At 35.8% G+C, this 140,604-nt stretch overlaps 18 protein-coding genes and 1 long non-coding RNA gene across 29 annotated transcripts; 12 read left to right on the top strand and 7 right to left on the bottom strand.

The window, feature by feature from the left end:
- Window positions 1-2,096: 2,096 nt before the first annotated feature.
- LOC119066178 (E3 ubiquitin-protein ligase NRDP1-like) lies at window positions 2,097-3,476 on the top strand. Its single transcript, XM_037168479.1, has 2 exons — window positions 2,097-2,426; window positions 2,501-3,476. Exons 1-2 carry the CDS (start codon window positions 2,171-2,173, stop codon window positions 3,310-3,312), a joined length of 1,068 nt encoding a protein of 355 aa, XP_037024374.1. The 5' UTR covers window positions 2,097-2,170; the 3' UTR covers window positions 3,313-3,476.
- A 2,774-nt stretch (window positions 3,477-6,250) lies between these two features.
- LOC119066177 (E3 ubiquitin-protein ligase NRDP1-like) lies at window positions 6,251-7,567 on the top strand. Its single transcript, XM_037168478.1, has 2 exons — window positions 6,251-6,580; window positions 6,655-7,567. The coding sequence occupies exons 1-2, from the start codon at window positions 6,325-6,327 to the stop codon at window positions 7,464-7,466; spliced, it is 1,068 nt and encodes a 355-aa protein (XP_037024373.1). The 5' UTR covers window positions 6,251-6,324; the 3' UTR covers window positions 7,467-7,567.
- A 2,839-nt stretch (window positions 7,568-10,406) lies between these two features.
- LOC119066176 (E3 ubiquitin-protein ligase NRDP1-like) lies at window positions 10,407-11,723 on the top strand. The gene is made up of 2 exons (XM_037168477.1): window positions 10,407-10,736; window positions 10,811-11,723. The coding sequence occupies exons 1-2, from the start codon at window positions 10,481-10,483 to the stop codon at window positions 11,620-11,622; spliced, it is 1,068 nt and encodes a 355-aa protein (XP_037024372.1). The 5' UTR covers window positions 10,407-10,480; the 3' UTR covers window positions 11,623-11,723.
- Window positions 11,724-14,701: 2,978 nt separating this feature from the next.
- Window positions 14,702-15,944, top strand: LOC119066032 (E3 ubiquitin-protein ligase NRDP1-like). The gene is made up of 2 exons (XM_037168249.1): window positions 14,702-14,957; window positions 15,032-15,944. Exons 1-2 carry the CDS (start codon window positions 14,702-14,704, stop codon window positions 15,841-15,843), a joined length of 1,068 nt encoding a protein of 355 aa, XP_037024144.1. The 3' UTR covers window positions 15,844-15,944.
- Window positions 15,945-18,826: 2,882 nt separating this feature from the next.
- On the top strand, window positions 18,827-20,024 carry LOC119066031 (E3 ubiquitin-protein ligase NRDP1-like). Its single transcript, XM_037168248.1, has 2 exons — window positions 18,827-19,156; window positions 19,231-20,024. Exons 1-2 carry the CDS (start codon window positions 18,901-18,903, stop codon window positions 20,022-20,024), a joined length of 1,050 nt encoding a protein of 349 aa, XP_037024143.1. The 5' UTR covers window positions 18,827-18,900.
- A 760-nt stretch (window positions 20,025-20,784) lies between these two features.
- Window positions 20,785-22,747, bottom strand: LOC119066175 (zinc finger protein 37-like). Its single transcript, XM_037168476.1, has 3 exons — window positions 22,560-22,747; window positions 22,342-22,500; window positions 20,785-22,283 (listed from the first exon to the last, which is right to left on the bottom strand). The coding sequence occupies exons 2-3, from the start codon at window positions 22,453-22,455 to the stop codon at window positions 20,805-20,807; spliced, it is 1,593 nt and encodes a 530-aa protein (XP_037024371.1). The 5' UTR covers window positions 22,456-22,500; window positions 22,560-22,747; the 3' UTR covers window positions 20,785-20,804.
- A 1,836-nt stretch (window positions 22,748-24,583) lies between these two features.
- LOC119066171 (centrosomin) lies at window positions 24,584-43,234 on the bottom strand. Of its 4 annotated transcripts, none has more exons than XM_037168469.1 (10): window positions 38,682-39,106; window positions 33,563-33,797; window positions 31,231-31,274; window positions 30,559-30,782; window positions 30,136-30,294; window positions 29,813-30,070; window positions 27,174-27,389; window positions 27,082-27,111; window positions 25,192-26,983; window positions 24,584-25,126 (listed from the first exon to the last, which is right to left on the bottom strand). In XM_037168469.1, exons 2-10 carry the CDS (start codon window positions 33,631-33,633, stop codon window positions 24,825-24,827), a joined length of 3,096 nt encoding a protein of 1,031 aa, XP_037024364.1. In that variant the 5' UTR covers window positions 33,634-33,797; window positions 38,682-39,106; the 3' UTR covers window positions 24,584-24,824. The 4 variants fall into 4 exon arrangements, with proteins under 4 accessions (XP_037024364.1, XP_037024363.1, XP_037024365.1 ...); XM_037168468.1 differs by having other exon boundaries at window positions 33,563-33,766; XM_037168470.1 differs by lacking the exons at window positions 33,563-33,797; window positions 38,682-39,106 and adding an exon at window positions 43,031-43,234.
- Window positions 43,235-43,714: 480 nt separating this feature from the next.
- LOC119066174 lies at window positions 43,715-45,160 on the bottom strand. Its single transcript, XM_037168475.1, has 5 exons — window positions 44,965-45,160; window positions 44,855-44,906; window positions 44,592-44,787; window positions 44,108-44,264; window positions 43,715-44,042 (listed from the first exon to the last, which is right to left on the bottom strand). Exons 1-5 carry the CDS (start codon window positions 45,063-45,065, stop codon window positions 43,844-43,846), a joined length of 705 nt encoding a protein of 234 aa, XP_037024370.1. The 5' UTR covers window positions 45,066-45,160; the 3' UTR covers window positions 43,715-43,843.
- A 2,146-nt stretch (window positions 45,161-47,306) lies between these two features.
- Window positions 47,307-49,143, top strand: LOC119066173 (methyltransferase-like protein 22). Of its 2 annotated transcripts, none has more exons than XM_037168473.1 (7): window positions 47,307-47,465; window positions 47,941-48,005; window positions 48,074-48,184; window positions 48,246-48,389; window positions 48,447-48,488; window positions 48,560-48,727; window positions 48,792-49,143. In XM_037168473.1, exons 1-7 carry the CDS (start codon window positions 47,458-47,460, stop codon window positions 49,073-49,075), a joined length of 822 nt encoding a protein of 273 aa, XP_037024368.1. In that variant the 5' UTR covers window positions 47,307-47,457; the 3' UTR covers window positions 49,076-49,143. The 2 variants fall into 2 exon arrangements, with proteins under 2 accessions (XP_037024368.1, XP_037024367.1); XM_037168472.1 differs by lacking the exon at window positions 47,307-47,465 and adding an exon at window positions 47,515-47,803.
- Window positions 49,144-50,575: 1,432 nt separating this feature from the next.
- On the top strand, window positions 50,576-52,252 carry LOC119066170 (B-cell receptor-associated protein 31). Of its 2 annotated transcripts, none has more exons than XM_037168467.1 (4): window positions 50,576-51,108; window positions 51,194-51,375; window positions 51,446-51,547; window positions 51,607-52,252. In XM_037168467.1, the coding sequence occupies exons 1-4, from the start codon at window positions 50,880-50,882 to the stop codon at window positions 51,784-51,786; spliced, it is 693 nt and encodes a 230-aa protein (XP_037024362.1). In that variant the 5' UTR covers window positions 50,576-50,879; the 3' UTR covers window positions 51,787-52,252. The 2 variants fall into 2 exon arrangements, with proteins under 2 accessions (XP_037024362.1, XP_037024361.1); XM_037168466.1 differs by having other exon boundaries at window positions 50,584-51,108; window positions 51,595-52,252.
- Window positions 52,253-62,269: 10,017 nt separating this feature from the next.
- Window positions 62,270-65,086, top strand: LOC119066168. 2 transcript variants are annotated; one of them, XM_037168464.1, is made up of 3 exons: window positions 62,270-62,498; window positions 63,429-63,911; window positions 64,034-65,086. In XM_037168464.1, the coding sequence occupies exons 1-3, from the start codon at window positions 62,383-62,385 to the stop codon at window positions 64,035-64,037; spliced, it is 603 nt and encodes a 200-aa protein (XP_037024359.1). In that variant the 5' UTR covers window positions 62,270-62,382; the 3' UTR covers window positions 64,038-65,086. The 2 variants fall into 2 exon arrangements, with proteins under 2 accessions (XP_037024359.1, XP_037024358.1); XM_037168463.1 differs by having other exon boundaries at window positions 63,429-65,086.
- Window positions 65,087-66,784: 1,698 nt separating this feature from the next.
- LOC119066169 lies at window positions 66,785-67,655 on the top strand. The gene is made up of 2 exons (XM_037168465.1): window positions 66,785-66,916; window positions 66,984-67,655. The coding sequence occupies exons 1-2, from the start codon at window positions 66,909-66,911 to the stop codon at window positions 67,423-67,425; spliced, it is 450 nt and encodes a 149-aa protein (XP_037024360.1). The 5' UTR covers window positions 66,785-66,908; the 3' UTR covers window positions 67,426-67,655.
- Window positions 67,656-71,435: 3,780 nt separating this feature from the next.
- Window positions 71,436-73,255, bottom strand: LOC119066167. Its single transcript, XM_037168462.1, has 4 exons — window positions 72,933-73,255; window positions 72,490-72,871; window positions 72,204-72,422; window positions 71,436-71,906 (listed from the first exon to the last, which is right to left on the bottom strand). Exons 1-4 carry the CDS (start codon window positions 73,032-73,034, stop codon window positions 71,569-71,571), a joined length of 1,041 nt encoding a protein of 346 aa, XP_037024357.1. The 5' UTR covers window positions 73,035-73,255; the 3' UTR covers window positions 71,436-71,568.
- An 8,832-nt stretch (window positions 73,256-82,087) lies between these two features.
- Window positions 82,088-99,716, bottom strand: LOC119066153 (solute carrier family 66 member 2). Of its 2 annotated transcripts, XM_037168455.1 has the most exons (8): window positions 99,361-99,716; window positions 98,943-99,229; window positions 89,671-89,807; window positions 89,102-89,206; window positions 85,051-85,215; window positions 83,576-83,637; window positions 83,416-83,508; window positions 82,088-83,274 (listed from the first exon to the last, which is right to left on the bottom strand). In XM_037168455.1, exons 2-8 carry the CDS (start codon window positions 99,146-99,148, stop codon window positions 83,191-83,193), a joined length of 852 nt encoding a protein of 283 aa, XP_037024350.1. In that variant the 5' UTR covers window positions 99,149-99,229; window positions 99,361-99,716; the 3' UTR covers window positions 82,088-83,190. The 2 variants fall into 2 exon arrangements, with proteins under 2 accessions (XP_037024350.1, XP_037024352.1); XM_037168457.1 differs by lacking the exon at window positions 89,102-89,206 and having other exon boundaries at window positions 98,943-99,715.
- A 1,232-nt stretch (window positions 99,717-100,948) lies between these two features.
- On the top strand, window positions 100,949-103,471 carry LOC119066156 (mitochondrial import inner membrane translocase subunit Tim21). Its single transcript, XM_037168460.1, has 3 exons — window positions 100,949-101,110; window positions 102,674-103,199; window positions 103,261-103,471. The coding sequence occupies exons 2-3, from the start codon at window positions 102,711-102,713 to the stop codon at window positions 103,399-103,401; spliced, it is 630 nt and encodes a 209-aa protein (XP_037024355.1). The 5' UTR covers window positions 100,949-101,110; window positions 102,674-102,710; the 3' UTR covers window positions 103,402-103,471.
- A 4,827-nt stretch (window positions 103,472-108,298) lies between these two features.
- On the bottom strand, window positions 108,299-114,303 carry LOC119066146. The gene is made up of 8 exons (XM_037168441.1): window positions 113,567-114,303; window positions 111,064-112,070; window positions 110,721-111,002; window positions 110,517-110,657; window positions 110,324-110,460; window positions 110,121-110,260; window positions 109,769-110,059; window positions 108,299-109,705 (listed from the first exon to the last, which is right to left on the bottom strand). The coding sequence occupies exons 1-8, from the start codon at window positions 113,883-113,885 to the stop codon at window positions 108,639-108,641; spliced, it is 3,384 nt and encodes a 1,127-aa protein (XP_037024336.1). The 5' UTR covers window positions 113,886-114,303; the 3' UTR covers window positions 108,299-108,638.
- A 3,068-nt stretch (window positions 114,304-117,371) lies between these two features.
- Window positions 117,372-126,070, top strand: LOC119066150 (UDP-glycosyltransferase UGT5-like). Of its 4 annotated transcripts, XM_037168450.1 has the most exons (11): window positions 117,372-117,798; window positions 120,560-120,648; window positions 120,920-121,298; window positions 121,365-121,643; window positions 121,701-121,798; window positions 121,936-122,131; window positions 122,205-122,427; window positions 122,545-122,589; window positions 122,655-122,687; window positions 122,754-122,895; window positions 122,963-126,070. In XM_037168450.1, exons 3-11 carry the CDS (start codon window positions 121,032-121,034, stop codon window positions 123,240-123,242), a joined length of 1,563 nt encoding a protein of 520 aa, XP_037024345.1. In that variant the 5' UTR covers window positions 117,372-117,798; window positions 120,560-120,648; window positions 120,920-121,031; the 3' UTR covers window positions 123,243-126,070. The 4 variants fall into 4 exon arrangements, with proteins under 4 accessions (XP_037024345.1, XP_037024346.1, XP_037024344.1 ...); XM_037168451.1 differs by lacking the exon at window positions 120,560-120,648 and having other exon boundaries at window positions 117,372-117,827; XM_037168449.1 differs by lacking the exon at window positions 120,560-120,648 and having other exon boundaries at window positions 117,372-117,982.
- A 2,109-nt stretch (window positions 126,071-128,179) lies between these two features.
- LOC119066157 lies at window positions 128,180-128,597 on the bottom strand. Its single transcript, XR_005085707.1, has 2 exons — window positions 128,415-128,597; window positions 128,180-128,354 (listed from the first exon to the last, which is right to left on the bottom strand). It is a non-coding gene; the product is annotated as an uncharacterized LOC119066157 (long non-coding RNA).
- Window positions 128,598-133,557: 4,960 nt separating this feature from the next.
- On the top strand, window positions 133,558-136,204 carry LOC119066151. The gene is made up of 2 exons (XM_037168452.1): window positions 133,558-134,235; window positions 135,474-136,204. The coding sequence occupies exons 1-2, from the start codon at window positions 133,863-133,865 to the stop codon at window positions 136,148-136,150; spliced, it is 1,050 nt and encodes a 349-aa protein (XP_037024347.1). The 5' UTR covers window positions 133,558-133,862; the 3' UTR covers window positions 136,151-136,204.
- The last annotated feature ends 4,400 nt before the right edge of the window (window positions 136,205-140,604 follow it).

Here is a 140,604-nt window from a genome sequence, read left to right as displayed (position 1 = left end):
CTAGATCCTATGGTTCAATAGTTTCGAAATTAGTCAATCCAGTAAGGCAAAATTCAGCAGCCGCTTGTACTTTGGCTTTAAACAATCAGTAAATTTGATCTGTTTTTGAAAGTGGAGGAAAGCAGTATTTATTGGCTAACAACAGAACAGAAGGTCTTTATCAGATTTTCTGTTATTGGTACTTTCGTTCGCCATTACAGTTTAAGTTCGAGCAGTTTAAGCACGCCATTGAGATTGGAAAAGTTTACAGCTTTTTTGGTCAGTTTACTGACTGAATTGTTGCTTTATGTAAAGTTTTGATTTTGGCTCAAGATGAAGTCCGTACGCCTTTTAAAAAACGCTCGGACCCAATCGTAAAACTCTGAAATCTCGATCTAAAAATGTAGAATAAAATTGGAATTTCACTTCTCAACCTCGGAGAAACTTGACGTCATTTAACATTTTTTTACCTGCTTTTGACTTCTGTATAAGACCCTTTGACGAATAACACGCCAAAGTAGAAACGAAAATTATCGTTGAAATTTCAAAAGAAGGTATACAAATTGCCTAGTTGAACTCTTCCGAAAGAATGTCACCTCTTTCACTCTCGTTTTAATCCAATACGGACACATAAACAACGATACATCGATGGAATATTCCATGGAATTTCCATCGTTTTATCGTTGTCTTATGAGTGCACTGTATTGCATTATACATTATTCCGGAACAGTTCTACTAGGGTGTGACACATTTTTACAAGCTTGTGGTTTATGTTTACACCAAACGAGCGTAATGGATTTTTTCGACGGGTTATTGTAGTTAAGGCTTTTACTTATGTTGTTGTCGCTTGTGAGCGAGTTATCTCCGTAAAAATGAAGTCGATAGCTCAAGCGAATTTTCCAACTTTGAAATTTAATATTTCGGCCATACAATAGCATTTTTGAATTAAAGTTGCTGTCTGCAATATTGAAAATATTGTGTAGATGAGTGTCGAGTCGATGAATGTGACAATGGAGTAAGTCATCCTGAACCCAATATCACATTTGTCGTCTTAAGAGATAGGGATAAACGAGACTCGGACAATTTTTTGTTTTTGTTTAATTCGCTCTTGCGTTTTTACGCGGATTTGACTGTACTTGGACGACTTGGACTTAGAATATGGCCCTTCCTTCGTGGTCTTCATTGTTCTGTTTTAGCTCGGTTGAAGTCTTGAATATGGTGAAAAACTGACGCTGGGACTCTGAGTGAACGATGGATCAATGGACGAAATTTCTTTTCTTGCACAGATAATCCGTAGACCCTATAAACCCCTGTGCGTCTTTCTCTTAAGACTACAAATGTGATATTGGGTTCAGGAATGAATTTGTTAAGAGGTAGAAAAGACGAGGAGGAGACGATTGCTTCATGGATCAGCGAGTTATGATTCACTCTTCAATGAGTATATAGAAGAGAAACGGGCAAGGTAGGTTTAGTCCCAAACACACCGAGATCGCACAAACAATATTTTCATGGACAATTTGATCAAAATTTTAAATATCTTAACAAATGATTTGTTTTTTAAATTGTGAATAGTGAAAATAGCCAATACGACATGTAGAAGAAAAACGTGGGCTGAGTTATGAGTTGGCAACAATGATTTGAATCAGTGGAAGGACAAAATACTGTTTCGAGACGGTAACGCTGTGGTACTTTAACATCTCTTGAACAAAGAGAGTCTGATGCAGCACTAAATGAAATCAGTGCTGCCAACTGAAAATCAATTTTCAACATTGCATATTTTTGCTGTAACACATCATTTGAGGTACATATTGTATAAGTATGAAATTATTGCTACCAATTCTCAACGCAAACTAATTTCTACATTACTCTGAAGCTTGTCAGCACTACCAACTCACAAAAATACTGAATTTTTTGACCAGAGAACTGGCAAGCAGATGGCGACAGTATCTGACATAAATATTTATGGTAATCAGTGCCAAATGTTTTCAGAAATGATACAATAGTCATTCATTGTTCTGCCTCTGACGAGTAAAGTCGGTTAAAATTTTTATTTCTTGGCGTGATACAATAAACTTTCAAGAAAAAATTTCATCAAAGAAAAATCAAAAAGTAATTGGCTCAGTTCATCTTGCAAATTTTGGATCATTCATAACCATTAAGTGGACAAATCTTCTCACTTTGATCAAGTAAAATGGGTTACGATGTCGAGCGTTTCGTTGGTGAAGTGGTGGACAACGAGCTTCTATGTCAAATTTGTGCATCGGTTCTGCAAGATGCCGTGGAGACACCGTGCGAGCACTTTTTTTGTATGGAGTGCATAAAGAATTGGCTTTTGCTAAAGAAAGATTGTCCGATCGATCGACAACCGTTACGGAAGGCTCAACTTAGAAAGCCGAGTCGTTTGCTTCGTAATCTACTAGGTAGACTGGAGATCAAATGTGATTTTGGTAAGTGACCTTAAATTTTCTTTTTTTAAGCTGTCGTTGGTCGTAACACAACTATTTTCCGTTCTTATTTACAGAGGAGTATGGATGCAACATGGCCGTGAAATTGGAAAATTTGGACAACCATCGGAGCATTTGCAATAACAATCCGGATACAGAAATTACATGCAATAAAGGATGCGACCTGCCAATCAGACGACGTGATCTGGCGAACAATTGTCTTGTCCACTTGAAAAATAGAATCCATGGTCAGGATGAAAAAATATCGCATCTATCGACGACAGTGTCCGAGCAGCGCGCCCGAAGAAAAGACCTCATGACAGATATTGCCAGAGAGCAAAGCATGATCGTCGCGTGTGAGGATGAGATCGAAAAACTTCACAAATTGGTTTCACCAATCAGCAAAGTGAGATTACTTTTAAATGTGGACAAGGACATTTTTCAAATTTCCGAAAATTTGAAAACGCATCATAACCAAGGTATTTTGGAAAATGAGGACAAATCTCACAACGGGGTTGCACAGTTGGTTCATCAATTAGAACCGTCAAATCCATCCTTCAGTTTGTGTGTACTGAACATTGGGCCTTTCATTGCTATGGGATTGGCAGGTAGAGAGTCTTCAGGAAGCGCGATTCTTGACACATCTTTAGTTTATTTGAACGATGGAGCTGTACTGTTCCGTAAACAAGTAATACGTACCGGAGAAGCGTGGAAAGAGGGTGATCATATTAGCTGTAACGTTAATTTTCCAATCAATGGATCTAATGATTTGTCGTCCCATAACAGGAACAAAGAAGTTTCATTTTACAAAAATTTTAAGAAAATCGTAACTATTCCGTCGGTAGAACTTCCTGGATATTTTCCAACTGTCTTTATTGGATCTTTTTGAATTGTTTACATAAGAAGATTAAGTCGGTCGTGGAATTTAGTCTGCCCTGAAGCGAGGCAACAAGTGAAATTTTTGGACTGAAACTTTTAAATGTATGTATTTTCAAGGCTTACAAGAATATTTATTGTGATTTTTACTCTACTTTTACATTTGTTGTAATAAATATCGAAAATTGAATAAAAAAATTTGCTCTAAAAAATATTTTATTTTAATGAAGAACCAATACATTTCTGAACCAATGAATTCTGGATTCCGGGAGACAGTGATAGTCGTTGAGGCTTACATCCATCAGCCACACTTCTATATCACTCAAAAACAAAAGCCGCAGATCAAATGTTTTCCATCTTTCGAAATCAGAAAATATCACACGAAGATCTGCATGCGCGACCCGATGGCGATGGAAAAATCATACCAACTATTAAGGTTCGACCTGATTTCACTTGACATGCTTCGAATCAGGTTTACTCATTTCCGGTTCGAGTGAAAATTTGTCCCAAACATTACTGGTTGACCTGACCTGAAAAATTTTCAGGACAAATGTGACCTGTTACGAGAATTGCTTACAATCGACAGAAGACCACTTATATTGGAGGGTGGCACAGGTCCTTTTCTCCACTTACAAAAGAACTGATATCGGTGGGCTGACACATACAGCTTCAAGACGCAAAACCTATAAAAAGCTGTTATTCCCCATACAAATTTCCAAACTTTAAAATTCAATGTTTCAGCCAACTTTTAACCGATCTAAACTGGCGATAGCTCGTGCAGCTAGTGTGTATGTTCAGATTACGAATAAAAGATTGAACAAAGATGTGAAATTCAAAAAATTCTGAAAGATGCTCCTAGATCCTATGGTTCAATAGTTTCGAAATTAGTCAATCCAGTAAGGCAAAATTCAGCAGCCGCTTGTACTTTGGCTTTAAACAATCAGTAAATTTGATCTGTTTTTGAAAGTGGAGGAAAGCAGTATTTATTGGCTAACAACAGAACAGAAGGTCTTTATCAGATTTTCTGTTATTGGTACTTTCGTTCGCCATTACAGTTTAAGTTCGAGCAGTTTAAGCACGCCATTGAGATTGGAAAAGTTTACAGCTTTTTTGGTCAGTTTACTGACTGAATTGTTGCTTTATGTAAAGTTTTGATTTTGGCTCAAGATGAAGTCCGTACGCCTTTTAAAAAACGCTCGGACCCAATCGTAAAACTCTGAAATCTCGATCTAAAAATGTAGAATAAAATTGGAATTTCACTTCTCAACCTCGGAGAAACTTGACGTCATTTAACATTTTTTTACCTGCTTTTGACTTCTGTATAAGACCCTTTGACGAATAACACGCCAAAGTAGAAACGAAAATTATCGTTGAAATTTCAAAAGAAGGTATACAAATTGCCTAGTTGAACTCTTCCGAAAGAATGTCACCTCTTTCACTCTCGTTTTAATCCAATACGGACACATAAACAACGATACATCGATGGAATATTCCATGGAATTTCCATCGTTTTATCGTTGTCTTATGAGTGCACTGTATTGCATTATACATTATTCCGGAACAGTTCTACTAGGGTGTGACACATTTTTACAAGCTTGTGGTTTATGTTTACACCAAACGAGCGTAATGGATTTTTTCGACGGGTTATTGTAGTTAAGGCTTTTACTTATGTTGTTGTCGCTTGTGAGCGAGTTATCTCCGTAAAAATGAAGTCGATAGCTCAAGCGAATTTTCCAACTTTGAAATTTAATATTTCGGCCATACAATAGCATTTTTGAATTAAAGTTGCTGTCTGCAATATTGAAAATATTGTGTAGATGAGTGTCGAGTCGATGAATGTGACAATGGAGTAAGTCATCCTGAACCCAATATCACATTTGTCGTCTTAAGAGATAGGGATAAACGAGACTCGGACAATTTTTTGTTTTTGTTTAATTCGCTCTTGCGTTTTTACGCGGATTTGACTGTACTTGGACGACTTGGACTTAGAATATGGCCCTTCCTTCGTGGTCTTCATTGTTCTGTTTTAGCTCGGTTGAAGTCTTGAATATGGTGAAAAACTGACGCTGGGACTCTGAGTGAACGATGGATCAATGGACGAAATTTCTTTTCTTGCACAGATAATCCGTAGACCCTATAAACCCCTGTGCGTCTTTCTCTTAAGACTACAAATGTGATATTGGGTTCAGGAATGAATTTGTTAAGAGGTAGAAAAGACGAGGAGGAGACGATTGCTTCATGGATCAGCGAGTTATGATTCACTCTTCAATGAGTATATAGAAGAGAAACGGGCAAGGTAGGTTTAGTCCCAAACACACCGAGATCGCACAAACAATATTTTCATGGACAATTTGATCAAAATTTTAAATATCTTAACAAATGATTTGTTTTTTAAATTGTGAATAGTGAAAATAGCCAATACGACATGTAGAAGAAAAACGTGGGCTGAGTTATGAGTTGGCAACAATGATTTGAATCAGTGGAAGGACAAAATACTGTTTCGAGACGGTAACGCTGTGGTACTTTAACATCTCTTGAACAAAGAGAGTCTGATGCAGCACTAAATGAAATCAGTGCTGCCAACTGAAAATCAATTTTCAACATTGCATATTTTTGCTGTAACACATCATTTGAGGTACATATTGTATAAGTATGAAATTATTGCTACCAATTCTCAACGCAAACTAATTTCTACATTACTCTGAAGCTTGTCAGCACTACCAACTCACAAAAATACTGAATTTTTTGACCAGAGAACTGGCAAGCAGATGGCGACAGTATCTGACATAAATATTTATGGTAATCAGTGCCAAATGTTTTCAGAAATGATACAATAGTCATTCATTGTTCTGCCTCTGACGAGTAAAGTCGGTTAAAATTTTTATTTCTTGGCGTGATACAATAAACTTTCAAGAAAAAATTTCATCAAAGAAAAATCAAAAAGTAATTGGCTCAGTTCATCTTGCAAATTTTGGATCATTCATAACCATTAAGTGGACAAATCTTCTCACTTTGATCAAGTAAAATGGGTTACGATGTCGAGCGTTTCGTTGGTGAAGTGGTGGACAACGAGCTTCTATGTCAAATTTGTGCATCGGTTCTGCAAGATGCCGTGGAGACACCGTGCGAGCACTTTTTTTGTATGGAGTGCATAAAGAATTGGCTTTTGCTAAAGAAAGATTGTCCGATCGATCGACAACCGTTACGGAAGGCTCAACTTAGAAAGCCGAGTCGTTTGCTTCGTAATCTACTAGGTAGACTGGAGATCAAATGTGATTTTGGTAAGTGACCTTAAATTTTCTTTTTTTAAGCTGTCGTTGGTCGTAACACAACTATTTTCCGTTCTTATTTACAGAGGAGTATGGATGCAACATGGCCGTGAAATTGGAAAATTTGGACAACCATCGGAGCATTTGCAATAACAATCCGGATACAGAAATTACATGCAATAAAGGATGCGACCTGCCAATCAGACGACGTGATCTGGCGAACAATTGTCTTGTCCACTTGAAAAATAGAATCCATGGTCAGGATGAAAAAATATCGCATCTATCGACGACAGTGTCCGAGCAGCGCGCCCGAAGAAAAGACCTCATGACAGATATTGCCAGAGAGCAAAGCATGATCGTCGCGTGTGAGGATGAGATCGAAAAACTTCACAAATTGGTTTCACCAATCAGCAAAGTGAGATTACTTTTAAATGTGGACAAGGACATTTTTCAAATTTCCGAAAATTTGAAAACGCATCATAACCAAGGTATTTTGGAAAATGAGGACAAATCTCACAACGGGGTTGCACAGTTGGTTCATCAATTAGAACCGTCAAATCCATCCTTCAGTTTGTGTGTACTGAACATTGGGCCTTTCATTGCTATGGGATTGGCAGGTAGAGAGTCTTCAGGAAGCGCGATTCTTGACACATCTTTAGTTTATTTGAACGATGGAGCTGTACTGTTCCGTAAACAAGTAATACGTACCGGAGAAGCGTGGAAAGAGGGTGATCATATTAGCTGTAACGTTAATTTTCCAATCAATGGATCTAATGATTTGTCGTCCCATAACAGGAACAAAGAAGTTTCATTTTACAAAAATTTTAAGAAAATCGTAACTATTCCGTCGGTAGAACTTCCTGGATATTTTCCAACTGTCTTTATTGGATCTTTTTGAATTGTTTACATAAGAAGATTAAGTCGGTCGTGGAATTTAGTCTGCCCTGAAGCGAGGCAACAAGTGAAATTTTTGGACTGAAACTTTTAAATGTATGTATTTTCAAGGCTTACAAGAATATTTATTGTGATTTTTACTCTACTTTTACATTTAGTTGTAATAAATATCGAAAATTGAATAAAAAAATTTGCTCTAAAAAATATTTTATTTTAATGAAGAACCAATACATTTCTGAACCAATGAATTCTGGATTCCGGGAGACAGTGATAGTCGTTGAGGCTTACATCCATCAGCCACACTTCTATATCACTCAAAAACAAAAGCCGCAGATCAAATGTTTTCCATCTTTCGAAATCAGAAAATATCACACGAAGATCTGCATGCGCGACCCGATGGCGATGGAAAAATCATACCAACTATTAAGGTTCGACCTGATTTCACTTGACATGCTTCGAATCAGGTTTACTCATTTCCGGTTCGAGTGAAAATTTGTCCCAAACATTACTGGTTGACCTGACCTGAAAAATTTTCAGGACAAATGTGACCTGTTACGAGAATTGCTTACAATCGACAGAAGACCACTTATATTGGAGGGTGGCACAGGTCCTTTTCTCCACTTACAAAAGAACTGATATCGGTGGGCTGACACATACAGCTTCAAGACGCAAAACCTATAAAAAGCTGTTATTCCCCATACAAATTTCCAAACTTTAAAATTCAATGTTTCAGCCAACTTTTAACCGATCTAAACTGGCGATAGCTCGTGCAGCTAGTGTGTATGTTCAGATTACGAATAAAAGATTGAACAAAGATGTGAAATTCAAAAAATTCTGAAAGATGCTCCTAGATCCTATGGTTCAATAGTTTCGAAATTAGTCAATCCAGTAAGGCAAAATTCAGCAGCCGCTTGTACTTTGGCTTTAAACAATCAGTAAATTTGATCTGTTTTTGAAAGTGGAGGAAAGCAGTATTTATTGGCTAACAACAGGAACAGAAGGTCTTTATCAGATTTTCTGTTATTGGTACTTTCGTTCGCCATTACAGTTTAAGTTCGAGCAGTTTAAGCACGCCATTGAGATTGGAAAAGTTTACAGCTTTTTTGGTCAGTTTACTGACTGAATTGTTGCTTTATGTAAAGTTTTGATTTTGGCTCAAGATGAAGTCCGTACGCCTTTTAAAAAACGCTCGGACCCAATCGTAAAACTCTGAAATCTCGATCTAAAAATGTAGAATAAAATTGGAATTTCACTTCTCAACCTCGGAGAAACTTGACGTCATTTAACATTTTTTTACCTGCTTTTGACTTCTGTATAAGACCCTTTGACGAATAACACGCCAAAGTAGAAACGAAAATTATCGTTGAAATTTCAAAAGAAGGTATACAAATTGCCTAGTTGAACTCTTCCGAAAGAATGTCACCTCTTTCACTCTCGTTTTAATCCAATACGGACACATAAACAACGATACATCGATGGAATATTCCATGGAATTTCCATCGTTTTATCGTTGTCTTATGAGTGTACTGTATTGCATTATACATTATTCCGGAACAGTTCTACTAGGGTGTGACACATTTTTACAAGCTTGTGGTTTATGTTTACACCAAACGAGCGTAATGGATTTTTTCGACGGGTTATTGTAGTTAAGGCTTTTACTTATGTTGTTGTCGCTTGTGAGCGAGTTATCTCCGTAAAAATGAAGTCGATAGCTCAAGCGAATTTTCCAACTTTGAAATTTAATATTTCGGCCATACAATAGCATTTTTGAATTAAAGTTGCTGTCTGCAATATTGAAAATATTGTGTAGATGAGTGTCGAGTCGATGAATGTGACAATGGAGTAAGTCATCCTGAACCCAATATCACATTTGTCGTCTTAAGAGATAGGGATAAACGAGACTCGGACAATTTTTTGTTTTTGTTTAATTCGCTCTTGCGTTTTTACGCGGATTTGACTGTACTTGGACGACTTGGACTTAGAATATGGCCCTTCCTTCGTGGTCTTCATTGTTCTGTTTTAGCTCGGTTGAAGTCTTGAATATGGTGAAAAACTGACATTGGGACTCTGAGTGAACGATGGATCAATGGACGAAATTTCTTTTCTTGCACAGATAATCCGTAGACCCTATAAACCCCTGTGCGTCTTTCTCTTAAGACTACAAATGTGATATTGGGTTCAGGAATGAATTTGTTAAGAGGTAGAAAAGACGAGGAGGAGACGATTGCTTCATGGATCAGCGAGTTATGATTCACTCTTCAATGAGTATATAGAAGAGAAACGGGCAAGGTAGGTTTAGTCCCAAACACACCGAGATCGCACAAACAATATTTTCATGGACAATTTGATCAAAATTTTAAATATCTTAACAAATGATTTGTTTTTTAAATTGTGAATAGTGAAAATAGCCAATACGACATGTAGAAGAAAAACGTGGGCTGAGTTATGAGTTGGCAACAATGATTTGAATCAGTGGAAGGACAAAATACTGTTTCGAGACGGTAACGCTGTGGTACTTTAACATCTCTTGAACAAAGAGAGTCTGATGCAGCACTAAATGAAATCAGTGCTGCCAACTGAAAATCAATTTTCAACATTGCATATTTTTGCTGTAACACATCATTTGAGGTACATATTGTATAAGTATGAAATTATTGCTACCAATTCTCAACGCAAACTAATTTCTACATTACTCTGAAGCTTGTCAGCACTACCAACTCACAAAAATACTGAATTTTTTGACCAGAGAACTGGCAAGCAGATGGCGACAGTATCTGACATAAATATTTATGGTAATCAGTGCCAAATGTTTTCAGAAATGATACAATAGTCATTCATTGTTCTGCCTCTGACGAGTAAAGTCGGTTAAAATTTTTATTTCTTGGCGTGATACAATAAACTTTCAAGAAAAAATTTCATCAAAGAAAAATCAAAAAGTAATTGGCTCAGTTCATCTTGCAAATTTTGGATCATTCATAACCATTAAGTGGACAAATCTTCTCACTTTGATCAAGTAAAATGGGTTACGATGTCGAGCGTTTCGTTGGTGAAGTGGTGGACAACGAGCTTCTATGTCAAATTTGTGCATCGGTTCTGCAAGATGCCGTGGAGACACCGTGCGAGCACTTTTTTTGTATGGAGTGCATAAAGAATTGGCTTTTGCTAAAGAAAGATTGTCCGATCGATCGACAACCGTTACGGAAGGCTCAACTTAGAAAGCCGAGTCGTTTGCTTCGTAATCTACTAGGTAGACTGGAGATCAAATGTGATTTTGGTAAGTGACCTTAAATTTTCTTTTTTTAAGCTGTCGTTGGTCGTAACACAACTATTTTCCGTTCTTATTTACAGAGGAGTATGGATGCAACATGGCCGTGAAATTGGAAAATTTGGACAACCATCGGAGCATTTGCAATAACAATCCGGATACAGAAATTACATGCAATAAAGGATGCGACCTGCCAATCAGACGACGTGATCTGGCGAACAATTGTCTTGTCCACTTGAAAAATAGAATCCATGGTCAGGATGAAAAAATATCGCATCTATCGACGACAGTGTCCGAGCAGCGCGCCCGAAGAAAAGACCTCATGACAGATATTGCCAGAGAGCAAAGCATGATCGTCGCGTGTGAGGATGAGATCGAAAAACTTCACAAATTGGTTTCACCAATCAGCAAAGTGAGATTACTTTTAAATGTGGACAAGGACATTTTTCAAATTTCCGAAAATTTGAAAATGCATCATAACCAAGGTATTTTGGAAAATGAGGACAAATCTCACAACGGGGTTGCACAGTTGGTTCATCAATTAGAACCGTCAAATCCATCCTTCAGTTTGTGTGTACTGAACATTGGGCCTTTCATTGCTATGGGATTGGCAGGTAGAGAGTCTTCAGGAAGCGCGATTCTTGACACATCTTTAGTTTATTTGAACGATGGAGCTGTACTGTTCCGTAAACAAGTAATACGTACCGGAGAAGCGTGGAAAGAGGGTGATCATATTAGCTGTAACGTTAATTTTCCAATCAATGGATCTAATGATTTGTCGTCCCATAACAGGAACAAAGAAGTTTCATTTTACAAAAATTTTAAGAAAATCGTAACTATTCCGTCGGTAGAACTTCCTGGATATTTTCCAACTGTCTTTATTGGATCTTTTTGAATTGTTTACATAAGAAGATTAAGTCGGTCGTGGAATTTAGTCTGCCCTGAAGCGAGGCAACAAGTGAAATTTTTGGACTGAAACTTTTAAATGTATGTATTTTCAAGGCTTACAAGAATATTTATTGTGATTTTTACTCTACTTTTACATTAGTTGAAATAAATATCGAAAATTGAATAAAAAAATTTGCTCTAAAAAATATTTTATTTTTATGAAGAACCAATACATTTCTGAACCAATGAATTCTGGATTCCGGGAGACAGTGATAGTCGTTGAGGCTTACATCCATCAGCCACACTTCTATATCACTCAAAAACAAAAGCCGCAGATCAAATGTTTTCCATCTTTCGAAATCAGAAAATATCACACGAAGATCTGCATGCGCGACCCGATGGCGATGGAAAAATCATACCAACTATTAAGGTTCGACCTGATTTCACTTGACATGCTTCGAATCAGGTTTACTCATTTCCGGTTCGAGTGAAAATTTGTCCCAAACATTACTGGTTGACCTGACCTGAAAAATTTTCAGGACAAATATGACCTGTTACGAGAATTGCTTACAATCGACAGAAGACCACTTATATTGGAGGGTGGCACAGGTCCTTTTCTCCACTTACAAAAGAACTGATATCGGTGGGCTGACACATACAGCTTCAAGACGCAAAACCTATAAAAAGCTGTTATTCCCCATACAAATTTCCAAACTTTAAAATTCAATGTTTCAGCCAACTTTTAACCGATCTAAACTGGCGATAGCTCGTGCAGCTAGTGTGTATGTTCAGATTACGAATAAAAGATTGAACAAAGATGTGAAATTCAAAAAATTCTGAAAGATGCTCCTAGATCCTATGGTTCAATAGTTTCGAAATTAGTCAATCCAGTAAGGCAAAATTCAGCAGCCGCTTGTACTTTGGCTTTAAACAATCAGTAAATTTGATCTGTTTTTGAAAGTGGAGGAAAGCAGTATTTATTGGCTAACAACAGAACAGAAGGTCTTTATCAGATTTTCTGTTATTGGTACTTTCGTTCGCCATTACAGTTTAAGTTCGAGCAGTTTAAGCACGCCATTGAGATTGGAAAAGTTTACAGCTTTTTTGGTCAGTTTATTGACTGAATTGTTGCTTTATGTAAAGTTTTGATTTTGGCTCAAGATGAAGTCCGTACGCCTTTTAAAAAACGCTCGGACCCAATCGTAAAACTCTGAAATCTCGATCTAAAAATGTAGAATAAAATTGGAATTTCACTTCTCAACCTCGGAGAAACTTGACGTCATTTAACATTTTTTTACCTGCTTTTGACTTCTGTATAAGACCCTTTGACGAATAACACGCCAAAGTAGAAACGAAAATTATCGTTGAAATTTCAAAAGAAGGTATACAAATTGCCTAGTTGAACTCTTCCGAAAGAATGTCACCTCTTTCACTCTCGTTTTAATCCAATACGGACACATAAACAACGATACATCGATGGAATATTCCATGGAATTTCCATCGTTTTATCGTTGTCTTATGAGTGTACTGTATTGCATTATACATTATTCCGGAACAGTTCTACTAGGGTGTGACACATTTTTACAAGCTTGTGGTTTATGTTTACACCAAACGAGCGTAATGGATTTTTTCGACGGGTTATTTTAGTTAAGGCTTTTACTTATGTTGGTGTCGCTTGTGAGCGAGTTATCTCCGTAAAAATGAAGTCGATAGCTCAAGCGAATTTTCCAACTTTGAAATTTAATATTTCGGCCAAATCTTAACCGATTTGGAAGTGTGATAGCTCGATGCCCAGATTACGAATAATCAGCAACTTTACGCATACAATAGCATTTTTGAATTAAAGTTGCTGTCTGCAATATTGAAAATATTGTGTAGATGAGTGTCGAGTCGATGAATGTGACAATGGAGTAAGTCATCCTGAACCCAATATCACATTTGTCGTCTTAAGAGATAGGGATAAACGAGACTCGGACAATTTTTTGTTTTTGTTTAATTCGCTCTTGCGTTTTTACGCGGATTTGACTGTACTTGGACGACTTGGACTTAGAATATGGCCCTTCCTTCGTGGTCTTCATTGTTCTGTTTTAGCTCGGTTGAAGTCTTGAATATGGTGAAAAACTGACGCTGGGACTCTGAGTGAACGATGGATCAATGGACGAAATTTCTTTTCTTGCACAGATAATCCGTAGACCCTATAAACCCCTGTGCGTCTTTCTCTTAAGACTACAAATGTGATATTGGGTTCAGGAATGAATTTGTTAAGAGGTAGAAAAGACGAGGAGGAGACGATTGCTTCATGGATCAGCGAGTTATGATTCACTCTTCAATGAGTATATAGAAGAGAAACGGGCAAGGTAGGTTTAGTCCCAAACACACCGAGATCGCACAAACAATATTTTCATGGACAATTTGATCAAAATTTTAAATATCTTAACAAATGATTTGTTTTTTAAATTGTGAATAGTGAAAATAGCCAATACGACATGTAGAAGAAAAACGTGGGCTGAGTTATGAGTTGGCAACAATGATTTGAATCAGTGGAAGGACAAAATACTGTTTCGAGACGGTAACGCTGTGGTACTTTAACATCTCTTGAACAAAGAGAGTCTGATGCAGCACTAAATGAAATCAGTGATGCCAACTGAAAATCAATTTTCAACATTGCATATTTTTGTTGTAACACATCATTTGAGGTACATATTGTATAAGTATGAAATTATTGCTACCAATTCTCAACGCAAACTAATTTCTACATTACTCTGAAGCTTGTCAGCACTACCAACTCACAAAAATACTGAATTTTTTGACCAGAGAACTGGCAAGCAGATGGCGACAGTATCTGACATAAATATTTATGGTAATCAGTGCCAAATGTTTTCAGAAATGATACAATAGTCATTCATTGTTCGGCCTCTGACGAGTAAAGTCGGTTAAAATTTTTATTTCTTGGCGTGATACAATAAACTTTCAAGAAAAAATTTCATCAAAGAAAAATCAAAAAGTAATTGGCTCAGTTCATCTTGCAAATTTTGGATCATTCATAACCATTAAGTGGACAAATCTTCTCACTTTGATCAAGTAAAATGGGTTACGATGTCGAGCGTTTCGTTGGTGAAGTGGTGGACAACGAGCTTCTATGTCAAATTTGTGCATCGGTTCTGCAAGATGCCGTGGAGACACCGTGCGAGCACTTTTTTTGTATGGAGTGCATAAAGAATTGGCTTTTGCTAAAGAAAGATTGTCCGATCGATCGACAACCGTTACGGAAGCCTCAACTTAGAAAGCCGAGTCGTTTGCTTCGTAATCTACTAGGTAGACTGGAGATCAAATGTGATTTTGGTAAGTGACCTTAAATTTTCTTTTTTTAAGCTGTCGTTGGTCGTAACACAACTATTTTCCGTTCTTATTTACAGAGGAGTATGGATGCAACATGGCCGTGAAATTGGAAAATTTGGACAACCATCGGAGCATTTGCAATAACAATCCGGATACAGAAATTACATGCAATAAAGGATGCGACCTGCCAATCAGACGACGTGATCTGGCGAACAATTGTCTTGTCCACTTGAAAAATAGAATCCATGGTCAGGATGAAAAAATATCGCATCTATCGACGACAGTGTCCGAGCAGCGCGCCCGAAGAAAAGACCTCATGACAGATATTGCCAGAGAGCAAAGCATGATCGTCGCGTGTGAGGATGAGATCGAAAAACTTCACAAATTGGTTTCACCAATCAGCAAAGTGAGATTACTTTTAAATGTGGACAAGGACATTTTTCAAATTTCCGAAAATTTGAAAACGCATCATAACCAAGGTATTTTGGAAAATGAGGACAAATCTCACAACGGGGTTGCACAGTTGGTTCATCAATTAGAACCGTCAAATCCATCCTTCAGTTTGTGTGTACTGAACATTGGGCCTTTCATTGCTATGGGATTGGCAGGTAGAGAGTCTTCAGGAAGCGCGATTCTTGACACATCTTTAGTTTATTTGAACGATGGAGCTGTACTGTTCCGTAAACAAGTAATACGTACCGGAGAAGCGTGGAAAGAGGGTGATCATATTAGCTGTAACGTTAATTTTCCAATCAATGGATCTAATGATTTGTCGTCCCATAACAGGAACAAAGAAGTTTCATTTTACAAAAATTTTAAGAAAATCGTAACTATTCCGTCGGTAGAACTTCCTGGATATTTTCCAACTGTCTTTATTGGATCTTTTTGAATTGTTTACATAAGAAGATTAAGTCGGTCGTGGAATTTAGTCTGCCCTGAAGCGAGGCAACAAGTGAAATTTTTGGACTGAAACTTTTAAATGTATGTATTTTCAAGGCTTACAAGAATATTTATTGTGATTTTTACTCTACTTTTACATTAGTTGAAATAAATATCGAAAATTGAATAAAAAAATTTGCTCTAAAAAATATTTTATTTTAATGAAGAACCAATACATTTCTGAACCAATGAATTCTGGATTCCGGGAGACAGTGATAGTCGTTGAGGCTTACATCCATCAGCCACACTTCTATATCACTCAAAAACAAAAGCCGCAGATCAAATGTTTTCCATCTTTCGAAATCAGAAAATATCACACGAAGATCTGCATGCGCGACCCGATGGCGATGGAAAAATCATACCAACTATTAAGGTTCGACCTGATTTCACTTGACATGCTTCGAATCAGGTTTACTCATTTCCGGTTCGAGTGAAAATTTGTCCCAAACATTACTGGTTGACCTGACCTGAAAAATTTTCAGGACAAATATGACCTGTTACGAGAATTGCTTACAATCGACAGAAGACCACTTATATTGGAGGGTGGCACAGGTCCTTTTCTCCACTTACAAAAGAACTGATATCGGTGGGCTGACACATACAGCTTCAAGACGCAAAACCTATAAAAAGCTGTTATTCCCCATACAAATTTCCAAACTTTAAAATTCAATGTTTCAGCCAACTTTTAACCGATCTAAACTGGCGATAGCTCGTGCAGCTAGTGTGTATGTTCAGATTACGAATAAAAGATTGAACAAAGATGTGAAATTCAAAAAATTCTGAAAGATGCTCCTAGATCCTATGGTTCAATAGTTTCGAAATTAGTCAATCCAGTAAGGCAAAATTCAGCAGCCGCTTGTACTTTGGCTTTAAACAATCAGTAAATTTGATCTGTTTTTGAAAGTGGAGGAAAGCAGTATTTATTGGCTAACAACAGAACAGAAGGTCTTTATCAGATTTTCTGTTATTGGTACTTTCGTTCGCCATTACAGTTTAAGTTCGAGCAGTTTAAGCACGCCATTGAGATTGGAAAAGTTTACAGCTTTTTTGGTCAGTTTACTGACTGAATTGTTGCTTTATGTAAAGTTTTGATTTTGGCTCAAGATGAAGTCCGTACGCCTTTTAAAAAACGCTCGGACCCAATCGTAAAACTCTGAAATCTCGATCTAAAAATGTAGAATAAAATTGGAATTTCACTTCTCAACCTCGGAGAAACTTGACGTCATTTAACATTTTTTTACCTGCTTTTGACTTCTGTATAAGACCCTTTGACGAATAACACGCCAAAGTAGAAACGAAAATTATCGTTGAAATTTCAAAAGAAGGTATACAAATTGCCTAGTTGAACTCTTCCGAAAGAATGTCACCTCTTTCACTCTCGTTTTAATCCAATACGGACACATAAACAACGATACATCGATGGAATATTCCATGGAATTTCCATCGTTTTATCGTTGTCTTATGAGTGCACTGTATTGCATTATACATTATTCCGGAACAGTTCTACTAGGGTGTGACACATTTTTACAAGCTTGTGGTTTATGTTTACACCAAACGAGCGTAATGGATTTTTTCGACGGGTTATTGTAGTTAAGGCTTTTACTTATGTTGGTGTCGCTTGTGAGCGAGTTATCTCCGTAAAAATGAAGTCGATAGCTCAAGCGAATTTTCCAACTTTGAAATTTAATATTTCGGCCAAATCTTAACCGATTTGGAAGTGTGATAGCTCGATGCCCAGATTACGAATAATCAGCAACTTTACGCATACAATAGCATTTTTGAATTAAAGTTGCTGTCTGCAATATTGAAAATATTGTGTAGATGAGTGTCGAGTCGATGAATGTGACAATGGAGTAAGTCATCCTGAACCCAATATCACATTTGTCGTCTTAAGAGATAGGGATAAACGAGACTCGGACAATTTTTTGTTTTTGTTTAATTCGCTCTTGCGTTTTTACGCGGATTTGACTGTACTTGGACGACTTGGACTTAGAATATGGCCCTTCCTTCGTGGTCTTCATTGTTCTGTTTTAGCTCGGTTGAAGTCTTGAATATGGTGAAAAACTGACGCTGGGACTCTGAGTGAACGATGGATCAATGGACGAAATTTCTTTTCTTGCACAGATAATCCGTAGACCCTATAAACCCCTGTGCGTGTTTCTCTTAAGACTACAAATGTGATATTGGGTTCAGGAATGAATTTGTTAAGAGGTAGAAAAGACGAGGAGGAGACGATTGCTTCATGGATCAGCGAGTTATGATTCACTCTTCAATGAGTATATAGAAGAGAAACGGGCAAGGTAGGTTTAGTCCCAAACACACCGAGATCGCACAAACAATATTTTCATGGACAATTTGATCAAAATTTTAAATATCTTAACAAATGATTTGTTTTTTAAATTGTGAATAGTGAAAATAGCCAATACGACATGTAGAAGAAAAACGTGGGCTGAGTTATGAGTTGGCAACAATGATTTGAATCAGTGGAAGGACAAAATACTGTTTCGAGACGGTAACGCTGTGGTACTTTAACATCTCTTGAACAAATGAAATCAGTGCTGCCAACTGAAAATCAATTTTCAACATTGCATATTTTTGCTGTAACACATCATTTGAGGTACATATTGTATAAGTATGAAATTATTGCTACCAATTCTCAACGCAAACTAATTTCTACATTACTCTGAAGCTTGTCAGCACTACCAACTCACAAAAATACTGAATTTTTTGACCAGAGAACTGGCAAGCAGATGGCGACAGTATCTGACATAAATATTTATGGTAATCAGTGCCAAATGTTTTCAGAAATGATACAATAGTCATTCATTGTTCTGCCTCTGACGAGTAAAGTCGGTTAAAATTTTTATTTCTTGGCGTGATACAATAAACTTTCAAGAAAAAATTTCATCAAAGAAAAATCAAAAAGTAATTGGCTCAGTTCATCTTGCAAATTTTGGATCATTCATAACCATTAAGTGGACAAATCTTCTCACTTTGATCAAGTAAAATGGGTTACGATGTCGAGCGTTTCGTTGGTGAAGTGGTGGACAACGAGCTTCTATGTCAAATTTGTGCATCGGTTCTGCAAGATGCCGTGGAGACACCGTGCGAGCACTTTTTTTGTATGGAGTGCATAAAGAATTGGCTTTTGCTAAAGAAAGATTGTCCGATCGATCGACAACCGTTACGGAAGGCTCAACTTAGAAAGCCGAGTCGTTTGCTTCGTAATCTACTAGGTAGACTGGAGATCAAATGTGATTTTGGTAAGTGACCTTAAATTTTCTTTTTTTAAGCTGTCGTTGGTCGTAACACAACTATTTTCCGTTCTTATTTACAGAGGAGTATGGATGCAACATGGCCGTGAAATTGGAAAATTTGGACAACCATCGGAGCATTTGCAATAACAATCCGGATACAGAAATTACATGCAATAAAGGATGCGACCTGCCAATCAGACGACGTGATCTGGCGAACAATTGTCTTGTCCACTTGAAAAATAGAATCCATGGTCAGGATGAAAAAATATCGCATCTATCGACGACAGTGTCCGAGCAGCGCGCCCGAAGAAAAGACCTCATGACAGATATTGCCAGAGAGCAAAGCATGATCGTCGCGTGTGAGGATGAGATCGAAAAACTTCACAAATTGGTTTCACCAATCAGCAAAGTGAGATTACTTTTAAATGTGGACAAGGACATTTTTCAAATTTCCGAAAATTTGAAAACGCATCATAACCAAGGTATTTTGGAAAATGAGGACAAATCTCACAACGGGGTTGCACAGTTGGTTCATCAATTAGAACCGTCAAATCCATCCTTCAGTTTGTGTGTACTGAACATTGGGCCTTTCATTGCTATGGGATTGGCAGGTAGAGAGTCTTCAGGAAGCGCGATTCTTGACACATCTTTAGTTTATTTGAACGATGGAGCTGTACTGTTCCGTAAACAAGTAATACGTACCGGAGAAGCGTGGAAAGAGGGTGATCATATTAGCTGTAACGTTAATTTTCCAATCAATGGATCTAATGATTTGTCGTCCCATAACAGGAACAAAGAAGTTTCATTTTACAAAAATTTTAAGAAAATCGTAACTATTCCGTCGGTAGAACTTCCTGGATATTTTAACAGATGACGCTGCGCTGTTCATTTCTCTACATGAGTCAGTTCGCTTTAACGTATCAACATTTTACGTAAACTGATCAACTCGTTCAAATTGATCAACTCGTTCAAACTGACCATGAAATATCGAGAGTAGAATAGTGAGAGTAGATGTAGTGGATAATCGAAAACATGAGAAACGTTAACTCTCACTGTTTTTACATGAACTCGACATTCCGCCAGTGTCGGACTGGCCCTATGGGCGTTCGGGAATTCCCGAAGGGCCTTTTGATTTTTGTATGGATAAGGGGCATCGAGTGGCCTTTTGAAAAGTTTCTTCATACAACGCCCGAAGGGCTTTTTTGAGCACTGACATTCCCTCTAAAAGTCATCTGGGTATTCATTCCCAATTAAACATGAAGCTGTTTCATTCGATACTAAGGAATGACTGAAACAGCCGATTGATCCTTCAGGTATACCTTCGTTTCCTCTAAAGGTATTCTAAAACAAAAGCTAGGAGAAGAGTTGTTCACTTCCTGAAAAACTATGGGAGGAAATGGTGACTACCAGAAGAAACAACGGATTTAATTCATCCACGGTTCAGAAAGTCACGTTACTCATGTTGTCGCAACGAATGCAACATGAAAGTAAATTCAATAAAAGTATTAAATTTCAGCTTTTTCGTAGAAAAATTAAACTTTTCGAAAGTTTGAAAAAAATACTTTGCCACAAGTCCAAAAGTCGGCTCCGATGTCTATCACGTAATTTGAAACCATTGTAATATTTTGGTGCTATTTTTATTGTAATTCGCAATTTATGGAACATTGTGCCGAGTTTGTTCGTGAGCTCTGCGCACAGACACAAAATGAAATTTAGCATCGCAATGTCGGCATGAAATTTTCGGTTCATCATGAACAGCCATGTGTCTCTTCAAATATTTACCAAATTTGAACGCTTTCGAGCAAATTTCACAAATGAACGACGAAGTGCAACTGTTGTGGCACAATAGATGTTGGCGCAGGATCCATAAACGTTTGAACGCCTTGGCGCAATGGTCGCATTTATACTTTCGTTCGCTGTGATTCTCCATGTGTGCCACAAATTTCTTTTTCGTTTTGAAGCTCGAACCACAAATTGCACACAAATGGGTTTCCGGTTCCTTTGTTCGCAGGTGTGATTTTATGTGAGCGCACAAATGTTGTCGAAGGGGGTAATGTGATTCGCATGCATAACAGTAGTAATGCTGAGGCGACACGAAAGCCGGGTCCTTTTTGTGAATGTCCTTAACGTGAAGATAGAACTCGTCGTGATTTGGAAACCAGATTGGACAGAAGAGACATATGTGTCGCCTGGGGTCGCAAGGTCTTTGAACTTTTGGTTCCATTTCGCACTGATAACATGATCGACGTAAGTAAACTTTTCTTTTGTGTTCTGCATCTTGTCCATCGCTACTATGTACATTGGTTTGAGACTGTGGTTCGATTGGTTTCAAGGCCGTTTCAGGTGGAGTGTCACTGTTTTCAATTTTCGCAGGTTGATTCAAATCTGTTGTTAGATCGACAATGGTCGATGGTTCCGTTTTTATGGCAATTTGACTCGGATTGGGTTTTCCGCGTTTAAGTTTTAGAATTGTATGTGGGGATGATTCTGTATCATCGGTTGAATTATCTCGTTTAATTACTTTGAGTATTCTTCTCGTTCGCTGTGGCATAGACTTATCGCCAGAATCGGTTACTGTATTAGTGTCGTCTTTAAGCATAGCCATGGCAACATTAAGATCGTTTGTTCGTTTTAAAATTCTGACGATTCTTGTTGTTGGAGGCAATTTCGAAATTTCCGCAGTCATAAGCTTTTTGGGAGCTAATTTCGAAACGCTCGTTCCAGTTATAGGTGTTGATTGATCACGATTAATCGTTCTTGTGATCGGAGATAATTTTGGAATTTCACTGATGGTACACTGTGTGGAAGTTAATTTCGAAGCTCCTGATCCGATTATAGGTGCTGGTCGAGCTTCGTCAATGGTTTTTCCACTTGGTACAATCTCTGTCTCAACACCCGGTTCAGTTTTCACTACACCAATAGACACGAATTCTGGTGATGCCAATGGAGTCTCAGATTTCACGATATTTGGTTTCTTAGCTTTGAAATGGGAATTGACATGAATCATCATTAAATCACAATTTCGCCAGACACTGCGACAGTATGTGCACATAAACGAAAATTTGCCACATTCAGTGCGGAAGACTTCACCCGATTTTATGGGTGTTGGTGATGGATTGCTGAGTGATATCATCTGCAAGTGAAATTATGGATTGAAATCCGTTTCTGGCAAGGCAGGCGATTATACTAACCTTTTTCTTAGCGTCTTCGTTGCCTGTGGTGGTCTCTCTTCTAACGGAATACGAATATGAAAATTTACCTTCTGCAAATAAATGGGAATGTGAAGTTTTGTCCATAGTTTTCATTGTGCCTGCCCCTGCAGCCTGCTACAGTTTTGTATCACTCACATACTGCAAAGATTTAAACATAAAATTCTAGTCACATTACATCCCGTCATCACTAATTTTACCAGTTATTTTGGAAGCGTTTTATTTATCGATCAATTGGTTGATTTGAAGAAAATGTAATCCTTGCCGGTGAACTATCGGAGTAGCCGATTAAACTTTACATTAGATTCCGAATTGAAATCTTTCCGGCATAAAACATCGATCATAGATAAACTAAAAAAGTAAATAAACACTGTTCATTAACCAACCGAAACTGTCTCAAACGTCATCAAACGTCAGAAGCTGAGCTGTCATTAATTTTCATAGCCTCTGATGGAGTATGTCACCATTCGTTGCAGATGATGCAACGCATGGCAATGCGTTTGTTGCGGTAACTTTTAGTTTTGGGTCCATAGATTAGAATTTCCGTTTCGATTAAAATAAATCAATCAGAAGGTGCATCCTTTATTATACTTCTTTACAGTCAAATACATACTTTACTTATGTCATATATTCAAATAGAAAGTAGTGTCATCTATTGAACGAAAAAACCACGAATAGTTCCAAAATAGAAAGTATATCGCAGCGTTAAATCATACGCATTTAAGAAAGCGTTGAAATTTATTTATCCTTTCACCCACTAGCTCACTAAAGAATCAAATTCGAAGGCGCACTTACACCGTCAATTCACGCTATAACTGTGCCTAAAATTTGAATTTCAAGTGAACGAGTCGATGAAAAAGTGAACCGAAAAATACATTTCAACGCTTCATTGTATGAAAATGACGCTGCGTTAGAAAGACTTGCGTTAAATTTTGCTCACAACAAACAATTATCGTCACATTCTATGTAAAGGTATGTTCGATTTCTTTCCACTACACTTCACACCTATTGTTGAAAATCACCATTTTCGAATTACCACTGGAACTTCGAAAGGTATTCTTAGCGCAGGGGCCTATTTGAGGGAATCACCTTTACTAAAATTTACCAAACTTGAACCTGCTTTCAGTAATTTTATTGTTAGTTTTTAGTAAATGGGATTCCTTAAAATTCACGTCGTAAGTGCGGGTGAAATTCAAAATGGAAAGTGCGGATGTCTTTCTAACGTAGCGTTATTTTAATACAATGAAGCGTTGAAATGTATTTTTCGATTCACTTTTTCATCGAATCGTTCACTTGAAATTCAAATTTTGTGCACACTTACGGCGTGAATATGATGTCATTATCAGTGAGATAGTCGTTAAATACAAGATGATATCAGAGTCAGAAGAGTGTTGAACTAAAAGCGAGGGGAAATTACGCGAGCAAATACTGGGACAGGTGCTATTTACTATTGGTGACCAATTCACGCCGTAAGTGCGGTCGAAATTCAAAATGGAAAGTGAGGAGGCCTTTTTAACGTAGCGTCATTTTCATACAGGGAAGCGTTGAAATGTATTTTTTGGTTCACTTTTTCATCGAATCGTTCACTCAAAATTCAAATTTTAGGCACACTTACATCGTGAATTAACGCCTTAAGTGCACTGACAATTTAAGGAACGTGAGAAGGTGTTTTTAACGCAGGTCATCTGTTATCGGTCCCAATGATAAAAATGAGCGATGATCTCGAAATAGTATTATCGTAGAAAAATGTATGATGTTTTAACAATTGAAGTAACAGATTTTGTGTGAAGCCGCGAGTTCCTGAAGAAACGATGACTAGTAACGTTTCTTCAAGAACTCGCCCTTTCTTTACGAAGTCGTCGTTTCTAACCATTTTGAAAAAGTAATATTCCTTTTACAACATATCAAAGAAGAAGTGTAAAAACTGCGAGAAGTATCGAAGACTTACTGAAGAAACGGTGGGTTAATGAAGAAATATCGACTAGCCGTCGTTCCATCAGGAACTCTACGTTTCTTCAGTCGTCGATACTCATGTTGTCGAAACTTCAGTGCAATAAAATCTGTTAGGACCAGCGTTCATGGATCTTTATCTCATCTACTGGTGGACCGAATTTGGAAGAATCCGAGATGCTCGGAGGAAAGTCTAACCAGGGGCGTTTTCAATCATTGATTCGACGGTGGTGTCGTGTTTAATAAACACTGTTTATACAGGGAAAAAAACAGATTTCGTCAAAAATGGTTTCTTTTATTATTCGTAGCAGTATAATTATCGGATTCAATCATTTCCTTTCAAAAATACTTACATTTGTCTCTTTAGTAGCGCGTGAGCATTCAATATGAACGATCGACAAAATAATGATAAAATTATAAAATTAGGTTAAAAAGTTCGTAAAATTAATTAAAAGATTCACAAATCAAAGAAGAAAATTAAAACGAGGAGAACAGATTTCGAAATGGAACAAAACTTAACTCTGGTCGGATTTGTATCCGCCATTTGGACTATTCTTGGCAACACTTTCAATATTGGTGCGAACATTCTTCAGTACATTCTGAGTCTTACAAATTTCGCGCCGAATATCACGTTCCACCTGCTCCTTACGATTATTGGAAATTTTCAATTGAGCCAGAATGTTGGTGTAAGCCTTGTGTGTGCCGGCAAGTTTACGTTTTAACTCGGCATTTTCTTTATCGACTTCGGCACAGTTATGTGGTGCAGTGCCATTCTGATTGTCAGTCTTCGATGGGGAATTGTTTGTGGTGGTTTCAGCTGTGGATAATTCAAAAAAAAAATAGTTTGAAGACAAGATTTGGAAATAGGGTGCAAACACTCACCTTCTCCGTCATCCTCCAATAGAATACTTCCCATCGCCTTGGTCACCTTTCTCAATTTCGGTGTAAAAGGTGAATCCGTTTTTGTGACCATGTCTTGGTTCAGCTCACTTCCAGACGTTCTTATCGCATCACTTTCAATTCCCAGATCCGGTGATGGATTGCTGGGCTTCAGTTCATCGGATGTGAAATCAGACTGGTCACTCAACTGATACAAGTAGCGAGCATTCCCTTGACTAGCCGATTTTGTTAACTTGTACTGCGTATCATTCACAACCAGAGTATTCTGCAGCTCAGCGTTCGACTTTTCCAAATATCCAATGCGCGAGTTCAACTCCATTTTAACATTGGCCGCTTGTTCCAGCTTGGCCAGCAATTCATTGTTCTCTTGTTCCACAGCCAATTTTTCGGACATTGCTTTCGAACGCTCTACACTCGCCTGCGATGCTAATAAGCTTGCCTCGCCCAAACTTCTGCGCAACAAACGAATATTCTTCTCGGCCTCGATAATGTGGGAGTTCAAATCTTGTTCCGTGTCCTTCATTAAGTCGATTATAGATTGCGATTCAGCGTACTTGCTGGTAGCCGTATCTAATTGACGCACAATTTCATCGTATTTCATTTTTGCCACGTAGTCCTTTTCCATTTCCGACTGAAACTTGGCATTCAGATCTTGTTTCATGGTGTCCATGGCTTTCGATTGATTTTCCATAATTTCATTTACTTCACGATCATGTCGACTCTTCATTTCTTCAATGTCATCGGTCAACGAGCTTAATTTCATGGTCGCCACACGCAGATCAACATTGGATGCATCCCGTTCAGTAGTTAGTTGCTGCAAAGCAGCCTCCTTTTCACTCAGCAATGTTCTCAGCCGATTCAACTCATTGGCATCCTGTTGGACTTTGCCTTTGAATTCGACAATTTCGATTTCCAGCATTTCGTTCACATTTTGATGTTTGTCAAGATCCTTGTTCATATCGAGTAACTTCAAATGCTCTGCCTGCAACTGATTATCCTTCTCGACCAATGTGCACTGAGTCTTCAGAATTTGATTGTCCCTCTCCGCAATAAGTAGTTCCAGTTCGGCAATTCGTTCCTGGTATTTCAGCGGCGAATTCTTGCGCGACGATTTGTTCAAATCATCTTCACTGGCCGTTGTCGACTTGGATACATCGTGTCCAGTCGACCTGCTAGTATTGACGAATTTCGACGATTCTTCTAGTCCAATACGGGCAAATGAAACATTACGATCCGGTTCTGACCAGGCCTCCGAATCGGAATTCGGATCAATGACAATCGGCATCATCTTTCGATCCTTTTTCGCGTTCTTCTCGACCTCGCCTTTCAAGTTGCGCACTTCGGCCCGTAACATTTCGATCAACATGGATTGACTGTTGACTGACTGATCGAATGACGAATTCTGGACGTTTTCTTTGTTGTCGAGACTGATGTTCAAAATATCGGACAATGAACTGATGTTCGTTAGGTTTGAATTGTTCATCGAGAAGCGACCGGTCATCGAAAGTGAAATATTGTTCAGGCTGTTGGAAAGATCCAAACTCTTGTCCACCGCTTTTCGCATTGCCTTTCGACGATCTTGAGCCAGAACACCCAGAATATCTTTGTGCTTCAACAACGAATCCAAGAATTCAGCCAACTCCTTAAGTCGAACAGTTAACATGCCACACACATCAGCACAGTCTTGTCTCCATTTATGCGCCTCTTCTGCCCCTTTACGTGCTGAATCGAGTTCGGCTCTAAGACTTTCGATTTCTTCATAGTGACTAGATTTCTGCAACAAGAGAGGAGAGAGAGAGAGATTGCGTGAGTTTTCCAATGGGACACAATGTATGGAAAGAGTTTGAAAAGTAATAGAAAATAATAACTTACGGTTGGCGTTGAACCAGTGCTTGCATTACCCTGCAATATAAAAATTTAAAATTAGAGAACGTAGTTCAATGGACATGAAACTAAGATCTTACCTGCAGTCGCTGACGCAATTGGTTCAATTCTTTCTCTAATACATTTTGTTTCGACATAAATACCGCCACACTTTGACAGGCTTTCTCATATGCAGAACTTTTCTTCTCCAATTCCACCGTTTTCTCTTGCAATTGATCCTCGAGTGTGATGATAATGCAGTCTTTTTCAGCTAACTCCTTTATACTGTCATTGGTAGTTTGCAACGATTTGGTTTGCTGAAATTTAAGCAAAAAAAAAAGTTTTGAGTTTAGCTTCGAATGCACCTGATTCATCTGACGGATCCAGGACATAACAGTCCACCGTAAGACCGGGGTTTGGAAGCTATACCATAGGAAAAACATTTGGTATACAACTATCAACTTTGAGTTCTAAAAAGGCCTTAAGGAGGGTATAGGTCGTATGTATGTCTTGGCTGTCACTCATTGCTAAGAATCAGATTTGATTTGTCTTGGAGGACAGGCCTTGCGATACCAAATTTTATTTTTGAGTTTTATTCTTCATTCTTCGCCTTTGTTTTATTTTCAATTTGATCTCTCTCTTGGCTAAGTGATACATTATAAGCATACCCTCAGTACGGCCTTTTTTAGCACTCAAAACCAAAAACCCGTAAGGGTCTATTTGGTAGCGTAGAAGCCATAGGTTCAAATCGTCGCCTTATGAAAGATTGATATACTCCCAGGCTTTCGATAAGTAAAGGTTTCCATGAACTGATCCATCCATTCAAATATAAAGCGAAGAAAATTTAGAAAATTTTTGATCCCGACGGAGAATGTGAAACTTGGATAAAATCTCCCGATTTTAAGACACAGTGAATTATCCTAGCTGTGAAGTTTACATACAACAGCTGAGTACATCAAGTGTGAGATCAAAACTTTTGAATTTTTATTTTTTAGAATTATCATAACGACAAAATCAAACAAAATTCTTGACTTTTTGTTTAACACCTAAAACGAAATCAATTTATGGAACAGCTCCACGACGAATGTGAATTGTGCTTTGACTTCAGCAGTTGTTCTTGCATCTTCCTCGCTTTACTCCGGATTTTATGCTGTTCTAATTCGTACATAAAATCTTTCAGCATCTTATTTTCGTCGAACAAATGTTTATTGTGTCGCTCCGTGATCGACATGTGTCCCTCATACACAGCCAGTTGCTTCTTTGAATCGTCAATGATTTTCTGTTTATTCACATTTTCATTCTAAATCATAAGTGGTTTTGTTAAGACTGCGAATGCATAACAATGTGTGTGGAAGCGTTAATGAAACGGGGTGTCTTACGTGGAGCTGTTGCAACAAACGACTCTGTTCGGATATTATCTTTAATCGAATATCGTTCGAATGGTTGGATTTGTTCAATTTGGTTAACGTTGCTGTGAATTTATGTGCGGACAGTGCAGTTCCGTGTTCGGCCGGACATTTCTTGAGATAAAATTTGAATTATTTTGAAAATATCAAACAAAATTCTAGCGAAAATTACAAAATATTTTCATCGAGACTTCACTAAAAAAATGAAAAGTCGAACGTTACTAACACAAGACAAAACCTTACTTTACTTGAAACGAGAACTTAATCGATCGTTAGGGCCGCAGATGTAATATCTGTAACGATACGCTATAGCAGCGGTCTAGCCACGTATCGAAGAAGCTAACGATCGATCATGTATTGCTAACATTAACGCTAAAGTAGTGTCGCTAACATCATAAAAATTTGGTAAATTCATGCAAAAATGATCTGATACGCGAAACGATCGTTGCTGTTATACGAAACGGTCTTTCTATTAAGGCGAGGCTTAGGCGCTTAACAATGCAATGTCAACATTTGCGATACATAATAGGGTGTACCGGTTTTACAAACGAGAAGATCAACAAATTATTTTTCATTTAAATTTCCACAGAAAATTGTCTGCCAACCTGAGACAGTTTGTCTCGGCAGAATAGCCTCGATGACTTGCTTAAATGCTTAGAGAAGACTAATGCAATGAAGTCTTGATTTAAGAGTTAGTTTTGACTGAAGCTTAACTCAGAATTGTTCGGTCAAGCCTGATTCAGGTAACCTGAAGCTGACATCTTTGGAGATTCCTCTTTTCATGGAAATTATGTGTGCAATGCCACAATTGTTTATTACACATCATACCGCATTCGAATTATTGCTGGGAACTCTACGAGACGTTTGATGATCTGAAATATAACTGTTTCGAACCTTCAGTGGAAAATATTTCCCAATTTTAAATCTGCCCAGCTACGTTTGTACTCAGTCATTTTCTTCAATGTGGCGCTTAGTTGATGCAAATCATTTTTATTTGATCATCGCTGTGCAATCCATGACAAAGCTTCGTCATCAACGATAAGCTTTCAAAAACAAACATTTTTTGGGATATGAATCAATAGCCGAAAAGTCAGAAATTTTTGTCTGGATGACTTAATGCGGAACATTGACACACTTAAGTTGTCCAAAAAAAATATGATTCAAACTCCCTACTAAACTCACAATTTATCTACGTGTTGAAAAGAACAGTTTTATCATCGAGAAAACATCCTGTGACTTATACATGAAAAATGATAGCCGCATGCCCAAACAACTCATCGATCTTTCGTTTTGATCTAACTAAAAATCAACTTCAAATTTGGATTGAAACTCACCTCGAAGCTTTTCTCATTATCATTCTTCAGTGTCGAGTACTCCTCCTTAAGCTTATTGTATTTCTCCTCCCATAATTCGACTTCGCATTCCTTTTCTCTCAACAACTTTTCCGTTTGGATCATTTGTTCGGTTGACTCAATACATTTAACATTCGATTCCCGAGCACTGCTCTTGAAATCACATTCCACGATCGACCGACCCAGATAATCACCGATGCTTGTATTATCCTGATGCTTTTCCATCGAATGAATTTCCATCTGCAATTTGACAACAAGCAATGTTAGGACATTCACCACAGTCCAATTTTCCATGCTGAATTTACCTCTAAAAATTCAATTTTCCTATTCAGTTCCTCGATGGTTGATTGGCAAGCCTCTTCTCTCGACTTTTGTGACTGTTCCATCAGTTCCAATGCAGTTGCAGCCTCGCACAATAGATTTTGTTTTTCCTTCAGTTCGACACGTAAAGCTTCGGCTTGAACCTGAAAACACATCATTCGATTACACTCTCACATAGAACACGACCAACGTCATAATAAGATTATACAACGTGAATCAATTGCAATTATTGTTCTGGGTTGGTCATTGATGTATGGCATAGAAATTTATTGAAGCGAAACAGACATCATAATTTTATAACAAACACAAAACGAGCTTATTGTCTATGTTAAATTGACTTAGACGCATTTGAATGGGTGAATTAAAAAAAAAATTTGATTTCAATTTATATAGAACAGCAGACTTACCTTAAGATCAACATTTTCTTTAAACAGCGATTCCGAACTTTCCGGCAAATTGGAGGATGAAGTCTTCTCTTCCATAAAATAAATGCGCAGCTTCAAATTGAAATTCTCCTTCCGTAACGCATTCAGTTGCTCGTCATGTTCGCGAATCGAACGACCTTGACCGGGCGACGTGCTTCCACCAGACATTGGAACGGCGAATGGCGGCGAACGATAACCCATAGCGTCTGTAAATATGAATGACGATTGTCTTATTATTGTTTGAAATTTGCAATTTGTTTGTAACATGGAACGGACTGATTAATCTGAATTCGTTGATATGTTGCCAGAAAGTTTCCTGTTCGGTAAACATTTTTGAGATGAAATAACCGGATGGAGATGCCAAAATATTATTTATTACAAATTACGAATTGACGAAGTATATATTGACGGAAAAGTTTCTTCTTTCTATTTTGTTTTTCGTATTAATTTTCAGTGGCAAGGGCACTTTTGTTTGGAAAAATTTTTATTATTGAAAAACGAAACAAAAACAATGAAATTTGGGGAAACGAGATTACTGTGATCGTAAAAAACAATCATGTCGCCAACGAAATACTGTTGTACAGACAACATCCATTTGTGACAGAACCTGCACCATTAGCATAATATCAAAGTCTTACTACTACTGATACTTACATGAGTTATCCATGGTGACATCTTGCAATTGTCCGGGGCTTGTGCTGAAAATAAAAAAGACATTTTTTGATTAACTGGTCACTCAAATTATTTAAAAAAAATCCTTGCAGTGCAGAATCCTACGATCAAATAACCTATACCACAAACATTTCAGAGACGATTTTCAAAAACTTTTCCTCCTAGTATTACCGACAACATTACCAAGAGTTGAGGCCCATTTGCTCAATAATAGAATCATTTTCTTTGTCAATTTAAGAGTTTTTAAGTTTAAGATTGACACAATTTTTCATGGTCGGCGAAGTTTGACGATTCATCAAAAACACACTTTCGACCAACGCACTTCAAGCAGGAGTGGTCCTCTAAATAGGGTCCTGAGACTGGACAGTGTATCGAACAAATTTTGACACTGTAAAAAAATTCGGGCAATTTTTTCATACAAAATACTACTCTATTTGACAGCTGTCATTAATAGCAATTTTGCTTGAAGTGCGTTGTTTCGACCAATGTTTCACAAATTCAATAGTATTTGGTTACTTTGGGAAAGTTGTTAATTATGATGTCCCACCTAATGGGTAGGTCAAGTCCCTTTACCGATGAAAACATTCTTTTATTTTAACTTGAAAACGCGCTACGATCAGTTAAAAACGGCTTAAAAAAAGAACAATAAAATCGAAGGTTATGAGGAAGTGGATGAAGTTGTAAGACCCTTGACTAATAAAAGTCAAGGGAACCTTACTTAACAGTCAATGGAGAGATTTTTTTGAATTTGAAAAATTAATATTTGACCTCCAGGAAAGACAATAATTTATATGGGCCACATCCGATCCTCAAACCGTTACGCACCCCTAAGTCTTAATATAGATGTCTCATCGTACAGACCTGCATCAGAATGTGCTATCGCTAACTAATTGCGCCTTTGTATAATTGCTTTTGTCAACGTATTAATTACGAATTTTTATGATGATGATTTTGTTCAACACGAAAAAATGCAAGTTTCGGAATTATTCAAATTGTTGAAGAAGTAACATTACACACCGAACTAAAAATAAACATCAAAGAAATTGGGATGCTGCTGTCTTACACGAGTGACGAGTGAATAAAAAAAATATTTTCTTTAAAAAATTTCTCTGTAAATCTGTGTAGTCATAAGAGCCGGGCCGGAACATAATTTGAAGGTGAATGAAACGGGTCGTCTTCTTTTAAAGACAACCGGGATAATATTAGGCGATCAACTCTGATTTATCCAGCAAAAGGTTCGTTGAATTTAAGATATTGGAGCGAACCAGGAGACATTTTAAACGACAGTCGACATGTATGAGAAATTTCTCTCGATCGTAACCGTTCTATCGTTCACCTTTCTTACACAAAATAAATAATTTTTCTGGAGGAAATAAAGATCTAATCTATTACTATACGGCTCGACGCAGCAACGGGATATTAATTTAAAAAAAAACTCCAATCAACCAACAGCTCTTCATTTTCATTCTGTTTTACATTTAAATTTCAATGAGAACGAAAATTTGGTTCTGTATGTCGTTTCTATTTCTGAAATTTCAGATAAACCGTTCACACAGTTTATATTAAGTACAAACTTTAAGTACGACGGAGTATTGCTACGAAATGAAAACGCAGATACAGATTCGGATTCGAATAGAAATAGCGTAATTATGTTACATTCATCACTACACTTATACACTACTCGCTTTTCCGTAATAACACATAGTTAGATGAACCAAGACGTATAAATGTTTAAGATGATAAACAAGACAAAAAAAATTAATCTGTAAGGCCATGGCATCTATGGTAAGTTAAGATAAGAACTTTCACAAATTGGTGGTCTTCGACCTAATGGAATAATTGAAAATGTCGAGTATACTACACGACCGGAATTGTGAAAAGCGACACGTTTTAAGTGTCAATGCTTTACTTGAGTTTTTGGTTTCTCCATATTAATGTAAAATTCACAAAAAGTCAGTAAACCACAAAACAGAAAATGTCTCGGTTTTCAAAGTTCCGTGCGTGTAAAAATCTATTTCGACATCAGGTCTCATAATTATTGTTTTGGTGTTGGGAAGGCTACAGTCTTACTAGAATGTAAGGTCTAAAAACGTATTCCCGATATAAAGCGGAAGGTAAATTGCACTCTACCTTCGCCTAGTAGACGAAGACAAAAACCTCGCTTATCGTAGAATTAAACCTTTAATTTTCCTGGCTCTCCATTCAATGACATAGAACCGAGTAAATTAGTAGGAATAACACATCCACACAGTTTTTGGCATTTCATCTTCTTGTTTCCCAGAAAACTTAAAATATAGCTTAAACAACGTCTTACCAAAACGGACTCAACGTCGGCCTTTTTTTCGGAGTCGCATTACTTGTGTTGTATCGAAATATTCCGGCCATGACTTGGACTTATATTCAACGTAAATCAATTTTCCAATAACATTAATGTTTCCGGATCTTCACGTTCCGTTTCAGTTTAATAATATTTTGTGTATAACGGATAGTATACAATCACATCATGAACGTTTTCACACTGTTTTTTCGAACAACACAAAATTTTTTATCTTTTTAATCAAAATAATTGAATTCAATTAATTTTTGTTAAAAAATACAATCAGCAAGAAAGGATGATCACATGAGTCATAATCGTAAATTGTAATAAATCTAATTGTTTACGGGCACTGTGTAGTTTCATATAATTTGGATGCAGATGATTTGGTTAAATATCCACAGCAGACTAACACACTTTGGACATAAAATACATATTGTAGTGAACAACAGAATAGTATAGTGGACCTAAGAATAGATTCAAACACCAGAGCAAACAACGTCCGAATATTTTTTTTATGTTTGTAGATATGCCACAGTGTATATACTAGGCTCAGCCCAATTTAATTAAACAAAAAAAATATTTGTGAAACTACAATTTCTTGACTGAATTAAAAAAAACGACGAAAATTTATTAAATTAATTGTTAATCTACTTGGCACACAATTCCGGATGATGTATTCGATTGTTTATTATATTTTGTTTAAGAAATGAGGAATATGAGAAGGTGCATGGTTTAGCAATGAAAGTATGTGAAATATTATTTTAGCTTCGTCTGACTTACGTAACGATTCGATGAATTTACATTATTTTTATTTTACGATTAGAAGTTTTTATTTTGGCGATTTCGTAAACAGATTTTTGTTTTGCCGCTTCAAATTTCTATGGATACATGCAAATATTCTATTACTTTCTGGCTTTTGCGCGGTACAAACGTCGTCACAGAAGAAATGGGAATGTTGGGTTAGCCGTAAAAATTTGAATTTTTTAAAAATAAAAATGTAATTTGCGCTATAAAATATTTGTCAGGAGATTTGTTAGCGGTATATAACCTGGGGTAGCCGTAATTAGCCGTAATTAATGATTGCGCGAAATTATCAAAAATTTATAAAAATTCGCAACGCCTGAAAACTTTAGGAATGGAATATAGTAAGAAAATCATTTAGGAATCGATTCAATTGGTTTTCCTTAGGGTCGAAAGTTGCGTATTACAACCCTAGGGATGAAAAGTAAATTTACTTTAAGCTCAAAAGCATGTAAAATTCTCTACATAACTCGGGATAAAAATGGAAAGTCTGGTTTTGTGTGTTTTATTGACAAACACCGCATGAAAACTCTATTTTCACCATTTTATCACTTTGTTATGTAAAGGACAATTTTTTTAAAAGTGTTGGGAGTCTTGGGAGCTTGGGACCCTCTTTCTCAGATGAAACTTCGGGAGCCTTCGTATTGTAAGGAGATGCGGGAATAACGAATTTGTGACAATAAACAGAAAAGAGGAACTTGGCACTATTTTGAAGTCACACCTTCGTCAACTGAATACTATAAAAAAGTCAAGCAATCATTGGCTTGGAGAAATGATTTTTTAATTAAGGCCAAGTTCTGTGTTTAATCGTTAAAAATTCGCCATTTCCCGCAAGTCACGTGAAAAGTAACGTATTGACCTCAGAAAAAAGTACAAAATGTCATTTTCTCGTAAAACATACACTTGCATTGAAATTTCCAACTTTCTTTCACCTCGGTGAACAAGTAACTATTACACAGTTACCGAACAACTGTTTATCTTACAAGTGTAGAAAAGTTTGCGCAAAGATGTTAAAATTGCTAACGCGAGGCGAAACCGTGGTTGACTTTAAGACCCGAGTTTCATTTTTTTAAATTATAGATTTGCTTCCCAACTTCCATTTACGCACTCAAGTTGAATATTACGGCACAGCAGTACATTATAGCACATTACCAACATTATCGACGTGTGGGATGCATTCCTCTCCTTCGGCTCGAAACACAACCTTCCCACACACCTTAACAAAAAATGTCACAGCAAGACGGTACTTTGTTGTATTGTGGTCAGAAAATACGAAAGAAAATATTTTTAAGCGAGACGGTAATGAGTCGTTTTCTGACCGCAAGACAACAAAAGTTATTGTTGAATAGCTATCACCGAAACATTTCAGAAATTGTTTCAAACCCGAGATAGTCAGATTATTGAAGTTATTATGACCTTCTGAACAGTGAAAAATTTTACGTGTTAGGGTATTAGTAGAAGATAAAATTGTAAACGATACTCGAAATAACAAATTTTTAAATTTCTCTCTAGTCGAATTTTCTACGTACTTCCGTCGGTTTAAAGATAAAACAACGATCAAACGATTGGATAGGTATTTCTAGTACGAAACTTTTCCTTTTCTTTGTATATCTAGTTTCAACATAATCTCCAAATTTGTGTCAACAAAATTTCAGTTAAGCAACTTCAGGTTATAAATCTAATTATAACGAAATATATACCACGGATATTGGTGTTGATGTTATCGTTATAAGTCTAGAACATGTAATATAAAATGAATAAGATAATGAAAGATAAATAACAGTTTTGAATTCATATATTTTACGTTGTAGAATGTAGAGGCAATAAAGAACCTCTTTTCGAACTGATAAAATGTAATACGAATTCAATGTAAAAACAAATGCATAGCACAATCAACAAACGTTCATTGGTGGATGTGTCATTGGATATTATATTTATTTGCAGCGTATCCACAATATGAGATGATCAGCATGAATGTTCTACTGTTTACATTAACAGTCGCATTGTGTACAAATATTCGTTTAACAAAATGTTTATCATTCGTCAAAGTTCATGATAGAGACGGTATGACCATGTGGATTTTTAAAAAGAACATTTCAGACTTTCGGTGAAATAGATTCAAAGTTTTATTTTTAGAAAGTTTCATTTCATGTTTTTTAATTCCCACATAAAATGCTCCCAAAAATCTAATACACAAAAAAAATACGAATGATAACGCAATATGTACACAATGACACTGTGAAGTGTAACCCAATAAATTTGAATTCATTTCGTTGTGCATGCATAATTAAATGGTAAAGGAGAAGTGAATATTGTACGTAAAAGTAACTGAACTGGTTACAAAACAATGTTTCGAGAATTGATTAAGAAATCTGTGCGATGGGTAGAATAACATTAAATTGCAATAAAATTGAAAACTACAGAGATAACATGAGAGTTCTTTGACTTTGGCCTAGCGCAAAAAAATAGTCATCTATCATCGAAACGATTCGAGAGGACGTGCGATTATCTCATTGGATAATTTTCGCATTAGTCCGCTAATGCTTCACAGAAATAAATTTCAGTTAAAATTGTCAGCATTTTATTTTCTTATAATGAAAACATTGGATATGTACACCGAAACGGAATAAATTCAACAGAAATAATGTTATTCATGTGGGTGATTTAAGTTGGTGTCGCTTCACATTACAATATTATGTTCATTAACAATACTAATTCTTTTCAGTGACCAAATCAAAGTCGAAGTAATTCTGTTCAGCTGTTCAATTGACAGTATAAAGACTGTGCATATATATACGAACGTATGCTTACATTGCTAACGGCTACGGTATTCGTCAATAATTTAATTTGAATGAAGCGACGATACAATTGTCTGCGAATTGACTCGAAAAATCTTTCATTGTATTGATATAGCCTGACCTCAGTACTAAACGGACAACCGTAATTGCCTTCATATTGGTTGTTCGACTAAAATATCGGTTTCTGTTGAAGTAAAAGATTTGGTATCTAACCGTCGTGAATAAATTTAGATCAATTGAAGTAGTAGATTCAACACTAAGTTTTTTGTTAGAGGCTGCATAAATGCATATCTGATGCAAGGGTTAATGTCTTCGTCTCTATCAGCTGAAATAATGCCTAATATAAATGTATTACAGTGATTTTAGAAATGTACTCACAATGGCAACTTAATCATTTCGTTGATAGAAAATAGGATGAGATTGAAGTTATGGAACTAATGGATGTAGAGATGACCCACTGATTAGTATATTTGATACAGTTTTGGAACTGTTGGACTTACGAATCGCATGAGTTTTTCATTATCTGATCGAAACGATGCAGATAGTCAAAATCTAAGATTTTACGATTCAAAACTTCAGGCTTAGAACTTTGACTATTAGAATTTTCTCAACCGCCCTCCACATGGTTTCCTCAGCAAGCAGTGGTACGTGTACATATGTATCTATACACACACTTTAAAAACTGAACTAATAGACTGAAAATAGTCTCTTACTCTATTCAAAATAACAAATGCAAGAAAACTACAAGCGTTAACATCCGGAACATCTGTTAACAACATCTTACAAAATGTATCTCGACACGTGATAGGTATGTATGCAATGTATGCACCGGAGGCTGTAAGTGAATTTTCTATAATATAATTCAAAATGATACGAAAATCCTTTAAACACGAATGTCTACCCTTAATAAGGGTCCCTTATGCACCATAGTACCACTAAACTGAATTATTTCCGTTCCGCATAGTATATCAAATGGTATCCGTTCATCAAGCACAATATCCTTGAATGAAATCATACAGATTCTTATGTGCGACAGTCGAGGCTGTGAAAATTTTGTGTGTAAAACGATTTTCTTCTTTTTTACTACGTCGATAGCATTCCGTAGTGGTGTCTACCAGCATTCGCTTTCATACTACAATGTTATATAGATAGGTAGGTGAAGGTATCATGTATTTATGTATACAATATTCGGTGTAATCCGAGTGAAGCGTATTTTTGTATATAAGGTGATCGCCTCGTACGCGTAAGTATGAGCTATAAACAGACATTTTCTGGTAAACATATGGCTATTGACCGACAGAACTAATACTAAAATTTTGAAAATAGTTTTTCGGTTCAGTTTCTCTAATCTAATATTTATGACTTCTCGTTAAATTTTAAGTGTACCATAGGAACACTAAGAAGATTTATAAATAAGACTCGGAAAACCATCGATGATAAATATGTACGTCATTCAGATGACTCATGTAATCATCCCCTTCAATACGATCGAATACGAGAAACGATGTGTTTCACACCTTATCCGTATAGAACACAATCCATAATTGGTAAAATTACAAATTCATTTTCAAGTTCACATTGACTAAATGCTTTTTCACGTAATTGCTCGAACTTCACTACAACGACATCACTTAATAATGCAAATAAATTAGTTACAAAAAAGTACGCGCAAATTGAATAAAATTAGACTCCTTATTGGTCACTACACAAAAAAATACAGAACGAAGAGCAAACTATACAATGTGATTCTGCCACACACATATAACAGCTGAATATTCAACGATCCAATTCACAAAAATTTATTTTTATAAATAATTTTCTTTAGTGTTCTTTATATTAATTGCAATTCATATGAAAATGGTAAGCACACAATTCGGTACTGTATCAGCTGCGCATGATCAATTAATGCTGTGTGTGCACTCAAGTCAGCCCGAGATAAACTGAACAAAATAAAATTGAAAAATCTTTGACTAGTAGAGGTTTTCATATATGATAGAGAATGTTTTCACGAAATGTATACAATTCACGAACGAACACTGTCGTACGCTCCGAGCAGTTACAATAAATGAAATAAAAAATGTTTATTTGTTGGACGGAAAAGGAAGGTCTGTACATGTGTATGTATTACAAGAGATTACTGATATTTTTAAGGGGACTATTATAGCTTCAAAATAGAGAATTGTGTAGAAGAATAAGACGATTTGCTTCTTTATATTGTTAGGGGCGCTAACGCCGAGTGACATCAATATAGTCTAGGTGTTATTTTCGGTACAGATATTTCGTCAGTCTTTTGATTGAGTGGAATTAATCCAGAAATGTACAATGGAGAGAATTACTGTGGCGAAATTTTACGCGACAAACTGAACCACGAATATCATCTGTAATTGAGAGGAAACGATAGTCAGCTACTTATGTAGTATGCTTATGCTTTTCCATTTGTTTTCTTGTTCTGACCTACTGCACCAACAACTGGCATTGAAAATCTTCATAAAAATTTATAAAGCCAAGAAAATAAACTCTTCGTAACCCTGTAGTTGCGTGCTGATATGGACAACGAAGAGAAGTGATAAGAAAACGAAAAACTTCTTTCGGCGCATTATTAACTTCCATTTCATTTATAAACTTATGTAGTGGTTATTCAACATTGAAAGTAGACGCAGAAAATATGAATCACGAAATATGTTGTGTTGCAATTACATGTTTTATATGAACAATGGGTACAAGAGCTCAAGGGTTGGTTTTAATGGTTTATACCTGGAAATTCGGTCTATAAATAATGAGCCAGGTAATGAGTTTGGAAGTGATATCAGATATTAGAACTCGTTGAAAGAAGAAAATTTAAAAATAAACAAAATTCGAACATCTGTGAGAAGGCATATGGTCTTATACTTCCTTGAAGCACAATACCAACAAGGATGAGGTACTGAAAATGTTTTTGTTTTATTGTCCAGATCCAATAAGATTTGATATTCAATCCGACCTTGGAACCCATCTTTTACCTTGATTTATGTTTATGAGGTGAGTTTTTCCTCATAACATATATGTAAACGCTTGAGCTTCTGTTTCAATCGATGTAGCAATCATAAATTCACATTTTCTGATTCATATTTTCTATGTTTACTCTCATTTTGATAGTATATGACACACAAGCCAATCAGTATAATAGAAATGGTGAATAGTAGATCACAGCCTTGCTGAGATTTTTTTTTAAGGAGTGTGGGAAGGTTGTTTTTCGAGCCGAAGTCGAGAAATGCATCCCACACGCCTCAACGAAAAATTTCCCAGCTATCAGAAAATGCGAAAAAACGGTTTTGAGCGAGACTGCCCTGGTAAACATTAAAGTACTAAAGTATCGTGAGTATACGTTTTTCGAACGTTTGAGACTTTTATTTTTACCAGGGAGTAATGACGCATTTTCTGGCAGCAAAATAAAAAAGTAGTTTATCGATTTTAACCAATTCGCTTGGTTGTAGATTATGTCTGGACTTGTAACTGTTACAACTGACGCAACTGCAGAGGTAAAAAATAATTTGTTTTTTGCTAGTTGATTCTAGGCCTTAGACATTCTGAATCTGAAAATTCAGAAATTCATTAGAAGACAGTATTATGCAACTACAAAAAAAAGGTTGAAATTCTTACCTGCAGCAGGTAACTTTGTCTCCAGGTTATCTAGAATAGCTACCACAGCTGTAGCGCCTCGTACAAAAAAATACAGAGGCTGTAGCAGCTGTTCTAGATTACCTGGAGACAAAGTTACCTACGGCAGGTAAGATTTTCAACTATTTTTTGTCAGTGAATTTAAGAAAAAATACCACGACAGCCAAAACTTATCGGGTTCTTGTCGTCGCTGTAGAATAAATATGTTCACGAATTTTTGTTGTCGAAAATAACACCTAGAAGACATCATGATCTATATTTTTTACATTTATCCAATAAATATTCTTGCTAAAAATGGAAAATTTTAACATTTTGTGGAAATATTTTTTTAAAATTTTGTATTTTTTTAGCAAATTTAGCAAATCAATTTTCCAAAAATAGTTTTGCAAAATGTCTCGACCAAAAGAATGCCACTAAGTTCTCGAAAATATTCTTATATTTTCCTGTAGTTAGAGCTAGGTAGACCTTGAAATGGGCGAAATCCTGACATTTTGCTAAACCCCAAATGTCAGCCCTCCCAAGTGAATGCGATAATTTTCAGATGTGTAGAATGTTTGAGGACTAGAATAAAATCAAGTCACAAAAAAAAGGTTGTATGAAAATTCTAAAAAAGTCTCGATGACACACGAAATACCTTTTCGAGAATTTGAAGAATTTTCAAGGTAAACGAGCCATCAGAACAGTCGGAGCGTTTACTGCGACTGAGCCCCGTACGAACCCGTATTTCTATTGCGTACGTGACCCTAGTGCGTCTGTCGCCCTACTTTGACCGTAAGCCTATTGCGCCCGTTAATGTAGTTAAAGTAACATTATTATGAAATGTGTACATCTTAGAAATTGCGCATAGCGCAATTACGAAGCCCCGTACGACGTTCCTTTCAAATGTAACAAAAAATTAAAATAGCCCTAAAATTTTAATTTATTGAGTATAAATACACATAGGGCTTAGTATCGGTCTCAGTCCGAGGACCCAATTTTTATTTCAACAATATTCTATTTGACCTTGGATTACCTTCGAAATGAAAAAAAAAATACGAAAACGGATGAAATTTACTCGAGTTATTTGTAAAATACACAAAGGGCTGAATAGCCCTTCACTTTTAAGGCCCTAACTCACGGTCCACTCACCCGATTTAAAAAAAAAATAATCCTGAATTGGTATCGACAATACCTATCGTTTGCCGTTTCATTTACATTTCCATCGTTTATTTTGCCGTAGATATCCCCAAAAGACCTGAAAACACTTAGGTGGCCCTAACTCACCCATCTTCGAACTTAGCCTCAATATTTCAACTATCTTTCAGGAAAAAAAAAATTGAAATCGGATTTGATTTACTCAAGATATCGACGTGACAGACAGACAAAATTTTTATTGCGGATTCGTTATCTATGAACATAGGCAAACACTTTGCCCTTACCGTCTGCTTTGAATTCCATCAATTACACACGGCACCGTAATCCTATAAGCCCCTTTGTACTTCGTACGGGGCTAAAAACCATATCAACAACAACGCTGACAGAAAATGCATGTTTATCGTTATTAAAAAGGCAAACCAAGGTGATGTTGGTTCAGATTTCAATTTTTCATGTGAGCCTATTTATGTAGATTCAGAACAAATATTTCAAACTTCAAACTATACCCAAGTAGAAATAACAACAAATTCAAATTCCCTTTTTCAATAGAACATTACCCAGACCTTATTTTTGTCATCGATGTCATGTATGACTACAAATATTTGTAAGCGATGAGCGCTGACCGTTATGTGATTGTTGTAGCAAAGGATTTTATAGAACATTTATACGAAAAAGTATTAACAGGTAGCAGAAATCGATTCAATTTGCAAACATTTGATTTTAAAGTTTTGCAATAAATGCAGGAGTTGATAAGAAAATGGTGATCAGGGTGAACTATACAATCTAGCAACGCATTTGTTTGCTGTCAACATTAAAATAATTTATAATTAATCTCCATTATGCAATTAAAAACAAGAAAAAAAAGGTTGATCAAGAGACCTTAGGTGACTACAAAATCTATAAAATTGCATGACCTTTGATGAATCGGATGAATAGAACGATAACAAATCGACCAAAAGATTTTGCTGCACAAAAACCGTTATTGGTTATCAATTCCAACAAAATGGAATTGTTGATTGTGTAACACCTCATTCGGTTCAGATTATAAACGTCTTGATGTCTACTCTTTCCTTACCTTTGGTCAATTGACTGATCTTCCGGCAAGGTGTCCATGGTTATTTTCTCTATTTTCACCAAACAAAACAATAAAATTATTTAAAAATATCTGAAAGCACAAAATTAAATTAAACAAAGCAAAACTTATTAGAGCCAGACTTTGAAAATTTTCAACTGATATTCTTTGACAGGTATACGATGAATGCCGATAATGAATTGAAAATGAACTCTGGCGGATGAGCAGCATACTTTCAGTGTGTCCATCTATTAGACAGTTGTTGAATTCATGTAATCACTTGTTTTGGCGCGGCAATGGATAGTGACTACGAACGATGAATACTAATTTGTTTTCTCAACATCTCTCAGAATATTTAGATGATAAATTCAAAAATGTTAGCATAGATCATTTCATCTCCTAGTGTTTGCTACCTGACGTTACCTTGTTCTTAGTATTTTCAATAGCAGATTCATAGAAAAAAACTTTTCTTTCGCTGACTTTAACGAACGTTTCACTGAATTAGCCAGCTGTATTTTAAGAAGAAGCAACTCACTTTCGATACAACTGAAGATCTTTTGTTAATGGGCTCAAATGAACTCGAAGTACTAATTGTTGTAAGTGTAACATAAGTAGAACGGGTTGCGTAGTCGGTATAATTTTTCACTAGTCTATATCACTCTAAAAACAAAGCGATCATGCTCATCACATTTTATTATATTTTATGGGGGATGCATAGGGGTTTCAGAAACAAAATAATTTAAGTGGTGCATGTAATGCTTATATACTCTCCCTAGTTATAAATATCGTAATAATTTTCCAACAAAAATGATTCATTTAACTCTTCAAAGGCAGCTCTGACGTTGACGTGGACAATGAACCTCTTATGCCTGCAATAACACCTTTCGTCTGCTCATACAGGGACTTAACTGCGCCAATTAGACACAATACAGTTGTGACATAAGCCGCCCATTTCAGTGCGTACATAATCGGAACGGTTGACCGACGACTGAAATCTCTTAGGTCGTAACCATGACTGGAACAGGAAAAAATCGAAATTATGTTGAAGTTTGCGTTACCGTCAGAGGTGGAGTAGCAAACCTTATGCTCGCCATTCCGATTGCGAATGCAATAATGCCGATGACATTGTGAAACCATCTGCTGTATACGGGTTTGATCCATTTTCGGATCTCTGGCGCCCAAAGAGCAATTGTTCCATTTAAAAATGCGCCCATCATGAAAAATATCGAAATGATTCCTGAAATGAAGTAAACATGTTTTTAGGTTTGTAGCTGCTTTGAGTGCCATTTAATTTGTGACCGAGAGTCATCCCAATTTTTTTTTACAACAAGGCTTTTCTATCCTATTGGCATTCGGTGGTCTGTAGACATCGAAAAATAGTTGCAGTGAAGGCAAAGCACTCAAAACTCAAGATATGCCCTGAGTACAAGGAATTTTCAAAGAAGTCGAAAAGACAACTTTAGTGAGGATCAATTATCTCTTGTGTTTCCAACTGATTGAAAAATCTTAATTGCACCGACCACTTCTTCTAGGACGCGTAACGGTTTATCATTCGGTGTATTACCTAGGAAGGAATGATAATTGTTCATATGATGCTTTCCATAGGCGAACCATTGGACGAGAACTCCCGAAATTGACAGAGTCGACCCGACCGCTTGCATGATCCAATGTATATTAAAGCGTGACCGTCTCGAATGTTGGCGACTCCATGAATTTCCTTGGTAGATCCCAATAATGGCCTCTGCCATAAGCAGGTGATACTTTTTGGGTTGGAAGCTCAAATTAGTAAAAATGCGAAAGTTTATATAAAAGTTATTTGATACGAACCCCAATGCCAGCCAGCCATATATGCAAACTTAAATTGGACGCACCGATATCCCTAAGAAAGAAAAGTTCAAATCTTCGATTCAATAAATTGATTTCAAAATCCGAAATACCAGCAGAAAACTGTATAATAAACGGAAACGACTGCGATAATTGCATGATTTATCGTATTGAAGTACGGTTCAATTTTATCCCAAAAACTGGCAAAACCCATCTTCAGTTTCACTATGCCACAGAACACTGTGGTCAATTCCCGGAAAGAGTTCGATTACAACTAAAACTCAAGCGTAAACCTTCAAAAGTTTTCGGTTTTAAACACTTTTAGTGTTTTTAATTTACTGATAATAAGTTAGCCGTTTTGAACTTATACGTGCAGTGTAATCAGTAAATCTGATAGTACGTGCAATATTACAAAGGAAAGTTTATCTACGAATTATTATAAGCGTGGCATTAGTCTGCTATAAATGTGTAGTACCTCTGTACTGCTGAGAAGTCTGAGTATTGTGGTTTTCCCTGCAACATCAATCATCAAACGGAGTTTTGATATATATCTGGATTCAGCTTTTAGAAACAGAAGGTCATCTGTTGGCGTGGTGCTAAAACAACTCATTTTTCAGCTACGTAAAAGGTGAACTCGCACACGATTTTTCGATACCAAAATTTTGTAAAAGCAGTCATTAAGTCGATGACATGGCTAAAAATCATTTTCAGCAATAAACTTGTGTGTGCGAGTTCACCTTTTACGTAGTTTAAAAGTGCGTTCTTTTGGCACCGTGTGGCAGATTCCCCGTTACCCATCTGTTGCCGACAGCAACGATAAAAATATGCGATGACCTACGGTTAATGTGTTCTTTCATAGCAAAACGACGGCAGAGTAAATAAACCAGGTAGGAGCGCTTGGTTTGACAAGGGACCTGAATTATCTAGAAGCCTTGTAGGTATTTTGCGAGAAGAACGACCGACATGGTCTGTCTTATAAGAACAGGCTGGATTCCAAGACAAAACAACTTTAACAACATCATTTCGCACGGTAAACGACCAGACAGGATGACACTAATTCCATGTAGCAGAGGCAAATCTCTTTTGTGGGATGTCACAATCATTTAAAACATTTTCGAAAGAAAATCACTATTCACTTAAGGTGCTTTCGACAGTTTGTGAAGTTGCGGGCCAGAAACTAAAAAATTTCTTACAAGATTGAAGATTGATAAGACTTCCTGTATTAAAAAATGCGGCTTTTATCTTCGGAACGTTCGAATTTGTAATTTTTGGTCACAAGGCAACTAGCTGACAGAGAGAGAAAAACAACAAGACATCATTCGCATACAGTGTACAGAAATTCCACACGTCCCAACCCCCATTTAGCTCTAGAGATTACTTTAGCTAAATATGCCACATGACGGAGTAATAAAATTCAAACGATCTAGGGCTAAAATCTGACAGTCCTGCAAAGACAAACATTTTTCTTCGTTGAGAGAAGTTTGAAATTTTCAATCTGCCGCAGGACTTAGCAGACCAAAATATATCATGCCGACTATTTTCATTGTTCATAGATATCTCCACAGAACAAGGGCCTGTACAATTGTATAGTCATTTACGTCACAAGGACATATAGCATTTTCGTGTGACGTATTGAGTTTTTCCAAAATTGACATTTTTACTTTCGGTTCCCTTAGCAAGCATGAAATAGTCAGGTACCTGTTTTGGACGATTGATTTTAGGCAATTTCGCGGATAGACCGAACGAAGAGAGGTCTAAAAGCGAAAGTGCCTTAAATCAACCGTCCCAAACAGGTACACATGTGAATTTTCATGCAAAGGGCAGAAAACCCGAGAAAATTTGAAAAATTGCCCTCATTTTCGGCCCCGAACAACGCATTTCAAGCAAAAGTGATACTCTAAATAGGCTACTGAAACTTGGCAGTGCTCCATACAAAATTTTACACTGTAAGTGGGGATAAAATTTCATACAAAATAGTACTCTATTTTACAGCTGTTATTAATAGCACTTTTGCTTAAAGTGCGTTGCCCCGAAGTATGAAAAATTATATGACGTAAACACCGTAAACATCATCTTGTTAACTGCTACTCATCTGTTATCGACATCGAATATAATAAGCAATAAGCTCGTTTACTAGTGCTATCATGTAATATCAAAACTGTGTGTTTAGAACTGATGAAGTAACAGATCATCACATGCCACAAAACAGAAGTTCTAGATTACGCCGTGACACTCTTGTCGTTATGTACTTAAATCACCAAGTAACGAAGTTCATTATAGGTTTCTAGGTTTATATTAATTGAGATATATGGACGTGATACTCGTCATTATTAGGACAAATACCTTTAGTGTTGAAAAAAAAATCTCATTCGAAACTGTTGTCAGTGTCATCTATATGTGCGACATATTGTCGCGCATGTTCATCGCTTCATTTCGCGAGTTCATTTTATTGCAAAAAAACATGAAAGCAAATTGTAAGGATGTGTGTGCGTGTGTCATTAACATTTTGTTTATGTTCGCGGATTTGTTTACATTTAAATGTTTTGATTTATAAATAATTTGTCGTAAAGAAATCGTGTAAAAACAATGAATGAAGTTGATTCAAAATGGATGCGTAAGTATTCACAAGCTCTGTACGGATATTAGCGTACAATACAATAGCAAATCTTTAGTGATTTTATTGCCAATTTTTTTTTTGGTTCTCGGTCCTCTAACCTTCCCGTTTTATTGTATTGGCGAATATAGCTCAGTGTATATGCTACACTTATGTTTGCTAATATTTTGTTCAATTTCTTTTGTGTCCAACAGTTTTGGTATATAAGGTTATTTTTAAAATTTGTTTTTGATGACTTGAGTCTCTGAGAAAAAAGTGCTATAACCGTTTTAGTTTTCGTTTTCCGTTTATCATCTGTTAATAACAGCGAACACTGAAAAATAAGCAATGAGCTCTAGGTAATGGTGTAAATTGTGTTTTCAAAGGAGCAAAAGATTCTGCATCAGTGCTCCAATCCACTATCAAGGAGATTTAATTAAAAGCAGAGATAAACTTGAACAAATCATTAATCCAAAGTTTTAAATTTTCCATCCAGATTAACTGTGACTAGTGAGATCTACGCTGAAACCGATTTCAAATGCTGTGACTTGGATGAAACGAGTATGTAGAAATGTGTCTGACATCAAGACGATGCATCATTATTATTTTGAGCTTAAAATAATTCACAGAATCGATTTCAACGTTTACATTTCACTATCCTTGTGACCCTACATCATGCAAAACGGATGCGGATGGAGATCTAGACGTTCCACGGCGTAAGCGTGGAGAGATCAAAATCGGTGAGTTTGAAATTGGTGAAAATTTTATTCTGAACGTCAACCAATCGTTGATCAATCATAGAACATCACAAGGCCACTGACCTTACCCTAGTTGGTCTTCAAGTGTGGCGTGGGGCTCTACTCTTAGCTGACTATATATTTCATAACCGAAATGAGTTCAAAGACAAACGGGTTTTGGAACTAGGATCCGGAGTCGGGCTGACAGGTTTTTATAGCTAACTTTCACCAAATCAAATAAATCTTACTTCAATGTAATAAATAGGAATCGCTGCAGCTATTTATTCCAAGGATGTCATCTGTACCGGTAAGTTTAAACTAATCTGAAGAGACTCACTCAAGCCTATAATATTCTTCACACTTCCTACTTCCGATCAGACATCGACCTTGGTGGCATACTAAATGTGATAGGTGAAAATGTGAAAAGAAATGCCGCAATCATACACAACAATGTCCAAGTAACGGAATTGGACTTTAAAGCACCAAAGTTTAGTGAAGTGCTAGAGTCAGAACTTTCTGACATTGACATTGTCATCTGTGCTGATGGTAAAATAAATTTTTTTGTTGGTTCCCCAATCACGCACTGACATCAATCCATCTAAAATTTCAGTGATATATGATGACGATCTAACCGATGCCTTTGTGCAAACATTAATCAAATTATTGGAAGTAAAAGCGAATAGGACGATTTACATTGCACTGGAAAAGCGTTATGTGTTCACCGTTGCCGATCTGGAAAGTCTGGCACCATGCTATGAACATTTCCTGACATGCATCGACAAAATTAGATGGAGTAAAAATTGGAGTTTCGAATCCATTCCCATTGATTTTCCTCAGTATTTTAAATATGAACGGGTGAAGGAGCTGGTGTTGTTAAAGTTGAGCGTTAAGTAGAGAATGTGGAATTTTTGTTTAGTTTGTCTCCGTTAGGTCAATATTGTTCCTGAATATAATTCTGTTTTTGACGAAAGACCTATCGTTGTAGACTATTCATTTCGTTACTATATTTTAATGCCGAGCAGTTGAATTTCCTGGCGTTACTGTGCAACAAAGGCAGATATTGTTAGAAAATCCTTTGTCGAAAAAATCCCTTTAAAACTAAAAAATCCTTTCACCAGAAAATCCTTGGAATTCCAAGAAAATCCTCAAAACTAGAAAAGAAAATCCAGCAAAAATCCTCTCTAAATCATAGAAAATCTTCAGTGTCTTTTTGCTTTGTAACACTTCAATGTATAGTGTGTGCGAGGTGTTTGCCCTATAACTCAATCGACTAAAATTAGACCGGCCGACCGATCTCTGAAAAGCTTCGCTTACATTGAGAAAAGTTTTGACCGATTTTGAAACTCATTTCTTCCTTGAAGGGTAACAGAAATTGTGGACTTAAGGTCGAAGATGTCCGAAATCAGTCCAATGGTTGAAGAGGTGGGCCCGAAAAATTGTAAATTTAGAATGGGTTTTCAACGATAAGTTACAGTGGTCGGACGTTTGCTAAGGGTTAAGTTCTACATACAGTCAGGGAAGAACGAAGAAATTGAAGTGATTCTGTCGAAGATTGTGTAATTTGGATACAATTTGGTTTTGATATTGAATAGAGCTGGAACTAATATAACAAGTAGGGTGTAGCGGTTTTGACAAAATGTCTTAGTTCTTCTAAGGCTCAGCCGGAAATCCACTCAGCTGGTCCATCTGATCATTTTATGAAAGAAAAAAAAATCAAACTTTAATTTTGTGCTGCCGCCAGATCGATATTTGAAAATTTCGTCGTTTTCGGTCCACGTCACATAAATAGATTTTTTACGGTGGGTTCAGTGTACATAAAAATTGGGTCAACATGGTAATCTAATCTCCAGACTTCAAAGATTATTTCACAAAAAAGATCAGGTCTAAAAAAAATTTTTTTAGTTCGTGACTGATTGTCAAAGTTGGCCGATGGTGATTTTGAGACTTTAATCTCGCTACAAAATTTAATGAAAATGTGCAAAAATGTAAATTAAACGTTAAATATGCTAAATGGGCCGCGGTGAGTCAAACACAACATCTGATTTGAATTGGGATATCTAAATTTATTATTTATCTGACAAAAAGTTGTGATTTTGGTACATGGAATATTGGCGACGAAAGTCGGATTACATCAAATCAATAATTTTTTAGCTTAGAATGTATTCCCAGGCTCTGACAACACGAAACCTTTAATTTTAAACGCAAGACGTAAGAGTGTGATTTAAAACTGCTATTTTGTCGTATTCACTTAGGCTCATCGTTCTACATACACTTTCTGACAACTTCTTTGACTGTTTTCCAACTTAAAACGTTGACTTTGAATAAAAAATTTAAATTTTGGCGCCCTGTCATGTCACCAAAATGTTTACAATAATACACTGGGTCGGTTGAACTGTCACCGCAGCATGATGTGTCCCATAAATTTATAAAAATATTATTATTTCATCATTTCGTCACTTTTTAGTTTCCATAAAAAGATTAGTTATTAATCATCGTTCGACGCTCAAAAATCACATCTATAAATCGAATCGGTTGTGCACAAAAACCGATCAGTTAGTATACGATAAGTGCATTGAAGTGAACCACACACACGTCGAACTAAAAATAAACTCTGCAATTTGTCGATTTTAAATTTCCATTTTTGTACGGAATTCAATAATTTGCATTTTAATCCGATAATTCACACACCTTCGAAAAAATGAGTCTGGTTTGGACTTTGATTGCAACGTTCCTTTACGTTGAAATTGCCATTGTTTTGCTATTCGTATTGCCAATTGCAAGTCCCTCAAGATGGCAAAGATTTTTCAAGAGTCGCTTTCTCGAAATGATAAACCGGCAGGCACAGATCTATTTCTATTTATTGTTTGGCGTTTTGGTGCTATTTTTGTTGGAAGCCATTCGTGAAATGCGAAAATATTCTCAGTCAGGTTAGTAGCCACGATGATTGTTTTATTGTGTTGTGCAACGCGATCTAATGACCGAAATTCTCGTCTCAAACATGGAAATAATTAGACGCTAATGCTGAGGCACATCCGAACGTTGGAATGCAGCATAGCATGCGATTGTTCCGTGCTCAGAGAAACTTTTACATTACCGGATTCTCGATCTTCTTAATTTTGGTCATCAGACGTTTGGTAATGTTGATTTCAACACAAGCAACTCTTCTCGCACAATCGGAAGCTTCAATGCGACAGGTTTGTACCGGTGAAACCGATCTCTGTTTGCTTACTGTTATCATCAACCGATAATTTGAAAATTAAATAGGCTCAAAGTGCATCGACTGCAGCCCGTACTTTGTTATCTCAACAGAAGGACAAAGAGAATGAAGCCGATAAGGACGATGAAACAGCTGAAGCACAAAAATTGGTAAATTCGTTGAATCCATTAATTGTGTTACTGAATTTGAAAATTAGCGTTGGTTAAAGATTGGCGAACTGAAAAACAAGCTGAGAGAACTCACCGCCGAATTGGACCGTGAACGGAAGGATAAGGAAGCAATGAAATCTCAATCGGAAAGTCTGAACAAAGAGTACGACCGGTTGACCGAAGAGTACAGCAAATTGGAACGGAAGTTAACCATTGGCGATTCGCGCAAAGATGAATAAATCAGTTCCACGGCTATAGGATATTAGTTTGCCCTTTTGTTAAGTCTTTAAAAACCGGTAGGAATTTCAGTGGTGTCGTCGTTAGTTTGGCCAAGGTATTTAACTGAATTTTTTCGATGTATTGATACTGTGAAATTTGTATTGGGAAAGATTAGTGTTAACGAAACGATTGCCTATAACTCTTTGTTTTATAATTATCCATTTTTTTAAATTAAAATCTTTTTATAAGAACACTTCACATCACTCGACGCCTCATCAATCTGTTGTTTATTTTGATAGATTTTAATGATATTTTCGGTCCTGAGATCTTATTAAAAATTTAAAAAAAAATTATTTTCACGTCGTTAAATGAAGGAATTTAAGACTTAAATTTGTTAATTGTTTAATCTAAAATTTTGATAATTTTGGGCATGTAACGACTGAAGAAGTGAAGAATAAATCGTATTAATTTACATTATCTCCTAAATTTGTGGCGTTTTTCTTTTTGTTAAATTGATTGAAGGAAAACGCTGATCTGAAATCAATCATTCGCAGTGAAATCAAAAGGTTCTGAAAGAACAGGTTAATTCACAAAGACAACATGGAAAATTGATCTGTTCAGGGGATATTTTCCATATGCAATTTTTAGCAAAGAAAACGTACTCTAAATTCGATAGATAGAAATTTATTGCGTCCGTCATCGGGTCGGCGCAAGGAGATCTGTGCAATATTTCTGAATTTTGCATGGTAAAAGGCATTCCTTCTACAAATTTTGTTTCTGTTCGATAGAGATGCCCTTACAATAGAGAGTAGAGGGAATCCATTGTATATATCGCAGCCGTCACGCATCGCATAAAATCTGGTGCCAAATTGACACCAGATGCACTTGAAAATAACTTTTGTTGGCATTTTCTCCCCTCGCCTGAAACTCCGGATGCTTTTGTTGTGTTTGCTGATTTGACTAGGGACCTGATTAATCTATATTTTTTGCGAATAAAATTTTTCAATTTATGTCAAAGTTCGTTCATTTGAGTTCATTTTCATACAGTGTATTAGGTCCCTTATTTGACGTTTCGAAAATGAACCGCTCCTGCCTGGTTTATTTTACTCTGCCGTGTCGAAAACGTGTTTCGATCAAAATTTGCCTTATTTCCTTATTCTTATTTTCCTCATATTTTCAAAATAGCTATTTTCCTAACTAGTTAGTAAATGGGCTTGTTTTGCGCACTAGATGTGACTGTTAGTTGAAATATTCATAATTTTCAAGCAAAACACATCAACACAAAATCCTGCTACACATGATCGTAGTAGGATTCTGTCAATTGCATGCGCATAAGTTGCTATATTGGTTATATGTATGAAACATATAACTAAATATGTAAACTTATGCGCACGGAAATTTTAGTGTGCAAATTGACTGTCTTTGCTAACAAGATTCATGCTGAAAATTATTAATTTTTTCAACGTACAGTGGATAAAATTGTCCGAATTAGTGCCAACACACTGTTTAATTTCAGTACCCCATTTAGAGTGCCACTCATGCTTGAAGTGCGTTGTTTCAACGTATAACGGAAAGAAATATTTATCAAATTATAGTAAGGTAAATATTATTTACTAAATAATGGAGAGTTGTCCAAAATTGACAAGAATGATAAGCCTCCACTTTGAACCTAAATTTCTCCGCCATTTTATTTTATAATAAACAACCTTTAGAGTTGACATAATTGAACCGTGAGTTGTCCAAATTCATATAAGTTCAAATCGTATAGTCATGGGACATCATGGTTTATTGGATGGTGAGTTGACCGATAATTTTTTCTTCATACCAATTTACATGGACAAGTGGACCACCTGCTTAGGCTGAAAAATGGGCTTAATCGTGCATCTTAGAAAATCGTTATAACGATGATTGTAGGTTGTTCCGTATCGATTACTGATTCTAAATTGATGTGGGCCAAGACGGCAGCTCAATGGTTCTCTGGTGAGCGGCCGTTATGTCCTTTTTTTTCTATGATTTTTCATTCGTAAGCGAGAAGAGATATCAATCCACTTCCAAAGGATAAGTTATAGAGAAAAGTCTAAATTTTTTTTTTGTGAAATTTATTTTTTGACATTTGAATCCAAAATGGCGGAAAAAATTGGTCAAAGTCGAAAAATATTTATTCCTCAAAGGAAAATCTCTGAAACCGATAGAAAGACTGTAAATTCGCAAAAATTTTCTTCAAAAGGTTTATAGAGAATTTAAAGAGCTACGTTTTCGTTTTTTATTTATTGAAATCGGGCAGCTCGTTCCGGAGCTATGTCCGTAACAGTGAAGTCACCACATGTTCTTCATGTAAAAATACATCGAAATTATTGTTTCTTTAGAATAAATAATTACACGTATTTCCATGACAATCGACCTAAAGTTGTATTTTCTGTAAATTTTAGTAAACGGAAACATGCTTCCTGTTCTAGAATTTAAGGATTTTGAAGGATCTCTGGGTTTTTTTTGGATTCTCTTCAGGATTTATTGAACTGTTGAGGTGGTAGTGGGTCAGTTCCTAAAATTATGTCACTGCACATGCACAATATGTTCCCAGCTCTAGAACGTAAGTATTATGAAGGATATCTGAGATTTTATTGGGTTCCCTTCTGGACTTTTGGGATTGTTGACGTTATATTATGTTAGTTCCTAAAATTCCACCACCTTACATGGTATACCATGCTATCAGTTCTAGAATTTGAGTAATTTGAAGAATTTGTCAAGTTTTTCTGGGTTTCCTTAGAACAGGGAGCATGTTTTGTGAAAATATGAAACTCGGTTACACCTTGAGTTACTAAAATTTACAGAATATACAATTCTAAAGAAATAATAATTTTGATGTATTTTTTCATGAAGAACATGTGGTGACTTCTCTGTTACGGACATATCTCCGGAACGAGCTGCCGATTTCAATCAATAAAAAACGAAAACGTAGCTCTTTAAATTCTCTATAAACCTTTTGAAGAAAATTTTCGCGAATTTACAGTCTTTCTATCAGTTTCAGAGAAAAAAATATTTTTCGACTTTGACCAATTTTTTCCGTCATTTTGGATTCAAATGTCAAAAAATAAATTTCACCAAAAAAAAATTAGACTTTTCTCTATAACTTATCCTTTGGAAGTGGATTGATATCTCTTCTCGCTTACGAATGAAAAATCTTAGAAAAAAAGGGACATAACGGCTGCTCACCAGAGAACCGTTGAGCTGCCGTCTTGGCCCCACATCAATTTATAATCAGGAATTGATACGGAACAACATACAATCATCGTAATAACGATTTTCAAAGATGCACGTTTTTTTGCCTAAGCAGGTCCACTATTAAGGCCACTTTTCCATCAACTCTCCATTATTTATACAAAAATAAGAAATTTTTTATGCATGAAGATTGCAAGACATTTGAAATGAAATTGAAATTTGGAAATATTTTCTTTTTTTTTCATTTCCCAGATTTAGAATTTATCAGAAAAGCTTTTAAACTCAGTCAGAAATTATCTTTGATAAGATCTTATAAGCAAAGCTAATTTTTGGGAAATAATTTTTCATGCTTCGGGGCCGAAAATGAGGGCCATTTTTCGAATTTTCTCGGGTTTCAGGCCCTCTGCATTTGGTCTTACAGGGTCCAACTCACACGACCTGGAGTTAATCAGTTTGTTACTGCCAACCACGCAGACATGAAAATAATAATACAAAATTATTATTATAGCAGTCCGTATTGAGTCAGTCAATATGTGTTTACGATACGTTTAAACCAAATTCTCAAGATAAAATATTTTTAAATTTACTTTTCACAATTCGCATTGGTATAACCTTAGAGTAATTATACCTTCGCACATACCAATTTTGCTTAACCTGAGACGAAAAGCTCAGGGGCGCAAATTGCAAGAACCGGACATCTGCACACAAACCAAAACAGGACTCCTTTTCACATTCACTAAATCACAAAGAAACTATCCTTCGGAACGACAAACAGAGCTATAGCTCTTCCCTTGCCCACACATCACGTAAAGTGACAAAAAAGAAGAAAGAAAAGCTGTTTCGACCTCGAGAACTAACGGCGGTCACTGGTCAGAGTGGACTGACCATCTTCAGTTGCTTCCGCTAGCCTCTTACACAAGACAGCAGCAAAACGTTCCATGAACAAGTGTAGGATAGTTTGCATTGAGAAATTGCCATCTGCTGATGGAAAATTTGGGGAAATAGCGGAAAGCTGCTAAGAAATCACCAAAAAATGCAGCAAAGCAAACAAAAGAACTGAGCCTGAGCTTCAAAAGCAAAAAATAAAAAATAAAAATTCTCATGCGCCGTACTCATGTCACCAACCGTCTGTTCCGCTCATTTTCACCATTCATCCATCCAGCGAAAATTGCACAATCACCGGCAAAACAGCAACAACGACAACGAAATGGAAAAACGGAAAAACAATGCGAAAATCTCGCGAAAAACTTCGATTGAAGTCAATAGACTATGCCAATCATATTTAACCAATGATGCCATTTTAAAGGTCATCAATAGTGGTGACTTTATCACTATTTTATTTTACTGGAATCATGCACACATTCAAATAAAAGCATTTCCGCCAAAAAAATCATTTTTTAAATTAACGGACAAAAAAATTTCAGTTTTGTGGTGTCACTTACGACTATCTTCACAACAGACATGTCAAGAATTTTGCACGAAACGTATTGCAGGCAATTTCTAGGCACATAAAATTAAGGAATTGAACACTGAATGGCACAATTCACATCAAATTACTTTTAAAAATGAGATTTTCACAACACCCACAATGTTTGACCAAATTAATTTGTCTTTAAAATTATTTCGGAGAATTTGTCCTAAATTCTGTTTAAGACACTAGCATGAGCACACTCGGAACTATTTTCTGTGCGAAATTTAAACTGAATCACTTTGTTTTACGCGAAATACTACATATTTTCGACACAAACTTGTTTGAGATTTAAAATTTACTGTCCAGATTTGACATTTCATCAAAACAAAATTCAGTGAATCAGTCAAAACTGGATGAACTGAGTGAACAATACTACTCATACTACTGTAATTGCAAAGTGGCATAAGACCTTATGTGGAATTTGGGTGGAAAATGGCGCAAATCACATATTTCAGGAATTTATAAAGTGAAAAATCTTTCCGGTTTCAAGTTTTTTCGTCAAAAAACGAGACACGGGTATCTTTATTTTCAATTTTTAGCTGCTTTATGTAAAAAAAATGAGAAAAAAAATCATTTTGGCGTAGTCTAATAGACTGAAATAATTTGACTGAAAATGCCTTCTGTGCAGCAACAATACTGAACAAAATCAGTAGAAGAAAATCTCGTAGTGAGTGAAGTATGGCCTCAAGCTACACTAATTGGCCCAAAATTCCGGATGACGAAACTCTATTTACAGTTCTCCCATTATCAACAAAAGCGACAAGAAATTTATTTGAAAGTGGTTTTGGCTTTCTAGGTATGTCCACCCGAAAAAGGGGTCCGATTTCGGTAGACTGTATTTCAAAAGAATACCTATGTCCTTATGAATCAATAGCCAATGTATAAATGATAATAATTATTGATGGTTGAACTACACGAAAATAGTCTTTACACTCTTGAAAAAAGATTGCACGTTCTTGTGTATGAATACTAAAATGTTTTCATTGCAACGAGCATCGCTTAAGTATTCAATATAATTCCGCTAATATGGCACGGCCATGTATACACATACGAGAAACACATGCATCGAAATTCATGTGAATTTATGGAAAATATTCCCCGCGAAACCTACATTCAACAACCCTCATGCCATACTCTATTATAAAAACAAGCAACTTCTTTTCTGTCCAATTAATATTGCCTACCTCCTTCATTCATCAGTTACCATCTTTGTTTTTATGAAATGTATTTATATCATGTATGAATAGATTGTCCTATACGCTATGTATGGTATATATAAGTGCAGAATATATACATAGCGTATGTGTGTACCCGTTTTAGCATTTTATTTAAAGCGAAAGAAGAAAAAAAAACGTATGCGAATTGTATAATGCAAGATGTTTGATGTTCCACAATAATTACCTCTATAAAAGTTTCCTCATTTTTCCATTTGGCGTTCTGATTGGTTGGTATGGATTAGCCTATAGAAGAGGCACGTTTGTTTTACTTAATTTAAATTATGTAAAGGAAGCAGAAAAAAAATAACATTCCCAACAAGTACTTGTATGGCAGAGAAAAAAATCCCTTTTATGCATAGCTTATACTCATAATAATAATAGCGTATGGTTATTGTTCAGCCGGGAGGACACATTTAAGTGACAGATTCGGCTACCATTTGCTGCTATAGCTAGTGAAGGTACTTTTACATGGTATTGTAATGACCTAACACTAGGGACCACATGCTTAACGTGAATTCCGAACCACGCCTTCTAAGTATTTTACACTCTGAAGGATTTTTGAATATTGCGCCTTAGTACCTATAGCAGTGCTAAACCCACTAAAGCGCAGTAGGAGTAGAATACCGGCAGCTCCCAACAATGTCTTGACCGGTAAGCCGTGTGACAGCTCTACACACACAACCATACCAGATTAAATGAAACGATTCAACCAGCTGTGTATTTGTGTACACGTCTGACAACCGATTTTTTTTTTTTTTCTGGCCTGATTGAGGCTCGAACCACCGACACTGACAACTCAATCGAATATTGGAAAGCAAACGTGCTAACCATTACGCCATTGAGTCGCTTTGCTTATACTCATAATTAGTATTTACTAACAAGTACACTTTTACCCGTTTTCACGTACGCTACTCCACTCCTATCCACCCTTTTTACGTGCATTGTGCATCGCAAAGTGGGTATGTGTTATTTTATTCGAACAATGCAATCCCAAACCATGATTCGGATGAAAAGCCAACTGTAAAACAATATATACTATGTGGAGGTTCGTATGTGCGTTCATTGTGAACCACTTCGATAACTTGTAGAATATCATTTTGTTTGCATACATCAAATGATGTCTAAAATGCCCAAAAGGAATAACGTATACAGCAGCATGATTACTTTCATGAATGGATTACCGACTGGTTTAAGCTCATCTATTCGATGTTATAATATACGTATGGGTCTTTAGTAGGTTTTCCTTTGTAGAAAATAATATTTTGCACATGAGATATGGTAGTCTTCTCGGAATAGTAAAATGTTAAATGGAATTAAATTGCGGACTGAATGATTTTTGAAAACATTATGCTGGAAGGATACTCCACTCCATTTTGACAAAAAAAAAAAAAAAACGAAAGTGGATCATATCGGTACAATTGGACCAATTTAGAAAAGTGGAAATCTGTTGCTGATGATCTTGTTTCACTGGTTGACTGGCTGACTGATTGAAATTGATACAGATCATGATTACAATTCAACATCGACATTTATGGATAGACTGTTCCGTTGACTTTATGTTTTCAATTTTTTACAAAAGTTTGTTTTTTCGGGGCAAGGCAAATGATTCGCTCCAAAAGTTTAACTGAGGTAAACGTACCCGCCTGAGGTAGTTGCAAAATTTGCAAAGGGAAAATGTTTTTTGCAACATCTACTTCAAAGGGCTGGTAAACGTAGATTAACCTGTTACAGTCGCCAAACATATGACCAGTATTATTTTCGGGTCTATTACTTCCATGAATGAAAGTATTTTTAATCGGTTGATTTCTAATCTTGTACTTAAATTTTTTTAACATGCATTTTACTATATAAACGACCATATTACCCAAATCTTGTCATTATTTTTATCGTCATATCGATAACAGGTGAATAGCCGTATGTGACAGGTTAATGAGTTGAGATACTTAGATGAGAAATACCGCGATAGAGAATTATAGAGCGGTGTTCAATCTAACTTATAGCTATTGCCTTTACAATTTATTTCACATGAAATATCGACACGTTGCTGTCGACAATGGTTTGAATTGATATCGCATAAAATGCTTGAAATTTTAATTCCTTCCCTGTAAGCTAGACTAGGTGTAGCCACACTGTGGTATTTCAGCGATGTTGCAAGAAAATCTTGAATAATTTTGAAACTAAGCAGAACGCACATTTGATTTTACTATATTCGTCACGCTTCATGTACAAGTACGTAACAACAACGGTTCATTTTTTGCAAATATTTGTCTTCGGGTATAAATAGATGGACAAATGTCGGAGAAAACCAACAAAAAATTTACATTTTAAATTATTGTATTCTTTCTATGAATTCGTTTTTAAACAAAACAAAATGTGTGGCGAGGAACATCTTCCATACTATTTGTGACACGTTTCGTGTGTGATGCAATTTGTAACAATTTTTTTAAATCATAAAAAAAATGTTCAAACCCTCTGTATAATAACCCATCCAGGCATTTTGTCATGGATAAAGATTACACTATTGCAATGGCCAGTAACTCTCCGAGAGTTTTTTTTTTTAAGTAATAAAATCATCTTCAAGCAATTGTAAAGTGATTGAGTTTTATTGACATACAACTAAAAATGCGACACTGAAATCCTTACCTAAAAATCTTTGAATCTGTGGATATTTTTGAGCCACAACAGCCGGTGAATACTCAGAAAACTCTGGGAATCCTTACTGTTGACCATCGAGTAGTTTACCAGGAGATTTACAGCGCTTATCACATCATTTTCAGCATCTGTCAGTTTATAGAAAATGTCTCGGAGAATATGGTCAGGATTGAAATATGCGATGATGCGAAGAATTTTGAGTGCCAGGTCTCCTGCCGTTCCATAGTTGTTGAATGCGACAATTGTCACTTTCCAAGTTGTGAATGTGGTCTGATTGTATAAGTTAAAATCGTCATTTTGAAAGAATTTCGAGTTAAGAGTTTCTTTTAGTTGCGCGTTGAACTCGAGTAGGTAGTCGCCAATTTGAAATTTGCTTACGCGTCTGTGATGGTTGATGTGAGCTACCGCTTGTGCTAAAGCTAACGAAAAATATTGTACCGTTTCCACCAAGTCCTCATAAATATTGTCCTCATTCCACAAATTAGATGAAACATATTCGAGGGATTGTAAGTACAATTTTCAGAATTGTTTTGTTTTCTCCCTCGTCGATATTGTCGAAAGCTATCACCGTTGCCGATGAGGACAAACCGTTCAGTACCTTTGAAATTAGCAACTTTAAATCCTCATCTTTAAGTTTCTTATTATTTCGTCTTTTGATTTTAATGTGTAAAATATCAGCCAGTTCTGTGAAAGCATTCAACATTAAGCTAATACTCTCTGAATTGATCCAGATGACGTTATTGTAAAATGGAATAGGTGGTAACAGCTTTTGTGCGATGAACTTTCTGAGAAGTTGAGTTTTCCCAATACCGCCCAATCCGTGAATGACAACTGTAACGGGATTGTGACTGGGTTGGTTGTTGACAGCTTTGTCCAACTTATCTAATTCGTCTGTTCGTCCAGTGAATTTTGGATCCGGTTCGTTAAATCCAAAGCAAATTGGTTTCGGTCTTTTATCTTCGCTTTGACTGCTGATAAGAAAACGGAGCATTAATGATGATGACGACTACAGTTTCTATAATGAATGGCTTGTTCGGGTAAGGAGGATTGTCCCTTCCAACAATCTTTAGAAGCAAAAGTCTTTGAAAAGGGTTTGTATTAGCCCGCTTTACTACATTAAGATCGCCATCAAGATAAAGTGCATTTGTCATTTTACTGTTCTTTTATTGTACTTTTATTAAACTTACTAGTAGTTGGTTGTCAATTCCACGTTTCCCAGAACTTTTCCCAGTATTGCAGCATTACCTTTATTTGCAAATAATACTTTATTCGGTAGCTGTTTATTACATTCGTTATATTCCATTTCAATTTACGCAGTAGTAAGCAACAACGGAAACGAAGGAACAATTGAAACTGTAGGTAAGATGATATAATGAAGACAGATTTAATGCGTATGTAGATTGTAGAGATTGTAGATAAAAGATACGTTTTTTGCGAGGGGAAAACAACTTCAGTTCATCGCGGGAAAAGTAAAATTTCGCTTGAGCAGTCATTGCTTCTGTGTACTCAGTTTACGGGCAGCGATTTTTGTGAATTAACATCAGCTATGACGCGACAGTAGCGAGAAAAAACCACTTAAATTTACTTCGGCTTGTGTTTGTCGTTGATGCCCGATTCGAAATAGCAGTTATGAGAAGATGCCTCAAAAGAATATTCATAAACAAAGATACATCATCGAAGGTAAATGGATGTTATAAAATGAGCCACCAAAACCAAAAATTGTACAGTTAATGAAAATATTTTGACTTAGCAACACAATTTATTTAAAATGTTAAAGAAATGAAATTTTGTGATTAAGGCAATTTATAAACACTTTGTAAATAAAATATATAAACCGTACATTTTGAAAAACAGTGCGGCGAGATGAACACAACCAGTGACAACTGAATGAATGAAAATGAACCAATAAACTACATATGTAGCGCTGACTTTTCCGTATGGGATAGCGAATAAAAGTTGTTTATGTCGTTCGGACATCAGTGAGGTTATAGTTTTGCAATTTGTTTTTTCCAATTGAATTTAGTTTCTTATCGATTAGCGTTAATTAATCAATTATCATGAATACGTTGTCATCGTTCACCCATACCGGTGGTTCCAGATTAACTTATCCGCGAAACAGTTCTACACCGAGAAAGTCGATCCTTGGCGGGCCGAAAAAACTGCCAACATCCGGGTAATTGAATTACAGTGAACAATTACAATCTCGAGCAACGTCTTAATGTGTGTGACAGACACGATAACTTAAGTAAAACGCATCCGATTTTAAAAATTCTTCTTCTCCCCGTTTAGTAATAACAAAAGGCAAGCTAAGTTCGAAAATGTGCAAAATCAGTCAACTGGTTACAGAGATAGGGTCTGAAAAGTGCTATTTTAGGGCCCTGGCAGATTTTTTTTAACATATCTCCGGAACTTTGCAACGAATAGCAGGTTTAGTAGGTAGAGACATCAATTGGTGGATTTTTTTTGTGAAAATCTGACCACTGGATAGAAAGTTAGGGTTCGTGGACTGACCTGGAGTCGGGCTGCCCGTGCGTGTAGTGAACGTAGAGTTTTTTGCAACTAAATCGAGTAAGTTTCAACCGATTTTTATCATTTTTGTTTGTTTCAAGAAAGATAGTGACGACCTGAAAGCGGTGGTACTGTTTTAAGTTGTCTAACAAAATGGCAGCCAGCCGCCATATTGGATTTTAGTAAAAATGATGTAACTTGGTAGAAATGATAATTGCTATAAATAGGAAAATGATTTGTCACGTGTTGGGAGTCATTCAGGCATGCAATTTTTGGAAATCTATATTTACCTTTCTAGTGTTTAAAATCTATGTCGATTCTCTTCGAGGTAGTACATGGCGTCATTCAAAAAAGACGTCCCGTATTTTTTCGGATTTTTCAGGGCCTCTCCCTTCCATGTCCGCGTTTTTCCTATACCTTATAACATTACAGTCACGTTTTTGCTAAACCTCCCTCCATCCCTAAGAAACGGACGTCTTTTTTGAATGACGCCCATGACTAAATAAACGTTCCATTGAATTGATTTTGCAACACACAATGCCGTCCACTGTTTAAATGTCAAAGTCAAACAAGTGTCGCTTGTATCTCTCCCCAGAACTTCCCGTTTTGCTAAAGGTGTCCTGCGTTTACGCGGTGGAATGGATTCACCCGACCAATCCAACCAACCAGTCCGTTCAGATAGTTCACCATCCACATCCCGCGAATCGACATCCGATGACGATGACACCAAGGAAATCGCTACTGAATGTTTTAACGAATCGGTACGATCAATGTACGACTATCTTCCTTTGATGGTTCGCCAGCCAATAATTGTGAGCGATAGAATTGGGCGCATCAACAGTTTGATACAAATATTAGTCCCGGGAATTGCGATACGTCACCACTTCAATAACATGGACTCAACAGTCAGAAAGGTGCAACGTAGAGTTCTCAGGTCTGTGAAAAATGCAGCTGATGACCTACGAAGTTTGATTACGTTCTACGGAAATGCTCAACCGGGAACGGAAGATAGTGTAAAATTCGACAATTTAAGTTCGCTTCAGGAAGAATTGGCGTTATTCGTCGCACATTTTGAAAGGTATAAGAAAAACCATACAGAAAAACATAAATTGATACGGATAGCTTTCAAAAACGTTTCTGAACAGAACAATCAACATCTACAATAGATGCCTAATGCTTACATTTACCTATCTCTTTCAGTTGATCGCACAATGATTTCAAGAGTCTCCAGCGAAATTCCATCGAAATAAAATCTAAGAAAAAATTTTGTTCAGTCTCTTTTTCAATGGCATTAACCCACTCCATCCGTGTGTGCTAAGTCCGTTAAGTTCTATAAATTCGAATCATTTCATTAAGCCAATACTTTTATTTATGAAAAGTGTTTGTGCGCACATTTTGTTGAGGAAATTTTCATTTCCTTTTCTGTGGGAACAAGTAAAATTTTCCATTTTCAACAAAAATTCTGTTGCGTTGGAATTACTTGTTTCAGTTAGGCCATATGTTTACAAAAAAAAACTTTGAGAACTTTGTCACTTCATCTTCTTTTTCCTCGCTTTATCTTTGCATACAACTAATGTTTGCAAAAATTTAGTCATTTTGACCTTCAAGGTTAGCGTTAAATTGTTTAATTTATTTTTGGCCGGAATCGCGTTAGGGTCATTGATCGTGTTACGGGTCTCGCGTTTCGTTCTTCTCGACTTGTGTTAGCCCGAATCGCTGTTGTCGTTGTCGCATTTGGCGGGCCCAACCGTGCTTTTGTCCTCCTTTTTTACTCACTTAGGGGATGTCTATAGAATATGTTTGCCACATTGTTTTCATCTTTTGAATGAACTTTAGCGAACCAGTCATTTCTCTCACTTTTGACTTTGTCGACGATTGCTTTTTTTATGTGCGAGCATCGAATATGCTGACTTTTGATGTGGTCTAATTTTGTGAAGCCAAGGGAACTAATTCACCACTAACTAATTCATGTGACAAAGTCCAACGAACTCATACGTATCATTCCATATAAAAAAACGTTTTCTTTCTATCGTTTTTCTTATGTCTTTCGGGAGCTATACAACGTATTTGACTAAACAAAATAATAATAATTTTTTTTAAACTATAATATCGTCTGGCTGTTTGTCGAACCAATACCACAAATCGATCAATTTTCATGCATCAAATGAGCAATAGAACTTTTCCTTTTCATTAAACCAATTGAAAAAAAAAATGATTCGTCAAATTGAACAATAGAAAATTGGTCGAATTGTTGGTATCATTTTGTCACTCTTTGCAGGAAACTTCATTTATGTAAATAATTATTACTTATATGTATAATTATGAATAAATAAAAGTAAAAATATGAAATGAATTTGCGTCCGGACAATTTCATTCACAGAAACTATTTCCATGGCGGTCGGTTCGATCTCGTCGTTAATTTTTTCGTGGCAAATTGAGGATATCTTCTCGTTGGTCCGTGTCACGCGGTGACTTTCTTAGGAGCTGAAATATGCCAAAGACAGTTTGATTGAAGTTTCGGGTAACGTATTTGAATGGAGCGGAAGTCCTTGTTCATACTAAGAATGTTGTAGGAAAATGGTCTAGATAACAACAATGTGATTCAGTGACGCTATAACTTATCAATTTCATAGGGAAGCTCCAATCAGATCGATAAGTTCTGGTTTATTATTTGCTAAATATTGTCATCACAATTTCTATACAGGCTTCAACAAATTGAAAAATAAATAGACCAAAATGTCTTGACTTTTCCTCCTTCACTGGTTTATATCGACTACAAAAGCAGTTGAAAGTGATAAAAACCTAATTTTTCAGTTCTTTTGTTTGCTTTGCTGCATTTTTTTGGTGATTTCTTAGCAGCTTCCCGCTATTTCCCCAAATTTTCCATCAACAGATGGCAATTTCTCAATGCAAACTATCCTACACTTGTTCATGGAACGTTTTGCTGCTGTCTTGTGTAAGAGGCTAGTGGAAGCAACTGAAGATGGTCAGTCCACTCTGACCAGTGACCGCCGTTAGTTCTCGAGGTCGAAACAGCTTTTCTTTCTTCTTTTTTGTCACTTTACGTGATGTGTGGGCAAGGGAAGAGCTATAGCTCTGTTTGTCGTTCCGAAGGATAGTTTCTTTGTGATTTAGTGAATGTGAAAAGGAGTCCTGTTTTGGTTTGTGTGCAGATGTCCGGTTCTTGCAATTTGCGCCCCTGAGCTTTTCGTCTCAGGTTAAGCAAAATTGGTATGTGCGAAGGTATAATTACTCTAAGGGTATAACTTATTTTACGATCTCCTTATTTATTATCATGAGGAGTGATGTCATTCAGTGGTAGGGCTGAAGCTAACGTAATAGCATGTTGAGGACAGTGTTGCACAAAGTCGATTATTGGAGTTTTCGATATGAGCGGAGGGAGATTAATTGAAATAAAAAATTTTTATGGTCTTGAAGTACGAAAAAATAGTACATTGACTCAGACTAACAAGATCAATCTTCGTATAACGCATTTCGTTAAAGATCGTTATATAACTGTATTTAGAACGGTAGTTTTTCCTTTTTCGGGTCCAGTCAAGAATCTACTATTAACATTCGGCTGACTTAACCATTAATAATTAGAAATGCCAAAGGCATTTCTCAACCTATTCAAAAATAAGAGACATTAAACAGCAAACGAAAATCAGAATCCAATGCACATACAGATGTAATTTTCAAATAATATTTAAGAGCTTGGTATCGTGTGGACATTAGGATCATATTTCGAATAATTTATTTTCTGCTTACAAAGCATAAATATGCATTATGTGGTGCAAATGAAAAGGAATGAGTTCAATATTTCAAACATCATGCTTAAAGAGGAAAGAACATAGGCACAACCACTTTTTGTTTTGTATGATGTAATCATTTATGTTATCTCTCTTGTCTAAAGTGTCTAGAATGCACAAATGCTCGAATTTTATGAACAACCCCCCCATTCATTCAGTGTGTGAGTACATTTTTATATTCTAAAAAAATTCTTGCGTCCATTCGATTCATTCGATCAGTAGAATTGCTGAAGTGCTGTTGTGATTTAAACTTCTGCTTAACAAAAATGAACAAGTGAGTGAAGTGTATAATATTTGTCCTCTCAGTTTAAGAATTTGATCTTTTCATTGTTCGTTTAAAGGTACCGCATCGCTGTATTTATAGCACTTTATCTAAGTGCTGTATCTGCATCGTTTATCGAAGATACGCTGGAAAATGTGAGCTATTTAGCGATTAAAAAAGCCTTGCTTGAAGCCGGAGATACGGAATTCCATGCTAATTGTGTCGTCGAAGTGTTAAAAGTCACCGGTACCACAAAAGATGTTACGGATATGATATTTGAATTCAATATGAATCTCTCTAAATTGAACGACAAGTGGAAATTTGCTGATTTTGTTTGTACGCCGCCTGGACTAATTGTTGCGGCACTACTTTTCGGATTGGCTCTTTGCATCTGCTGTTGCTGCCTCATACGATGCTGCAAGTGTCGCACAAAGAAACCGATTATAATCCACATGCCACCTACGCATGTGCATTCTCATCGTACCGCAAGTGTTCCGTACGTGAAAATGGACGTTGCCTAAGTTATCATTTCAGATAATGTTTTAACCGCAGTTAATCGAAGCTGCACTTTTTCTTTATTGATTTTTTTCTTAGAAATAATGAAATTACGAAAACGTTTTTCCGATGTGGAAATATTCTAAGTATATTCGTCGCATAGATACGTCAACATTGATATAGAACTTTATTCTGATTTTGTGAAATTTCAAGCCAATTTAAATTCGTGAATAAATAAGTCGAGATCATTTTTTATTCAAAATTTCTTCATGTTTCAACTAGTTGTTACTAGCACTGCCTGATTCACAATTTCACTGTATCGCGTTTGGTACTAATCCGCCGCGCCACTACTGCCATCACATAACCATTTCATAAAGATCCAATATTTTATTGATTGAAGTATCACCTGAATATAATAGCATCATCCACTTAATCTTTTACAGATGGCAAGCATGTCAGCATTTTAACGATCGGATCTATTACTTCATTAATTTGGTCTAATTTTTTTTTTTTTTTAACCTTCTGAAACGTTTATTTATTTATTCAAAGCGAAAAAAAAGACTGCTCGCATACGGCACAGTCAGTAAAAAAACGATCTTTTCAATCAACAAATATTACAATAAATAAAAATCATCCGCTCTATTACTTCCTAAAGTTCCAAGAATACATGCCGCATTGCCTCTTTGTATAGCAATAGAAATTTTCTGCAACAGATAATCTTTGGAACGTGGCTCCCCTGATGCTCTCTTCATCAACGATCCCAACTTGTCAATAAATTTCTTTGTTTCTGGACCCATGCAACCTAATGATTCAAAGGCAAGGGGGGTAAATAAATAGTTTTCTTTAAGACGTATATAATGATTATGCTTAAATCTCTCCGCTTTATCTGCAATAGACCCTGCTTTCTTAGAGGATTCACTGATGTATGAAGGAGCCAAAGTATCACGTATTGTTACATCCCATAAAAGTGATTTTCCATGACTCCACGGAACTACTGTCATACCATCAGGTCTTTTACCGTCGTCTCTAGAAATACCAGGTGGTTGCAAAATATTAGGAAATCCTGCAGAGGAAAATGCATGACCAAAAACATTATTGACAGAATCGTGTTTAGCAATAATCCCTATCTTTAATTTGCACGATAAACCATGCAAACCGTCCTTCTTAACCACATTACCACAATTACACTTGTACTCTTCACACAACTGGGATCCTAAACGAAGACCAACAGCAATTCTCGCTGCATTGTTATCTAATAATAAACCTAGTTGACTCGATGGGACAACCTGCAGCCACTTTGAAGATTCTTTGGTAGATGACGCAAGTAGTCTAGCACGAGTAACAGGTTCACTAGAATCTAACATCTCGCTAAAATTGCTCCTAATCACCGGTAGGTCCCAGTTTCGTTGCACCTTTCTCATTTCATCATTATCTGGAATAAAATCGTCAGGAATTTTATCTACCATGCTTGAAATGTCATCATCAATTATTCGCAAATTAAATTTACTCAAAATTTCATTCGAAAAATCAGATGATGAATACACAGATGACAGATAGGCAGGCATTGCCAAGTCTTCAACTTTCCGAATCCCCAATCCACCAAAAACTAAAGGAAGAGAAGCTTGATCCCAAGCAAAATCTGACAACCTAACATTCGTAATCGCCTCAAGCGTAGAACGGAAAATCTCGTCAACACTTTTCAAACGATCGCGCAGCGAAAAAGTTCTGCAAGTACGCAACAAATAATTAAACCTACAGCTCCCCAAAGACTTCCTAAAAATGCACAAAGCCGGATGAACATCCATTAATTTCAAACGGTTGCACATTATTTTCAACGATTCAACCTTGGAAGAAAAAACCCTCTCTAAACCTGACTCAAAAACCGGAGACCCTAATATCTCAAGAAAAGACTCATCAACTCTCCTGATACCTGGCAACAATGCTGATATATCAGCATACATCCTAGCTTCGTCTTCACTCGAAGCATTAACAAAAAAAACCTCACATTTCTTTGCATTCAGCGGTAAACCAGACAAAACACAAAAATCTAAAACTCTCCTAATATCGGCAAGTATCACTGATAATTTATCAGCAATCGTTCCGTCATCTAAATACCAACCATTAAGCCTAGAAGAAAGAGAGTGCGTCATTCTCATAATACCAATACAAAAACCAGGGGGACCCATTGGATCACCCTGTTGGTATCCTCTTCTTGACAGCAAAACCTCATCAAGATAATAGAGATTAGAGAAATGACTATAAGCCTGCTGCAACAAAGGAAGCAATTCTGGGCACACATCCCTAACTTCACCTAACATAAACTTCCTAAACAACATATTAAAAGCATTCCCAAAATCAAACTTAACCAACGCCATAGGTTCTTCATGTTCAGCTGTACAGAAACTACGTACTGCATGAACCAGAGCCTCAGCTACCCCTTTTACACCAAACCCAAACTGAAAAGGCTTCAATTTTTCAACTAAACTATCTCTAACATTAAAACACGCAATTTTACCTGTCAAACGCCTCCAAACGATTCCAACCGCTATAGGTCTCACATCGTCCTCGCCTTTCATAAGCGCGGTCAACGAAGCTCCAAAAAACACCTTAGTTATATCCCTCTGAACCTTACCATACTTAACAACATCAATCAATGAAGCTGTCGCCCTCAACAAACGGTTCGCAGAATCACCACAAGTAAAAGAAGTTAAATCTTTTAAATGTCGTGGTCGTAAACCACCTATCCCCCCTGAAGAACTCAACGGAAAACTTCTAATAGCCTTCACGACATCCTCAACAGAAGTCGGAGTTAAAGAACTCCTCAAATATTTTCAGGACATTGATTGCCAATCAATTATTTCATTTTGAGAGACTGGGAGAGAAATGTGAAATTTGACATGTTTTATCTTTTGGGAGTTGGTGTGGCTTGTTAATGATTCCACACAAAATTTGTTAGGCAAATGAAAATCTAGATTTCTTATTTAAATAACAACAATTTAGAAAATAAAAATCTGGATTTTCATTTTTTTCTACGAAGTACTTTTGGAGTCAAAATTACAAACCGCAAAAACTCCCAAATCAGAAAATGGGAGAATACCCCTTTGCTCTCCCTCTACGCCTGAACAAACAATTATCGCAATTGAACTTGCTATGTGTGATAGCAAGATTGTTCCTGAACATTCGAAATTTTTTGGATTCAAAGAAATACAATGAAAGACCCACAGAACTTAGTGACATAAAGAATATATTTGAAGAATATCTCGGCAAAAAATATGTCATTACGTACAATGGATCTTTGAGTATTTCAAGAGAATTCTGAAATATTTTCTTGTAGGCGTTACTAAGAACTCAAGCTTTAGGTAGGCCACTAGGCCACTAAAATTTTGGTGAATCTCTTTGTATGGAAAATGTGTGTTCTCGCGTATCTAATAAAGTAGTGATCTGCGTAAAAACTCCCCAAAAATTGCAGCTTTCCTCAATTCAGCACCAATTGAAATTCAGGTTGGGATCGTAGAAGTATCATAGAATTATATCTCAGATGTACTTTGATCTGTTTTGTTAAACTTTTTTCAGCCAGACAGACATTTTCGTTTTCTGCACTCTCTCATGCAATATCAAGAACGGTTTCGAAAGTTTTGAATATCTAAGGATTGTGTGGACAAATTCTGAGTTCTTTTTGTAGTATCATAGGTGGTAGAGAAAGGATTTAGGCCACCAGATTTAGCAAACGAAAAACTACCCCAAATCTACTTCTTATCTCTTTTAATAGTACAATACGTATGTGTTGGAAAATTTGGTGAACTTCGAGGAAGATACAAGCTTATCTCGAGCCGACGAAGAGGGCTGCAATCTCCCCAGTGAACAGAAATTGAAGGTATTTTACTCAATAAAGCAACAAAATAAAATTTAGCAGAATAATGGGCAAAAGAACAGAATTTAAATAAGTGGCCTCCAAGACGCAGTAGTCCAAAATTCTCATATAAGTTAAAGTTCTTGGAGTGCATTGGGAGAACACACCGAATCAAAATTCAGTCACAAATTAACACAAAATGTAACTTTATTTCATAGATGCAAATGTGTGTTACAGCGGGCAATCGAGCATTAGTCAAAATTATTGATTTCAAAGTTTCAACAAAAAAAAAGTAAAGAAAACTCAAAAAACAAAACGTTCAGCATCCACAGCTGAAAAGATCTGGCAAAATTTTGCGTAAAAAAAAAGTTTTTGCCGTGTTTACTTTGACGAAAAGGAAATCATCGTCGCGCTGAACGCGAATGTCTAAAAAATCACACAACGTCCAAATGACGAAATCGCAATACTTGGTGTCAGTTAGGAACATGTGCAATTGAATTTTGTAGTAAAAGTTGGTGTCCTTTCGCAAAGTAAAGTCATAGTCATCTGTCTCATCAATGCACGGCAGCGAGTAGATCATTTTTTCGTTGCGTATCTCGTATGGCGTATAAAATTCGGTTATGCCTCGACCACAGCAGTCACATTCGACAATCCCGCCTACGGTGCCCAATGAACGTTAAGAGGATTACGGTTTGTAGAAATTAAATGGACCAGTTAGACAACACTTTAAGTCCCTAATAAGCCCACGGTTGCAAACCTATGCCAGACACTACAATGAATTAAAAATGCATTTTTCAGATTGAATTTTTCCATGATGTGTGGACTCCAGGACAACCCTCGTTATGGCTCAAAAATAAGAGTCGTATCGGATAGTGGAATCATACGGCATAGGTTTCAAATCGTGACCTTATGAGGGACCTAAAGTACCGTGTGGTATCGGTCTAGTTTAATTACCTGGGGTAACGCAGAATTGCGGATGATCGGGTGCGATGATCAAGCCACATTTGCGATAAACAAAGTTTTTGTGCCGATTCAACATTACTCGCTCGTATTTCGTTCGAACGGTCATGAAGTTCTTCTTCAACCATGCACTGGCATTATCGTCAGAGTCGATGTGCTGGTAGATACGACTCATCAATTGCTTGGGTGGATATTTGGATTGCGATTGACACACTAATAAACGACAATGGTTCGATTTGACATAAAGCGGAAAAACATTGACACAAAATTCTCAGCCTACCCTCTTTGAAAACTGAACCACATATACGACCGACTTGAAGCTGCTTCCATTTAGCCTCTTTATTAGATTGACGATGTCGTGATTCGATTTCAATTTGCTCCGCACATTCCGGTGAACAAGAAATATCGACGCCAAATGCAATGGTAATGAGATCGTTGGTCGGTGTGTTGGAGTACGACTCCTTAAATAGAGATGCCAAGTTGAGCACCCCGCATATCCGTTCTTCAATTGGAACAGTTTCTGCCGTCAAAAGGTCATTGTTTGAACTTTCTTCCAAACAAATCTTTTTGGCAGGACTTGCACCCTTTATTGGGCTTGTGGACAGTCGCTTTCCCCAATCAATCAGAATCTGTCTGACGAAAGTGAAGTCACAGTGCCGGAACTGGAAAAGTGCAATGTGAAATGAATTGAGGAATATTTTGTTGGTATTTGTGTATACAAACTCGGACAATGCATGGTCTGCCATTTTCAACGGAATTTTCAGTAGCCTCTGAATCTGAGGAGTTAACACTTACACTACTATCGAGACTATTTTCAACATTCATTTTTATTTATACAAATAATACGTAAAGATGTTTTGAAACAAATTGTCGGAAGAAAATCACTTTAACAACAAACGAAACACTTCTTGTGGCAAAATTAAAATGATGTCCAGCATGGTTCGCTTTACAATAAAATGCTTTTGACATCAGAAACGTTTGATTGATTTCATAAGGTGGATTATATTGTCCAAGCACAACAAAAAGTCATATGTGTTGCAGAGAGTTATGTCACACAAGACTCATCTCAATTAAATGGGTTAGGTGATGACTTTTTTATCATTATAAAATTCAAATGCATATCAATGGTTTTGTTTGCCAATTTTACAGGGTGTGCAAGTCAAAAAATAATGAGATTATTAAATAAGTGGTACACACAACCTCTTCAATAGGATTAAATTAGTCGAACTCTTTAGATATTACATTGTCTTCCATTAATGGAAGCTGCTCCGTAGCTTTATCATTATCAAAAATCCATTGAAACCCCATAATCTGAACCAGGTGTGGAAAAAATCGACTTTCGTGTCATGGTACGAAATAGTTATTTATGAAACAAACATCGTACGCTTGCGTTTTATTGCGCTAGGAGTAGATGTCAACCCGAGTGATAGACGAGGTTGAAAGAACATCACTCGTCCGATAAAATACGATTTGTGTTTCATATGCAATTTATGCAATTCATTGAGTGAGTTCCTCGAAAATACAAATAAAATTAAAATTTTCTTTGAAAAAGAATAATCTAAAATCGATCTCAGTAAACAACATATAAACTCGTTGCTTTCTTTCAACCGAACACAATGTAATTTGTGATCACGTAGTCAGAATTTTTTATGCTCAATTCACTCAGCTTCGAATGTATCAATACCATGACTAATAATGGATTTTGGCGCCAATTTTTGTTTCAATCACTTCAGGATTTAAAAAAATGGTTTTGCATATAAAGTATCGAACGGGTAACTATACTACTAACATCACTGAACATGTGAGGCAATTGGAATGTTGGAGTAGAGGTGAGTGGGCATACCTAATTTTTATGCCCGCCCTGCCCAAAGCCCAATAATTTAAAAAAAAACATGCCCACGGCGCATCCAGTGCCCAAGAATTTTAAAAAGCATGCCCACTGCCCAGCCCATGCCCAAGGCCCACATGGGAAATTTTCGCAAAAAATTTGAAAATTGTCAATCTGAGGCGAAACTGAGCAAAATTCTAGTAAATTGATGAGTTGGAAACACGATTTTATGTGCGAAAGCCATTTTAAAATTTCTTGATGAATATTACATCGTACGGAAAATCTTGACTACACTTAAGACTTAAGTTTCTGGGCTCACACATTTTTGAAAAGTGCCCATTCTGCGCCCTATGCCCACGAAATTGAAAAATGCCCATGCCCATGTCCCGTGGGCATGCCCATGGGCGTGGGCAGCCCACTTTTATGGGCAGCCCACTCACCTCTATGTTGCAGAAGTAATTAAGTGTTAGACAGGTATGTGCAATGCACTCCAAGAACAGGAATGAGAAGCAGATCTTGTGCCTGTTATTGGAGTGCGTTTAGTCCCTATTATCCAAAATCAGTGTCCTTACTTCAAACATGAACCATGTAGGGCCGTCTCTGAGAAAGAGTAAAATCACTATTTGAACGATTATTTGGTGAAAATCAGGATTGTCTGATCAGTAAAGTGTTTGTCACTAACTTGGATGTTTCGTCTTTCTCAACTCAAAACACAAATTCAATTCGTAGTTAAAGAACTTTAGCTACATCTTCAACAGATACTAAAATTTGGGTAGTCTTTAACCTGTTACAGACGACTGTCATCTGTTATCGACAACGACAGCAATAATTAACGACAAGGTCTACTGACTGATGAGGCCTTATATGGGTAATTCCAGCTAATTTGTGACTGTTCGAAATATTTTCACCAATTGAAATGCGATTTCGGCAAACTTTTTTTTCCTTGAAAGCTGTTGACCAGACGCATCGTTTAAGCCCCATATTACGTCGGTGGCCAAAAATCTCGGGGAGATACAACCATAAAAATGTATGCTTGTTTTCAGAAAATTTTTGAAAATTCTAGTTTATTTCACGAAACCTGAACCGATTTCACTAAACTTTTTTTTGCTGAAAGCTATTGACAAGACGTGTAGTTTGACACCAATATGAGGTTATTGTAAAATGCGGTCTCGGGGAGACATGACCAAAATGTGTTTGTTTGTATTCGACATTCCGAGATATTCTCAATAAATCTCAAATGATTTTTGTAAATTTGTTTTCCTGTAGATGTGGACCATATAATTCCACAATTGCTCCAAATGACACGAAATTAAATTTTTTGAAGAATTTTGGTTCATTCTGCTTCGAAGTAAGGTAAAATCACTTCGACCCAAACGTTGCCGAAATTACATTTTTTCAAATAAAAACTAAAGATCGGTGTCATTCGAAAGCTACAGCATATGACTTCACGAGAAAAATAACTTTGAGCCAATCAGGTTAGTTGGGTGAGAAACGTAAAGTAGGTGACAACAGCTTCCCAGTGGTGATAAAAGTCATCCTCGAATTTTAACTCGTCGAGATTATCTCGAAAAATTTTGTAACCATTTTTTTAAACGGTTTTGAGCCGAAACAAGATTTTCTGTGGGGTAACAACCACCAATTGCGAAAAAAAATATTTCTGGCTATTTATGACCTCCGAAAAATATCACTTTTTTAGACATATCTCCCCCAAATTTTGGGTTACCAACCTCATATTGGGCTTAAACTGCCGTCTTGACCATAGCTTTCAGGGAAAAAAAAGTTTACCGAAATCAGTTTTTATTTGGTGAAAATATTTCGAAAAGTCACAAACGTGTAACGCAACTAACCGCCAACTTTTGCGATCACACAAGTCAGACTTCGCAGGCTAAAAATTCCAATTCTTGTTGGTATGAAAGCACTATGTCTCCTGAGTATTAGAAAATTTATAGACTGATTTGTTACCGCAAAACATAGCCAGCACAATTAACTTTATGTCTCACAGATAACGAAATTTGTAACGCAACTAACCATGGAATTACCCATATAGCAAAAACCATGTTCAAAACAAATGAAGTAAAAGATTTCTGAAATCAATTTCTGAAAATTTTCTATCAAATGAAGTAAATGAAAATCTGTGACAGGTTAAACTTAACAAAGTGATTAAAATTGAAAACTGCAATCCTAAGAACTGAGAAGTATTCAGGAATATTCAAAATATTCAAAATGATTCAGAAAGATTTCAAAAATTCTCTTTTCTTTTCGATCAATTCCTGTCTTTCAGCGATCAATGTTTTCTCTTTTTCTTGGGAAGTGGAATAATACAAGTACAAATTTTGAGAGAATACTTTAGCCCAAGCTCTGAGCACTCTGTATGGATTACACATTATTCAAACATCATTAGCTTGACACGTTGTCCTATACAAGCTTTAACCTAAAAGTTATCATTTCAACGAACGAGAACTCTGACTGCCGAATCTATTTCATATTTCACTGACTCCTCCAATATACAGTTTGGATATTGGTTTCAGGTTGTTAAGATTATTGCTTGGAACACTTAAGTCCCATCTGTTCATATGATGGATTTGAGTTAGATTTTCGAAATGACGGAGGTACGAGATGGGTCCTCGGCTGGTTTAACAATTAAAACTGCTCAACTGGTTAATTTAATACATTTTTGTGGTCTTCGCAATTTACAAATGTGACGACATAAGCAAAAAATATGGAAAGCCCGATCATTAACAAAAATTTTGTGTGAGTCTGCTCCATCTTCAGTCGATCAAGGCGAATTTTCTCAAGTTCGATCTATTGTGAGAGAAATCCTATAAAGACCAGTCAAAGTAGCAAACGGTGTACCTAAAACATTTTCCATATTTCCACATTCTTACCTTGTTGTGCAGTTTCCGCTGGATCTGTAGGTCGCGCCGTGAACATTCGCTCGTCATTTAAAGGAGTCTCGATAACTCGCTGCTCATCGACTGGCCCCTCGCCTTAAGAAAGGTTCGTGAATGTGAGAATTCTTTAAAATATTTGCCACTTACTTGAATCCAAATCACCATCGTCTAACGAAAGTCTCTTTATTAGATCTTCCTTTAACCCTGACGATTTCAGGCCTCGTCGTTTGAGCTCCTTTTGCAGTCGCTTTACGCTGTATGTTCGGTATATCTTCATTTTAAGTGGTAAATGATAAATGAGCGCGAACGGTGACATTTGCAAAATGTGAAACGTGTTAGAGTAGAGAAGAGGGCAAAAGCGTTTCCTGCCGTTGAGTGGAAAAATTCAAAATTCTAGCATCAGAAAATGTTAGTCATTCTGTCATATCTATTCTGCCACTACCCACTAGTCCAAGCCTGTATGTCAGAAAAAAAAGTCGATTTTCGAAAAAGAAAATTTGTTCCACCACTTTTTATTACCAATCCTATGATAACGGAATAGCTCGAAAACCTAAATCGAGCGGAGTGCCACAAGGGACTGGACTATACGGTAGTAAATATTATCCGGTCTGGACTATTTTATGTTGGATAACGCGCCTTATCTCAACAAAAATCAAAACCTCAACACATAAGATTTAGTTTTTCGTAGGAAAATGATCAGAATCTAGTCTTTCGCCAAAAACAATCGTAACATTTTGTGTACATCCACTTCATACTAAAAAAATCCAAGCTTACTGTGGCTGGAAGGAACCAAATGGCGAAATAGCAAAGTTAAATAATTAGGATGAGATTTCCCCACTCGTCGGTCTCTCCCTCGATAGTGTAATAAAAAAAACCATTCTGATTGAACTAAACAATTTCTTTTAATGTTTTTCCTTTAATTGTTCTATTCTCCAAAATAAAAATTATTTCACAATATTTGTACTTGTATACAATGATAAAGAGACATTTTCAAATAAAATTCATAAAATTTGGTTATTGTTTTTTTTTTTGTTATATTTTAATTAATTTGTCTATTTTAAATGTATATATAAAGTTCCTTATATGTTTCCTCTTACTAAAATAGAATACATGATTACAATTCTGATCTGGCTCTGGATCTGGTAATTTATTATTATAGATATATTGTTTGTTTTAATGTGGAGACTATGATGGTTGGATCAAAGAATATTTCACTTAATTATGGATACGAAGCGTGTACACGAATTATTATTTAAGTAAATTAATCTTCTTCAAATGGCGACCGTGTCTTCGGGTTATAGTATAGAAGATGGTCATAAAACTAAATCATAAATGAGACGGAAGAAAAACTATTGTGATCGGAAAAACCAAGGACTTTTTCTTATATATATTGTAATTGTCCTACAAAATATTTAATTGATTAGATAGATTTCTCTTCACATAATTCCACTAGGTACAGTTTAGACGAAAAAAAATCATTCTCTTTACAATTCATATTCTTACAATCATTTCATTTGAAAAATATTTCTAATTACAAAAAAAAAAACATAAGGCAAGTTCCATGTACATTCTGAAAAAGAGTTTACTAATCATTCGAATGAAGAAATTCTAACCATAACTAATGTGCCATTTATATTTTACATTCCAATTAAGGTTCTAAATATAAATTTCATTTTTAGAATTGTTATGTTAACAAATAGAAAATCATTTCAGAGCTACACGATTTTCCTTTTCATTATAAGGCTGGGACAATAAATATTTAGTATAGTACAGATGATGGTTGTTTTTGGTTGTAATATTATATCCGGTACATGGGTTTTAAAATGCGATTTTATTGATTTCCTTTCAAATAAAAGACCATTAACAATAAGATTACAATTAACAAAGACTTTGTCTTGCATTCGATTTAAAATTCAAAGTTTGCAATTAATTATTTACAGTGAAAATATATAATTATTTAAAGCTTACATGAGAGATGGAAAAACAAATGATTTAGTGTTAGAAGATTTTCGGAATCCTAAGAGTTGAAAAATGTGGGTCCAAATTCTAGCGATTTTTTTTAAATGAAAAAACATTCGGATTTGAATTCCTATTAATCCCCAAGGTGAACACACTTCAATTTGTTACAAAATCAAAGAAAAACAGTTGCAAAGCGAAAGAAAAACTCTTGGGAAACACAAGAGTTGATAAAATGAAAAAATTTCTCACCTGAACTGTCATGATTTGAGTGGAGAAAATAAGGTTATTCATGCCGCGGGGATCAAAAATATTTTTCGCAACAGTAATTTTCTCACCACAGCTGAAACTTCGGAAGCCTTTGTTGTGGAAAAGATTATATTGATCTCGGGTGATGTCGGGTTTTTTATGGAAACTGATTGATTATACTACGGCATCGCCAATTCCAAATATTAAACGCTGGTATTTTCTAAAGAGTTAATTAATTTGAATAGATTTCTCAGGTTCAGCTTCAGTTTACTTTGTTACGACTTTGTCGGGAAATAATTATGTTGTGCGGATATAGTTCTTGGAAGCTAATTTTTCTGGTAAGGAAGCAAATTTCTGGTAAGGAAGAATATAAGTGTGCCAACAACTTTAACTTCTTTTTATACTAAATTGACCGGGACCACGATTTTAGAGATTGATAATTGCATCGTTTGATCGTTGAACTAATGAAAAAAATTGTTATGAAATTAAATGATGGATGGAGCTATTTTTATGCTTACATTCTAAACAAGTATCCAATCGGACAAATAAATTCAGTGTCAAACGAAGATTTTTCACTTCGTCAACAAAATTTCGTTTTCCAAATTTTATTTACTTATCTGTCTAATAAACAATGGCACGTACGTAAACTTTTCTCTTTTTGATAAAGAGATAAACAAATCGTCTTTAAGAGTAAAAATCATAAATCACTCGAAAAATAGAATTTAAAACCAAAAAAATAATTATAAATTCGTTACAATATTTGTATGCCATAGTATACAAATGGTATTCTCTGTACAGTGTTTATGTAAAGCGACACTATTGTATAAAAATTAATAATATAATTCGCAAAAGAATTTAAAATTAAAGCTTGTCGATACACACAAAAATCAGTTTTTTTTGTTTAAAATATATTTTCATAATCGAATTGGAATCGCAAATGGAAGTATAAGAAAAAAATTAGAATAGTAGTACACCGTTATTATATATATAATGATTAAATTGTCTGCTAAAATTAATTCCATTCATTGTCTTTGCTAACGGATAATATTGCATTTCTGTTTTAATTTAAATTTAATTTGCTTGGACATACAACTTCGGCGCTTGTTAACTTTCACTCGACAGCAATTTTTTATTATAAATGTATATTGAATGAATCAAGTAGATAAATTCGAATTACTATTTTGCATCGAATACAACCACGAAAAAATGTAGAAAAATTCGACTCACTCACACGCTCTCTACATTCTCAACAACTAACTACAGGTCCTTCATCTCAATCAGGTCCAATTTTAGTCAAAATTAATTTCTCCAATTTATCTAATTTTGTTTCTAAATTTAAATTTAAACAAAAGAGAAATTAGAAAAATTAGGTTTGTCTAAAATAGACTCTGATCTCAATCGAATCATCAAACAATTATTTACATTTACGTTTACATAACAAGTGAGAAAAAATTTAAAATTCCAGTTTTCGTGCGAAGTTCAATGCTTCGAGCCGAAGCTGAGCTCAATAATCACACAAGAACTTGACTTTTATCGAGTTATGTTAAGAATTTCTTATGCTGTGAGGTCCTACACCAATTTTTTCTTACTTTTTTTCTAGTGGTGTCGTGTGAGCCATTATTGACTTTAGGGAAAACAAAAGCTTGTGAAGATTCTTCAAGAATCATCAAGATAACTTTAAGTTAGTACTTTTTCCTCCCACTTGTGTAATATAACTAGCGATGAAGAGGTTGAGGTGAAAGGTTTCTTGTGAATTTTATGAATCCGAGGCGTAGCTGATATCACTTGTGAAAGCGTGACCTTCCATTTTTATGTAGATGACTATTGTATTACATGGTATATGCATCACAAGCCACACTTACCTATTTCGCATCGAATACAACCACGAAAAAATGTAGAAAAATTCGACTCACTCACACGCTCTCTACATTCTTAACAACTAACTACAGGTCTTTCATCTCAATCAGGTCCAATTTTAGTCAAAATAAATTTCTCCAATTTATCTAATTTTGTTTCTAATTTTCATAATTCATGCACCTCTGTCAACGCCGTTAGTAATAGTAATTTGCGTGTCTGTCTTGGACATCGGGTGTTGGGATTTTTTGCGTGTTGTACAAGCGAAATTGCTTAAAAATCGTTGGCCAGTACAGATAAGTGGCCGAAAGCCCGAGAAAATTTCTGCTAAACTTTCGTTTTCTCTGAACCAAAATCTTTTTTAGACAAAGTAAAACCATTAAATCAGACGAAAATGAGCTAGTTTTAAAGGAAACATTGATTTAAAATTGGTTTGTGAGTCATAACTTCACCTACTTGAAGTAGGTGCATATTGCATGAATTTACACAATTTGCCAAGGTTTCTCCAAGTGGGACAAGTTATTACCCACAAACCAATTTTTCCTTATGGCTAAATTGTGGCCTACATTTCGGGGTAAAATTGTTGTTATTTTGATGATAATTTTGGACTATCATCCTTGGAAAAAGTACAATCATCGTTTGGTGTTAAAATGTATAAGTATTCAGCAAAAATATAAATGTTTGTGGTGATGTAACCTAACTCCGAGAAAACTTAAAATATGTGTCAGTTTTCGTGAAATATTGAGTTTTCTCGGACTGAGGTTACATCATCACAAACATTTCTATTTTTATTCAAAGCTAACACAATTTACCACCAAACGATGGTCGTACTTTTTCCAAAAAGGTTGAGAGTCCAAAATTATCATCAAAATAATAATAATTTTGCACCAAAATGTAGGCAACAATTTAGCAATTTATCGTTTGTTGTGTAAAGCCATTACGGTGAGAACTTGGAAAGAAGTGCTTGAAATATGAAAAGTGCGTAGTATGACTGTTATTATTTGACAGGCAGAAAAAGTTGATTCAAGGGAAGGATATCCTTCTTGAGTTGATCTTTTTTTGTGTGAGTGATGGTACAATTACAGCTCTTCAAAAACGTGCTCAAAATATATTTTTTGATAAAAAATCCGCAATCACAAATTAACAAGCGCTTCCTTAACTTCATTTTCGTTTAATAACTAATTTTACACATGGTACATGACTTCCACGTAAACTTTTCCGCTTTTTTTCCTAACTCAAAATTCATTTTACTTCTAAAAAATATCAGTTCCCCCCCAAAAATTTCTAAATGTCCACAAATACATATCATACATACCCCGTTCAGTTAATGTAGCAAAAAATATATATTTTTGTTTTCTTCTCCTTGTTCTACTTGAAAATGTAATGCACAAAATGCGAGATCCTCGTTTGTGACCCCGCACTCACACACATGTCTACGTTAATGCACATTTACTATTAAAAAAATATTGAAAAGTCGCCAGTGCTATAAAATAATCTCAGCACAATCCTGTTTTTTGTTAGCGACATCACAGTCAATGATATCGGTTTGTGTTTCAGCGGTCACCGTCTGTTGGTGCACACCGACAACCTGTTGAATTATTGTATTTATATCGATCGCTGGCCACGCGACCAGCGACACACTATGTCATAATACATCACAGACATTTGTATTGTTGCCTTTCTTTTTCACACTGGATTGCCGGTTCACACTGTTATTACACTCGTTCTTAATCGTTACCATATCGTTGATTGATTTTGTTGCATCGATCGTGTGATCGTCGTTGTTCGTGTCCTGTATCGGGATGATGACCGGTTTCTCTTCGCATTTGATCACGATTTCGGGTAATTCATTGGGACTAGTTTCACATTTGCTGTTCGGATCAAGTTCATTGATCTCTGTATTACTACTAGTACTCCGACGGCCAATCGATGGTGGTGAGTCGTAATGACTAGACACACAAATTCTAACGTCGCTCACATCAACGGATGACTGATGCTGCACTGTCGGAGTGTTTGGTCGAGATGATTGAACGGTTTGGACAATTGGATTATTGTTGTTGTATTGTTCTTGACTAGATATACTGCTGCTTTGTTCACGGGAACGAATCGGTGATTTGGAGCAACCAGGCACAGAATCTGGTTGATGGCAACTGGTAGCGGAGTCTTTACGATTATTTTGTGGAATAGTTTGGGGGGCAAACTGCTAATCTCCTCGATGCACATTTCTCGGCGCGGAATTCTTTCGATAAATGTAAACTTGAATGAGGATAGCTATATCTAATGTAACCTGTGGATAAAATTCGGAATTAGTTTCAGTTGCATGAATTTACTGACCAAAATCGAGACAAATTAAGAAACACTAAATGCACCATAACCACCCTCGACTTTGATCGCTTCTTCCACAAAGACTCATAACTCTTCTACTCACCTGTAGAGTGCCACAAATCCAAAATTGCATTGGAGCTTCTCTAGCTACAAAATAAACAGTCTTAAATATATCACCTAGGGTCCACATAACCACCTGTAGAAACACACAAAATCAATTATAGTATTCCGGTATATCGTTATCAGTGTCGCAAAATATTTACCATGCTCATGCTCATTCCCGCAGTTGATTTATTTCTAAAATTCCGTAAAAATTGCGGTGTACCTGAAAAATGTTTGAGTAATAAATTAGCCATGCTTGTCAGACGTTTTATTTATCAAAATAGCTCATTCATTCAACAACTCTAATCGGATCATTGCTTATCTGTGGTATGTGTCTTGTCTTATTTCACTCATTTTGTAAACAAAGTAACCGAGACAACAATAATTTGCTTAATGGGTCACTTCGCCAAGAGACAGCGAAGTTAGTTGTGTGCTCCTGAACCAACAGTTGAGCAAGACTGTAAAATTTGGAATCCATTCTAAAAATGCCATACCATTTAATTTTGAATTTTTTGTATGGAAAAGGTGTGTGTTCCTGAATACCTAATAAATTGGCGATCTATTTGACCTCCACAAAGTTTACAGCCTTGTACTTGACTTCGCCAAGTGTTCGATTGTTTTGTTGTGCCTGTTTTTCACTAGATTTTCAAGCACATCTCAGAATCAAATCGTGTGCGACACACCAAATGGCAGGTATAACGAGACTAATCCGAATATCTAATTTTAGGGAGATGCGGGAAAACAGAAAAAGTAGGAAAATATCCAGTTTTGCTTGCTTTCTCACCAATAGCCACTGTTGTATGTACAAAACCGATTTCCTAAAAAATTAAATATTTTTGCTAACTAGTGTTGAAATATCACGACTTCGTCAAGTGTTCCGAACGTCGTTTAGAAAAAACGTTGTTTCTAACTTATGCTAAAAGGATTTTTAGTGAAATAGATATCCGAACTCCAGCTCTTGTTGGAAACCTCTCATTCACCAAAAAAATCATTTTAGCATGCGTTGAAAAACTAGTAAAAAAAAGCGAAAGACGTTGTTTTGCTCGCCTATAACTACTGATCGACCAACTCGATTTTCCTAATTTTAAATATTCGGATTTGTGTCGTCAATACCTTCCCTTGCATGTTTTTCATCATTTTTTTTAATGTAGGTTTTCGCTCAAAATTGGTGTGTGATTTGTCAAATGATAGGTATTGACGAGGTGAAAGTGTTTAATTTTTAGAAAATCGGGTTGATACAACAGTACCTATTGGCGAGGAAGCAATCGAAACTGCATATTTTCCTTCTTTTCCCGTTTTCCCGGACCTCCCCGCATTACAAAATATCAATTTATATGACAGATGTGACAAAAAGACGTCGGTACCATCTGTAAATATTTATCGCTGTAATCCTCTTACAAACGGCAAGCTTAGACATAATGATTGTAACCAATAAATCTGTATCGCCTAATGTTCGATACACAAAATCTTTATTTCTTTCAACATGCAATTTACTGTACAAAGCCATACAAGCCAAACCTCATCGTCTATTTTTGTCAACATTATCGATATCAGCTGACTAACCGTATTAACATACAATGTACCAAAATATTTGTTGAATGGAGCGTAAGTAAGTGAAAAATCAATGAATACAAACCTAGCATTGCCTCGGTGAACAGTGCCAAAAAACCAACAGTTTCCATAAACCATTCTACGTTCAACAGCAAATACGTTACAGCCGCTCCAGCTGCCCAAAAAACTAACATAAAATCAAGGTACGATTGAAAATCAGTCCATGCCCAGAAGTATCTCGTGTCGAAATCTAAAATGATGATTTATGAGAGTTAATTTAAAAACCATTGAACCATTATTTTCAACTGATAAAACTATAGTTTATCGTAAACAAAATTGTCAACTTTTCTCTATAAATTATACTGAAGATGCAGCCATGCATAATATTTCATTTGAATAAACATTTATTTTTGCAAATCATATACTAGAAATGATGAATTCCCGAAACGATGATAAAAGATCACAAGGTTTAACATCATTATAATGCATTTGGGTGAATAGTAATAAAATTGGTGAAAGAAAATAGCATCAAAAGTGTTGTCTAGGTGATCTAAAAATCGTTATCTTACTTACAACTCAATTCAATGTACGATAAAAGAAATATCAAACAATTTGTTTGTGTATCGCAATCACAAAATTTTATTGATAAATGTCCATGCTATTGGTGGCTACAGGTCTAAAAATATTTTCGATTACAGTAAAGTGAATACTGAAGTGTAATTGTCGTCTCGAACAGCAAGATAAGAGCTAAAATAAACCACAACTTCTTTCATAAAGAATCATAGGCTCGGAATAGTCTCCGATATAGATAAGAAGGTCGTGAATACGTTTTCCTCCCGTAGTCTTCATCATTTAATCTCAATCAGGAACTCTTTTTGTGAAAACATTTTCTCATTTTTCCCAAATTTTACCAAATTTTCCAATTTTTTTCCCTAATTTCCCAAATTTTCTTTAGAATTTTTCAGATTTTTCAAAATTTAAGCCAAAATAGTCCACAAGACTCTCACCACGTTACACCTACTATAAGACACTGTCCTACAAATTCGAAAAGGACAATGCCGTTATTTGCTTGGTCTAATCATATAATGCCCGTGAGGACGACGTCTGTAAGGTCTCAACAAGAAAATCATTTCATTTGTTTTATTTTCCCAATCTGAGGGTTGATTTCGTCTGCGTCCAACTCCAACCACATTACTATGGTGTTGCCCTACCTAATACCGAAACCATTTAATATTTGGTTCGGTACAGGAATAGCTTTTAATTTGTTTGGTTGATGTTTATCTGAGAGAAAGAAACGTCGGAAGTAAATTGTGCTTACATTTCGTGCCAATTATGTATCAGAAAGCAAAAACAATACCTTTCAACAAAAAACTATAACGAACGTTAATGCCACAACATGACTTATTAGGTAGAGATAATCCTCCCAGAAATTATTCATACCACGCGAAGTGACAAAACGAACTGTGTTTTACAAATATAAACATTTTAATACGCAAATGTTTATGGGTTTAGTGACTGGGTAACTTTATCTGACGGAAATTTACACAAAGTTTCTTATGTAATTTTGTACATCGAATCATATTTGGACATTTTCCAGTGGAATTGCTCAACGTAAAAACTATACAAAATTGCAAAAAGGCTAATCATCTGTTATCCATAACGAGAACAACAATGAACAACTGAGGATTGTAACAGTGAAAGATTTTCTTCAACGTATAGTGTTTCCCTAAGGAGATAAATAGGACATTATTTCACGCTGTCAAACTTTGTTTTGCTTTGTTGAGTAGCGTAGGTATCTATGGGATTACGATAGAAAAAAGATTTCCTGTGGTAAATGTGCTAAAGAGATCGATAACACAATAACTCTCGTATCCATTTTCCATCATTTCTCTAATAGAAATGAACTATAATATTGGTCATACTAGGAAGAACGTTAACAAAAGAAGTAACAGATTTAATGTTTACAACGCGATGTGATTGCAGTTCATAAAAGGAAATCGAAGCAAATACTTTACTTAGACTTTCTCGTTATATTTGCGACCGAGGTTTGGGACTATCCATAAACGACGTACATCGAAAGAGAGAGACAAAACATCATTCAAAATATATGTTCTATCTCTATCTCCGTCGCACTTTCGCTGGATGTCATTTATGGATAGTCCCTTTTCCATAGTATTTTTGGGTGCAATTGTCGTCGTTGGACGACTTACGGCAAATAAGTAAACTTTCGAATGACAGCGAAGGCCTGGATCTTAAGACAGAAATATTTTTTTTGAAACTTTGTTTGTAGATTTACTTCGATGCTGAATTTATTGAAATTTGACGACGTTCAACAGTCACAACTGTCAAATTCAAGATAGTTAAAAGAAGCCACATTGCCAACTCTAACGCTCAGGGTAAGATTAATATGAATATTTTAACCAAAACAGAATTTAGTTGAGACAAAGATCAAAGGTGAATCTTCTATGATATCCCAAACCGAAATCGAATTTTTCATCCTTCAAAAACTTCTCCAAACTATCTCTGTAGTGAGTCCATAATGCAAAACAATATTTCACTAATCCATAATTAGCTGTTGTTTACTTAGAGTCAGCCTCTACGTTGAACTTTGCAACCGAGTGGATTAAATGAATGATTTATTCAGAATGTTACATTTGCAATCATAATAATTAATTTATATTGAACTGGATGTTCATTTTCATTGAACCTTACAGTTATATCTGAACTATATAAATAAATCCGTAATTGAAATATTGTAACATTTGCGGTTGGTCTGCACTGACAACACACATCAACTTGTGCATGCGAAATTCAATGAATTATAAATTATATTATATTTGTGAACAATGTTCCGAGCATTCCCATAATTCGATCGTATGTGATGCTGATATCCTATTTTATTTGGGTTCACAGTGAAACCTCAGTTGGCCTGCACAAGGACTTTTTTTTTGAAAATTCCACATTGTCTAGACTTTTTCTCATATTTTCCCGAATTTTTCTTCATTTTTCCTAATTTTGACAATTTTTTTTTGTGGAAAATTAAGGAAAATCTAATAAAATATGGGAAAATGTTTTCCGAAAAAAAGTCTCTGACCTGTAGAGGTGCCACAATTCTTTTCAGTACTTCATTCTTTGTACTTTATTTTCTATTGAACTAACTTCACTCTGGCAAATACCATGATAGCAGTGAAGTTGGTTCACAAAAAATTGAGCACTGACATTAGTAATAGTATTGTAACATCATTAGTAGTTTCATGCCGGAATGTACTAGAAATGTAATAGAACTGTCCAAAAAACTATTGCAGCAGAAATTTCCAAACAGCATTTCCCTACAGTCTTCCTTAAATTTATAAGCAAAACCTAATGTGATTTTTACTATTTTTTTGGGGATTAAATTAAGATGTAAACACAAGCGCTGTGCTTGAATAAACCAACTTAAAATCAAATGAATAGAAATGTGTGAGTAATGCGAATGTAAAAGCCAAAAGAATAGTCTCAGATCAAAATATTTAATGATATTTTCACCAAAGTCTACAAAACAAGAATTGACTCACAGTGGCAACAAAAAAAAATCGCACATTTTACGAGACTATTCTTGCAGCGACCAAAATAATTTTAATGTTTTTCCATAAAACGAATACGGACGTATATGTATGTAACGTGTGAGAATGTTAATCGATGCGATTATATTCCATTAAGTATATTGAAATGAAAATATTTTTTTTCCTTTCTCACTAAAATAAAATTAAAATGAAAATGGCAAACCGGACATTAAAGTTATTATATTGAATTTGGCGTACTACCGAATTGAGTAAAAGTGAATGCCAAATGGAAACCTTTAGCAAATATACAATTTTCAAAAATAAATTTTTATGAAAAGTAAATTGACTGAACGAAAATAAATGAAAATGTCACGTGTGTGTTTGTGGATGTTGTGTGGGTGAGTTTTCCATTAAGCTATAAAAATAAATTAAATGGAAATAAATAAATAAATGGCAACAAAACGAACACAACACACTGTCGTATTAAAAATGCATTTAAACAACCAGAAAAAAAAGTAAATTTTAAACTCAAAAATATCCAAAAGACGAAAAAAATGAAATAAAAAATCAACGCTCAACACAAAGCAGACGTACCACTTAGATAGTGCTTTGAGGGTCGCCGTTTAAGTGACCCAGATGCAGGTCCATTGTCTTCTACACGTTCCATGTTCGATCCATGTCCTTCGACCATATCATTGCCTTAATCGGTTCAATTAACAGAAGGAGAAAAAAAAATTAAAAAACGAGAAAATTCAGCTTTGCTTGCATTTTCTCAAGCTAATGCCACTATCTATATTCGTTTCATATATTCATAAATTCCTATTTCAAAAGGAAAATTATTTCACGAATCCATGGGCATGCAATCTCTTATACACACATTTCTTTTCATAAAAAAAATCTGCTCAATTCTATAACTATTCGATGTTATATTCGACGTTGAAGTGCAAGACTTGAACAACCTCTCTTCATAGTATCGTCGAACTAGATCAAATTTCATAACTAGTTACAAAGTAGATTCAAGTGCAAAATAAACGTTCTGTAACCTTAAAATACCTACTTAAGAGTAAAACTTCAAAAAGCACTAAATACTCTGGTGTCTAAACGTTATGGTAAGACAAGAAAATTGAAAACGTAATCGAAAATTGTCAAGTTTCATTAATTACCTGCAAAGACTCGGTCTCTCGTCTTCATAATTGCATTATTTCGTCTAACCTTAACACATAAGTGAATCATTAGGAACATCGTCAGGTTCATCACAATGCTTTGAATTAAAAGCGGAAGCTCGAAACGTTTGGAAAACCTAGAAAGAAAAAAATTGAATTTCATTATTTTGTCATGTATTTTGTTAGATTCATTTCTAATGTAAGCGATAATTCTCTTTACTGTCTTACAACAGAAAATACACCTTAGGTTCCAAGACAGATTATGTTGGTCTAACGATCTAGCTGCTGTTGCTAAACGACTATCTGTATCTATTTCAAAATCAACGAGTGTGAGCTTTGCAGCCAGAGCGAAGCGAGCGTCGCAGTACACACTTGTTTATGTTTAACTCTAATGTGACCATTAAACCAGACCTGTATGTACCAGCGAATGAAGTTAGGAAGCTAAACAGAATTTAACAGACATGCATCGACACACCTTGCCCATCTAGTCCACAATGCAAGTTGCAGGGTCTTGCTGTAGAAAGCTGTTCGTCGTAAAAAATACCTTTACAGATAAATGACTTCAAATTATCATTTGGTGGCCATTACTATAGAAACGATGGGGTCTTGGTGTAGTGAAGGCAAGGAATCGATTCAAAAACTTGGTTCTATTCTTAAAGAAATGACATGCAATCCAAGGATCAGTAAATTCTTAAAAGAACGCACCTCTATGACATTACAACGAGGAAACGCGAAGAGTATTTTGAATACCATACCCGAAACAGAGAAATTTTGGAATTTAAAATAAAATTTAATAATGAGAAATTAAGACTGTTCCAGTAGTTTTCTTCTAATGGGGGATTGAAGTTTTGACCAATTCGACGCAGAACGTTATTCTAAGCAAAAAATTGTTCTACGGTATGCCTCTAAAATGCACAGATTTTTTGTAAAATTAATTTTGTTTACAAAGTACGACCCTAAATTGACCCAATTTTGTCAGCCGACTAAAATGTGCCGGAGGCCGTTTCCAGTCAAGATGAAAATACGTATGTGTAAGGTGTTCTGCAGCAAGAACTACATGGGTATCGACAATTCTGATCAAAAGAATTTCTAAAAACAGTGTAAAATCAAAAATATACGGCCGCCATTTTGTAATTTTCTTACGGGCGGCTGTACGTCTCAACGTTTAGACCAACTTATAAAAATATCAGTGCATTTTAGAGACATACCGTTGAACAATTTTTTGTTTAGAATAATGTTTTACGTCGATTAAAAATAACTTATAAAATCCCCCATTATGTTTTTGTGACCATCAAAATTACATTTCATTGAAATAAATCAACAAATCGTTACCAATACCAATGTTGAGACGTTCAGTCAGTCAACAGATCTGACCCACCCAACAGGCGGGACCTAGTTGTTACAAATAAAAAGAAATTGAAAACGGCGTTGCACAGCATATAATGCTTGCTGTAACACAGATGCGAAAACTTTCAGAGTAGATAGTAGAAATGTTAATTGAATTTGTTGAACGATATTCAAGAATTGCCATTGTTCCACATGCTCACACAAAATATTGCAACAAAGAATCTGAAACCCACTTCAGTTTATAAGTTGAAGTCACTCACTACGACTGAATCGAACAATATCAAAGGGTTATCTTCAGGGCGTACTATAGAACTACGTTCCACATAATAAGCCTGTTCTACGTCGTCTATTAATTCGTGACGATGACAACGAAAATCAATAAGAAAATGCAATTAATTAAATGAAAATTGTTATGATGATGAGTAATGACTCATCAACGGTATGTGGTCTGTTGAAAGATGATAATCAAATAAAAATGCAACTTATTAAATGACCGACGCATTAAATGGATGAGTAATCGACAGTATGTGGTGTATTAAGAAATATATATTAAATGAAGAACGAAAATGAATTGTAGTCGCTCGGGGTATTTATGTGGTGTTGAATTTAATAGGTTTGAGCAATAAAAAACCTAAATTGACCAGCATGGTGTATTAACGTCAAAAAAAAAACTGTCCCAGAGGTCGTAAAATTATTTCCACAGTGGACTTGATTTCTCAGGGGCGCCGACTTCTAAGGACAAGCGAGGCTCGGGCACCACTACTCGAATGATGAGCACCACTACATCTTTCCAGTTTTACTTGAAAGAGCACCACTTCTCCCAGATTCGCTTGTTGTATGAGCACCACTACTCCCAAACACAAGTCGGCGTCCCTGTGATTTCTCAACACTGTATATAGTCAAATGTCTAAACTTTATTGCAGTTCAAACGAGCGCAATCAGCTAAACAAATATAATTTCGTCTTTCATCGGTTCAGGTGATCGATATTAATAAAGACCTGAATAGTAATTGTAAACAACAACAAGACGATCAATAAAGAAACATATCATATGTTATACCCTCATTTAGTAAAACTAACACAGTGGTTACTGTCTTTTTGTTTTCATATTTCGTGTTGACACGAAACATTGTGTTTCATAAATATTTTACCAGATTGTTTGTTATTACACTACGATTGTACGGCATTAAATGTTACACATTGTCCGTGTAATTGACGAGCTATTTTTTCAATGAAATGGAAAGGTCAGTCAAAACCGTTTTAGAAATACTGCATTTCGAGAACGTCGTTGTGTTGAACATTAATATTTAGGATTAATGAAAATAAAAAGAGCAGCGGGTGCACGTGCAGCGTTTGATTTGGAAATGATTTTTTTTGTTACCGAGTTTAATTTATTGATTTGCAATTGCATGGAATTGTAGCAGGACGGAACAGCGTCTTGGTGCCCTGGTGGTAAGCGATCGAAGGTAATCTCGCTGCTCTGTCTAGTGTAGATAAACAGGTCTGCCAACTTCGCATATATAGCTTTATATACAGGTATAGAAAAGTGAAATTCGACATGTTTTTTGTCGTGGGAGTTGTTGTAGTTTGTAAATGTTTCCACACAAAATTTGTTTGACAAATGAAAATTGAGATTTTTATTTTAATATTTCATTCTTGCGAGCGCGTGTCTAAAAAAATAGAAAATAAAAATCTAGAACTTCATTTGTTCAACGAAATTATTGTGGAATCAATTGAAAACCACAAGAACTCTTAAATCATAAAACATGTGGAATTTCACTTTTCTCTCCCTGAATCAGGCAGAAAATAAATTTAAGAAATTTGATTGACCCAAATTACAACCTCCTCAATTTAGCTAGCATTTTAATGCAACATCTTGTTTTTCGTTGACCCATATGGGTGCAATTTATTTATGGAAACGTGGATCTGATGGAACGTAAAAAAACAACCGAACTAACGTAAAAAAACAACCGAACACATGAAGTTATCACTGACGAAATTGACTTGAGTGTAAAAAAAAAAGTTTTGTGGATTTTTTTTAGAAAATAGAATCTGTATCTGTCAGACAAACAGTATTCATAAGACCAACGCACTTCAAGGAAAAGTGCTTCCAGCGACAGCTGCCATAGAAAGTGTCATTTTATATGAAAACTTTTTCCAAATTTTTTTACAGTGCCCAGTTTCTGTACCACTCATGCTGTAAGTGCGTTAATTAGATTCAGTTAATAGAACGTAGCGAAGCGCAACACTTCCATTTCATTTGAAAATATTCTTTGATGAATACTCTAAATAAATCAGTGGAATTATAATGCCACACCTTATTGGGATAGAAAGGGTATGCCAATAAAATTTTGTTCAGAAAGTACGGCAGATAAATTTTTCCAAATTCTCTCAAATTTATGTAACATTTTTGACATGTTGGTGTCGGCTCTATACAAACCATCATACATATGAACGACATATTCTTGCCCAGAAAGGTGTTCCATTAGCAATGCTAATTTAGTATTTCTTTTCTATTTACCGTACGCGTACCATTTCCGGAAGAATATTTTCGAACGAAATGGAAGAGTAACGCTCCGTTCCTCTAATGATTGAGTTATTATTGAGCGTTACATTATAACGACAAGAACTTTTATAAAATACTACTGATACTGGCTGATAAGTAATTGATTATTTATCGGATAAATACGACTACACATCAAAGTTGTAATTTTGTTTCGGTTTCGAAAAAAAAAAAAAAAAATCAAGTGGAATTCATATGAAAAAAAAAAAGTTTGTTTTAACATTGGATGATTACGACAGGAAATTGTCCACATATTGCTTATTGCCATTGAATGATATATTTAAGTCATAGTTCATTAAACCGAACCATATTTTCATACCGAACCGGAAAACATTCGACTATAAAAAAACGCTTTCATGTATGTAAGTCGAGAGAACTCATTCATCTTATCAATGTTGTTGTTTTCAGTTTCTGATGCCCATAAGGTCGTACAAAAGTTACATGATTAAACGTCATGTACTTTGTGTCAATAAAATTCAAGTTGAAAATTGGGTATACGATGAGACGTGCTTAACCTCGATCAAGATAAAAAAAATTCCAACAATACCTTGTAGGCATTACATCCACTTTTATCAATTCATTCATTTTTCATTAGAGAAGCTTACATTTTTAATTCAATAGCCAGCATACAGACACCAGACAAAGCTTAATGTGGATCAATGCTGAGATATCATTTGATAACGAACTACAACAATACTCAAGCAATTTTCAGTCAATTCATTTTCCATGTCCAATTAGACATAAATATTTAGCATTTAATGCAAATTGCAATCAATAAATTATTTTTTTTTAATTTCGTTTTTATGTTGCAAATCCATTTTAATTCTCCAAATTGCATATTGATTGTGATAACATCCGAAAAATAAGATCCGTATAACGTCAATTACGTATTAAGTGTACAATATCAAATAATACGTGGGAAGTCTAGGTTGCATATTGAGGAAGAAACGGCGATATTTTAATTATTTATATTTCTCAAGCTATTTTTATATTACATCAACGCCACATTTGGTTTCGGACAAGGTTGTTTCTCTGTTAAACTAAATATTTTACCTGTAAATATATGGTTTTTGGAGACATGTTTTCTTAATACACGTTCTGAGTGTTGTTCGGTTATTTTATCACAGCAATTCATTTTCGAATATAATAAATTTCGCTGATTAATATTTTGTTTGTATTATCAGCAGGTATTTTATCGATTGACTTGTTAGACGATGACGGCATGTTTTAAACAGCTTGTGATCGGAGTAATTAAAAGTTAGAAAATAAAAACTTGAGCGGAAAAAATAATTGAAAAATCAGTCAGAATTGATGGTGAAAATAAAAAACCATTAGGGAGATGCCCTTAAATGCCGTCTCAACTATTTTCTCCTCGAATAAAGACTCTGTGAAGATTCTGGGGCATGTTCAGCGATGCAAAAAGATTTCATTTAAACTACACACTAACTCAACCTTTAAATAGACAACATAACACTCCCACAAGTAGCTTGCTGGGTCACAAAACTATACATTAAAAATCTTAAATGTTCTAACATGTTTCCGGATGTAGCAAAAAAGTTATCATTTTATTTAAGTCGTCTGGCTAAACTGCTGGTATCGAATTTCGAAAACTTTCTGAAGTTCTCTTAAACCTTAGAGTTGGATTCCACATAATTTCGTTCTGTATTGTTAACCTGTCATATACGGCTGTTCATCTGTTATCGATAACGATGACAAAAATAATGACAAGCTCTGGGTAATATAGTCCTTTATATGGTAAAATGCATGTCAAAAAAATTGAAGTACAAGATTTGAAATCAACCGATCAACCGACGGAAGTAATAGACCTGATAATAATACTGGTCATATGTCTGCCGTCTGTAACAGGTCATTCAAAACAACATTCGGTGAAAATTGTTAATTAAATTTGGTCTGCTAAAATAATACGACAAACGTCAGTTAAATTTAGGCATGAATTTGATTCAGCTTTTAGCTGGTCCACTCATACAAACCAAACTATAGTCTTTAGGCGGTTTTACTACTATCACTACGCGATGGAGTAAAACTGTTCAGCCGTTTAAATCATTTTTGTTTGTATTATAGGACCAGCTGAACAACAATAAAACTCGTGCCAAAATTTCACTGACGTAGACTGTAATATGTAAGTCAGACGTTTGTTTCTGATGGAACAACATGAGTAGACTCATAATTATCTAGTTCATCACTAAAAGCAGACGTCATTGACGCACAATAGCCACCCAGTAAAAGAAAAGAGGGACAAGAAGATTCGCATCGAAAGCCTAATTTCTTCGGTTTCCTTTACTTCATTATTATCGAAAATAAAGTCCCTTGTTGTTCATATAAGTAACACGACAAATGGAACTTTATATTAAACTCATTTACCCAATCACCTATCAACCTTCTTGTTTCGAAAAAGTTGACTTCAAGACATTTATCAATTTGTACATATGGCTGTAGTTGTTTCTATGGCAAAGATGTGCTGAGTGTTTTTAAAAATAGAAAAAGATTTTTTTTGTATGTGATGTAGGACATTGTAATCTTTTCACTTGACCCCTTTATCACAAAATATGATGAAAACCCTAAGTTTAGAACGTAGTCGGTGCTAATTGATTTTTCGAGCAAGCATATTCTGGACGTCAGTAGACATATACATTTATTGAAGCGGTCAGTTAACAGCTTACGGGTTGAGTGTTCGGTTTGAAAACAATTTCGACATAGTATCAAGAATTTGAACACGCCTAGAAATTTAACATAACCTCCAGCCTTTTACCAAAGTTAGTTTAACCTTTATAAGAGCACTCCGGCTGTGCCCATCGTCTGTAACATACTTTGATAAAACTTGAGTGCCATAACATATTATCTTAAAGAGGTCATATTTTGAAAACATAACCGTAATGCGAAACATATAATCAACTTTATATTTGGATGCTGATTACATAATCCATTTGAAATATAATGGGATCTCTTTATTCTTTAGTCGAATTCTACGAAAAAAAAAAAAAAATCCTTTATATTCATCGAATTCATTCAGGAATGAAGTACACTTTGTGTTCCCCCACAAATTTTATTTTATTTTTATGTTTGAAGGGATACAAAGACTGAACAAACTGTGTTATGATGAAACATGGAGTGTTGAACCAACAAATCTAATTTTTCGAGAAAATTTTCTTACGAATAATACTAATCTTGATGTGGGCCTATTTCAAGTGAAGAAAAGAAACGTAGGTGAAGCCAACAGTTGAATTATTTTTGTTTTATTCTCAGAAATGTTAAAATAACAAGACGTAAATGGTATTGATAATACGCACCAATAATAGGCAAGAAATTGGCATTTGAGATTGTGAATGGTTGGCTGAAAATCAACACCCATAACGTGATACGTAATGCTGAAGATTTTCGTTTAGCAAAATATAGGGCGATTTATGGGAACTATGAGCAAGTGAATAACATGTGCCGGATATTAAATTCCGTTCAAAACCTTTGGTATTTCTCGAGATCAATTTAAAATGATCGGATACGAAAGATGTAATAGTTATTTGTTCAACGAGGGAAGAAAGTTAGAAATTTCATTTCTGGTGTGTTGTTACGTTACCAGAGTAAATGAAATTTGCGACTTTTTTTCCGATATCAACCCAACTCTTTTCACAACAATTACTAATTTTCTCACCTGCGTTGTGAAAACTACTACTTTCTCAACTGAGTTGTGTTCTTTTAGACACTAGATGAGTAGATTGTCACTGGAGGCCTAGGCCGAGCATGACAATACACATTGTGTGTCTAAAAAAATCATGTATCACCGAGTTGAATACAAGGTTTTTGTCAACAAAAAAACAACGAAAGTTTCTCATTACGGCACTGTTATGACATGACTATTTTCCCACATGCGTTGTGAAAAAATGTTCTTATTGAAAAACTAGTCGCAACCAGACAAGTTGAATATCCGAAATTTTCATTTGTCTGGCACAACAGGTCTTTCAATAATTTTTTTTTTTTGAAATTTCATTCTTCAATTTGAGACCAACCTCTCGTGTAATGGTCAAGATATAAACTAGGCTTCTTGGGGCCGATACAGGGCTAAAAAACGAATGTTTTCCGTATCTACTACCCGATTAAATATTATGCACCTGTGTCCAAATGTTTATTTTGAAGAGTTGTTGATTGTGATCCTAAGTCGAAGGAGTGGATCATAACGCGACTCGTCAAAATAAACATTTGGACACAGGTGCATATCAAAGATAAATGTTAGTCTTACCACACAGAAACATATAAAGTAATATTATGCCGCAGGCTTTCAGCCGTGTCCTTTTGAGGGACTCAAGGTGTCGTTAGGTATGGGTCTAACACTACAAGAGTATTACCAGCCAACACATTACCAAAACTTCTGAGAAATAAGTTCGAGATGTAGCCTCTGTTTTGGAACAGTTTCAAACCAATAGTCTGCGTCACAAGAGATTTTTTCCAGCAAAATTACCTTCGATGAAAAACAGAATGAAGAAAAGTAAAAAAGCAGACACCTTCCTGCTTTTCCAATTTTTGTTGCCTATTTTTATTACTACTACAACTGTGGTATCTTATGTCGGATACAGGAAATGCCCTACCCTGTTCTTCCTCTATTCTGAATTTGTCAAGTTATACATCCATTACACATCGCCAAGATGATTCAACAGCGATACATCAACATCGATATGATATTGATTGAATGCCCCCCAAACTATTATAAGAAAAACTCGTTTAATTAAAACGTCGCAGTCATCTTTTCCGAAACCTCAAAGCATTAATCATCAAAGACCGAACTGATAAACAATTATTAGCATCAGATACATCAACAAACAGAATTGAACACGTGTACAATAAAAAAAAAATGTTTCTCCTCTGATTAATAAAAAATGCAAATTGATTGCCGCGTCTCATCATCCACAGTGTTTCTATTACACGTTCACGTTTGTTTACAAATTAAGTTTTGTAACAAAAATGTATATTTAATAATAGAGACGAACGGTTGATGGTGTGGGTGGATTTTCTGTCTGCGGTAAAATGGTTTCGTGTAAATGGGTTTCGATTGAATTATATCGCAATTGCTTCATGAAGCAACACCGACTGTTTTCGCTTGTCTCAACAAGTGTATATGTCATTAATTGGGTTAAGTCGTTTTTTTATGGACGCACAAATAGTTCAACAAACAAACAATAGATTTAAATAGATTCTGAGTGTTCTCCTCATTGTTTTTCTAGATGAATTTTGAAAATCCCAAGACAAGCAAACAGATAAATGGCAGAAGAGAAATATGAATACGATTCTATGAGTGAGGACAAGATGAAAGCAAATATTATATTAATATATACGGATCGTGAATCATCACTTACCAAAATAATATTCTAAGTGTGTTGGCTATAAGCAGTGTTAAACAAACAAGCAACGAAAATCCTTCTGGGTCTTGAGTGCGTTTTATTTGTTTATATTGCGGTACGTAAGGTATTACACCACCAACAATCATGGCAGTTGCAGCGGAATATGCAACCAAATCGCTCCATTGAAATTTCAGCTCATCATTAAAAATCCAATCATCCATCTTGCCGTATTTACTGTGTTCAGTCGGCCTTTCTGATTGAAATGTGTTTTAAGTTATAAATCACACGACGACGAACAAAAATTAATGGAAAAAATCTTTGTAGTCATTCAATCACACACAAACACTGAACCGAAACCACTCCAAAATCAAATTTATTAATTACTAAATTATGATTCATGCAATCCACTTGATAAGAGCGTATGTATGCGTACCGAATCGAATCGATTTTAATTCTATTTAACAAAAAATTATTTTCTTTCAACAAAATCACTTCTTTTCGATTGAAATTATTATTTATTTTCTTGCTACTGAACACTTCCTTGCATCGAAGGAACTCCCGGGAGCTAACTTATATAATGAATTTCCGTTAGAAATTATATAAAAAACAAACAAATAATAACAACGAGATAAACACAGGTGATATGTATTATGGTCGTGAGTGTGTTTTAACTTTAAAGTGACGAGATTTAACACAATTTGTGTCCATTTTTGCAAAAATAATAGTTTCGTCTTTTCGGGCTGTTAAACCACCCTCTCACAATGAAAACCCGATTGTGAATGACAGTCACATTTGACAGCTATAACAGCACCGAACTATCGTGAAAAAATATATGTAGAACGCAGTTCATCTTGTTCATTTTGTTAGTCGCAGGTCGCACACAGTTTGTATAAATGATGACTGTGAGTATGATTTGGGAAAAGATATGCGTGCGTAGAGAAAAATACAGAGGTTTCGTTTAAAGTAAGCGTTTTTCTCGATTTTTGTAGGAGGGAAGTATTCTCATCAGACACTAATTCAGTGTCACACAACGTCAGTTAATGCGAAATTACCTTTTATAATTTTTTAGGGCAGCGCTTTTTGATCTATGTTAAGAGACAGGTAATATTGTTTTCTGACAGTTTAACAATAGTATTTACGTGTTACATACGTCGAAAACCGTACTTTTCATGTTTCAAGCACTACTTTCGACGCCCTCAGCATGTAAAATCCATTACATAACTCGGGATAAAAATGAAGTCTCGTTTTCGTGTGTTTATCGACCTCGGCTTCGTCTCGGATCAACAAAATTCGCACGAAAACTCTACTTTTCATCTTTTTATCCCTAGTCATGTAACAGTAGCTTGCAGTACCAGGGAAGTAATTTGATATCTCGGATACTTTTACTCATCTCGTATCAATATCAATTTATTTCCAGTGTCGTCCAATATGCTATTTTACTTTACGAGCGATGTCTTTTCACTAGGGATGGAATGGCCTTATTACCTCCCTAGTAAAGTAAAATGCTATTAATTAACTAGGTATCATCTGTCATACACAGCAATGACCAATGACAGAAATAAGCAATAAATTCCGACTAATGTGGTTTTTATAGTAAAATTTATGAAGTAAATGAAGTAAAAGATTTTGCATCAAGAACTCTAAATATAAGATACTTTAAACAATGAAAGTAATAGATTTAATGATGGAATCTGGATAAGTTTGCCGTTTCGAAAAGGTCAAGAGGGATGACACCATCTTGTTAATGGAGGTCCTAATACTGAGATTGTCACCCAACTATATTTCCTCAGTAACTTTTCTCTGAATCAAAGACTAGAATGGTCCAGTGGATATTTTCCCCATACAATTTTTTGCACACCACAAAATTTTACTACCACTGCCTTCGTAATCAACTAAGATGTGTCAGAACCGACTACGATGACAACAATAATCGTTGTTGAGGTAAAACAGATGAGTTACATACATGGCACATTAGGTAAACTCGCTAAACAAAAGAAGTAACTGATTTGAGTGAATATTGATATGTGAATCGAGTGTTTTCACAATGAATATAAGTGAACCAATTTACGTTCATCCGAAATAAACGCAGTTTTGACAGTATAGTAGACAAGAGGAATTTTAAAGTTTTTGTTTTTGTTATATTTGACAGAACTCTTTAAAAAGACCGACTGAATCGCGAAAAGGTAAATTATTGTTAATATAACATTGAAAACAACAGGTCGTCATAAATTATTTCCAATAATCACAAAGCCAAATCAAATCCACACAGACGGACACTTATTCGCGCTTCCTTGAAATAATTTTTCAATGTAACTGAACTGATTCGAGTTTACCATACGTAACAGCGATTCGCCTAAGACTGACAATCTTAGCGGAAAAATCATAAAATTAAAACGGAAATAACATTTTCTAAGGAGCGGTCACAACCATCAAAACTAGAAACATTAATTCTGCACATAAAACATAAATACATACGACCACAAAATCGCGTTTTATATCTCTGTTGTGTCATTCCGTTGCTCTAAAAAACTCTTCCTTCGTGGGTGAAATTCATTATTATGATGGTTTATTATTATCTTGACCGAAGGAACACACACACCTTAGCCACCCTTCTGCATATAAACTCATTTCACCATGTGAAAAACCACAAACATTGATTTTTCGTTCTACGTTCTCATTCAAATAAATTGTAGTCGGGGGGAGAATGGTGTATATAGTTTGTGATTCTATTGAATAACCTGTCACAGAAGCATATTAACAGTTTTACTATTCAAACTATTACTTCATTTCATCGAAGATTTTCAGGGATCGATTTTAGAAATCTTTTACTTCATTCGTTGTGAACATGCTTTTTGCTATATAAGACCTCATTAGTCAGAGCTTGTCGTTTATGCTTGCTGTCGTTGTCGATAACAGATGATAGTCTGTAACAGGATTAACTAACAGCTGCGACATTGAAACATTGAAAAAAGGTTCTCGTAGTTTTTCACAATTATTTGTGAATCTTGATCATCGAATTCGTAAATTCGTCCTTTGTTCGTGGTAATGTTGATATAAAACAAAATATAGATTTGTTAGTCAAGTAAGTGCCATTGAAGCCCTGTGTTGAGTGAATGTGTCTCGCACAACTAACTACGTGCTAGCCTTTTGCCGTACCTGTGTTGCCCAAAATTTTCAGTTTTTAGAACTTAGAGTAATTGAGAAACAATTTTTGGCTAAGTTGGCATGAAGTACCCCCACTAAGGAAGGATATATAGGAATTGATTTCATTTGGGGGCAGCTCCGCTGATACGAATGGAATATTACATGAGAAACAATATTGACATTATGTGTTACTTATGTGCTTATCGTCGTAAAACGATAAAAACAGATGAAAATAGTAAGCGACCGAAATAGACATTGTTTGCAATTTTATTTATTTGTTTCGGAGTGGTGGACCTGTGCCGGTTACACCAAATCACAAAACAGACAGATAACAGTGAGCCATAAAAAAAGGGATTGGCAATAAGCGAAAGAAAATGCGGCATATAAATGGCACAGAGATATTATGATAAATGATCAAATATGATTTAAGGAGTGCGGTGTGGTAATTAAATGTAATCTTATTAATGAAGTAAAAATCGCATAAATTCACGCTGCTGTCATTATCTGCTTTCAGACCATATTCTTTACGAGATTTTTATGACATCATCCCGTTGCGAACATTCTTTGATTAGAATTAACTCGATTTTTCGTTCACTTTTCAGACTGAACCTGCTGACGCAAATAACCAATTTCAGCAAAATGTTTCGTTCTTCACTACAGCAACACATAAAAGCCCTTTTTGTTATCACTAGGCCACCACTCAGAAATTATGCAGAGAAGAAATCGGCAGCCATAGCAACAGCCAAGGAACGAACAGACGTATCAACGGATGTCAAGCCAATTGGTGAACGAATCAAAGAAAATACGAAAACTGCCAGTTACATGGGAGTGATTGTATTGGGTGTCGGTGTAACTGGAGCCTTATTTTACACAGTTCTGAAAGAACTTTGGTCATCGAATAGCCCGAACAATATCTACTCAGCTGCGTTGGACCGGTGTGTGAATGACACTCGCATCCAAGATCAATTGGGTGCACCGATAAAAGGTTATGGCGAAGAGTCGAGACGGGGACGCAGGCAACATGTTGCACACACATCGTTTGAACGGAACGGAATACCTCATATGCGAATGCAGTTCTATATTCAAGGGATCCGGAATAAGGCGACCGTACATTTGGAAATGAAGCAGGTTAGTGGGTTAAGATGGACTCTGACCAGACAAGACAATTATCCTTTGTGTCCGTTTCTAGAATTCGTCCGGAGAGTACGAGTATCGGTACTTATTCGCCAAATTGGATCATTATCCCAGAACGACGGTTATTTTGGAAGACAATCGAGCCAACGATACGGCAACGTCAGGTTCGCAGAATAGTGAAGCAATGTCATTCTAAGAACATCGATGGAAAATGCTTTGATGTTACTTTTGACGGTGTTGATGTAAATAAATTTGATTTCTATGTAGCAAATGAGTTTTCGCTGATAATTCGAATGGTGATCGATCGATGCGCCACATCTACTGCAATTCTCATGCCAGATTGTTAGAAGTTTTTTGATCCACTGGAAACAAGTGAGACTCCGATGCAAGGCGAGGGGAGGGTGTAGTGGGTGTAGTTAGGTGCGATTGAAACATCCAGTAATTCTTTCTGTAAAAATTATCCTTTGACCCAACCGAATCGTCATAGATATGCGTGCCACATCTACTGCAGTTCTCAGGTGAACAGGCGAGAGATGCAAGGCTATGGTCAAGCACAATAATTGCAAGCAACATATTAGACGAAGGTATTCTTATGATATACATATACATGGGTTGAGAGTGTAAGTGGGCACGTTGTAAAAGATTGAAACATCCAGGAAATTCTCAATGTAAAAAAGAACTCATGACCAAAACCAAAGCACTGTCAGTGCGTTGCCAAAACTCCAATCGTCATAGTGATAGGCGCGCCACAACTTCCTCAATTCTCATGCCAAATTATATTCTTAGAAGTTTTAAGATCCATTTGGACCCAAATGAGACTAAGACGCAAAGCTATGGTCTCATGGTCAGAACAGAATAATATATTAAGTGCAGCCACGTTGGGAACTTTCAATCGACGCGCCATATCTTCTGCAATTCTCAGACGAAATTGTACTTTTAGAAGCTAGAAGTAAAATTAGTTGAAACCAAACTAGCCTAAGATAGGAGAACGCTCTGGTCGCGCAGATGCTTAAAAGCATTTCGAAATATGTTTGACACAGGTAAGGTATTGCATGTTGCAGAGTAAATGTATGTGTTAAGAGTGGACACTTTGGGCATACGATCAAAACGTCCAACTATTCTTTTCTTATTTAAACATAATTTATTTCAATATAATTGCTCATCTTCATCATTTATACAAAAGCACTTTCCACAATTTTTCGTATTTTATTTTCTTGTTAATTTCTACTTTTTAACATTTTGAGGTTTGTTTTTCATGTTTGTTTTCTTTTGAATCAAATCAAACCTTTTCAATATATAAATTAGAAGTTACAATATAGTTTCATAACCGATCATTTCGATCATTTTCATATATAAATTGGGGTTGGTTGCTAAAAAGTGTTCCATTTTTTTAATTTTTTTTTTTTGTTTAGGTGGTTTCATATAAATTCAATTACAGGGAAAATGTTTTCCTCTAATTTTTCCTTTCTCTGTCTCATTTAATTGAATCTCTTATTTCAGCGTTCCATTACGTGTCTATGTTAGTGTTACTTTTAAATATTTTTTTTTCGTTATCTTTCAGATAACTTTCTACATTTTTTTTTTGTTTCTGGTTGTGTTAATTTAATTATAATACATAACGAGTTTCGCAGATTTGTTGCTATTTTTTTCGTTAGAGCTTGTAAAATGTGCACCATATTTCTAGATGATGTCTTCCAGGGGGTGTGGTCATAATAATTTACTTTTTTTTACTTTTTCGTAGTTTTAGTAAAATTATTTTTACTTTTTAACCGTTCATTTACCATTATTTCTCACTTGAAATTTATAAAAAAAAAAGGTTCCAAAGTAATTGCAACTTTCTCAGAGATCGAAAATTAAAATCGTTGAATCTATATTGAACATCACAAGACCGAGAGCATCTAAATATTTTAATCTCAAAATTTTTATTTTTTAAACCGAATTGCACTCACTGATAATGATCAACCAATTTGGATTGACATCGAGGTCACCTTAAAGAGTAACTAAAGCTCAAAACTTGCATCCCGGGAATTGTTTTTTGAGGTTTTTATTTATAAGCGAAACAAAGACTGCTCATGATAGCGCAGCCAGTAAAAAAAAACGATCTTTTCATCAACAAATATTACAATAAATAAAAATCGTCTACACTATTTGATGTTTAGTTATTCTGTGTTCATTAAAAAATCTCGAAGAGAGCACAGTTCCGTTCAGGGAATTAACTATAAAGTGCACATCTGATGTGTGTGAAGTATCTGCGAAAAAAACCTGCGAATTTTAAATAACCAAAATTTGTTTCCTTGTACAAAGGCTTTCCCGCAACTTTTTGTAAAAGGAAAAATGGTTTACATCTCCGTATGTATTCCAAAAACCATTCTCCTTCTACAAAAAGTTGCGGAAAAGCCTTTGTACAAGGAAACACATTTCGGATATTTAAAATTTGCAGGTTTTTTTCGCAGATACTTCACACACATGCACATCTGTTGCCGATTTAAGTGTAAAATAGTTCGTTAGACTTGCCGAAGAATCAATTTTTGTAACTCTAAATGTTCAGTGATTTATTATTTTAGAATTTAGAATTTAATGATTGAGCATCAACTTATAGACCGATGCAAAGAGAACTATTTTCGTAAAGATGTTTACAATCACCGAACCATGAAAATTACACTGAATATCACGCATCAAAATTATCGGAAACCACACTTTTTTAGTTTTCTCTCAGCATACTGGTCTAGGGATCCAGGTGATGTTTTACTTAATGATGTAGTTTGTTTATGTTATTCGTCAAAGAGAGAAATTTGATACGAAGGCGTGTGTGATGCACATCGAACGATCAACTCGTTCGGCTTTGTATCGCGTATATTCGGTTTCGTTTTTATTTTCATTCTTCTTCTATACATTCAAGTTCAACCTTGAACGGTGTGTATTATATTTGGTTTTGTTTTTTGTGTATTTCATGGTGTGACGAAACCACTCAATCACAGTATATGTGCGAATTCGTATACCACGAGAATATTTCACACGTGTACTGTAACTTTGTGGTTTCAATCCAAGTGATGCAAATAACTAATGCGTGTAGCGTGTTTCCCGATGTACGGTAAAAACAATATGCGTGTGTGCCATTCTTTCCCATTGTGTTAAATGGAAATTTAAACAATACTGTACAGCGACAAAAATTAAATATACAGCGGAACTGAGCGAACACTATTGGTGTTGGAGCCCGTACAGAATTTTATTTTTTCGTCGCTCAGTGAACGCGCTGAGTTAATGAAAGTAAATATTGACAACTGTTGTTGCAATAAAAACAAAATTTAATTAATTGATTTTCTCTATTTGAACACAATGTCATCACTCAAAAATAATTATTATTCATCAACACGAAAATCGAAAACCTTTTTACATCAAAAATGTCAAGTTTCACTGACAAGTTAATTCTTCACGGACAAAATCGGCCGTGGAGAATCAAACCTCACAGTTAACTTTGACAGTATTAACTGAGCGACAAAAGTTAACGTCAGTGAATGAAAATGAAATACAATTCTTGTACGCGCCCTTGCTTCTTTTCATTCTCTTGAGTATCTGTTCTTAATTCTTTTAGTCGTTAACATGTAAAATTCAGACAATATTCGCTATTATATACCAGGTCTCATTATTCGGAATTTCAATTCTCAAAACTTCTAAAAATTTCTGAAAAATTCTGAAATTTCTATAATTTCAAAAATTTAGAACTTTTAAGAATGTTGAAGTATTTAATTTGAAAAATTTACAGGCTTTAACATTTTAAATGTTTCACTGTCATTTTCTTCAAAAAAATGTCATTGTGAATTCGCAATGACACAATGAAATTCTCAGAAAAATTTGACAGTGAGACATTTGAAATGTTAAAGACTGTAAAAAAACTCTTAAAAATTCTTAAAAGTTCCCGAATAATTGGCCTTGTACGTTCAGCACAGATTTCAGATTCCCAAAATCAAAAAATAATATGAAGCAGACTAATAATGTCCAGACGGTCAGTCTGGAGAAAATTCGTTTTCATAAAACTATTAGGAACTTCAAATTTGTGGATGATATTAATGTGCTAATGTCGGCTCAATTTTAAATGTTAGCGACTCCAATTGAAGACGTTTGTCTGATACGTAGATTCGACTTTTTCACTTTTTATTAGGAAAAACTTATGTTCCACGACATCTTCTCTTAAGTATTGCAATCAAATTAGTGTGATAAATAAATGGAAGTGTTATTATAAGAAGCTTAAAACTGGTTATTAAAATAAGTAACTTGTTGAATGGGAAGCTTAGTAGTAGTACTACATTCTATAACCGGGTAATCATCTGTTAATTCCAACGATGACAAAATTGAGGTCTTTTATATAAACCAAAACGTATGTTAAAGCTGACGAAGTACAAGATTTCGAATCTAACAGATAAAGAAGTAAAAGATTTCTTGACTCAACAGCGATATAGTTGCCGTTTGTGAAAGGTTAAAACTTTGCGTGTAAATGATTTGCGAAATTTAGCGTTAGAATCAAACATAACGAGTAATATTAGGTCGATAGGCTGGAAGTAAGAATTAAGTAGGAAAAATAAGGAAACTTGGTAATATTCTGCAATAAGACGGTAGGAGGTATCAACATTGATGCAAGAATGCTATGATTTCGTTAGATTGGCCAATGGAAGCAGAATTTGTATGTTAAAGTAGGAACGACAAAAATCCAAAGAAACTGCTTGCTTCACCTTGTTTTGACATACAACATTTACTAACGTCAATCGTGTGAAAGTTGAAAATAAAAAATCAAACGTCGAAGCTGTACGAAAATTTTAACCGGTATGTCCTCATGCAAAGCATTTTTTTGTCAACAAGAAATTTTTGGAAACAGATGGTGACAGTTTACTGGAAAGACGTTAGAATACATGTGAGCCTCAAATGTTGAGTCAGTTCAAGACTATCTCATTACTTGAGTAAATTTGTCTCCGTAGCAGCAAAGTTCAGAGATTAATGAACAAAAGAAACAAAATTAAATTGTGGACCACCGGGACAACGAAAGGTTCAATGGAAGCGAAATGTTCTACGAAATAAAAATGAGATTGAAAGTCTTACGATCAAGTTACTTACTTATCTAATTCTATAGACTTTATATAACTTTTACAGAAATGTTCTCGTACTCGTTGAAACAGAAAATTATTTTAACTTTTCGAACTTACGAAAATAAAAAAAAGTTTTCAGCAGTGGCCGTTCCTCCTTCACATAAATTCAATATTTTCAAAATGTTTTCACCATTGAGCATATTTTGCTGTCAATTTTCACTTTCAATTCACTGAGAACATTACCAGCATTACCAGCATGTTACGAGCTAGCACAAAACGAAAAATTTAAGTCACAAAAAAACTGGCTCGCACATCGATCTTTAAAACAAAACTGAAAATTGGTATTGCTTTTCATCTAAAAACTTGATGGGCCAGATGATGAACTGTTACGATTCGGTGTATTGTCCATGCCAGCTAAAATTGAACTCAACAAATCTGGTTGCGGTTTTGTAGCCGACGTTGGCGTTTTCAATATGCTTTTCTTGATCTTTGGTGTAACCGGCGTGAGCGACTGTGTGGGCGTCGCAGTCATCATCGTTGTTTGATATTCTGGTTGGGTTGGGAACAAATTAAAGGACACAACGCTCGTCTCGTCGGTGACAATCGATTCGACCAGTTCCGGCTCAACGGTTGAGCTAACTTCGATAATGTTGTCCATGGACATCATGTCCATCAGTTGCGGTGGCGACGTGACGGTTTCGATTTCAATTATTTGCTCAGTGCTCGGTTCCGGTGGACAAATGATTGCTTTCAAGTGGTCATTGTAGTTGGGAGGTACGTGATTCTCTGCATTCAATTCCATTGGATGCTCAATGATTATGGACTCGGCAGGTACAGAAACGATTGATTGTGTTGTCGTTGACGTGGACGTTAGGTCTTGGCTATGCCGTACATCGGATGGATTTTGCTTTGATTTGCTCGATGAAGAGGAATGATTTGACGAAGACTTGCGGTGTTCGTCGCGATGTTTTGACGATTTATTGGATGAACTACGATGGTGATCGCCGCTTCCGCGATGTTTCTCTTTACTGCAAGAGTGTGAACTTGTTGATGAAGAGGAATGAATTTTGTGGCCACCGCCGCTGCTCGTACTTCGTTTACGATGTTTCGGTTCGACAATCAATTTTCGCATGTCAATTTTTGCGTCGTCCGATTTTTTGTCGGCGAGCAAAATTCTATCGGAATGGTGATCATTGGTAATCGGTGAATCTGGAAATTTCGATGGTTTCTTCGGTCGACCATCGTGAGATCGTTTCACTGGAGTAGTAAGCTTCTTTTCGCCGGTAATGTGATCGATGGTAATCGGATTCGGTAGGATCGTTTGCTTTTCTTTGTAATGCGGCGTTTCTGCCAAATTGGGATCGGTCTGTTCATTGATCACTTCTTGACCAGCGTAATATTGACGTAGTCGCAAGTGCCAAGCTGAAAAACATAAATGGTTTAGGCTCGATCTGGGAAGAAAACTATTCGACTCTATTGGCTTACCAATACTCGTAACAGCAGTCACAGTACGGAACTGATGAATGATGTTCCTAGGCAGGAAGTAGATATCATTGTCAAAGAGTTGTATTCTTGCGTATTTGATGCCTTCGCGTCGTAGCTGATTTAATTTCGCATCTTCGATCCATTGAACACATTGCGATATCGGTGGCTCATGGAGATCCAGTTGAAGTTTCTCCACCAAATGCAAGAAGTCACTCGCATGAAAAGCAACAACGTCTTTAGTAACTCTGTTCTGCAGATCGGACTTGCCACACTGTACAGCTTTCAGAATACCTACGGAAAAGGAATTTAGTTTAACAAGCAAGTCAGTCAACAACCATTCGGTTATTCATACCAACAGCAGCCGTAGTCATTCTTTCGTGTCCATGGCCAACATGATCAGCGTGCGCCTTTGTCCGATCTTCGAACATAGTTTCGCGTGCCTCAGACAGTCGTGGTAAGTACTGTAGATTCCGTAACTCATTGATACGCGTTCTGAAAACGGAACGAAAGTTGTGATGGACCGCCAGAACTGACCGAAAAAAACTGATTTTTTACCTTTGTCGTTTCATTGGAGTTTTTGTAATCTCAGCGGTTGGAACTAATTGTTCACCCGGTCGCACCCACAAAATTGGACCGTCGTTCGAAAGTCTTGGATCCATTTGAACGATTGACATCTGTCCCCAAGGCATAGTCTAAATGAACGAGACTGTGTTAAGATCGAGTTTTGTTTAACCGCGACGGAACTGACCTTTTTCAGAAACGGATTCTCTTCCAATCTTCCTAAGAGATCGGGAAAATAGCCTCCTACTTCTTCGTGCACCTTGCCGACCAAACTGATTTGATGAAGCGGTCCGTAGCGAAATGTTCCATGTGAATAGTTCTTCACAACCTGCACCATAAACGGGACGTTTTAGTGGAAGGAAGTCTCTTTTACCATTCACAACTATCATACCTGTTCATTGTACTGATTCATCGTTAACGTTTCAATGTCTGAATTTCTACCCATAACACCAGCCTTGACGGTCAATGTCGAGTAGTTCTCAGCCATGTGTTCCAGCAAATCAGGCAAATATGCGGCCGCATCGTGCACGATTCCCATTACATGGAAAGCGTTACCGTCGTCATCCTCGGAGAAAGTCAATTGGAAAAACTCCTCCACCAATTCATCCATTTGATCTTTTGATAAAGCGTCGATCTCACTCTGATACATGTGCACAATAGCAGCTCCGCCATTCTGGAATTGAACATTAATGTTGATACGGAGAGATAGCTATAGGAATGATTAGAAAACTCACCGAATGAACTTCAACGTGAAAGTATTGGCCGTATTTGTATCCACGCAGTCCGTCTCGTTTACAGTTCGCATCGCGACTGTTTGATCCGAAATTCTTTTTCGGTGTGGCTGCGGGAACAATGGGTGGATCGTATCGTCTGCATTGCACTCCGGTGTTAACTTTCTTAATTTTTGATCGTTTGTAGCATTTTGAGCACTCTCGGTTACTGCTGCTGCTGCTACGTCTTGATGATGACGTCGATGAAGATTTTGATTCTTTGTGATGATCCTTACTGCTCCCATGAACATGTCCAGATGATTTGTCTGGCTTTCGGTTGGACATTTTATTTTCGGGCTTGACCTTAACGTCTGCTCCAACTTTGTCCATGTGATTGACTTTGAAGTCCATTTTGTTTGCGTTTTCCTTGTTTTCGAGGCCTGGTTCACTCTTGACAACTGTTCTCCCATCCAAATTTGTACTCTTCTCAACCACATCAGCGTCACCAAAGTGTAAATTTCTCGTAACATCGTCTCGAGTCTTTTCACCCTCCAACTTCGTTGCGTGATGCACATACTCCTTTTTAACGAACACATTCGCATCGGGCTTTCTTTCCAGTGTCGTTTCAACCGGTGTTATAAACATTTTTCGATGTTCCGTCTCATTGTCCTGCTCTTTCTTAATTTGATTGGACAGTTCGGTCAGTGTGACCAGATGTGGTAGGCTATTTGATTTGCAATTGTCTGAAGTTGTATTCGGTGTTGAGGCACTTTCAATTTTAATTGATTTTTTATCGGTACTGGGACGATGGTACGGTATTTCGGATTTTGATGTGGATGTTGGCTCTTTGATTACATTTTCTGATTTACTGTTGCTGTGAGATGATTTGTGATGATTACTGTCGGTGGTGGTGGTGGTGGTGGTGGTAGAATGATGACGACGTTTTCGATCCTTGTCTTTGTCTCGATCTCCTCGATTTCTGTCTCGATCTCGGTCACGCTTCTTCTTCTTGTGACTCCGTGTGCTCTCATCTAAAAGCAGTAAGAGGAACTATGAAATGTGGTATTTTGACTGGGATAATGAAATTGGCTGGATTTCAAGATTTTTACTTCAATTAGAGAAGCGGTAATTTGTGGAGATAGATCTTCAAAGAATAAACCAACAAGTTATTCAATGTATAGAGAAACACTTAAGCGTAACTCGGTGAAATCAACTTGTTCAATCTTATGATTTCGGTTGAGTAGCTTGTTGTCTTCAACAAAAATGTGGCAAATTTGATAGATTAACTGAACAGCGTGACACACTTTCAGTTTTAATCCTTCCTGGTTGGACAGGATTTCGAGAAGAGACCGACTCTATTTATGTAAGATTTAGTCAATTTTAATGTATATCTGAATAAAGCGCTCTGAAATATGACCCGACGTCTTGTATGTACATCGGAGCTGTCCTCCCAGTGGCTTTCTGGCAATTACAGTCTAATGAATCGAGGTTGACGCAAGTCACTCTTTGCTTTCTGCCCTATAAACTGATCATTTTGGTAACTAATCAGAGGGATCAGTTTGTTCGCCTGGAGTGATTCATGTGGAGCGTAGGGCAATAGGTTGAGAAGGAGATGAGGTCCTAAACGGGGCTTCAAGATTTTAATGGTGACAGGGTAGCACAAAGGATTCCATGATCTGTGTGCATTGATCAGAAATGATCACCCTATTGATGAAATCTGAGTGTGTACATCATAGCCCTCACACAAACGCCGGATTTAAAAAGGAATTAATTTTCTTAGTGATCCTGTCTAAAATAGTTCACGAAGACTAACTAACTAAGACTGATTGTTCTTGAGATAAGGAACCTTTTTTCAGACAACGCTCGAAGAAACGGCAATATGCTACTTCTTGACAGGGTTGACAGGGTCGAAGGCTAATGATGTGTGTATTTAAATCCCATCCTACTGCCTTCAAGGCAAAGCTTTTCAATTTGAATAGTAAAAGTACCAGTGTAGTAAGCGCTGCTAAATCATCATTTGCTGCATCAGAACCAACGAGAATATCGTTAATTTTACTATGAAGCTCAAGTTTGCTCTTAGCAAAATAGTTGTTGACCTTCCCACTGTAGAAATTTATGGTCAGCAAGGGATTACTGACAAAGTGAGTAATTGAGTGAAACTGACTGTTTTGGCTCGCCTTGAATCGATCTTTTTATGTTGTTCACAATAATTGTCTTTAGAATTGATTTCAGGATATGATTGAGGATAGGGAAAGAAATAAGGATACATCGCTGAACCGGATGTATGGTCCTGCTATCCCCCATACCAAAAATAAAATATTTGATCCTTTTAATCAGTATCAAGGGTGGTAAACATGAATTAACTTGAAACACTTCGAAATTATTCGAGTGACGAACATCATAAAAACCCAAAGAAACAACAGTCGATTGTTATGTTTTACTGCCATTGTTCTGTTGACCTATTCAACTTATAATAAACAACTCTACATAACAAAAGGACATGTAAACATGCTTTTCGATGGCTCACCTTTCGGATGACCCTTTACAGGATCGAAATTATGATTCAATTCTTTTGATTCATCGTTTCTGCACGTTTCCACAATGACTACGTGATTTTCCTCACATTGATCACCTTGTTTCGTCTCTTGCTGAAATTTGACCTCTTCCTCTGCATGGGTTAACACAATTTCTTCTTGAATTTCAATATTTTCTTCAACATTTATACTGTCCAATATCACATCCGTGCTGAGACAGTCCACATTGTTATTTTCACAAGACAAATTAGTTGTTTTGTTATCATTTAGTTGATTTTCACTGTCATCGAATTGTCGAATATTTTCCGCCATTGTTAGGGAACGCGGATATTTACATTCGATTTTACTTTATTTTAAATGATTGGAGAGATATATCACTTCTCCACAACATTTCGAACATTTTACATTAAATTTGAAAACACAATTCACAAATTGATTGTCACAATTGGTGATGAAACTTTAATTAAAATTTCTTAGAAATAATTTTACATTGCGAAGGTGGTGATATTGCGCCGAACAAAAAATTCACCATTTCACCATCATGAAATTTCGAATTGAATGGTGGTGAATGGTGATGGTGAATAATTCCACTTATATTTGCTTTGGTATCGTTTTTTGTTTTTAATTAAAAAAGTAAGATTTTAATTAGAATTTCCGGTTGTACTTCGATTTAACTATGATCCCATAATACTATCAATGCACACAAACCCGAGAATTAACAATGTCGAACAGAAATGAACTATCTTTCTGAATCAATCATTTACCAACTAATTAGTACCCTTCCGAACAATACCGAAATATATTATTTGTTTAGTTACATTCCTTCACCCTATAGAGCGTATAAAGCGCTAATAAAAGTAATACTTGGCTCGTGACGTAAATTTATTCATATCACATCCAATATGTAATCCAGAACATTATAGCTAAAATGTTTCAGACAGAAAATATATGACGATACCACGTACTATACAGAACTTATGTCAATTGAGAGCAATACTCTGTCTAGCAAAAAAAAAATCGTTTTGACGCTGTCAAAATACCACCTTATTTCTTTGTTTGTAAAATGTTGACTAACTTCTAATTTTACCTTTGTATTGGCTATGTTGCATTTTTACCACTTCAACGAATGTTGTTAGGAATTTAAAATTTTCGATCACGTTCTTCACGAAAATATTGTCCGTGTGAAGTGATGGAAGACCGACCTGCCGACAGGGTCAACTATTGACAATCACGAGGAATAGTGCTCAAATACACAATCTATTGATATTCTTATTGTGTCAACAACGAGCAAGCAGAACTTATTCAATCCCTCATAAAATGTCGATGCGTGGTGTAATTTTGCATTGTTTTCGTGTGCTATCTATGTGTGATGATTGAAATGAATGAGTGTTGTGAAAGCAGTTTAACGACTCCAGCGCCATCTGTTGCCTAACATGTTAAGGTATAGGAAAAATATTAAATGTTTTAGCGCAAGATTATTTGAAACATTTGACCACAATGTTATCATTGTTATTAATCGTTGATAAGACACCGAAGTAATTTATTAATTATTACTATTTGAAGCTCATAAGGGGTCACTCATGTAAAATTACCTCGTTCGGCTCACCTTGGAGAGAAATGCAACAGATCTAATTGACTATAATTTGTAGTTAATCGCTCGTTAAATTTTGATGCTACAGAAATAATTGCATTCAGTACTCTAACACCGATAAGTGCAATGGAAGGTTAGTATGATACAACAAAAAAAAAATCATACTAGGTTCCATAAAGTCCATCCTAAGTATCCATAAAGCGATTGACCTAACTTTTTGCATGACCTGAATTTTATCCATTCCGAACCTTTCATGGATGTAGCAGCTACATTGTAGCTTGGACATATAATTCAGAAATGTATGTCCAGGACATGAAATAGTTATTTGGGTATTTGTTGTGGACGTTAGTTCTTAGGCAATTTCGCGGGTTCCAGACGAACCCGAACGAAGTGAATCTTGGTTTATCAGAGAAAAATGAAGCGAGGAAAATTTTGTGTTTCTTTTTATTAAATAGAACACTTTTGACAATACCAAAGTTTCATATAACTTATTTATCATGTCGCTTTTTGTAGAATACCGCCGAATTTGATTATTTAATAACAAATTCATCTTATAAATAATCTTCTCTATCAAAACTAATTAATTTAACTCAAACGAAACAAATTACATTTGTCGTAACAAAACAGACAATATTGTTGTCATACAAATCATATTATTTGCTTCAATTTTCTCAGATTTATATTACCATATCCGCTTATCAATTTCACTTATCTTCTTAGTTGACAGATATCTTACTCACATGTTTCATGTTTCTTTATCAGGTCCGAACTCTTTGTGAATGTATGTAAATATAACTCAAAGCAAAGTCTTATTCTCTATCTGTTTTATTATTCGATTTTAGTTTGAATGGTAGTGGTATTGTAACAATTTGTTCACGTTGAAAATACTGATTTACATAATGTGGGCCATTCAAAAATGACGTCAAGCTGTTTAAATTTTTTTTTCAATATCTCATAATCTTAGCCCAAATTCTCAAGAACAGTCGCGTGTTCTCAAACACACCATTCCTTCTAACCGCCTAACCTGACGTCATTTGTGACCAGGCCCATATAAGTCAACCAAATTTGTGTCGTTAACACGAGGAATTTTGTATTGCTAAGATCGACTGGCAACAGGACATTTCTACACGATCATTATCGACTCGGATAATAATATCGTCTTCTGGTTGATACTATCGTCTTCTGTGCGACATTATCGTCTTCTGCACGTTATTATCGTCTTCTGTGCGATATTATCGTCTTCTGCGCGTTATTATCGTCTTCTGTGCGATATTATCGTCTTCTGCGCGTTATTATCGTCTTCTGCGCGTTATTATCGTCTTCTGCGCGTTATTATCGTCTTCTGTGCGACATTATCGTCTTCTGCGCGTTATTATCGTCTTCTGCGCGTTATTATCGTCTTCTGCGCGTTATTATCGTCTTCTGTGCGATATTATCGTCTTCTGCGCGTTATTATCGTCTTCTGTGCGATATTATCGTCTTCTGCGCGTTATTATCGTCTTCTGCGCGTTATTATCGTCTTCTGTGCGACATTATCGTCTTCTGCGCGTTATTATCGTCTTCTGCGCGTTATTATCGTCTTCTGTGCGATATTATCTTCTTCTGCGCGTTATTATCGTCTTCTGTGCGATATTATCGTCTTCTGCGCGTGAAGAAAAGTCATGTCTCACAAAATAGAGAAAGTCTCTTACTTCTTTAGTCATGTGTCGTGTTATTGAATAACGCCTCAGTCAGAGGTCGACGTTTATTTTTGTCTTCGCTGTCGATAGCAGATTTTCTCTGAGAAAAATCTACAAATTTGGGTGTTGGGGAATATTTTTAACTGATTCAACACGATTTTTAAATGAATAAATCTAAATACATTTACAAACAATAGACTAACTCGGTTCTACCTAAATCAACACAATGTATAGATGTTATACGACATATGAATATACATGCAGTTTTGGTGCATCAGTGCATTTTAACCGCATACATACAATTTTACTCATATTAACTGTGCATCGAAAACATATCGCGAAACATCATATTCTAATATTCTACCACACGTGCCTAACTCTTTTCGACGTTTCTTTTTTCATAGAGGCACTGCCCCAAATTCTGGTTTTGAAAAAATGTTATTTTTAAGTCACATATGAAATTCACATAAATACACAGGCAACACGCTATAAGTCCAGTGTGTTTTCATTTGGAACACTTCACTACACACATGTTATTATGAACAGATTCGGTTGCTGTTAGTAGTGCGGTTCAAATTGTATTTTCGGCTATAATCAATCGCCTGAAATTACCATAAATATTTACTCAATTTCATTTTATCAATGCGACCCAATGTACCGATAGTGTATGTGTGTTTTTGTGTCATTTAATCTATCTATTGTACACTTCAAATCATGAAGCTAAAAATGATTTGATAACAGAATTATAATATATAAATTAGTATAAGAAAAGGTTGTGATATTCGTACACCGCACACATGTAAATCGATGTTCGAAATATACTCATCACAGAAAAAAAAAAGATTGGAAAAGAAATCTTCAATCAATGTGTAAAAAAGTATCAATAAAGAAATGTTAGTGCAACTTTAGTGCATTGATTAAGCTGATGAACAAAACGAATTGACTTTCATGAATGGTAAGCAATGTCAACGATAACTGAAATGTGTCTGTTATTCTTGTTGTTAAACAGCTGAATAGTGTTAAAGCTCCCATTCAATACAAGTTATATTGTAAATAAAAAGTGGAAAAAGTTACCGATTTGACATTGAAACGTAATATAACTGCATAATATACGTAATAATACAACACGGTGTGGTTCGGTATGTCGCTTCGTATGGTTTCCGTGTTAAATAGAATCATCTCATATAATGGAATTTAGTTTTTTATTGCTAACTAAATTCAGTTTTGAATAAAAATATTCATTAATTTTGTTTATAATTGTGCAATGTGCATATTGAACAAACGTTGCATAAATTGAAAATTCAGCTCATTCTTTGCTTAGTTCGTGAGTTTTATAAAAATCTGAATAATGTTGGTTTTTGTTAAGTTTTTTTTTATTTTATTTTTAGTTTCAACATCATTATTGTTGCAAGTTGTTTAAGAGTCTTTTTTCTCTAAATAATATAGAACCTAACAAAATTGACCATTGAGACCTTCATTTGTTAAAGAGAAAGTCGACCAAATCAGGAAACAATTTCTAGAATATGAAACTCCAATATTTATAGTATCATTGTATGTTAAACAAACGAAGTAAAAGACTACAATCAAACACTAGAAAATATTAGAAGTAACAGATTCATTGAATATATTATCGTGATATGCCGGGAGGAGCCTGGAGCTTATTTGAAAGAATTTTAATTTTAATCTGAATTTTTTCCCCGGAATTTTTTAGAATTCATCCTGTAAAACCGATGAAAATTCAATGTTAAACGTGTCAAACACAAATCAGGAAGTAATAGGGCAGATGATTTTTATTTATTGTAATATTTGTTGATTAAAAAGATCGTTTACTGACTGCGCCGTATGCGAGCAGTCTTTTTTTCGCTTTGAATACATATTGTCATTCTGTAGACAAATACTCCAAATCAAAACGTATCTCCGTACTTGGTGATTCACAATAATCTCATATCAGAGTGCGTTGAATTTATTTCTGAATTCATTTGTTCATCTACTTACGGCGTAAATTGAATTTCTCTGAAATAAGTCCTGATATAAAAAGACAGTCACAATTTTGGGTTATTAGAATCCCTTAATTCGCATCGGATCAACGAACTCAAATTTTTAATTTTTTTTTTTAAATTAGTTTCAGACCAGGATTTATCAGCATAAGTAATTACCAAATGCGTCACCCACGAATCACCAGTCAGACGACTTCTAAAAATCGTAATTCCTAAGGCCCGTCATTGGGAAATGACAGGACAGTTTCCCGAAAATGTATGACAAATTTTATCACAAAAATTCACCGAAAAAATTCAAAGAAACTCAACTCTTATACTTTCCATTGTATTCGGGCATAGTCTTTTAGGTCGCCATATTAGAACACTAAAACACTTTTTACTCCATGCAAAAACAAAAAGTTTATTTTTTGTTTTGTCGCGACAAAAACACAGAAAATATTTCGACACAACTGTGACACTCCGCTATTATAAGTACTAAGTACTCATGATATTGCTAAAAAAGTGTTTTCACCACCCCTTGACATGTGCACACATTACACCCAAACTGGTTTTTTTTTGTAAAAAATTGCAGACAATATAACTCAATATAACTCAATAATATCGGAGATAGCTTGTTTCAAAAATTGAAAATTTGGCTGACGAATCGGCGAATTGACTCTTAAACTTCGACTGTTAGAATTTCATTCCATATTGATTACAACCTCAATCATTTCTGTGCCATCCATTCAATAGACTAGCGATAGCGGATTCTGGTACGAGTCTGTCGGATGAAAATCAACAATTTTTCTGATACTCCAAGGGTCCGTTAAAATGTTATTAACACTTGATTCAACCGCACCGCATATTATATGAGTTCGCATAAGTACTGACGAACTAACCAATTTTCCATTAATGGTAAAATTCGGGAAACTTAGTGAAAAAATCTGAAAATTTAGGAAAACCTGAGAAAATGTACCAAAAATGTTCACAAACAAAGATCCTGGGTGAAATTGGAGCATTGAAAATGTCGGTTCATTTTCAATGTAATGTTTTTTCTTCAACAACAAATTATTCGAGATCCGATTTGAACGCGTATGTTATCACAAAGATCGAATCCTTTCTTTTTGTAACTAAATTTAATTATCTAAAATCATGCATCATATGGAATAATCAACGAATGAATATCCAACGGTGTTGTTTGAACCGGCAATCATATTCCTAGTCCCATAATAATTGGCAAAATTCTCTTTAATCCCTTACAACCGTCAATCGTGTCATCATTTTTAATCTATTACTTCTTTTGTTAAACATATCGTTTGATGTTTGATTCAAAGTCTTTCTCTTCATTAGTTTCGACTCATGCATTTTGCTATAAAAACATCACTACCCAGCAGTTTTGCTTTTCTTGTCATATATGTCTTAACAGATGAATTACTGACTGCAGCTACTAAGGCGGACAATATTGACAGGGGTCAGTATAAAAGTTATATCATCAAATTGACTCAGCTTTTGTGAAGTTCCATCTTAATACTGGTCATTTGCAAGGTCATTGTATGTCCAATTCAGCAGATAAATGTCTTTTAGTGCTTAGCACATTATTTTCCAATTTTTCTATTCTTGCGATATAACTGTCTAGAATAGACTCCTTTTCGGGAACAGGGAGCTCAGGTTTCCGTAATTAATCCCAAAATGTTTAAATAATTTATTAATTCATATCAAATCGTTTGAATCGGATTGCAGTGCTGCTTTAACTGAGTGAATTTAGCCTATTGTTGTATTGCTGTGGGTTATCACAATCGTATCGTTACAATAACACGGAGAGTTCAAAGGTAAAAATACCGTTCAATGCACTTGTAGCGTGGAAATAAAATAATTTCCAATTAACTGGCTACATTTTCACGCTGCGTAATGGCTTTTTAATAAAGTTTTCATTTTATTAAATTAAATTTCCGGACAATAAGCTCAATTTTATTTAAATTTTATTACAAAATTAATGTTGATCTGCAATCATTGCACCAATAAAAAACCCACCAGCATGAAAATGTAACGCCTGATGGGCTTATTATTACATGGCAAAATAAATAATTTCTCTCTTGGCAGCAATTCAACGGGGGAAAAAATCGCAAACTCTCCACCATAAGATTTTCCAACTCAAGAGTTCGTCTTAACTCGATAATATTTTGCGCATTTTGCAACACACTTGAATCTCAAAATGGTTACACATCTGAAATTGATGGTCGTACTGCTACTGCTTATACATGGTATTCCAGCGAATGGCTATCGTATATTAGGCATTTTCATACATATTGGTGGCAGTCACTTCCACACATTTTATCCGATTATGAATGGTCTCGCCCAAAATGGGAACGATGTAACGGTTTTGTCGTATTTCCCAGTGACCGATTCACATGCAAATTACAAACAATTTATATTCGATGGGATTCCAGTGATAAACTCATCAATAAATCTGAATGAACTCGTAGGTTCAGTGTAAAGGATGTACGTGTTTCAGTTCGGCATTAACGTTTTTCTTTTCACCATACAGCCACCACCATCTCGCTCGATGTACACACTCATTCATGAGTTCTACGAGTTAGCTGCTGAGGGAGATTTGGTGTGCCAGGCAGCGTTGAACTCATCTCTTATCGACGATATACTACGAGTTCATCAGAATAATCCGTTTGACTTGGTCGTAACGGAAATATTTAACACTGAGTGTATGTTGGGTGTTATCCATAAAATGAACGTTCCGTACGTGGGGTTAACGAGCTGTGGACTGTTTCCCTATCATTTTGATCGAGTCGCCATGCCGGATACTCCATCCGTTAGTTAAATGAAAATTTTTTTTCTTTGGTCTAACCTGACAGCGCAATGTTTTTAGTATATAACTTCGATCTACGTCGGTTCTTCCGATGAAATGAACTTTTATGAAAGGCTGTTGAATTGGATGTCAATGAAAGTATTTAAACTTATGTACCGGTAAGCTAAGCACGTTCGGCTTAAACTCTGTATAAGAGAAGTTGATAAGCTGAGAACTACACGAAAAATTTGATTCACCTCCAGTGGAGGTCCTCCACTAAGAACTAACATCCCCTTCTTATTGCCGGATCATACAGAATGGTCGAAGAACAAGACAATCGACTATTGAAAGCCAAATTCGGCGATGGAATACCGGACGTTCATGATCTTGCCAAGAACATACAACTACTCCTGACCAGTCAACATTTTTCAATGAGCGGTTCCCGTCCATTATCGCCGCAAGTTGTAGAAATCGGCGGCATCCATATTCAGCCGGAAAAGGAAATTCCTTCGGTGAGAACTGTTCCATCAATGCGTCTCAAACTTCGGCCAACGAAACTGATTCCTCACGACTGTTTTGTTTTAGCGATTCAAAAGTGTTCTGGACAATTCACCACAAGGAGTCATTCTGATTAGCTGGGGATCACATTTGAATGCGTCCAGTATGCCGGCAAGTAAACTGGCTAGTATTCAAAGCGCATTGAAACGACTGAATTACCAAGTTATATGGAAATGGGAATTGGATGTGATGCCTCGCAAACCGAATAATGTCCTCATTTCACGATGGTTACCACAAAGAGATTTACTGTGTAAGTTTCGCTGCAACATATTTCACTTCATTTCTGCTGTGTATCGACATTATAGTCCAATAGTTCATTGGTAATGGCAACATAGCTTAAAATCGGAATTTCGAAATTGTCTTTCAGGTCACCCGAATGTACGATTATTCTGGTCGCATGGCGGGAATTTAGGTGAATTTCGGTGCACAAGAAAAGGAATTCCGTTTAATGTTCGTTTCTTGCACTTTATATTTTAGGTACAACGGAGTCGGTCTGGTGCGGAGTCCCAGGTTAGCTGTTAACATTTATAGCATGATGTAGATTTGATGTTGAATTTTGATTTGATTTTTGCAAAGCTCTCATCACACCATTTTACGGTGATCAATTTGTCAACTCTGCTTATCTGAAAAAGCGTGGAATGGCCGACACATTATTATATGAAGACCTAGATGAACCAGATAGAGTATATGATGCGTTACTGAAACTACTCAATCCTAGGTCTGTACATCATTCAATATTGTCAAACAGGAATTTCAGAAAATTCAAAAATTGCTCGAAATTCTAGGTATGCAGAACGAGCCAAAATAGTATCCTCGAATCTGCGAAATCGTCCGATGACACCAAGTGAAACAGCCGTTTGGTGGATTCAGTACATTTTAGCGAATGGTAGTGAATTTATCAAATCACCCGCAACAGATATGTCGTGGTTTGTTTATTACTCGTTGGATGTTGTCTTTGTGTTAAGTTGCATATTTGTCCTTGCTGTTTATATTATTGTTCTGCCTCTGAAAGTATTGATTAAGCGAGCTAGCCGCTCTAAGGTTGATAGTAAGAAGAAAGACTGAAGATCGTACTTATCATTTATCCCTGATTCTCTCCCATCTACTCTCCATCTATTTAAGAGTCAATTCGCAAAAACTTCGAACAGTCGAGATTCAAGCCGACGGCGATCCAAATGAGCTATGGCTCAAACGAATCATCGTTCCATTCTGAGAATTTCGTGGAACAACTTTTTTCTCGAAAATTTTTTGTTGTGGCCCTTAGACAATTTTTCTCCGGAGTAGTCGCGAAAATTGTTTTTTATCAATAACTCCAGGTGTTATGATCTTATGCGAGATGTGAATAAAGTCAAATTGTGTATGTTTATGAAGGTCGATGAGGGGAATATTATTGACCAACAGACAACGATGTCCGACCCACCAACCGCCGCAACAAGTAAAAAACCCTTGAAAAAACTGAAATTTTTGAAGTGTTCTGGGCGGCTGGGGAAGCAAGTAGCAGGAAGCTCTTTCCTTGAGTTTTGTAGTTTACTTCACGTCCTATCCATTGACACCCCACATGACCATACTTACCGTCACAGATAGAAATGGAGTTGATTTTTCACAACCCATTAAATTCTGGAAAATGATCGAACTTTCACGTTTTCTAAATAACGTTTTTCGAGCGACTTCATCAAAATTGTATTTTTTATAGTTTTACTAGATAAAGTAATAGATGAAATAGTAAAACTAACGTGATAGAGCCAGAAGACGTGTTCTAGATTTTTTTTGAAGAGAACAAACTGACGAAACGAATCAAAATTCTTAGATTAAAAATTTTCGAGAAAAAAAGTTGTTCCACGAAATTCTCAGAATGGAACGATGATAGCTCGTTTGGATCGCCGTCGGCTTGAATCCCGATTCCATATAAGCTGTTCGAAATTTTGGCGAATTGACCTTTAAAAGACTCCGAACAGTAGGGATCCAAACCGACGGCGATCCAAACGAACTATGGCTCAAATGAATCGTCGTTCCATTCTGAAAATTTTGTGGAAAATCGTTTTTATCGTACACTGTCACAGAAAGAAATGGAGTTGATTTTTCACAATGCATCTCAGCTCATCAAATTTTGGAAAATCGTCGAACTTTGACGTTCCCCTAATAATGTTTTTCGAGCGACATCATCAAAATTGTATTGAACTAACTTCAGCAGCCGACCTTCAAAAATTTCAGTTTTTTCCAAGTTTTTCACTTGTTGAGGCAGCTGGGTGGACCGGACATCGGCGATTGTTGGTCAACAATATTCACCTTATTGACCTTCATAAATGTGCACAATTTGACATTATTCATATCTTGGAGTTATTGATAACAAACGATTTTAGCGACCACTTCGGAGAAAATTTTTCTAAGAGCCATGACAGCACAATAAGATTTTTTCGGGAAAAAAGTTGTTTCATGAACGACGATTCATTTGAGCTATAGCTCGTTTGGATCGCCGTCGGCTTGAATCCAGATTCCGTATAATTTGTTTGAAGTTTTGGCAAATTGACTCTTAGGACCTAGACAACATTGCTCAATTTATTTCTTGATACGTTCAAAGGAATTTCAAGTCAGGAATTCGGGAATCCAAAGATTAAGCCACTGCAAACCTTGTAGACCTAGAAGCACTGCTGCTATGCCCTGATAGCGAAAGCGACGACAAATATAATCGATAAGTCTTAGATAAGTCTTATAACATATTTTTGTAAAACTTTCCACAAAAAAGTCTCTGCCAGAGTTGGGCCAAGCTAGGCTTTCGCTCTTTTATGTTTTGTAAAATATTTGATATTTAGAGTCAACATTTCTGATGGCGTTCAAAGGCAAGACTTTTCCTTGCAACTCCACTAACACTCCTAAGTCGAACCAAAATTTTTGCTTCGTTGAGGAAATTTTAGATGTCGACGTCTTAGGAAAAAATGTTAGCGGAACAACTGCAAGGAACAACTTTGCCTTTAAACGTCCTAAGAAATTTTAGATCTAAATTTTCCAATACAAAAAGTAGCGTACGACTAGTGCAGTACATCCCTAATCACTGGTAAAATTCTTTTTAAAGCAAATGAAGTAAAAGATTTAAACTCAATCTGTCGAAAATAAATACTTTGTCAAAAGAAGTAGCAGATTTGATAATAATATTGATGATATCCTTGTGCAACCGTAAAATGTTTAGCATTTCACTGCAATTATGAGTAATACTTTCTTTGATGTATGTTCTGCCTCTTTTGAAAGGCAACATGACAGAGCTGCACATTAACAACACGATCTCGTAAACAAACGTGTGTTATGCATGTATCCCAGACAACCCAATCCTATCACGATTTGCATCAATGGTAATATATATCGAATCACTCAATAATCTAATGTTACTTCATAAAAACCAGTCCGACGTCACCAGGAATAGTGTACGTACATCTATCCCCACACCCAGCCATCATTATTGAAGCACAAAATTCCGAATCTCGTCATCTGTGTCTGGACATCTATTAATCAAGTCACGTTTTGAAAACGTAATCAATATAAACTATAACCGAAACACAAACTATATACCAAACAGTAAAACCAAGTATAGTATACACAAACCACTAATAAAATGTACATAATTCTGGTGCAAATCCCTTATTTTGAATAGTTTAAAAGGCACGTTTCGTCGACCACATATGATACCCGGTGTCGTACGAAAATGTTTTTTTTTCCTGGGTAGCTTTTCATGTGTGGATCTATCCGCACATATGCATTTAAACACTCATATCTAGAATACAATAGTTCCACATGGATTGTGTATCAAACTACTGGGTGTATATGTTGTGTGTTGTGCGATGCTGGGAGAGAGGATGGATATATTCGGTTTTCAGAATATTATTTGTTGGGTTATATTAATGGGTCTCAAAATGTTCGTGCTTTTACAATATAATGGTTTGTTATTATTGTAGTTGTTGTGTTGCGCGCTTGTACGTACGGTTACATTTTGTCCTTTTATTTGTAAGCCGAATTTCTCATTAATTACAGTCTCTGAACGGAATTACAAATTTTCCTGAATTTATCGCGTTTGATATTGACGCTTCTAAAGTAGATTTTATTCCATTTAAGCCATTTGAACAATCGGAGATAAAGTGTTTTAATGGAATTTATGGATAGTCATTAGGCTTTGTTGTTGGTCTTTTTTTTGTTTTTTTTTTTGTATTTTAAATGAACGGCATTGCAATATGGTATACGTAGAATAAAAAAAATAAAAAAAGTTTCTGAACACCAACACAGAGAGAAAGAACGCTGAAACAATAAATTCAGGCATAATATAGTAAACAATTAAGCAGACGACCGACCATTAAATCGGTTAAGTTAGAATTATGAAGACAAACTACCTTTCAAGAGCGAATTAAACTCTTAGATTACATCTAGATTGATTGCAATGAGTTTTGTTAAATTTGAAAGGAAAAATGATTTCAATTAATTTAGCAAAAAAATAAAGTTTTTTTACTCTAACATAGCATCAACTATTGTTTGACTGCGAATGTTGTTAAAGCCTCATCATGGCCTTACGTTAGTGAAGGGCCGTGTCGCAAGTCCGTTCACACTGAAAAAATTGACGAAAAAATTTTTTCCGTGGGACTGAGGAACTTTTTTGACTTTTCCCCCTCAGCTCCTACTACCCCCCACTTATTTTATTTTTTGTTAGAATTTTATTTCTAAAATTTTTCGGGTAAAATTTTTGTTGATCAAATTTTTGCGTGCTTTCCTCGTCAGCTGCCTTTTGTGACGCATATCTTTTTGCGTGTCGAATCTGTAAGCGTCACCTACACCGATATCAGTTCTTTTGTAAGTGGATAACAGGACTTGCGTCACACCTCCACTGTAAGTGGTTTTGGGCGATATCGAAACTTAAAAAAAACGGTCAGTCATCCGCTATCGACAAAGACTTCAGAAATAAGCAATGATCCCTAGCTAGTGTTCTCTTATAATGAGAACACGTTACGTTAAAGCAAATGAAGTCAAAGATTTTGTATGAGACAACTAACGAAGGAAGTGACAGATTTGATTATTATGGCGATGTGATTGCTGTTTCAAGGTTAAGGTAAGCAACTTAGATGACAAATTCTGTCAGTATTTTAAACTTTTTTTTTTCTAAAAGATATAACGTCGTAGAAATTGCTCGTAGTGGAATTATACGAAAGTTCGTACAAAACGCAAATCACATTTTATAAGAGGGTGTCCTTGTTTCTGGAATCCCTGGAATAAAATTTACTGACATCACGCTAACTTCGAAAAAGTGAACTAGCAGCTAACATTGCTGCAAAAAATATTTTTTCATCAAAAATTGCACATGCATGAAATTCTTTGAGTAGCGATACTGAGCGTTAAATTTTCATTCCAAAACCACATTCATCGAAACTCTACCCATGCATGGTATTATTGGAAAGCTAAGACCAGTATCATATGGGGGAAACAGTTTTTTTTATTTTTCTGTTGCTTTTCGGATGCATGGGAACCGTTAGAAGTTCGCCGAATTATCCATTCTTTACCCATGAACTTTCAACTACTCATAACTCAGTGTGGATAAATTGTAAACCCAACAAGACCCTATCTGCTCCGAAAGTACATGCAATTACCTTTCTAATGACACCCCACACGACCTTGTACGTTTCGTGGCCTACGAGAAATTTCCATAAGAAAAGTGCATGTTTTAGGTTTTTGGTCACCTCTCACTAGCCACACAAGCTTGGACGAACTTTTTTGAAAGAGGTTACTTTACTGATATCGTAGCCTAGTCGTTCTTCTCTGTTAATTTTCTTTTCAAGTTTAATGTTCAAAAATCTCCTTAACTATGCAAATTAGCTGATGCTCATCCACCACTATAAACAAATTTTCAAGTCTCCAGGGCTCTCGTTCTAGACCCCTATAGAGAGACAGACCAATAAACAAAAGTCAATCTTTACATCCAACTGATAGCCGCCATTGCAAGTATTTGAACGAAAAAAAAACTTAAAATTTGCAGTCACATTGGTGAAAAGTTGTTCTTTTATTAGAACCAGATCACTAAATTTATTTAGTCAGGAGTAACACAACACGCCAACCCACCGTTACAGGACCCAATTGATGCTCGATCAGCACACCAATTATCGCATGTAGTATGGCCAACAGGAGTACCCCGTCTGAAGCAACTTTCACCTGAAGATATTAATATTTTTCAAATGACGAGTAGTGATGTGATGTGCATTTTAACTTTACCTTGACCACCAATCGCGGAAACGTAATTCAGTGTAGCGGAAACAAAGAAGAAAATGAAAAAGACAAAACCAAAAAATTTAGAATTCATTTTCCGAAATAAAACACTTTTGCTATGAGAAGTGGAATAAAGATTAAAGGCTCCAATCGACGCGATGACTGAGAGTGAAATGTAATTTTAAGTTGAAATTCAGTGAAGATCGGTATTAATATTGTGATATTTAACAAACATAATGATAACACTCTGACCGGGCAAGGTGACTATGTAGGGCAGCTTATCAGCTATTTGTAGTTTTAATTTCTATTATGCACTGAGAAGACTGTTAAGGTGAGTACACAGTTCGCGCAAAATGGAGCCGAATGTCAAATATTTTGCAAACATCATATTTTCACTGAGCTTGCAAAGTACTTACCTTATCTGGCTTATCTGATGACTTATCTTGTATGGGTCCATTTCGCAAGCATGAACACTAGCATTGACCCACTTTTTCTATACGCTGTAAGCTTACTGAGGTATTAAAGCCACTAAACCTGTTTGTCACTGTACCTGTCGCCTGACGAGATCAGGGTATTTTTGAACTGTTAAGTTTCGTTGATTTTTAATTCATTTATTTTTTTTACGAGAGCGAAAGGCAACGTATAATTAACGAAACAAACAAAACAAAGTTGACAGTTCGGTGGAGAAAACCAATATTTTCTACCCTGTCAAAGCAAAATTTGAAGAAAATAAGCATGTTCTCCCTCGAACTGTCATCAAACGAATTTTCTCAAGATCTTGTGAGTGCAGAAAATAGGGCTAATCACACCTCACATAAGAAAAAACCATAAAATTAAAACAATTTTCAAGGCTTCTAAAAATGAGTCAATTTTTGTCATAGCTCACTGCAGCTATCCCCTGAAGTTGAATATTTGACGATCTGCGATGCCAACGCCAAATAACGAATTGAACAACCTGCACAATATCCCACTGTACTTTGTGGAGGCTTAAAAGAATTCCGAGTTTACTAAAATCGTGTCCCCCATATTTTTAGCGGTGTAGATGAATCAAACAACATAGAACTGTGTGTTTGTTCGAATCAATACCCTTTGGAGTTCATCAATCATTTTCGTTATATAATTTCTTTCACTTTTCGCCTCGCTCTAGAACGAAATTACGTGAGCACGAATAGAGAGATCACTTACTAATCTCAAAGTTTTATTTCAATAAAATATTATTTACGACAATTTTTATTCGAAAAAAGAGGAATAAAGTCTCCTGGAAATAAAATACGCGCGTACGAGCGTAAGCGGATAATAAATTTCACGAAATTTCTGTTTAGCTAACATCATAAATGATATATTATGATGAATGTAAAATGTTTGATTATTGATGTCACCCATGGGTTTCTGTTGTATTGTATAAATACGGAGCTGTACGACAATATTTTCATATCTGGTCTAGGCGACCAGTCACGAACGCATTTCGAATGTGACTTATACTTATGTAATTGATATTTATGTATCTTGATTGTTGTTCGAATCAAAATGCGAAAAGTTCAAAACCTCCAACATACACCAAATCACCACAAAGCCAACGTACTCTGTACCATCACTCTACACCGGATCACCTTGCCGGAGTGAAGTAAAACAATTAAAAAAGTTTCTTCATTCGATTAGAAACAAACTGCTTCTGGAAAACACTTGCACATATCCTCGAAAAACTAATTAGTGAATTCAGTTCACATTTCAGTTTAAAACGTGTCTCGTTTATGAAATTTTCGTCCACTGATCCGAAAATGGTATCTCTTCGGTGTATTCGAGACAATTTTACAATTTTACACATTACAGAACACAAGACCGCATACCATATCCATTATTATAGGGTATGTGTACGAACGTTAAATATAACCTGATAGATGCATACCTACCAAATAAACAAAACGCCCAACCATATTACAACCACATGAAGCTAATAACAAACAAGGACCATTACTGAGCGAAAATCGGTACAGTGGAGACACAAAGCACGCGTCCATTTTATATATATGGATACGATATTCGAGGATAATGCAATTAACAGGATACACATAGTGGATTTGAGGTACCCGAATTATTATAAATTAATTACCTTTTGGCTTTCGTATATATAAATGTTTTGAAAGCTATTAGAGAGTGAATGGTGTTCATGGTAACGCTTTTTCGAATGTATATTTTAATCCAAATGGTTCTTTCATTTTTATTAGATGCTATTACATAAAGCTGTGCAATGAAGCATATGAAGAGCACTGTGGTGTTGCATTGAAACGCAAAGGTGTTTTCGAATCGACATTTTTTTTAACACGCGATTATTGTATAGGTAAGTGGTCCCCGTTTGAGTTTAAATCAGTGACTGAAAAGTGCTGAGAATAGAACGAATTGAATAAAATACCACCAAATGAATAAATTACGTTCTGTGATTCGGATACAAACAAAAAACCCTTTTTAGTTCGTTACGACCAAATCCTCATCAAATGAATAAAATCTCGCGCAAATGCTTGGAGGGTTTGTTTGAGAGGATATGTGTGCCACAAAATGTTGAATCCGAAAATACTTTTTTCTTTAATTGGTGGATGTTGGTGACGTATATAATTAAAATGACATTTACATACTCCTAACTCTGACAAGCTTATTAAATATTTAAAAAAGAAGAAGTCGCTTTTTAGGGAGATTACCCTGTTTGAAGGCTTATATGATTGTGGATGGGACATGAAAATGGACTGTAAATTTAATCGTGTGATAGCTCGTTGAACTCGTATGGATTCCTAGATTCCAGATATGCTAGTTTGGGGGCCATTGGATCAAAGGGGGAGAAGTCAAAAAGTTGCTGTAAATATGCTCCCACGTCCCCCAAAAAAATTTTACATTTTTTTTGGTAGTGGACTTGAGTCATGCCTGCTTACTAACGAGTGGGTATGATAATTGTATAAAATAAAGTCCATTCATGTCCCACTCACAATTCAATTCACAAATTTATTTGATGTTCATCAGAGGCAACAGGCAAAGTATTTTTTTACGTTGCAATTTGGCAACGGACTAGGCGCAAATACACAGTGCTCGAACTGGTACAACTCTGAATCAAACAACATTTAGACTCGCATTTAGACACATTTGTTCAATAACTAAAAACGGCGACTCCTTTCTCTTTAATTTATTAGGATTAGGAAAACTCAAAAGAGACAGTAAAACAAATACAACTTTCTGCATACCAACTTTGCTTGACCTGAGATGAATTCGCATTCACATACTCCGACTTTCAAAGAAAGACTGTTCGGAATAACTTTCTGCATACCAACTTTGCTTAACCTGAGACGAAAAGCTCAGGGGCGCAGAGCAAATTGCAAGAACCGAATCACATACTCCGACTTTCAAAGAAAGACTCTTCGGAACGACAAAATGTGCTATAGCTCTTGCCCTTGCCCGCACATCACGTAAAGTGGTAAAAAAGAGAAGAAAACGCTCTTTCGACCTCGAGAACTAGCGGCGGTTCTAGGTCAGAGAGCACTGACCATCTTCAGTTGCTTCCGCTAGCTTCTTACACAAGGCAGCAGTAAGCTTTCTAATTGAACGCGTTTTGAAAGTTTACATAGGAATGTGCCATCTACTGATGGAAATTTGGGATTTTAGAAAGAAGCTAAGAAATGCAACCACAACCATCAAAGAAATACTAACAGATTCACAGTGAAAATTCACAGCAAAAACAAAATTGAAAACTAAGAAAATTCGACAAATACTCACATATTCAGCAAACACCATACGTGACGTAATAACAAAGCACATTCTCACTAGAATTAACACACGGTCCTCACAAACATCGTAAACCATCCAGCTTTTCGTGTCAGCAAAGTCGGTATGCAGAAAGTAATTCCGAAGAGTCTTTCTTTGAAAATCGGAGGGAGAATGTGAAGGGGAATTCGATCCTGCGCAGTCTGCGCCCTGATCTTTTCGTCTCAGGTTAAGCAAAGTTGGTATGCAGAAAGAAGTAAGTTCATCTATGGTATCACGTAAAATATTGTAACAAGAAAGTTGCTAGTCTTAAATGCTACAATCAATTTTGCCGAAGGGCGAAAAAGGCGAACATACTTCTTTAATTAATTCAAAATTTTATATAATTAAATGGTTAACCATTCAGACCTCTGCCTGTCAGCAAATAACAGAAAGAGTGAACGAAGTCTATTACTTGTATGATGACTCTTTCTTCGACCTTACTTCAAAAATGTAGGATTTAAGGGAGAGTGTACATGATCAGAATTCGTTGCATGTCATCTGTTATCAAAATTAAGCGACTAGCTGTGGTTAGTGTCGTCTATTGTAGTAAAATGTCATACTGAAACAATGAAGTAGAAGATTTTTTGTTTCAGATAGTTAAAAAAGACTTCGATGTAGAGAATTACCAGATTCGATAATAAACAAATACTGATGATATGCCTGCCGTCTGTCAATATAAGTCTTAAAAACATTTCTTGTAATCTCATTTATGATTCATTCGCATGAAATCCTTGTAATATTTCGTATGAATTTAAAAAAAAGAACAGTTTGCGTCTGCGTAGAATCTTGATCAAGTTTTTGAAGAAAGTCTGAAGGTGAACTGTATGAGTAATTTCCATAAAAACAAGTTATATACATATGTTGATGGTGATTGTGTCATGGATTTTTTATCGCATGCATATCGAACAGTGAGGAAGTAAGTCTGAATAAATTTGTTTACCTCACTCAATTGCTAAGACCCGTACGATGTTAATTTTTCTTATGTTACCGTTTACGGTAATTACCACCCATTTCTCAGTATATACTTAAGACCGAGCTGAAGAACAAGTACAATTAATGTCCCCAAGCATCGACTAATTATCATCTCATGAAACTATGTCGGATGCAGTAATTGTCTACTCGAATACCATTTACTCAAAAACGTTTAAAATACAAATTACTGTCCGTATTTACTCATGCCTATAACACAAGCAAATTTAGAAAAATCAATAAAACAAAAGAAAATAAATAATCTCGAACACATTTATAGTAAACGGATCGGGATAACCTTTTGAACTTTCCGATGAATGAGAGTGTGCTTGTGGAATTACTGTGTATGTTTTTGTGTAAGATTTAATTATGTGCAAATTAAGCTCAGATACTTTTGCTTGATCATTCTGTGTGAAATTCAGTGAGAGCTGACCGTTGAACATGTTAGTTGTGTTGATGTGAAATAGTCCCAAAAAACATGTAATTTAATTCGATGAGTATACCAATTCACGGGAAAATGTTAATTGCGTTTATGTATTTAAATTTGGTTAAACTTGTCTCAGTGTTAAGCTTCAGGTGATTGCAAATTGGTAAAGTTTCGCAGCAACGACTGGTATTTACACAACAGTGTTTGAATATTTGAAATAGAGAGCATAAAAAAGTGTTAGTGTTGGTTTTGCGCTTATATTCGATTTTAAAATGCATCAGAGTTTGTTTTTGTTTATTTTCGCTTTTTTGTCGGTTGCGTCCAGTACGAGATATGAATCAAAACTAACGCAATACTCGGTGCCGAAGGCTACAGTTACAGCATATCAATCGAAAGGATTTTCCGTTTCAATTCCTGATTCGCCAGGTTTGAGTCTTTTTGCATTTCACGGAAATGTGAACAGTAAACTGGATATGCTCGATGGCGGTTCGCTTTCAAAAGACATTACAAAACCTAAAAATGGTATGTGGACGTATACGGATGTTTCAATCAAATTGAAAATTGGTGACACAATAAACTACTGGCTGTATGTGGTAAAAGATGGATTGGGATATCGTCTAGACCAACAACAGTTTGTTGTCAAAGGTGCGTGTTTACTAGTAACTAGAAAAAAAAATTAATCTGAAGGACATCACCTGTTTTTATATTCTTTATTGAGATCTTCAAACACCATAAAACAAGATCAGCCGTATCTTACTTAAATTGGTGCAAAGTTGATACCGACCTTCGTAGAAGTCAATCATCTTTTATCAAGTAAATAATGTAGGGCATGTAAATGAAAGCTAAAGTTAAACAGCTGATTGATTTTGAACTCTTGAGAGAAAAAAACTCGAAAAACAAAGAAATTTTCATAGACTGGATTGGATATTCAATCAATTGATTTTTTTGTTAATTATGTTCTTGGTAACATTGTTCGAAGAACAACAACGATAAAACTTCGGACAAAGATAATTCTCTTTTGTTGGTGGTCGATATTTTGTTTCAGTATCCATGCTGCCTACTCTTTGGTAAAATAAGTGTTGTTTTGACAAGATAACAAGAACACATCTCAATGCCTAACATTCTTCTAAACGGACTTGCGGTGCTTCCTTTGAACTGGACTTATCGAACTTCTTAATATGAAACGATAAACGCTTTTTTGGACATCTTGTCCAACAGCCTAACAGTAGAATTTAAACAGTTCGAGCATGACAAGCAAAAATAAACACCAGTTTGTTCACAATAAATTTTTTTTTTCCAAACATTATTTCTCTCAATTATTCCATTGATATGACGTCATTATTATTTATCTAGGTAAATATATCCCACATTAATATATCGATAAGTTGATCGTTTCCGCAATACAATAAAACATTATAAGGTACCAGTGAATATACCAATACTAATACTCTTCTGTATATTACACATACACTCTTGTTTGTGCAATACACAGAAGAGTATTAATTCTCGGTATATTCAGCGGTACCTTAATGTACTATTATTTTCGACAACTGAAATGGGGAGTACGGAGTACCACATTGCATTGAAAAATCGACAACACGAGAAACAACGACTTTCTGAAGAAACTGCGAGTTTCTCAAAAAGAGGTTTTGCATGAACTCACCCTGTTCTTTAGGATGTCATCATTTCTTCTCGCCTTTTTAACATTTCGTACAAGGAATACTTCTACAAAACGTTAAAAAACGGCGAAAGTTAGAAAGTCATCGTTTCTCGTGTCGTCGATTTTTCAGAGCAATGGGTGCACTCGTGCGACTCTGAATATTATAGTTACATTTTCTTTGACAACTTTGGTCTCCGTGCTAAACTAAATTTTCCGTTTACAGAACTGTTTAACGACGACATCTACTCAAACATTGCCGAGGTCGTAGTAGTGGATAATCCAAATTCCAACTGCAACCCATCGACAATTTTAGCGGGTGACATACATCACCATCATCATCATTACAGCGAAACATCTCAAACAACGTCTCAATGTCCAAGCGATAATAAATCGAACGAATTTTTCGAAAAAATTACCAAACAATTGAATGTTGTGTTGATGCAACTTCAGTCGCTGCACGACAAAACTGCACCACTAACGAATAAAATCAACAGTTTGGAAGAAGTGATCGGTGAACTGTTGAAAGATAAAGACAATGGCACCAAACTTCTGTTGATTGGAACAAATCCACCACAAGACTCAAATGCGTACGAAGCGATTCGCGGAGTGATAACAGACCGATTAGATCTGAACGATTTGAGTGCTTCGATTAAATTCGCTGAAATACTGAAGGAGGGTGGCATTATGTTTGAAGTAAAGACTTCGATTGAGAAACATCGGATATTGATTAGAGCCCAGGAACGTTTCAACACCGATAAGAGAAAAATTGTCAATTTCGGCTATAATGACAAAAGTAAACCGAATTCGGAAGTTCCAGACATATTTCATCGTACCGGTGATACCGAGAAAAGTATGGAAGAAACACAAACAGATGTTGGTGATAGATTTGTGTTCGAATAAACGAGATATGACATCGGTCAGCAATTAAATAAAGAAAAGGAAAAAAAAGGAAAATTGTTTTCGCATTTTAATCCACTTCAAAACTCCACTCTCAGACAACAGCGATTCATTTATCGAAAACCACGTCCACTTAATCCAATTACAAATAACAATCGAAGAAGAAGAAAAAACTTCATACACCGAAAACATTTGAACTCAATCAGCACCAGCAAAAATCAATTCCCGAAACCATACAGCATGTTGGTAAGTAAAATTTCCCACCTCATCTTCAAATTATCTCTGCACAATACCATTGGTGAAGACATGAAACTACTCCTCACTCTATCGGTAGCTAATTTAACACCTAATCGCGAAAATAAAAACAAAAATCGAACATCAACATCACGTACATTCATCCACCGAAGGAGCAATATTTTCCTTGTGTGAGTATGATGAGAAACAGCAACAAAATAAAAAAAAAACTTTCAAATCAATTGTACGTAATGTTTTCTTGATTACACCCTCAGCCATAAAGTGATGTCTGCACGTGATCTTTTTTAATATTGCGATAATAGATAGATGAGAATAGCATGAAGAAAACTTTTTGTGTATTCTTTTATGTGTTATTATCATAGTGGGAGCGGAACGGAATAACGAATAACGATACACATATGAAGGGAAACTAATATTATATGTCCATTGGATTATGAGCATTTCCTTTTCGATTATTGGATCAAAAGGAAATAAGAAATTCGTTGATGGATTACGGGGTTATCGACTTTTCCCAACATAATATAATATTTGATTTGGCAATATTATCGGTCGTAGCGTGTCTGTGATGCAATGTGAGTGAAATCAGAAAAGATACAACGAACATTTCCGGAATAGAAATCGGAAGCTGGATAGGCCAATCAACAGAGATGAGAGCCGGCCGGAACCTAGTCGGTTTTGTTCAAGCAGCGCCGTTTGAATTATTTGAATTACTTTAGAATTAACTTTTATGCTCGTTGAGTGACGAATAGCTCTCGCTTAAAATTTTTAAGGTTTTCTCTGATTTTTGGTACAGAATCTATTACTTCAGTATTTTTACACGGCATTCTACGATTATAATAGTCATTTATGCGGTTCGTTGACGATATTTCTGACTTACGCGGACTGTGTGCAATGTCGTATGAACATGTTTTATCGCACTAGTGCGATAAAGGATTTGCAAGGGGCACTAGAGCGATAAAAGTCTCGTGTTACTGAAGCCACACTAAAATTATCTTCGGTATTTATTAGATTTTCTTCATTACATACAACATTGTATGCAACACAAATCGTATGTTGGTATATTATCGCACACGATGTCTTGCCAATCCGAGGCGAAGCCGACATCTGACATCTAATAATATACCTCCACGCCATATGATTCTTGTTACATAAATAACTATTACTTAACAAGGAATAGAAATGTTGAAAAGTCGAGTAATTGTGTGAACTCTGTTAGTTTAAGAAATGATTTTTTGGAAATAAATGAAATTGAAATTGTTGACGCAAGGCGAAGCCGAAAATATACACGAAAAAGTGACTTGTCAACTTTATCCCGAATAATGTATTGGATTTTACTGGCTGCCCCATGCGAAAGTTGGACATTACATAGCTATTTCCCCCTGAGAAATTGAAACGATTACCTACTGACTATTTTTGGTTCATTTTTCGCGAATATAAAATTTTCACATGTGGTAGGTAGTAAAACAGAATGCATTGGATGCTGCTGCATAATCCATTAATTCGGAAACAATTTTGTGATACTCGCAAACTCCCTCGTGTATTTTTGAGCAACTTTTGACCTGTTTTTTGACAAGTGGAGTTGTATACCTCGGCTTCGGCACGGATATATTCTTGTCGAAAAGACAGTTAGAGCAGCTTGTTGCTCAACAAGTCAAAAACACACTTGGGAGTTTGCTTTTATCACAAAAGTATTACATCATGTAACGAATTACTTTCGCAGCATCCAATGTAACCTACTATCACATGCTGAGGGCGTTGAAAGAAGTGCATGATTTATAAAAAGTACGGTTTTCGACATATGTCCTCATGTCTACGTCAAGTGCATAAAACAAGACTATTAAACTTTCGAAATATTATGTTTTAAAGCAACGAAGACTTCTTAAACAACAGAAAACAGATCGACTGATAAAGTTTTAAACGAAAACGTAAATGCACGACCCGTAAGAAGATTATTTTTTTAGTTTTTGGTAGAGTTACATTACATAGTGCTGTGTATAGTGCATTATAGTGAATTTGATGTTTGTGACATGAAAAATTTTGTTTTTTCAATTTGTCTGAAAGTTTTTATTGAAACGGAGAAAAAGAAATCTGAAAAATAACTTTCATTCATTCAACGTGTGTCCGTATTTGCCGTTCATAACATAACGAATAAAAGTTTTGCATTAGCTTAATTCTGCCTTTGTTAGATAAACAAATAGAAAGCATAGAAAGTGCCGAGCTTTAATTCTTTTAACTTGCAAGCAATGGAAAAGTTAAAGTGTTTTTAAATAATAAAAAGGAATGTTCACAGTACACACAGTCTTCTATTACTCCATCCGTACTAGCTACACATCAGTCTTCATTATGTACATTTTTTTCTTCAAAAATTATTCAAAAGCTGAAAAATGAGCAATTTTGTTCTTTTGTGTTGGCTTTTTGTATGGCATAGTGAAGAGAAAAAGCTGTTCAGAATTGTATGGCAGTAAGCTACTTAAAGCTATTTTTGTCATACAATCAAGGAATCATTGCAATTGTATTCCGGGAGAGTTGAAAATAGTCTTAATTTTTCTTTGTATGGCGTGTGTGCTAGGGAAAGTTTCCTCTTTTCTTAAAGTTGAACAATGAACAGTCGAATGTTCAATTGAAAATTTGCATGTTTTTCTTCTTCCAAGTCTTATATTTTTCTGGAGTGGAGTTATTATATTTAATTCAGTGTGTAGGAGTAGACGGTAGATACAGAAACATTTCAGTCGTTATTTTTATATATAACTAACTCCGATAATAATATCCTCAATCGGGTCACCGTTTTCTTTGTTAATTAATTAGATCCGTACGTAGGCAATCATATCTCGTTCAAAGATCTTGTTGCTATCCATTTGAATATTTACTGCAAAGCATAACCCTCAAAGTAACCAATGAACACACATCGAAACAAACATGGTTGTTCAAATGCATGTACGAATATCAATTTTGCTCGGCAGGGATTAATCCCAGTGTATGTGGTGAAAACACATCACCAGTATCGGTGCTTACTCTAGCAAAATCTGGAATCAAATTTGCTTTTTACCTGATTGATTATATGAAAACGAAAACAAGGATTATGTTTTCTTAGCAGATTATTCCAAGAATGTGATCCTTCCTAAACTAATATTCGTTGTTGTGCATAAAATTTGTTTGTGTACTTATAACGGAAGAGTTGGCTGTAATATTATGTACGGGTGAATGGGAACAACAAGAATCTAGAGAGAAGAGATTACACATGAGGATGTTATTAGGTGTTTGCGGCGGAGATGTACCACGATGTTATATGAGAGGTGTTTCACGCACGACGGAACATGTGGGATAAATATTGTGTACATTTCCATGTTGTAGAAGGGTTACTTTAATCAATTATTAATGCATGTACCAAAATTGTTCAATATTTGATTGAGGCTGTAGCCAACAAGTAATTTTGGGAAAACTTTTGATGAAGTTGTTAAAATGAAACCGTTTCGGCAGCCGAACCGACCAAACCCAACAATAAAATACTGACAACGGAGATTGTAGCTCAGCGGGTACTTTATTTTTTGCATATCTCCTGGGACATTAGATAGATCAGATGTGATATACGAGAGAAATTCTTATGTTGCTAAATCGAGAATTGAGGTCATAGAAATGTAACGAGGGTATTCTACAACTTAAATAACTAGAAATTCTATTGATTCTATTGAACGATGAACTCTGGTTTTATATGGTAAAATGTATGTTTCAACAAATGAAGTAGATGATTTTGCATCAAACGTTCGGCGATATTTTTAACAACACAAGTAGTAGATTTGTTGATTTTACGGCAAATAGCTTGCCGTTTCTTGAAATGTTAAAGGAAATCGATTTCATTTAAGTCAATGAATATACTTTTCTGCAATTTTTCGGAATGCATTTTGAATAAATAGAAATATTCATCATCTGTTAATGACAGCAACGTCAAAAATGAACGATAGACTCTGGCTAACGTGGTCTTATATAGTAAAATGTATGTTTCAACAAATAAAGTAGATGATTTTGTATCAAACATACTGCGACAGAAGTAGTAGATTTGTTGATTTTACTGCAAATAGCTTCTTGAAATGTTAAAGGAAATCGAATTCATTAAAGTCGATGAACATATTTTTCTGCTTTTCATTATATCTGGTTTCAAAGACCAGGGTTAGCGTTCACTAACCAAAATCGATCCGTAGGACAAT

The sequence above is a fragment of the Bradysia coprophila genome, chromosome IV (assembly GCF_014529535.1).
Source record: "Bradysia coprophila strain Holo2 chromosome IV, BU_Bcop_v1, whole genome shotgun sequence".
NCBI classification, from domain to species: Eukaryota; Metazoa; Arthropoda; class Insecta; order Diptera; family Sciaridae; genus Bradysia; species Bradysia coprophila.
Note: the sequence above shows the minus strand (reverse complement) of the source record. Positions and strands in the feature narration are given on the sequence as shown.

Excerpts from the sequence above, each read along its gene's own strand:
- LOC119066173 (XM_037168472.1), top strand. Across the intron at positions 48,185-48,245 it reads GCGTGGAGAGATCAAAATCG|AACATCACAAGGCCACTGAC; the intron begins GTGAGTTTGAAA and ends GATCAATCATAG. Across the intron at positions 48,728-48,791 it reads CATTGTCATCTGTGCTGATG|TGATATATGATGACGATCTA; the intron begins GTAAAATAAATT and ends CTAAAATTTCAG.
- LOC119066032 (XM_037168249.1), top strand. The coding sequence starts at position 14,702 with ATGGGTTACGATGTCGAGCGTTTCGTTGGTGAAGTGGTGGACAACGAG. Across the intron at positions 14,958-15,031 it reads GGAGATCAAATGTGATTTTG|AGGAGTATGGATGCAACATG; the intron begins GTAAGTGACCTT and ends TCTTATTTACAG.
- LOC119066171 (XM_037168469.1), bottom strand. The coding sequence starts at position 33,633 with ATGGCCGGAATATTTCGATACAACACAAGTAATGCGACTCCGAAAAAA. Across the intron at positions 30,783-31,230 it reads TGTCACCATGGATAACTCAT|ACGCTATGGGTTATCGTTCG; the intron begins GTAAGTATCAGT and ends TCATATTTACAG. Across the intron at positions 27,390-29,812 it reads ATAATGAGAAAAGCTTCGAG|CAAACCAAATCGTTGCAAAC; the intron begins GTGAGTTTCAAT and ends CTTAAATTTCAG.
- LOC119066146 (XM_037168441.1), bottom strand. The coding sequence starts at position 113,885 with ATGGCGGAAAATATTCGACAATTCGATGACAGTGAAAATCAACTAAAT. Across the intron at positions 111,003-111,063 it reads TTCACGTTGAAGTTCATTCG|AATGGCGGAGCTGCTATTGT; the intron begins GTGAGTTTTCTA and ends GTTCAATTCCAG. Across the intron at positions 110,261-110,323 it reads ACTCCAATGAAACGACAAAG|AACGCGTATCAATGAGTTAC; the intron begins GTAAAAAATCAG and ends TTCCGTTTTCAG.
- LOC119066031 (XM_037168248.1), top strand. The coding sequence starts at position 18,901 with ATGGGTTACGATGTCGAGCGTTTCGTTGGTGAAGTGGTGGACAACGAG. Across the intron at positions 19,157-19,230 it reads GGAGATCAAATGTGATTTTG|AGGAGTATGGATGCAACATG; the intron begins GTAAGTGACCTT and ends TCTTATTTACAG.
- LOC119066175 (XM_037168476.1), bottom strand. The coding sequence starts at position 22,455 with ATGAAAACTATGGACAAAACTTCACATTCCCATTTATTTGCAGAAGGT. Across the intron at positions 22,284-22,341 it reads ACGAAGACGCTAAGAAAAAG|ATGATATCACTCAGCAATCC; the intron begins GTTAGTATAATC and ends TTTCACTTGCAG.
- LOC119066177 (XM_037168478.1), top strand. The coding sequence starts at position 6,325 with ATGGGTTACGATGTCGAGCGTTTCGTTGGTGAAGTGGTGGACAACGAG. Across the intron at positions 6,581-6,654 it reads GGAGATCAAATGTGATTTTG|AGGAGTATGGATGCAACATG; the intron begins GTAAGTGACCTT and ends TCTTATTTACAG.
- LOC119066167 (XM_037168462.1), bottom strand. The coding sequence starts at position 73,034 with ATGAATGTTGAAAATAGTCTCGATAGTAGTGTAAGTGTTAACTCCTCA. Across the intron at positions 72,423-72,489 it reads TGGTTCAGTTTTCAAAGAGG|TGTGTCAATCGCAATCCAAA; the intron begins GTAGGCTGAGAA and ends GTCGTTTATTAG. Across the intron at positions 71,907-72,203 it reads GCAATTCTGCGTTACCCCAG|GCGGGATTGTCGAATGTGAC; the intron begins GTAATTAAACTA and ends TGGGCACCGTAG.
- LOC119066170 (XM_037168466.1), top strand. The coding sequence starts at position 50,880 with ATGAGTCTGGTTTGGACTTTGATTGCAACGTTCCTTTACGTTGAAATT. Across the intron at positions 51,109-51,193 it reads GCGAAAATATTCTCAGTCAG|ACGCTAATGCTGAGGCACAT; the intron begins GTTAGTAGCCAC and ends GGAAATAATTAG. Across the intron at positions 51,548-51,594 it reads CAGCTGAAGCACAAAAATTG|CGTTGGTTAAAGATTGGCGA; the intron begins GTAAATTCGTTG and ends TTTGAAAATTAG.
- LOC119066176 (XM_037168477.1), top strand. The coding sequence starts at position 10,481 with ATGGGTTACGATGTCGAGCGTTTCGTTGGTGAAGTGGTGGACAACGAG. Across the intron at positions 10,737-10,810 it reads GGAGATCAAATGTGATTTTG|AGGAGTATGGATGCAACATG; the intron begins GTAAGTGACCTT and ends TCTTATTTACAG.
- LOC119066153 (XM_037168455.1), bottom strand. The coding sequence starts at position 99,148 with ATGGATGATTGGATTTTTAATGATGAGCTGAAATTTCAATGGAGCGAT. Across the intron at positions 83,638-85,050 it reads GTTCACCGAGGCAATGCTAG|GTACACCGCAATTTTTACGG; the intron begins GTTTGTATTCAT and ends AACATTTTTCAG. Across the intron at positions 83,509-83,575 it reads CGGGAATGAGCATGAGCATG|GTGGTTATGTGGACCCTAGG; the intron begins GTAAATATTTTG and ends GTGTTTCTACAG.
- LOC119066174 (XM_037168475.1), bottom strand. The coding sequence starts at position 45,065 with ATGGGTTTTGCCAGTTTTTGGGATAAAATTGAACCGTACTTCAATACG. Across the intron at positions 44,788-44,854 it reads TATGGCTGGCTGGCATTGGG|TATCACCTGCTTATGGCAGA; the intron begins GTTCGTATCAAA and ends CAACCCAAAAAG. Across the intron at positions 44,265-44,591 it reads CAATTATCATTCCTTCCTAG|GAATCATTTCGATATTTTTC; the intron begins GTAATACACCGA and ends ACTTCATTTCAG.
- LOC119066150 (XM_037168450.1), top strand. The coding sequence starts at position 121,032 with ATGGTTACACATCTGAAATTGATGGTCGTACTGCTACTGCTTATACAT. Across the intron at positions 122,590-122,654 it reads GTCGCATGGCGGGAATTTAG|GTACAACGGAGTCGGTCTGG; the intron begins GTGAATTTCGGT and ends TTTATATTTTAG. Across the intron at positions 122,688-122,753 it reads GGTCTGGTGCGGAGTCCCAG|CTCTCATCACACCATTTTAC; the intron begins GTTAGCTGTTAA and ends ATTTTTGCAAAG.
- LOC119066168 (XM_037168463.1), top strand. The coding sequence starts at position 62,383 with ATGAATACGTTGTCATCGTTCACCCATACCGGTGGTTCCAGATTAACT. Across the intron at positions 62,499-63,428 it reads AAAAAACTGCCAACATCCGG|AACTTCCCGTTTTGCTAAAG; the intron begins GTAATTGAATTA and ends ATCTCTCCCCAG.
- LOC119066178 (XM_037168479.1), top strand. The coding sequence starts at position 2,171 with ATGGGTTACGATGTCGAGCGTTTCGTTGGTGAAGTGGTGGACAACGAG. Across the intron at positions 2,427-2,500 it reads GGAGATCAAATGTGATTTTG|AGGAGTATGGATGCAACATG; the intron begins GTAAGTGACCTT and ends TCTTATTTACAG.
- LOC119066156 (XM_037168460.1), top strand. The coding sequence starts at position 102,711 with ATGTTTCGTTCTTCACTACAGCAACACATAAAAGCCCTTTTTGTTATC. Across the intron at positions 103,200-103,260 it reads TACATTTGGAAATGAAGCAG|AATTCGTCCGGAGAGTACGA; the intron begins GTTAGTGGGTTA and ends GTCCGTTTCTAG.
- LOC119066151 (XM_037168452.1), top strand. The coding sequence starts at position 133,863 with ATGCATCAGAGTTTGTTTTTGTTTATTTTCGCTTTTTTGTCGGTTGCG. Across the intron at positions 134,236-135,473 it reads ACAACAGTTTGTTGTCAAAG|AACTGTTTAACGACGACATC; the intron begins GTGCGTGTTTAC and ends TTCCGTTTACAG.